At 41.8% G+C, this 144,179-nt stretch overlaps 3 protein-coding genes across 4 annotated transcripts in view; all 3 read right to left on the bottom strand.

Moving 5' to 3' along the window:
• fryb (furry homolog b (Drosophila)) overlaps positions 1-26,578 on the bottom strand; it is a 72,669-nt gene extending 46,091 nt beyond the window's left edge. Inside the window, exons 1-11 of the mRNA XM_076274644.1 lie at positions 25,848-26,578; positions 11,473-11,663; positions 9,025-9,078; positions 7,751-7,890; positions 6,181-6,271; positions 5,321-5,400; positions 4,993-5,073; positions 2,268-2,436; positions 1,761-1,853; positions 1,478-1,576; positions 461-562 (exon numbers count right to left, since the gene is read on the bottom strand). Of these exons, the coding sequence (XP_076130759.1) occupies positions 461-562; positions 1,478-1,576; positions 1,761-1,853; positions 2,268-2,436; positions 4,993-5,073; positions 5,321-5,400; positions 6,181-6,271; positions 7,751-7,890; positions 9,025-9,078; positions 11,473-11,663; positions 25,848-26,085 (1,338 nt within the window). The 5' untranslated portion in view covers positions 26,086-26,578. The remainder of the gene's footprint in view (positions 1-460; positions 563-1,477; positions 1,577-1,760; positions 1,854-2,267; positions 2,437-4,992; positions 5,074-5,320; positions 5,401-6,180; positions 6,272-7,750; positions 7,891-9,024; positions 9,079-11,472; positions 11,664-25,847) is intronic.
• Positions 26,579-35,069: 8,491 nt separating this feature from the next.
• Positions 35,070-83,691, bottom strand: rxfp2a (relaxin family peptide receptor 2a). The gene is made up of 18 exons (XM_076274459.1): positions 83,389-83,691; positions 79,039-79,185; positions 78,149-78,229; positions 77,496-77,601; positions 77,011-77,082; positions 73,958-74,029; positions 73,136-73,207; positions 72,029-72,100; positions 70,242-70,316; positions 45,524-45,595; positions 44,369-44,440; positions 44,031-44,102; positions 43,227-43,298; positions 42,911-42,982; positions 42,348-42,577; positions 37,861-38,271; positions 37,021-37,239; positions 35,070-36,371 (listed from the first exon to the last, which is right to left on the bottom strand). The coding sequence occupies exons 1-18, from the start codon at positions 83,471-83,473 to the stop codon at positions 36,106-36,108; spliced, it is 2,268 nt and encodes a 755-aa protein (XP_076130574.1). The 5' UTR covers positions 83,474-83,691; the 3' UTR covers positions 35,070-36,105.
• A 17,856-nt stretch (positions 83,692-101,547) lies between these two features.
• Positions 101,548-136,227, bottom strand: b3glctb (beta 3-glucosyltransferase b). 2 transcript variants are annotated; one of them, XM_076274253.1, is made up of 15 exons: positions 135,802-136,227; positions 134,319-134,365; positions 133,919-133,949; positions 131,634-131,743; positions 125,230-125,306; positions 124,149-124,260; positions 121,218-121,354; positions 121,014-121,077; positions 118,617-118,745; positions 112,650-112,719; positions 110,926-111,039; positions 108,032-108,131; positions 103,005-103,124; positions 102,603-102,747; positions 101,548-102,126 (listed from the first exon to the last, which is right to left on the bottom strand). In XM_076274253.1, exons 1-15 carry the CDS (start codon positions 135,863-135,865, stop codon positions 101,956-101,958), a joined length of 1,491 nt encoding a protein of 496 aa, XP_076130368.1. In that variant the 5' UTR covers positions 135,866-136,227; the 3' UTR covers positions 101,548-101,955. The 2 variants fall into 2 exon arrangements, with proteins under 2 accessions (XP_076130368.1, XP_076130367.1); XM_076274252.1 differs by lacking the exon at positions 135,802-136,227 and adding an exon at positions 135,682-135,790.
• Between the last annotated feature and the right edge of the window lie 7,952 nt (positions 136,228-144,179).

Genomic DNA, 144,179 nt, shown 5'->3' with positions numbered 1-144,179 from the left:
CTTTAATTATTCGCAGCAGAGAGGGCCTCAGACAGAGAAGCCTCTGACATATGAACAAACATGTGGTTTTACTGTAAATGGTTCCCATATAATCATAAATGGTCCTGAGGCATGCAATGGGTGTTTGTTTTGGTATGGGGGGTATTAGAGCTATGGAGACATCCCTATTGGGTTGACATACTTTATCCAGACAACATTGCTACTGATGCTCTTTGACCATGTCTGTGGTGGAGGAGATTCAAAATACACTTTTCACAGGACACAAACAGGACGCGTGAGGCTGCAAGTTCACATCTAATGAAGTCATCTAAAACCGCTCCAAATGAATCTAAATTTATGTCAAAAATAAAGTCTGTCTGCTATGGCATTTCAGATTATCTGATACCATGGCAGAAAAAAAGTAATCTATCACAGGACACAGTCTGTATGGTAGTCAGTGGTGCCTTATCTGTAGTCTTACCTTAAGATTGGACAGGCAGTTATTGAGGAACACGTGCCACCTGTTGAGGAAGATCTGTTTCTGGCTCACACATAGGAGACAGGTGACCAGTGGGTAGAGAGCCTGCAAACAGGAGCCACACAGTCAGTGTTGATCTCAGTGCATTTCTATTTACACACTGACTTTACAGTCTTACAACATAACAAATGAGTTCTACACTTCGCAGTTTCAGTGGAACTTATGCTTAATTGGGAACAACCACCCTTGCTCTTAGCGGGTCTTCACTTGCTTTTTTTCTTCTTCTAGTGCACCTCTCTTCTACATCACTTTAGGTCAAAGAGGAATAAAAGTAAATAAAACCAAAAAGTAACTATAATCGAATTGTCTAAAAGTCTAATGCAAAATCATGAAATCTGACATGATCCCTGGAAAGCATGATCCCTGGAAGCTCTCTCAACTCGTTGCTTATCTGAATACCAGTTGAGTTACATCAGATCTGTAAGTTTCGCAGGTGTTTTACAGAACACATCTTATCTCTCTCTCTCTCTCTCTGCTGACAGCTGTGTTCTTTAGGGGACATTCTTGCTCCCTGTCGCGGCTCATCATCTGTCTGGCGAGATCTCTCTCGGTCAGACCACGATAAAAAAGAGAAACGGGGCCATGCCAGAAATGTGAAGCAAACAATTAGTGACAAACTGTGAGAGAGTTGTCCTCTTCACAGGCCCCCTCATAGACTTATTGCATGGGTCCGCACTTGGAATGCGTGAAATGCTATGCACCTCCCCGGGGGCTCTCTAACACCTTTTTTTTCATTTAACACCCCACCTGAAATATTTCTGGAATTGGAGGAGATAGAGTACGAACACCCTCACAAGGGAGTTTGACTATCCTCTGGATATCCAGGGGGGAGAGTGAGCTTTGCTGATATTAACCATTTGAATAAATATACAAAAATATTTGTGACTTTAGAATATAAGACTTGTATACTTGTTACTTAAGACATAGGCTTCTGTTCATGTCATCTGTATATTAACTCACCAGTGAGTGCTTCTTCCTTGAGGACAAGTCAAGTGTGTTGTCGTACAGACTGTCCACAAAGTTCCTTAGACAGGGCACGTTCACCTCATTTTTCACAGTCTGGCAACAAACAGGCAGACAAACTCAGTCATGAATGGAGGAAAACTACACACAATTGCAATCAACAAGTTAAAAAAACAACATAATTTGGATGTGTTTAAAAAATAATGATATCCTGAAAAAGAAAATGGATGGCTAGATATCGATGACCATAGGAAATATTAAATTAAAATGGCTGACTTACTGCAGCGACAGGAACTAATATCTCCACAAAGAGGCCAGCCAAAGAGTGCTTCACATCTTTGTCCTTCACCTCCAGGAAGTACTGAGCGCATTCCTAGAAATCACACAGCAGCACAAATGAGCAGCCCTTCACACACTGGTACTACAGACAGAACACTGAGCACTGGCAATACCATACTGTATGTCTGTGTACACACTGCATGTATGGTGTGCACTGGTTGAGAGCTGTGTGTGTGTGTGTGTGTGTGTGTGTGTGTGTGTGTGTGTGTGTGTGTGTGTGTGTGCGTGCGTGCGTGTGTGTGTGTGTGTGTGGGTGCGTGCGTGCGTGCGTGCGTGCGTGTGTGTGGTGTACATGTATGAGTGTGTGTTTTTCTGTGTGTATGCCTGAGTGTGTGTGTGTGTGTGTGTATGTGTGTGTGTGTGTGTGTGTCTGTCTGTGTGTGTGTGTGTGTCTGTGTGTGTCTGTGTGTGTATGCTCTTCTCATTGAGCTATTCACAATGGCTATACCTGCATGAACTGGAAGGAGGCCTCAAAGTCCTCCACAGGGTACATCTTGATGCGAAAGAACTTGACGCCCATGATGAGGCTGATGGTGCTCTGGAGCACGTAGGGACTCTGCTCTTTCTGCCGCAGCTCCTTCAGTTCGGCAATGAACTTCTTCCGCACCGCAGGGAACCTGGCGGGGAGAGGAGGAGAGGGGGGGAGGGGGGGAGGCAGACAGTGAAGAAGAGAAAACATATAGAGAAATAGAGAAAGAGAGGAGATAACATGGAGAGAGGGAGGCAAGGAAACAGAGAAAGAGGGGAAGTTAAAAAACAAGTGAAAGAAGGATGAAGGAAATTGAGAGAGTTCAGAAACAGTCCCTCAGAAACGTTACATCATCATTAAACAACACTGAAACACTAAGCGGCCTTTGATCACTTTTAACTTTAGTGTATATCTGGTGATTCAGCACTCAATTCATTGGTTTGGTAACAAAATAGCTTGTTTCAGGTGGAAACGGGAAGGCCTGATGGCCTGATGTTATCGACCCACTCCAGCACAGCCATTTGCTGGGCCTGGCATTATTACTCACTCAGCACACAGACAACCACAGTCTGAGAGCTCTGCATCTGCCAGCAAATCCAGTCATTCCCTGAAATGCAGCGTCCAAACCACTCTGTGGGGTGGAGAGCCATGGATCTTTCCGAAAACTCTGGGACACCCTGCCCTCGGATTTAGCTGAAGCCATCACAACTAATACAGGCTGCCCTAAAACTTACGAAATCAGCAGATAGTTTAATGCGGCCACCATATGTAGGCTAACACCGAACGTGTTTTTCCTTTGCAGTGTCGTCATGTAATTAGGGAGCTTGACCTCCTTGTTGAAGTGTGTCTTTGCTGGGGAAGTGGATTGTGAACCCTGGTGCAGGGGTCACAGTCTTGGGGATAATCTGCGGGGAAGCGGACTTTTTTGGCGATGCGACCATCTGTTTCTCTGACAGCAGATTAGGGAAAGCACTTTAGAGACGACGCACTGAGGAGCCAGGGCCACATATTCGCAGCACTACACACAACACCACCATACTTGCCCAGAGGAGTCCCCTGAGGAGGGAGACCGGAGAGGGGGACTGCCCCACGAACGTCCTCACAATCGCCAGACTCGCAGCATACAGCACTCAAATCGCACTCATAGAGCCATGAGGGCTATAACCAATTATCATATTATACTGGGGGTTTTAGGATAGCATGAGGCATGACATATTTTTATGGCAAAGGTGGTATTTTTTTACTGTGTATTATTTGGAATGTGTGTACACGTGTTATATTTGTTTATGTGTAGTTTACACTTTTATGTGTGCCTGTGAATGCGTGTGTGCACAACGTGTATGTTTGTGTTCAGTTTGATTGTGCGTGAGTATGTGTGCGTGCGTGCATATGTGTGTGTGTGTATGCGTGGGTGCGCGTGTCTCTGTGTGTGTGTGTGTGTGTGTGTGTGTGTGTGTGTGTGTGTGCATGTGAGTGTGTTCAGATTGGCTTAAGAGATGCAGCTCTTCAGCCCTATATTTAGAAAGGCATCTGGTGGAGGGAGAGAGGAGAGGGGGGGGGGGGGGTCCAGCACTTGCCCTCCCTCTGGCTCAATGTTTGTTCTGTGGGCCACAAACACTCGCACTCTGCTTCTCACACTCAACAGAAGACATTCAAAAGCTGGACTTGTGAATGTGTGTACAGTATGTATATGTGTGTGAGTGTGTGTGTGTGTGTGTGTGTGTGTGTGTGTGTGTGTGCGCGTGCGTGTGTAAGAGTGAGTGCTTTTGAGTTCATGTGCTGATTAGCCTTAGAGATGACAAATCACAGTATGCAAATATTTACATGAGTGGGTGTGTATATGGTGCTTGAAAGAGAGAGAGAGAGAGAAAGAGAAAGTCACTTTTCTTAAGGGTGAATTGTTTTTTCCCCTCCGCAGAGTGGAAGGAAAAACTGGTTGGAATATACAATAAACTAATACACAACACGCACTAATACATTATCTACAGAATATAAAGCTGAGGCACATCACGTTGTGTCAGCTAGGAATGTTATACCCAGGAACATGTGAGATAAAAATTCTCAGTTTCCAGATCATTACTTTCATTCAGCATTATAAATGGGTCATTCCAATGAGTATTTGGGCAGTCATAAATCGTGCCTATTTGAATGCGACACTGATGAAATGGCCCTCGTCTCTGTCCCTGCACATCAGCCATCAGAATAATGGCTTTCCATTAGACCGCTGTCCTGAATTAGACAGTGAATTAAAGAGAGACAAATTCCACCATATGCCGCGACGACTTCTAAAACGAGGACAGAGACTTTTGAGAGACTGGTCACTGGTGTCATATCGGCCCAGCTAGTTTTACACGGAAGTTTATAGTGGGAGCAATTTTTTTTCTTTTTAAATAACGTTTAGGGTATTGGATATGGTGTGATACTGGGGTTATTCAGACAAGCTTTGACCTGGGTCAGCAAGCACCCAGGTAATGCCACCATGCATCTATTCAATGAAGTCTATTTTTGTAGCTCATGTGGCCCAGCATCGCAATAACACACATCAAGGTCATGCATTTAATTCGCAGGAAGCCCAAGCTCTCCTGATATGAATGCCAGCACTGGGCATGGAAAGTGGCTTTAAACACCAGTGTCACTATGTGTCAGTGAGTGTGTAAACCACAACCCCCCACATCTCCCAAGCGAGTGCCCAAAAATGACTCACCTAGACTGGGCTACAACTCCAACTACTTCTGCATACAAGTCAGCTACAATGTGCATGTTGCCTGTGTTAGGCCCCAAGTACCTGAGAGAAGGAGAAGGGTGGTGGGGAGGAGAGGAAGGAAAGAGGATGAAGAGATAGAGGGGGGTATATAGGGAGAGTGATAGAGGGTAACAAGGAGGGATAGAGTGAGAGAGAGATGGAGAGAGAAAACATAAATTAATCAGATCTTGGTTAGTCATACCAGACTACCTAAAATAAATGGTGTATTAAATAGTAAATAGGAAATGTACAAAGAGCATCATGGCAAATGGTATAAATAGAGGTTTACCCTTCTTTGTATTTAAAATGCCTAAATGCCAGATTGATGACCTCCTGAATCAGGCCATCCAAAAGAGGGTGGAGTGGAATCTGGAGAGAGAGAGAGAAAGAGAGAGAGAGAGAGAGAGAAAGAAGGAGAGAGAGAGAGAGAGAGAGAGAGAGAGAGAGAAAAAAATCAATTATCCATTATAATCCATTTATTATTTGGGATAATTTAGCTACACACAGAGGCTAACAGACAGACAGACAGACACACACACACACACAGACATACACACACACACACACAACCACACACACACATTCACAAATCTAGTGTTCGCCTTTCTGGCACACGCTTTGAGATTCGTGATCTGAAATCTGCACAGTTTCTGTCTGTTTGAGTTGCTGACAATCCTGAGCAAACTAACGGTGGGGAAAAGTGTTTGGTTACACTTGGTATCGACATAAGAGTGACATGACACTGTCATGAATGTGTCATAAACAAGTCATAAACATTTATGACATAACGCTTCTGTTATTAAGTGACATTCGGTTTTTGTCATAACAAATTAGGGTTAGGATTAAGATTAGGATTAGGGTTAGGGTAAGGGTTAGGGCTAGGGTTCATGTGTCATGACAGTGTCATGTCACTCTTATATCGATACTGTCAAGTAAAGTGTTACCAAGTGTTTACGACATTCGCTGATTTAAGTGATTCACCATCACGAACCAAATCCTCCACTCACACGCAAATGAGGAATCAAATGGGCTCCCAGTACAAGAGCCTACTCTGAACAACAAGAGCTCCCCTCCTCACATCTGTCTAGTGGACGAGGAGGGGGCTTGAGTTCTTTTATCTCATCAGAGACACACACACACACAACGTACCTGTTTTAAGACCTCAATGAGGACCAGGGAGAATATGAAGTCAATGGCAAGGTCTCTCCTTTCCATTAAATAATCCTTCTGTTGTTCATCACTAAATGGAGAACAGAAAAAAGATTTAGGCACTGCAGACACTCTTGAAATATTAGATTTATTAGCAATGTTAGCAGAAACAGTTGAAACAAACTGCCATTAATCCTTTCCTGACGGGACACAATTTTGATCAATATGAAAGAACCAAACTGGACCTGAGGTTATTTGGACAAGGCACTGCTTTGTATTGTCTCTCTATTAGTGGCCACCTGAGATGCTTATTCAAACAGAAGCACAGACAGAGGGGGAAAATGATCTGCCTGAATCATCTCTGTTTCAATAAAGCCTCAAATGACTTTGAAACAGCATTAACAAACACCATTTGGAGTTCTTATAATATGGGCTACTCCCATGGGCGGATTATGAACTTCCGGGCCCCTGGGCCCAGATGTATTAAGGGCCCCCCACTAATTGTTGTATATGTGGGAGGGGGGGTTTGGGGGTCCTCCCCCAGAACATTTTTAACTTGTTTGATGTGATTTCCTGTATTCTGGTGCATTTTGGGGATGGCCAATACTAAATTCAATCAGATTCATAGCCTACATCCTGATTTGTTGATATTGAGGCAATGATTCCATGCAAAGGCTTGGGCTTCAGGGCCCCTTGACCCCTTGGGCCCGTTTTTGGGTCCATCCCTGGCTACTCCATAAAAAAAAATCAATACAACTTTTTTTGAACTCCAATATGAGAGAACTGAAGACTAGACCCCAGAACAACAGGATCTGTCATTCTTACATAAACAACACATTTAATTGAGTGAAAGTTGATTTCTGTGTTTGTCATATTACAGTAATCCAGCAATGTGACTAGAACAAGGTTAACAGTACCTGCAATGAAATGCACATACATATACATAAAATCATGCTGACTTGTAAAGTTGACTAAAAAGGTAAGTGACTGTTTCAGTCTGCATCTGAACCCGTAGGTGTAATCTAGCAATGCATTCCATGACTCCATCCTGTTGAACTGAAAATAGTTTCTGGGCATAGAGTTAACACCCAAAATGACAGTTAATAAATTAAAAAGACAATGAGCAAATTGTCATAACACACCTGTGTCACATCATACGCAGGCAATTAGCCAGAAAACGAGACAATCCACCGCTATGGAGGTAAACGACCTTTCACACACTACAGTAGTGTATGTTATTACACCTGGCACAGGTATGCTTCATTGTGAACGCATATCACACAATTGATGCCGAACATAGCAACAGTAAGTTGCAGTGTAGCCAGCCTATTAGAGGGAGGGGGTGTGCAACAGGGTGAACAGTGAACCTGTCAATCACTGCACATAACCACACATCAACATCACTATAAAAGGCCCATTATACTGAAATGGAGGGCATGCTTATGTTACTGCTGAGACCAGTCTAAATGGAGCTATGTGTGAATGATAACGCTATGATGATACATAATGATTTCTTGTCCCAGTGGTTCGGTCAGTGTTAGTGGTAGTGTTGGCAGGGCACTGGTGGTACCTTTTGGACTTGGTGTTGGCCCGGGGCCGGTACTCGTGGGACTCGTCCTCCAGGCCATTCTGTCTCTTGTACCAGTCGAAGAGCGTGCGCAGGATCGAGGGCAGACAGTACTCCGCCAACGAACTCATACTGGTGATCAGCTGATTGAGGGAGGAGGAAGGGAGGATAGAAAGAGAGAGATAGAAAAAGAGAGGGCAGAGAGAGAGAGAGAGATAGAGAGAGAGAGAGAGAGAGAGAGAGAGAGAGAGAGAGAGAGAGAAAGAAGGGACAGAGAGGAATTGCTCACTCAATAAAAAAAATGAGAGAAAAAAAATCTGGGACACACAAATCCTGCCCGAGCACTCAGAGCCTGGCCTGCCGTATGAGTCAATGTCATATGACGGCAAGGCCACATTAAGTCCCCAAATGCTGTGAGAGAACATCAAGGCAGAAAGAGTGCTCATTCTCTCTGATTTCATAAAGCCTGCTCTAGCCGGGACACACTAACTCTAATGTGAAAACTGCTTGATTGCCTCAGTCCTGGAGCAGGCCCAAAACATCAGCAGCCCCCACCCATCAGGGGTTATGAAACAGCAGGGCAGAAGCTGGGGAGAGATAGAGAGAGGGAGAGAGAGAGAGAGAGAGAGAGAGGGAGAGAGGGAAAGAAAGAGGGAGGGAGAGAGAGAGAGGAGAGAGGGAGGGATGGAGGGAGAGAGAAGAGAGAGAGAAGGAAAGGAGAAAGAGAGTGAGGGAGGGAGAGAGAGAGAGAGACGAAGTGAAAGGGCTCCTCTTCTCCAGAGGCCCAGCGTGGCGTGCTGATGGGGTGTTAGGGGGGTGGATGTGGTGTGGAGGGGGCACTTGAGGGGACGGGTGGGGTCAGTCTGAGCCGCATACAGGAAAGGGAGGAGGGCAGGCAGGCGGGTGGACGCTGGCCAGAGCTATGACGTGGAGGTGAAGGTGAACAGGGAGCCCTGTGTCTGATACTCCACGAGCTGAGTGAACACAGCCCTCCGCACACATCCTCCTCGTCCCCTCCTCTCCTCTCCTCTCCTCTCCCCCTTTCTTTCATTCAGTCTCTGTCACTCACTAGTTCATTCTGTGTCTATCTATCTATCCACTTCACTCATTCAGTTCTCCCATTGCGATTTGACCTTGACTGCCCTGCTATGATAGATTGTGTACTCTGGTTTTTAACTACTGATGAATACATTTCTACATGTAATTCTAGTGTAATTCTTCAGCTACATACATACATTCTCACACTGAAACAGTGAAACAATAAGAGTAATAGCTACCTGATCAAACTGTGGGTCCTCTCCTCTCTGTAGGGATTTGGTCAAGGGTTTTTCCTGTGGAGAAGAGCAAATACATAAAAAAATCAGCTTCAACAGGAGAAATAACAGTCTTTATTCACACTGCAGGAGGGACAATGAAGCTGGGCAGCCGTGGCCTACTGGTTAGCGCTTCGGACTTATAACCGAAGGGTTGCCGGTTCAAACCCCGACCAGTAGGCACGGCTGAAGTGTCCTTGGACCTTGAGCAAGGCACCTAACCCCTCACTGCTCCCCGAGTGCCGTTGTTGTTGCAGGCAGCTCACTGCGCCGGGATTGCCGGTGTGTGCTTCACCTCACTGTGTGTTCACTGTGTGCTGAGTGTGTTTCACTAATTCACGGATTGGGATAAATGCAGAGACCAAATTTCCCTCACGGGATCAAAAGAGTATATATACTTATACTTATACTTATACTCATCTCTGTGACTGTGGCAATCAAAGACATTGGAAAAAAAGGAGATAAACTATGTGAAACAAACTCTGTGCACGCTGGACTAAACACTCTCCCCCACAAACTCCCCACAGACACATACTTTTGTTACAAAACTGCATTTTTAGTCGGGAGCCGTGGGCTCTCTCTCCATCTCTCTCCCTGCGCGTCTGGGCCCTCTCTCCATCTCTCTCCCTGCGCGTCTGGGCCCTCTCTCTCTCTCTCTCCCTGCGCGTCTGGGCCCTCTCTCTCTCTCTCTCCCTGCGCGTCTGGGCCCTCTCTCTCTCTCTCTCCCTGCGCGTCTGGGCTCCGACCGCTGTAATTCCTCTCATTAGTGCGCGCTGAGCTACGGGCCCCTAGGGCGGAGGAGCCGCTCCCTCAGGTCTCTGTGCGTTCCCCGGGCTGGCCACTGGAGGAATGGGGGCCTGTGGTGCTCAGCTGTGTTTGGTTGTGTTTGTCTACAGGCTGCTCGGGCTGCCAGGAATGTTGCCGTCTCTATGGCTGCCTTTCCTCTCCAAAGCTTAGGGAGGGAGAGAGAGAGCGAGCGAGATATGTGCTGATCTTGTATGACTGCCACGGTTGCCTCTGCAAGGCTGTGTTTTGTGTGTGTGCCAGTGTGTGGGTACCGGTATGTGTTTTCATGCTTTGCCCAAGAGCTACTCCATGTACTGACCTCTTAATGACCTTAAACTGTGGGTGTTTCTCACAACCACAGAGAAGCATCACACAATGATATACAGTACATGTTTGAACTAGTGGCATGGACTTTTACCCAGATTTACAGTAAATGGAAATCTGAGAGCTCTTCCCTTACTTATTGTGCTACTCTGATAGACACTCATCACACCGAAATTGCTGCATTTAAGAACTGCAACTGCCAGAGAAGGCAAATCATGGTGAAACAAAGGAAAAATGTAAAATACATACACATATAAAGATCAAAGGACTATTGTTTCTACCCCATTGACGACTGAATACACAGATATCAAAGATAGTGTTTGATTTACATCATTACAGCCGGAAACAAAATAATTAACAACATGCCTGTCTTACTGTACTAATCTGTAGACCTAAAGCACACCACATCATTACTGCAACATGGACGTTAAATCATACTACCGCAGCAGTGATTGCACTGGTAAAACATTGCGATATTAGTCGGGATGTAACGCTTATCGGATCTAATTGCTTCCTGTTGGGGGCCCACAGGATCACTTTCAGCATTGCTCCTGAGCTGTATAAACGGCCATTCCCAGCCACTTAGAAGTTCTCCGCCAGCCTAATGGAATTAGAGTTATAGAGGAGCTGTTCAGACACAGTCCAGCATTGGCCAGACGCAGAGATTCTAGAAACACAGGGGCCATCAGTGAAAGGTTGCTGCTGTCTAATGCTTATCAGGAAGTGCCCTGTGCAATGTTGTGTGGGAGGGAGGCTCTCTGGCTTTCCCTCTCAATCTTACTCAGCACAATTATTTCCTCCTATGGCGTTCGTTTCTTTTCTTTCTCGCCGTACGTATCAATATCAGTGTCTAGTTTTTCCAGATGAGCGAAGGTAAATGCCAAAAACGAATGGTATGACTTTGTGTAACGACAACTTCCTCTCCATCTTGGGCTAATAATTTGCATGTAGGATGATCAGTGGGTTGACCGATATTGCCTTTTCCGATATTTGCCTTTGCCTTCCGTGTCCTACGTTGGCTAGTACAGGCAACTGTATTCTTCTCACCATGGGTGAGGGTCTACAGGCAAATGTCACACGTATGCGTGTCACATGAGCCACCTGACTACCATTGTCCTGCATACACAGACAATAACAATAAGAACTGGAAAATAACTGCTCTTCAGGATTGATAAATGATAATAGATAAAACTGATGTTTATCAGAAAACAATATAGAATTTACAGTAAAAGCAAATGATTTACATATCTTATCCTAACACCATATGTATTACACAAACACACACAACACACACACACTCACCAGAGGCTCGGCCATGATGATGCGTATCTTGCGCTCGGCCTGTGTGGTGAAGTTGGCGAAAAGGCTCTTGAGGACGAACTCGCCCGGCTTGCTCTCGGGGTCCACGGTGACGGGCATGGTGGCGACTGGACCCTTGCGCTCTCCGGGAGCACTGCTCACTGGGGGCAGGGGGGGCTTGCCAACTGGAGACGCTGTGGACAAGCACACACACACACACACACACACACACATACGGAAACACACACACATACACACACACACACATACGGAAACACACACACATACACACACACACACACACACATAAACACAGTCCATGGGTTACTGAGAATGTAGAGGGTTTGACATCTTTTTTTTTCGTCAGAAATTCATTGTTCATGCTACAGTATAGAGTTGTTCAGTTCAAGCCGAGAGCATGTCAGGAATTAAATATGGAGCACTGCCATCCATGTTTTTTAGTTTATGATATGCTTGTTGATGATAGTTCACTCTACTCATTGTCGATCCAGGATCCATCTTAAACACATCAGTGTACAAGCAATGTGTCATACTCATGTAAGAACGTATCGACCTCTTATACAAACTGGTCCCCTACATTGCAACACCTATGAAAAACCCATACTTTCTATGGTGAGTGCATATGTTCCCATATATGCATTCATGCATAGAATCCCATATTATCCTAGATATCTAGACTACTAGAAACGTTTCCCCACAGAGTATTTCATGCTGTTGTTAGAAAAAGTGTGCAGAGTGTTTACTCTCCTTGTGGGAACATAGCATGACATATTTCACTGTGTTTCACTATACATTTATAATCTCAGAATACACTGGGTCATGGAGTCTTAAGATGACTGAACCAGGATAGGAACATAAAGTTCATCTGAGATATAAAAAACAGCAACTCTTTAAGACAGGGTCTAAGATTAGACCTGCGGCCCTTCAACCAAAAACACAGAGTGAGGCTCAGCGTACAGGGTCACCGCACAGTCAGGAAGCTTGGGCAGAGCTCTCGGGTGGCCTGGGTCCCTGGATGTCTCTCCCAGAGAACGAGAGAGAGGGAGGGAGAGAGAGAGGGAGGGAAAGAGAGAGAGAGAGTGGAAAGAGAGAGGGGGGAGCAGCTGGTGTTTTAATTTTCTGGCAGCCATGTCCCTCTGTTCCCCGGGTGGGTGGGTGGGTGTTTAGGGTGGGGGAGGGGCCGTGGCCCAGAGGGTCCTGTCTCATTGCTGGTCATGTGGCCACGGTAACGGGTGACATGTGCAGCCAGTGCTCAGGAGCAGCTAGCACTATGTTCCCACTCTTCACCTGCTACTGCACATTAGAAACCTCATAACTCAAACCAACACTTTCAATCCTTTTCATACAACTTTCAGTATAATTATGTACTGAACCATTACCACAATATACCAATATTGATTACACTTAGATAATATGTTAGAACTTGTGAAGGGACTCGATCGATCAAAAAGATTCAGACACCACTTAGACTTGCTTGGCCATGTTGCTTATTCAGCTAGTGCTTCCACAAATACTTTACTGAGCTACATGAATGTCTAGGAGATGTATCCTGTGTTTTCTTGCAGTTCCTCACCAAACAAGTTAAATGTTTTCCTTTGAGGTCAGACTTAAGTAGTAACGCATCTGTCAGTCCCTATTACATGTTGGTTCATTTTAAAATACGAGCTAAAGTATTATTTCTGAAGTGTGGCTCTTTGATCTGTGAGTCTCATGACTGGGATTAAGGTACTATTTCTTTAAAGGGCATTATCTAAATGCAAAAATACTATAGCCATGCCGTATTTATAACAACAGGTTCAGGCCTACAAAAGAGACTTAGCCTCACTCTATTCTGAGAGAACAACAACGTTACCATGGAAAAAACGGCACCTTCAGTAGGGCCTATTTTCTTGAGGAACCAAACTGTCAGTTTAACTCACAATACTTACTCTTTATCATCATGTAATTATATCTTGGTGACACATCTGAGGAATAACTACTTTGCTCCCATTAGTAGAACATGTTCAATCTGAACGGAAGGAAATGCAGGAATGAAAGGAGAGGAAAATAAACCTGTTGAGTGGACAGGATGGACTGACTTACAAAAACAAGTGTGCAAGCATACTGTTACAAATAATATATGACATACATGGGTGTTGTTCTGTAAAGACAAAAAGGAGTGGAGCTAATAATCCTTGCCACCAACTCCACTAACACACACGCGCACACACACACACACACACACACACACACACACACACACACACACACACACACACACACACACACACACACACACACACACACACACACACACACACACACACACACACAAACAGAGGTCCTCATTAACACCATGCTAATGGAAAGCAGTGACCTCCTGATCCAACACAACGCCTTTCACTCCAGAGGTCAAAGGTATGTCAGCTATTCTGTCAGCTAGCTGTTTCCAACACATGCATGCTGACACACACACACACACACACACACACACACACACACACACACACACACTGACAATCACCCCTCTGTGTTCCAAGCCTGATCCCACAGCCCTCAGAAGTGTGTGCGTTTGTAACAGTAGACCGGTAACCTACTGGCAAATTGCACAAAATTACACAAGTTCAAAAGCTTTCTGACTGACACCTCAGTCTAATGTAGAAATAGGATAGTATATGCATACCGGCTTGGGACTTTTCTCCCTCCCTGTCCCTGCCTTTGTAATCTATACCATATTTATACGATGACATAGCGTCTAAATGCATCACGAGTTGGTATGCCGGACCATCAGGCGTCAGTATTACAAGAGAGAGAGAAAAAAAAGAAAAGTGTTGTTAACAGACTTGTTTTGTGGTAAATTACACCTTGACAGGTGTATATCCAGTGTTGTGAAGAGTTCAGTTCAGCCGTGGCCATGGTGAAATCCTGTGTTAGTGTAACAGTACATCAACTATTTCAACCACTTCAGTGGCAGGAGTCCTCAGTATGTAACTTCTGACTCTCTGCTCTCCCCCCACTGATACTCCCTACACTCCCACAATAACAAAATATGCCAGAGACACACACACAAACACACACACACACACACACACACCACAGAGGGAGAGAAAAACAGACATACAACATGCGCTCACACACACACATATGACCACAGAGACACTAGGCGCTCTGAGACCCTCACTCAAGTCTTCAAAAGCGTATAAAGCTGATGAGGCAGATGTTAGCATTAGCGCAGAGTCAGACCCCCTTACCCAAGCCTTTAATAAAGCTGATGACGCTAACGTTAGCGTTAGCACAGACCCCCTAACCCAAGCCTTTAATAAAGCTGATGACGCTAACGTTAGCGTTAGCACAGACCCCCTTACCCAAGCCTTTAATAAAGCTGATGACGCTGGCCCGGCTCCATCGCACCGGTGACACCTCCATGTCCAGGCCGGAAGGAGAGGAGGGGGCGTGGGCAGAAAGGGGTGGGGGGGTTGGAGGTGGTGGAGGTGGTGGTGGCGGGGTCGGTTCAGCTATCCTGTCCGGGACTAACCCAGTATTCCCACGGTCACATTCCCTGTCAGGCCCCTAGTCCAGTGCTCCGGGGTCCAGAGCTCCATGCTGGAAATTCCAGCCACGCGTGTCAAAGAGGAAAAGAAGTATGGGGAGGCAGGAAAAGAAGAGTAAGTTTGCCTTAGATGTTCCTGGATCTTTTGTTGTTGTTGTTGATCCTCGAAGGGTTGGGAAATAAAGTAAGCCCTGGCGTTGAACTCAGAGCCAGCCGTCTCTAGCTGGCTCTGCTTCCTTCTGCCGTGTGATAAGAGAGTGAGAGAGAGAGAGCCCTCAACACTCAGAAGGTCAGGCTGGAATTTTAGCAAAGCCCAGAGAGAGAGAGAGAGAGAAAGAGAGAGGGAGGGAGGTCTGGTGCTTGGCTAAATATAACTCTCTCTTTCACACACACACACACACACACACTCACATACTCATACACACTCCCAGACTTGCTTTCTACAGACAGATAGGTACATGCATATGCATGACAGTAAACACCTATACATATAGGCTACGGCACATATTACACAAACTAATTTCCATAGAAACTGGACTGATGTATAGTATGTGAACACCTTGTGCAACACAGATGTTTTTAGACAAGACAACAACCAAACTGCTTGGCTTGTTTGGAAGATCTTTTATGTTGAATTAAAAACCACAGCATAGTATTTCAGTCAAAGTGCACTATGTTGCTGGCCAGGCTTGGTCCAACAAGTGTCTGAACGCACACACACACACACACACACACGCACACACACGCGCACACATGCACACACACACACACACACACACACACACATACACACACACACTACATTGCCCTGGAAGAGAAGCCACAGTCTAAGACCACACCAGGATAGTCTGAATTCCAACATTGAAACACTACACTGTAGCCAGACAACAGCAGAACAACATGAGCCCTGAAAGCTGCAAGCTGCCCAGCCCAGCTAGCAGAGGAGAGGAGAGGAGAGGAGGGGAGGGGAGGGGAGGGGGGAAGGAGCCAGATAAGACCCAGGAAACCGCCCAGGACGAGCCCAAATCAAATCATACACACACACTATTATTACATGACTGAAAATAAAATCAAGACCAGACAATCGGTCACATGAATCTTTGTCTCTCGGTCTGGGTCATTTGGTGCAGTTGAGGTAACAGACCCAGTGTTAGCAAGACAAGCAGGTTTGACTGACACATTACAGCACTTAGAGCACTTCTGAGATGGTGAGTGGTTTTTAATGTGATGAAGTTGGGGTTTTTATTTTAGTGATAAAGTAGCCAGTCGTTACGCAGAGTCCTGCGTGTCCTAACTTGGAGTGCTGAAGGGTTGTTTTCGGTCCGTGACCTACTCTGAAGCCATGGCATGCCCCGGTGTCTGTTTCTTTAAAAAAAGAGATTCCTCACGTCAGTATGACTTCCTGGTATAGGGATGTCTCAAGCAAATAGAGAGGGAGGAAATGGAGAAGAGCAAGAAGGGAAAAAATGGACACTCTCTCGCTCTCTCTTACACACACACACACACACACACACACACACACACACACACACACACACACACACACACACACACACACACACACACACACACACACACACACACACACACACACACACACACACACAAACACACACACACACACACACACATCATTCTTTGGATGATAGAATTGATTCCCGCTAAGGGTTTTGATGTCTCTGGGTTTTATGCAGTGACTCAGCTTTCTGATCCAGCTTCTCCTGCTCCAGTTTTAACTCCGTTTCAGGAGACATCTGCTGCACAGGAACACCTCATGTCACCTGTCTCATTAGAGCTGTGTCATGGTTGAACAAAGAATCCCTGTGCACCCCTTTCAATGACAGCATAGAGAGGGAGAGAGAGAGAGAGAGAGGGAGGGAGAGGGGGGAGTAATAGAGAGCAGGATCTTTAAAGAGAGAGAGAAACCGAGAGAGGATCCGATGAACGCTGCACCCAGAGAGCTGTGTGCTCCAGTGGCATATGGCCCCGTGCTGCTGTGAGTCCATCTGGCCGATGTGTGCACCGTAGCCCACAACAAGTTCAAGGAGAGGAGCAGCCCCTAATGAGAGAGCGGCGCTAATCTCCACTGTCAGCATGACTCAGCAAAAAATAAAACAGTAGTGCCCCCCACCCTTAAAAATAAACAAATAAACAAACACAGCTGCATGAATCAGCAGCCCACAGAGGGCACCCTCCGTGCTCCATCCCATAATCAAGACAGCCAAATCACACCCATCTTAGATGCAATAAGAACATCACAGCCAGGCAGCCACACAAGGTGATGCCAAGGCTGGCATATCAAACGCGGTCTCTAATGAAAGAAGGCTACAGAGAGGGCAAGGGAGAGAGAGAGAGAGAGAGAGAGGGAGAGGGAGAGGGAGAGAGAGGGAAGGACCCAGCCAAAGTGAGATATTTGATGAGCAGGAGAGATAAGGCCTCGGTTAGATGGAATGGACGTGTTTATCGCCGCATATCTATCTGCCTGATATCACCGTCAGAAACATGAGGAGATCTAGGCCTAACTGTTCTAAATCGGTATGTGAGCATGTAACATTCTAGGGCATAGACACAACATTCTTCGGCGAGCATGCTTGCGATGCCTTCATAAAGGGCCTGATGTGCTTCCAATGGTTAAGAGTGAGGGAGTGACTAAGGAGTACTGAGTCACTCAAACACTGACACTTAACACCCAGTGTGTGACCAAAGTCATTTTAAAGATTATTCTGGTGTGAGATCATTGCTGGGGGGTATGGGAATAATTACCATGTCAAGAGAAGACACAAACATAAACACACACAAACACACACACACACACACACACACACACACACACACACACACACACACACACACACACACACACACACACTTTGCCCAGAGAATGTCATGATATGAGCATGATATCAGTATGTGCAAATCTACGGGTATTGTACATTTCTTTGTGTCTACCTCCATGTCTATATTGTTATGAACATTATAATCTGACCTGCATTGGTATGCTCAAACTTGGAATCAGATAGACACACACATCTGTACAATGAGGACCGGTCCGGAGTAGGACATTTTACATGATCCTCCCAACAGTACCACTCATTAAAAAGGCACAAATTCTTTCATTTTTGTAATGGATTCTAAATTTAATATTTGGTCCATATAAGTAGATTAGAAGCTCTATTTCTCTCTCTCTCTCTCTCTCTCTCTATCTCTCTCTCTCTTACACACATACACACACACACACAGAGAGACAATCTCAGCTAGTATATCCAATTTTTTTATAAAGAAATACCATTTAACCAATTGTGCATATCAACATGTCTACCCTGCTGCCTGCTATGTGTTGTGTGCTGTCTTTGCTGTTTTGGTCCGCTGTTTTTATTGTTATCGTGATACATGTTACGTGTAAAACTCGAGGACCACAATGGAAATAAGCCTCTGGGCTTTATTGTGTTTTATCCTCTGTGATTTTTAATGTAATCTCTGTACTGCAGAGTCCTGTGTGCTTTTGAAAAAATCATCAAATAAACTCAATCAGTCAATCAAATGTCTGCACTATCATCACTGTAAGGCAGTGTAAGTGCTCAATCTCTGTCTGCCACAGAGCACAGAAAGAAAACGAGATTCTGCTGGATAAGTTTTACTTCGTAAGGAACAGAACTGGAAGCCTGTGTCCTTCTGATCTCAGCTCTAGTGAGTCCAAAACAGGACAAAAACCCTTCCCCAGACTGTCTGCACCCACACAGGTGGATGTCACTTGAGAGATCATGTGCTCTCTGCTTCACCTTGACACTTAAAGAACGATCTAGAAGAGGACATGCCACAGACTACACACACACACACACACTATATGTGGGGAGCAGTGTCAATAAGATTTTCTATTTCTATCTTTGTCTGTCTGTCCATATATCTATCTATCTATCTATCTATCTATCTCAAAGACTGTAAGCCTGTACTTAAACCCCTCCAAACTCACGTGCACTCACCCACACGCGTATAAACAAGCAAGGCTCAAGACGAGAGAGTGAGGTCATGCTATGGAGGCGTGTGATGGGATGATGTGATTGGTCTCTCTCACACTCTCTCTACTCGATGTCTCCCTTTCTCATCCCCCCACATATGTATACTTAAAAAAAATATAATTCATCAATTGCACAGTATGTGAGATAGACTGTGAGATGCAATCCCATAGAAAAAGCATGAAAAGCTTTAGCTACGTAGCTGTGATTGGCCCACGACCCTGTGATTTGCACGGCAGACAGAGCACATAGGCTATTCACATGATCTGCCCCTGAGCTCAACAACGAGAGAAGATGGTCCTTCCTTCAGCCTGGACCCATTATGTAACCAATAGTGTCAGAGAATGCTGACTAAGACAGGACCAAACAGACTTACACACACTTACACACACACTTACACACACACAAACACAAACATACACACATACACACAGAAGGGTACATTGAGGAAAATACTGCGTGTGTGTGTGTGTGTGTGTGTGTGTGTGTGTGTGTGTGTGTGTGTGTGTGTGCGTGTGTGTCTATGTCTGTACAAGAGCAAGAAAGGGATAGGGAGAGAGAGAGGATGAGCGGGAGGGAGAGAGAGAGAGAGAGAGAGAGAGAGAGAGAAAGAAAACATTCATCCATATTCCAATCACACCCCTTTAAAAAATGAGCTCACTGAATCCTAAATCTGGGATGTTTATATTTTTGTGTGGGCTTGTTGCACACGTCAGCACGCAACTCCACTGCCTAACGTCACAGCTAAAAACTGGGTAATCCAAGATGTTTACGACCTACGACACTGATAGAGGATAGGCTGGGCTATGCTATAGGGTCAGTGAGTAAGAGAGTGAGAGAAAGAGGGAGAGAGATAGCCTACAGAGAGAGAGAGGGAGAGAGAGAGAGAGAGAAAGGAACAGTGTTTGTGATCCGCAAAAAGGGATAGAATGGTCGCAGTGATATAACGCTAGACAGGCAATCCAGAGCTTTTCATAAACCCTAAATACACAAATACAAACACAACTCCATGTGTATGTGTGAGTATGTGAGTGTGTGTGTGTATGTGTGTGTGTGAGAGAGAGAGAGAGAAAGAGGGGGAGAGAGAGGGAGATCGGCGATGGTGTGTACTCACGGCTGCTCCAGGATTTGAGCAAAGACTTGATGCTGATCTCAAAGAAACCCGAGTCCTGTTGACTAGCCATGGCCGCGGAGCACAGCTAGTTCTCCACTGACACGAGAAACAGGGAGAAGGAAAAGACAGAGAGAGATGGAGAGATAGAGAGAGAAGGAGAGAGAGAGAGGAGAGAGGGATGGAGCTCTGACAGAGAGGATGGAGAGATGCGGTCCAGCTCCCTCTCGGCTGCAGATACTGCAGCCCTCTCCCTGCTGAGTCTGTGTCAGCTGTGAGCATCCTGCCCTCTCGCTCACTCTACCCCCCCCTCCCTCCCTCTCTCTCACTCTCTTACGCCATGGCTTTCTCGCTCATTCTCTCTGTTACGCCATGGCTCTCTCTCTCTCTCCCTCTATCTCTCTCCTCTCTCACTGTTACGCCATCGTCTTTCTGTAACATAGTACCCCTCTATTTCTCTCTTACACCATGTCTATCTCTCTTTATCTCTCTCTGTCTCTCTCTCTCTCTCTTCCTATAATGCGCAGATGTTATGGGGAGCCTAAGAGCCAATCCTCTTAGTGGCAAGAGGCAGACAGACAGACAGAGAGAGAAAGCCTCATAATAAGTGGTGTGTGTGTTGTCCACTTGTCTCTTTTATCCACCTCACAAACACTATTGCAGCGCAGTGGGAGATTATCATGGCTTGTGTACATTCAGGCATGGTCGTTGTTCTACGTGCAGTGACAAAGCAATGTTTACAAACAACGCTGATGGACCAACTCTAGATGGTGGTGTTGTGGCACAGGGGGTTGCATTGTGAACAGTTACATTGTATTCACAGTCAATTCTCTCAACCAAAGAAAGCCATTCATCTGAGACAAAAACAAACAATATTTCTCTGTCTTTGTCTTCCCTTTGTTTTTCAAAAACAAACGGAGGAGAGGTGTGTGAATTCAGCCTCCGATTCTCAAGGTTCCTCCAACACTAGAGCCTGGAGGAGAGATCTGCGCTCAGAGCACAACTACTCAAGGTCAAACCATGGGCAGCCTCAGCCTGCAGTAGCCTGGACAGCCTGTGCCATCATCACACTGCAGCAAGCATATTCTGTGTAAATATGCAACGCTGCTCTGCTGTTTGAGGGGAATGATATACCGTCATGGAATTGAAATAATAATAATAATAATGGTGGTAACTGAGTCTTACATGTTCCACCACACACTAAAAATGATCAAAACCGACCAAAATAAAAAATAGAGGCAATGTAAACAGAGACAAGATGGAGGTGATGTTTATCGTTCCCTCTCACTCCCCCTACTGGAAACACGGTGGAACAGCAGTATTTTTGCATGACAACAAACAAAAGCTTGCCATTTCCTATCCATACAACAAGACGATGTGGATTTTGAACACAAAGTGCTAAAATCGGTGTATTCTGGATGAAACAGGCCAACTTCTAACAGACAGAAACAACTTTAGAGGAAATAACGAGAAAATAAACAAGGATCAACCGCCTCTGCTGTGTGTGTCTGTGACTGGAAGCATTGTGGCTTCTGCATAATTGGGAAACCACCCAAAAAAAGGCTAAGAGAAAATTATGAGGATAAAATGTTGCTTCCGTCATCCTGAAGTGTAGTGTGTGTTTACAGAGGATCTCGCTCACAGAGGATCTCAAGGCTGCAGAATATCTACAGTTAGCCACCATTTATCTCTCTTGTTGTTCTCTGAGGACTGTAAAATAATTTATCTGGATAAGAGGTTGATAGAGGGAAAAAAAGGGGGGGGTAAATGGGAGGAGAGAAAGTGCATCTACACATGGCTGCTGTTTGTAAAACCTGTAAAGCGGGTCACGTCTCTGTGATTGCAATGCAAATAAGGGTGGTGTAAAGGTGTCATTCTGCCACTTTGTCTGAATGCTGTGGCCCAAAACACTGTGTCTGGGGCAGTTTAGGTCAATTGATTAGAGGCCCAGGGATTCCTGCAGTTCCTGTTTTATTGTCATTTATTACTGGGCCACTCTTTGGAGAATGAAGAAACCTCCACCAGGCTTCCTGGAAGTGCATTTACAGTCTATAACTGCATTTCAAAATAACATCTGATGTCCATATGGCCATGAACATAAACCAAGAATCATACAGACACCACAACTATGAGCTTGTCAAGCCCTTGGCAAATAGGCAATTAAGCAAACATTTACACAGATCACAACTGAACAAAGTAGGCTTGGTGTGTGATACATTGACAATTACTGTGGAATTTATCACAAGGGCCACACAAAGGTTTCATTAAAGCAATAAGTGGTAAGTGGAAGAGTCCTTAAAAGGTCTTGGATGGCTGTCACTAAAACTTCCAAGTCTGGTCACTGAACAATGGGAATTTATATTTTCTATCTATATCACACACATCTTAGCTCCATGCATAGATTGGGCAAACATGACAGACTGAGAGAATCTATGGAAAACAACCTATAGGTATGTCCAGTAAGAAAACAGAGCTTACAATTAGCAACCTCTGAAGCTTACATTCCATAATCAAACACTGTACCATGACTATGAACACCTGTTGTGTAATTCTGTATATCTGCTTCTGTTTGCTATGCATGTTTAAATCTTTGGAACCTGCAAAATACTCTCTTTTGAATTCAATTAGGAGACTTATTTGTGGTTTCAATGAGGAGACTTATTTGTGGTTTCTGAACCTACCTCGTCTCTACTTCCTGGTTCAGTCATCCTGTTTGTTTACCAGAACTGGCTTTAGTGCGAGCAGGTGGAAGAAGACACACACAAACAGTGATGCCCGTAGGGCTCGGCTACATGGGTAATCCTCATGGCACCAACACCGGATATAAACACACACGTGTGTGTGTGTGTGTGTGTGTTGTTTGTTTTTTATATTCAAACATATTTAGTTGACTTGACCCATCCATATTAGCGTATATTTCCATATTTCCATGTATTTACATAACTGACCGCTTGTTTGTTAAAAACAAAACTATGAAGCCATAAAGTCTATCCTAGTTTCTAACAAGGTGGTTCATACATTACAACAGCCCAAATACACAGCATGACATCATTAACAATGCAAGCCAACATAACAACGGCAGTTATCAACAATGACAACAGCGGTTTGTATGATGTAGCGGTTTAGAAGAATAGACTGTCATACTGTCACAATATAGTCATGATGTTACCATCTGTCCAATGGTAATGTTCCCTTACGCATGTCATGGATTATAACACCTGCCCTCGCCCCTGTCTGCAACAGCTGGGTCATCTATGTCCTTCTGGATGACAATTATGAGACTGATTTAACTAAACTACACACTACGCTATATGTCTATGCACTCACAAACTAAGCAGAAGTCAGCATCAGCTCATGTGATATCAAGTTGAGTATGGATGACTGCAAAATGACTTGTTTAAGTTTGCTAATGAAGCATTGGCACATCGGATGTCTGTGAAACCTTGTATCACAGTAACTAGACACCACTATTTATAAACTACATCCCTGGCAATCAATGAGGAAATGCAACAGGGATGCACACACGGCTTGTTTTCAGAGCAGGAAGAAGTGATGCTAATTACTGAACATGACACATAGACACTTATACTGTATGCAAATCCAACAGACACTCACAAACACATTAACGCATAAGATACTTAGACACATCGAAACACACACAAAACTCACACACAGTTTTAATCTCAACACACACACACAAATACTGCCTTTACATACATACATGCATACATACATACATACATACATACATTCACACATACACACATCAGACAACGTCTTTCACGTTGCATACTGTGCAGCCACTGACAGTATGCAAAGCCTGAGAAGAGAACTGCTGAGGTTATCACTCTTGCCTTCATGGCAGCTGGATGCAGATAATCTTTACAAGAGTCTCCCAAAATTCCAGGCATTCTCAACGGGGGCCTGGTGATGCCAGCTGTTGGAATCTGGCACAGGGGGTATAGGGGCCGCCAAGAAGCCTCGGGAACAGGATCCCGTTACCATGACGGGGCCGCTCGCTTGCTCGCCACTCATGTCGCCATGACGCCTGTTTCAGTTGGGTTCAACCCAGCCAGAGTCAGTGACTCTAAACTCACACACATCTAAGCCAAACTCTAAAATCAAATACAAAAAAATTCAACACAGGCCACATTTACCATGGACACAGGTACAACTGCTTGGCTTCTATAAGTCCCTCAGTGCTCTATTTACATTATTGACGTATGACGTAAAAGGTCATTGGAGAGAGTGCTGTGTGATTTTTCTGTTCCCTCAAACACATGGCAGCTTGTTTTTCTCTTTCTCTCTCTCTCTCTCTCTCTCTTTCTAAGCAGAGTTTTTCTGAGCCGAGTTCTGAACACTGTCAAAGTTGTTCTTCACGGGGCCAACAGAGAGCATTCAGAGCAACTCACTCAGACCAGGCATCTCACATAGCCTACTACCTGTTCAGTCCGACACGTTTTCCGAAAACACATCAGGCCAACAGGCCGTGCTTGTGTGCTGGGTGAAAAGTGGCTTTGAGAGTGAGTGGTTTTTGGGCAGGGAGAGTGGGGAGGGCAGTGATGAGGAGGCTCAAATCGCTGATTAGACGCACAACTCAAGCTCTGTTGAAGGACAGGAATGCTGAGCATGTCTGCCGGGCTTCGTGGAGAACACATCAGCCCCCCTCCTTAACAAATGCCCCTGTGATTGCTCCGGTACACTCCCCAACATAGTCTCACACACACACACACACACACACACACACACACACACACCCACCTTCACATTCCCTCCCTCTTGTCTCTAATATCAGTTTTCTGGCTCAGTCTCCCTCACCTATACCCCTCCATAGGACTCTGTCTGTCTTCCTCCCTCTCTCTGTCTCTCATTCTTTCTGCCTCTCCACAATGTGCTGAGAGATGGTAGTGAACTTGGGCCAGACAAGGCCTTTTAATGCCTGGGTCTCCTCTGATGGAGATCTGATATGCTGCACCTGGTCCTTACCACCGCACCACCACCACCACCACCACCACCTACACAGGGCCCCCATCTTCCCCCCCACACAGGGGCCATTCAGCCCTTGCCCTCCTCCTCCACTCTCCCACAGGTCAACCTCCACCACTCTAAAAAAGTCACACCTAGAGTGACAGTAATTCCTCATCTCTTTAGCCTCTCGTCAAATACCATTACGACCCTGTCAGCGCATTACCAGGGTGATGTCACGGCGCTCCATCACACAAGTTTCACTGTGAGTCACGCCGCCGTGATGCAAGAGAAACAGCTGAAGAGAAAGCGAGCCTTCAGGGGTCTGCTGTCTGCTTGACTGTGTGCCGGGGGATTTCAGAGTAAACATCCCGGACAAAGGCTGCGTTCAAAGCTGCCTTGTGACACTCGCTTGAAAATAACCCCGCTGCTCACCTGCACTGAGGTATGTGTGGGCTAACTCAAATAGGCCACCGCATGGTGGTGAGCGGAAAGAAAGAAGCAGGACATGCTGGCAGAACATTAAAAAGAAGCCCTCAGTGCATAAACACTTAGGGAAAACACCTCGTGCCAGTCTGCAAGTTTGGACAAAGCCTAATTACAACACAGCACAGGCACCTAGGAGCTAGACTGTGACAGCAGCCGCTGTGTTGCACGTGTGTCTGGTGAGTCAGACTGAGTGGTCCGGGAAAAAAAAAGAGAATTTGAGCGGGGTGGACGGCTCTGTGCAGCACTGTACCTTCTCTGATGATGGCGATGGTGGGTCTCTTTCTGGGCTGGATCTTCCGGAACTTGCCCTTAAAGTCGCTGGGAGTGAACATGTCCATGGAGAGGGTGGCCATCTGTTGGAGGACGATGCTGTCCTGACTGTCGTTGCGGTTGTGCTCCCTGATCTTCTGAGGCTCTCCTCCTCCTCCTCCTCCTCCATTGCCCTCCTCGGCCATCTCTGCCAGGCTCCCCGCATCATCCTGAGACATGTTCGCTGAAAGGCCCCTGGACAACAGCACTCACTCACCTATTCCGCTGGGACACCATGGATAGGGGACATCCAAGCACACGTCCAAAGGAGACTTCTACAGTAGGACTGTGTGTCCACAGCTTTTTGAATTATTCTCTTTCTGTTTTGTTTTCCAATCAGCTCTTCCTGGCTCCTCTTCACTCCTTCAGTCCAACTTTTAGTTCTGCTCCACTCTGACACAGTGACTTGTGGCTTTGTTTTGGTGTCCTCTGTTTCTTCATGTAGTTGCTGTTGTTGTTGACGTCTTCTCTCTCCTTCTTTCTCTCTCTCTCTCTTTCTGTCTGACTCTCTCACTCTCTCTCTCTCTTTTTCGCTCACTTCTGTCTTCAGGGTGAATGCGTACTCCTCAGTGGATCTGAGGTAAGATGACGAGCAGTCTACCAGAGCAGCATAGCCCTTAGCCTTGCCTGACACTCTGCCGTGTGTGTGAGAGTGAGCAAGCGAGGGAGGGAGGGAGGGAGTGAGTGAACGACTGAGAGTCAGTCAGCACGCTGACTGGTCTAGGCTGTTTGGTCAGTTACAGCACTGCGTGAATGGAGCAGGTGTAGGGTTACTGTGGGCTGGTCTGACTCGGAGAGAGAGAGAGAGAGAGAGAGAGAGAGAGAGAGAGAGAGAGAGAGAGAGAGAGGAAGGGTGGGATTATGGGAGGAGAATGAATAAGGGAGGAAGAAAGCTGAAGAGTGAGAGAGAAAAGAGAGAGAGAGAGACAGACAGACAGAGAGAAAAGACACAAAAAGACAGTCGGGTCTTTCCAAGGATCAAGGTCCGATCCAAGGTCCGCTTAAACAAGGAGCAAATGGAGGGAAGCTTGAATGCCAAAAATGGCTTCTGTTATCTCTCCAATGGTGTGATACACAGTGAATCTCTAGGGGTGGCCTCAGACAAACCTGCACTTCTTCTTTCCCCCATCTCTCCCCATGGCTTCCACCTGTTTATGACACCGTCGCCATAACGTCTGGCCCCCAGAGCATCGTAGCTAGCTAGCTCGCCTGCGCTCCCCACCCCTGAGCCACATTAGAGTCAAAAACAAGCCAACGTTCGAACTCACCGCGCTAAATCAGAGCAACACTAGTCTCACAATGCTTCTCTTTCATTTGGTGCCAAACTGGTTTAGCCCACTGTCAATGGCTCTTTTGATAACCTATTTATTTAACTCTTAATGACATCAGTATAAGTGAGGGTGATGAATAGGAACAATTTTTGTTATTTTATTTTATTTATTTATTTAACTTTTTTTGAATTCGTCACCAACCAGCCCAGGGGCTGCAGGGCAGACAGACCCTCTCTTTCTCCAGGTCTGTGTTGGTCTGGCAGCCATAGGGCTCAGAACGGCCAGGAAAGGAGAGGGAGGGACCACACCCCTCTGAATGAACACACACACACACACACACACACACACACACACACACACACACACACACACACACACACACACACACACTCCTTTCACCATCTCATTTCCACCTCACAAACAGGACAATCTGATAGAGCTCCACGGTAGCCAAGCCCCCTCCCTCCCTCTGTCCCCCGGGAAGTCCAGCTCCTACTGGAAAGGAAAAAGGAACTCGCAGAATTAGACTAATTGTAAGTAATTATCCCCCCACATATACGCCGATTCTGTCCACTGATAATTTTCTATTTTAAGTCCAATGCTACCACTGAGACAAAGTAGATAGATTAAAAAATACATCATAGTTACACATAAAATACAATACATTTCAGACACATACAATTATTGGTTTAAATTAGCTTAGCTATGGAAAAATACTGGTGCTACTGATTCAACACAACACAACACCTACACAACAAAGGTTTGTAACAGCTCATATTTACTTGTTAGGAAGGTAAACGATAGCCACAAGCCATAGTGTTCTCAGTGTCTAGTGCCGTTTTCTTTTGGTGAAGAGGATGACCTTTCTAACCTTTTGGGTATGTTGCACTTGTTAGTTTAGTAGTCATCAGTCAAGCTAATGAGCAAATGGTTTAGTAAATGCAAAAACAGAGGCATGTTTACAAACATCTTATAGATTTTGAACATTGTGCTATGTATAGCAGGCTATACCTAGTCCACCCAAAATGGCAAATGTAGGTCACAATTGGAATTCAGTTGGTGGCAAAGAGTAAGAAAGGAAATTGTGACACATGGTTAAAAGGAAACACTTTCCTCATTTCTCCGTGCCTGCCCCACCCCTTTACAGTAAGCCTGAGCACTGAGGTCTTTATGTTTTCTGTTTGTTTTGTTTTTTCCTCCACCAGCTTCACCCTGCCCCCATCATCCACTGGTACCTCTTCAGGTTTACATCATGGATTAGGTGTACCTACCTCCACCTACAAAGACAACATGGAGGAAAGAGGGTGGTTGCTAAAACACCTTTAGGTCACTGCCCTCTCTCTTTCTCTCTGTCTCGTTCTCTCCCTGTGTCTCTTTGTTTTAATATAGGTGTTAACGAGTGATGTCCCTGTAATAGCCAATGATTTTAAAGGAATGTAAATAAAATATTGCCCACTTATTTTTCAGAATCATACAGCCATTTGATAGACAATGGCATACAATATACTATAGCTCATAGTATATTTAGTAAACATAGTATAGAAAAGTATGAGGGTTTTCCTATTTTTTCTATTCTAAGGCAGGAAATTGTTAATCATGACATTTAAAAGGCCAACCTAAGTTGGTTTGGTTTTAGTTTTCTTGACGTAAGGTTAAATGTGACTTGCTGCCAACATATAAACAACATCTATTTAAGACTGACCTGTTTACACCAAATTATTTTATGAAATGCAGTTGATCAATGGAAATTCTCTATCTCTCTCTTTCTCTCCCATTTCCCTCTTTTATTTGCATTAGTTATTGCTGAATTAAATTTCTGTGTCTTGTTAAACTCCACCCAACAGTATACCAAACTGTACTTTATTCCTTTGATAAACAGGAAATGAGCGAGGAATACTCAGGAGAAACACAAGGAAATACATTCAAATTTAGATGAGGAAACCCAGACATGACATGATAAGAATCAGAATGCTCCCTCCTTACTGAGCAGATACATCTCAGTTGCAATGTCAGCTGATTATTGTGAAGTTACTATTACAGTAACAGGCAAGCACAAAGCAGAGGGTTTGACATGGGAACAGGAGGCTCAACAGTGCCATCTAGAGGTGGTAAGTTGACACACAAACCCAGAAATCTGCAAATATTAACCACAAACAGTGATCTAGAATCATACCTTGCATCTGACTGCATCCCAGCCTTTATTTGATTTCTCACCATAGCCCAGACATCTCCTCAGCTCAGGAACGGAAAAGGTGAACTGAGACCTAATACCATGGTCATGGTAACAAGCATATATGATGTGATATGTGTGTGTACAGTAACACTACAAAATAAAAAGCAATATACTAAGACTTTTTTTGCATTTATGACAAAAGCAATTGACAGTGTAATATATAAATATATATATTAGATGCCTGCACCTACCTATTGAGTAAGAGACGGATGAACTCAAACATTGTGGCTAGGGAGAGCAGCCTAGCCTGATTTTGCACTAGAGCACATGCATGGCTCATCATGCTTGTGAATTATTAAAGGCAATCAAAGTTTCATTGGAGACCACCTTCCAACCCAACCTTGCCATGGCAAAAAAGATGTGTGGTGTGTGGTGTGTGTGTGTGTGTGTGTGTGTGTGTGTGTGTGTGTGTGTGGTTCAGGCCTGAGTTGCAGAGTGTATTTTTGTGGTCCATGCGCTACAACAAGACAATGGATGGAAATTCAAGCACCAGTGCTCTTCTACACACAGCACAAATATACTTAATATTTACAGAAGACAGAAGAAAAGGTAAACGCTAAAATCAAATGCTCGGAAAACACTTGTAAGTCTGCCTCCCTCTCTCTCTCTCTCTCTGACACACAACAAGATATGCACCCACTCACCCGCACACACACACACATGAATGCACGCACACACACATGGATGACTGTATACACACACGTACACACTCACGCTCACGCACACACACACACACACACACTGCATTATATAATACCTCTAGGGCTCCTACTTGGCTGTCTGTGTGATGCGAGGGCTCCAGCACTCAGTCCCATCACATGTCATGGCGAGCGAGCACATCAAACCAGCCCACTCTGGCTCCTGAGCAGCAGAGCAGCACGGCACAAAAGAGGCGAAAGCGCACAGAGAAGCCTCTCAATGTGCAACACAGAGCTGTCATACACTCAGCCTCCAGGCGCTGAGGAGAACGAGATGAGATGCAGTCTCTTCCCACTGATGCACTGAATTTCTGTGCAGTTATATTTTCAGCCATAAGCAATAACTTAACAGGGAGCCTTTCGAGAAACCAATCGTCTGCCTGTCTTAAACTGAAAATACACAAGTACAATTTTTGAGCAATGTTGCAGCGCAGTGTTTCTGTGTATTGTTGTTCTGGCAAATTTTCATGATCATCCAATCTGAAGACAATCTGTTATGTTGCTCAACATTGGTCAAAAGGTTGCACCATGTCTAATTACCTTTTTCATTTACTTGAGTGTATGATGTCTCCATACCAGATAAAGGTGTAGAAATTACTGCACTTTTGAATGCAGTTGCATGGTTCTGTACTGTATATGGAAAACAAACAGAATGAACAACTTCATTCTTTCCGATGACACCCTTACTATATTTGCGACTCCCTAAGGAGAAATATCCTTAGAATGATCCAGTAAGCCAATCCGTAATTGGAAAAATTGGTAAGGCATCCTCCAATTGGGCACAGCAGGGATGCAAAACTAACAATCTTGTTTCATCTCAAACACAATTACTGTTGACAGTTTAGTAATACCTACTGTGAGTCAATGACACTCACAACACAAAGGACCATGTGGACATCTGTCACAGCACACAAAACCAATTTAACTACTCCATGGTAACGGAGTGGGAGTGGTTTAAAAAGTCTAGAGACAGACAACAACCGGGTGACTGAACATGACCTTAGATAAGGTTGGTTGGTTGTTTGGTGACCTTAAGTTAGACTAGATATAATATCACATCCAATGTCCGACCAACATTTTAACTTGCAAACACATTTAGAAAAACCCACATTTTTAACAACACAGCTTTGAAATCACAACAAAGTGTGTCTGTCAGAAGAGGGATCACCCACTCATCAGAGGGAGACACTGAACCCAGCGGCCAGGGTGTTCCTCAGACCACCACCAACACAGCCTGGTCTGGTGTTTCAGACCGGAGTATCTTTCAGTGGAATCCCCTCACCGCAAAAAGACAAACGGGTCGAAGAGAGCGCCACGGGAAACCAGATATTTCTGTCTTGAGTGCCACCACTGAGACAGTGTGGCCATCTCTCGGGGGATTCTGACCGCAAAGAAAGCAAAAATATTCTTCTTTTCCTTCTTTCTTTGCTTGTTTACTCTCTGTTGACTGCAATGTTTTTTACACATAAAAAGAAGCCTGGTGTGAGATGTAAGGCAACAGTATAAACACCACTGTCTCACACTCACAAACATGGGCGTAGCTAGAAATTGAGGCCCTCTGAAAGATCTCTACCTCTCTGGTGTTAAACATCTATACTGCCTGGCCTGTGCCAAGGACCCTGGTCCAATGCTGGGGTCCCTGAATCTTCTAGATTGCTGTGTCTCTGCCTGTGACCTTCCAGTGTGGTGGTACTTGAGAGGGGTAGCCCGGGCAGCAAATAAAATGTGCTGCCGTTAGGGTGCGTCTAGATCTCTAGGCTAGGAGAGGGGGGTACAATGCAGCTAACTGGGTCGTCACCAGAGAGGACCTGCTAAAGTAAACAACTGGAGGGCAAAAAAAAACCCAAAAGAAGCAAGCCTGGCTTTGAAAGTTTCCAACCACCACTGACAAGACAGGAGGCATTTCAGGTGATGATACAGGCCTCTTGAACAGCACATAACCCACGTGGGATAAACACTGGAAGAAGAAGAGCAGATTTCGGCACAAATGACACCTGACTTTTTCACAAGACAAGAGTGATGGTCGGGAGAACATATGATGCACCCTGCCATCACAAGCAAGTGTCTTTTTTTATTATTCAGTTATTTCTGGTTAAGGAGCAAAAATACAGTAGGCCTACAAGGTCTTTTTTTAAATAATTCAGTGATTTCTGGTTAAGGAGCAAAACACATAAAAGTGCATCTGGCTTTATGTGCAAAGAATTTCATCATCATCTTTCATCGTCAAAATATTAGTAATTTAACTGATGAGTCAGACAAAGGATGAGTAGCCCATAAACAATGCCAACTGCCAAATATTTAGGCTAAAAGGACACCCATTGTTTTTACTATCACAATTACAGCTGTTGTTTATGCTACTAAGCTAGCAGGTTGTTCTTCGACAGGCAGGCACAGCATTTGGAAAGCGAATGACATGAGCATGGCGCGTACCCTACCCAAGATGAGTTCCTAAATAATTCATGCACACAACAGACCCCTTCACGCAGGACTCCAATCGAGCTTATAAAAGGAGTGGCTGTGCACATTGGCGAACGTGAATGCCATTTAGGCATAAGCAACGCTCCAGCCCGCCGTGGTGACATTACGTTGCCAGTTCAGCCTTGAGCATATGAATTGGGGGCGACTGCCATTAGACAAAGATGTAATCGCGTTTGGACCCCGTTGTGTACAATATATTCTGTATAAAAGCACTATAATATTGCTGACTGCAGTTTTTACACACTATATGATAACCTAACGTTACCACATTGGTAACGAGAACATAGCCTACTGTGGACATTCTAACCATTGGCTTAAGCCCGATTCCTGGGGTGCATGCGCTATCCTTAGGGAAAATAACAGATATCTATATCCTATATTAGGAATTAAGTAGCCTGCGCGTAGGCTACAGTGGAAATACTGTAAGTGATGAATTGATGAACCTGGTAATTACGCACCATCAGCACGAAACATAAGACAAATAGTCGCAGTCGTTTGTGTTCGTTGAAATTCCACCCTTTAACTGTGGAAGACATATAGCTCGCGCCCCCATGCCAGTTTACCCAGCTAGCCCTGTCTGGGATGGTGCTGAGAAGACAAGACAGTCTGCAGCGGTAATGACAAATAATTCCGCCTCACCAAATTAGCTATACTCACTGTTTCTCTTCGGCAAGTGTTGAATTTATAGTATCATTACGTATCCCAACGCCGTCCTTGAGGCTTCTGTATTGGCACTTTGCTCTATTAATCCTTTCGGCTTCTTTTGCATTTGAGATCCATCGACTGACAGAAAAAGACGGACAGAGGATGGGGAAGCTCCGCCCCTAGCAACCTATCCAATTCAGTTCCTTCGCAGAGGGGGAGAAATTCTCGTTCACAATTTGCTCATTTCCATGTCAGTCATATTCCCCCACCTTGTTTCTCTTTGAACACCTGTTAGTGAAGGATGCTCAGGTTCACCCACACAGTCATGGACAAACATGACCATGCTATAAAGACAAATGTGAACAGCTCGTGTTTGTAGATGATAAAGGACTGTGGTTGATTTGGCTCTCCTAACGTTACATGTAAGCCGAGATCACATTCACAAGAGAATTATGTTGCTGTTACTTGGAAACAGTGTAACCACCAATTGATGCTACTAATGAGCGAGGTCTTAGTAAAATTATACACCAAGGTCATATAAGGATAATTTTAATGTGCCACAACGAGTTTGGGCTGGGACGACACAACTAAGTTGGTTCATAGTGTGTGGATACTGTATGGATAAGATCTGAATCCTTAAGGATGCCATAGCTCATAGAATGGTTTTAGTTTTGCTGTTCCCAATTGCTTTTCAAGCTTGAAACTGTTGCAAACATGTTGAAAACAGATTATGCTCAAATTATATTTTCACAAAGTTAGAGTATAGTCTAATTTAAGGATGTCTGAATGAGAAGTCAAGATTGCCTCTGAGAATAATTTCAGATTCAGACTATGGGTGCCATCTGGCTTTTATTTTGTTAAAATGGTCTGTCTATCCATAGTTTTAATGGAAAGGTCTTGTTGTTGATGCTGGGGAAAGGTTGTTTATATGGGAACTCAATAGCCAAATTCAGCCCTCCCTTCACTGCTTCAGAGGCAATGTTGGAACACCTGCGTCCAGTATTGTTGATTATTGCTCATCCAAAGCCATATTGTTTGCTTCCCATTTACAAAGCCAGGACAAACAGGCACACTCCTTTGAGCACACACACACACACACACACACACACACACACACACACACACACACACACATACTGAAAAGACAGATGCATGTGAGGAGAATATTAATGAATGTGATGTATTGTAATCAAGCACTACATATTTACCCTATGGACTACCCAATAGCCTGCCTTAGAGACTTGTATTAAATAATGGAACTGTGATGGACTCATCAAAGAAAGCATATGATTTGTGGCTCAACTCTCCATAGTATCTAGCGTCTTACATTTAGGCTACTCGTATGTAAAAACAAAAAAATAACTTACCAGGTTACAAATACTTCAAGGCTTTAATCACAGTGAAATCTAAAGAGTATTTAGTCTTTATGTAAAAGTTGCATTTGTAAAAGCATTTTGACCACAGTTATCAATTAGACTTTTTGCTGAAATGATTTGCATGAACATGAAAGGATGAGCTTCCCTGTTTGCCATTATATGATGTTCATAGGCTATATAATGGAAATTAGGGTGTACCTTTACTCTTTCATTTTTTCAATTTGGCATCCATTTCAAGCTCACAATCCTAATTTGTCATGTGATCACTAGGTGGCACTATATCAAAAGAGTAAGGAATTAAGTAATTTCAATATTGAATTTGGAAATCCATAGTAGAATTACTCCACCAGACATGATCTTACATCTTCTCTTCTTATATGCAAACATATGCCCACATATGCCCAAACACAACCACATGAACTTATTCATATATTCACTCTGATATTCACACTCATGCAGGTGTAGGGTCAAGGGCTCAAGCCTTTCCACATTGTTTTTATTTGTAACAGATTTGTTTACAAACACTAGCATGCAGATGAGTACAATTAGTGGATGGATCTGTCTTCTGCATGCATGCTACATGTATGCCTTTGGCATTCCCCATCATGACTGATGACAAAATTTCTGTACATTGCAGACACATAAGAGATCAGCGGAGGACCTTCATGACTTTACAGACACGTTGTCAATTCACCTTATGAAAACATACAATCACTGGATCTTGTTTCTGTTTTTTTTTTTTTTTTTGCAGGTATATTTACATAATGTCTGTAATAAATAGCAGTGATACAAATGTAAACTCACAAATAAAATGTGTAACAGGAACATCCATAGGACGAACATAACATTCATGAAAGGCCCTGATTTACTTAAGTGTGCTCAAAACCATGCATGATCACCTGGAAAAAATGCCTAAGCTTATCTTCTAGGAATGAATAGTGCTGTATCACTAAATAAGCAATATTACAACCCTTGTCAATTCGTATTAACATTATGTTATGTACTTAGTATGTCATTTTATACTAACATATAATAGCAACATTAGGCAAGGCATTTGGCATGGTTTTAAGGTTAAACCTTTAGTTCAATCAGGGCCTTCAAGAAAAACCTGAAAAGGTAACACTGTGTGTTCTATTCAGATTATGTTTGAGCCTCTTTTTTTAATACGGAGCAATGGCATTCACCAAAGCCCCTGCTACCACAATCATAAAGTACAGTGCATGATGAACCTTTTTTTACTGCAATTCAGCATTATGAAGTGTAACTCCCACAATGGCAGCCGGGGTCATACTTTAAAAGTCAGAGATCGACTGGCAGGTGAACTCCAGAGCCAGGGAAGACATGAGACATGAATACACCAGCTGATTGGCTGTAAGGTCACTTCCTTTGGCCCAGAGAGCATAAAAAACCACCCATCACAGTTAAGCCATGTCAAATGAATACAGCAATGACAGGGACAACTGGTAATACTCCCCCCTCCTCTTCCTCTTCACGTAAGTCAGTTGTATCGGGCATCCATGTCCGCAAGGGATTGTCGGGGTAGGTAGCCCTTGGGCGGGTAGTAGGTCGGGCGTGAGGTCTCCATGTAGATGGTGGAGCTGGTCAGGCTCTTGCGGTCCTTCTTGAGGACGGACTGGCGCTGCCAGCGGCACAGCAGGAGCTCAACCTGCTCACGGAAGAAGCTGGTGGTCAGCGTGTACAGGATGGGGTTGAGGGCGCTGTTGATGGGAAGCACGAAGATCACCATCCAGGAGTTTATGGTGCCTGAGGAGAAATATACTCTTTCATTACCATAATACTGTGGGGCAATTCCACGGAAAATTGACTTTTTTGTCACATCCATAACGCCAGTGAAATGCCTTGGCATTTGTATGATGTGAATGATAACATTAATTTTTTTTGTGCATTTTTTCTCATGTACATTCTTCAGCCAAAAATAGCAAATGCTCAAATTTCATGTAATCATTCACATCATACCATACCATCACATTTTATTGGCGTTATGGATGTTAAAAAAACGTAATTTTCCATGGAATTGCCCTGTAATAGATTTCCACAATATGCTTTTGAAAGTTCTTGGTTTTTGTGGCATGCCTACTCATTCACAGATGAAAGAATCCAGAGTATCATACCCTGAAATTCCTTAGTTTGGGAAAATAAATGTGTGCGTCTTTTGTAATCTTGCTCTGCTGGTGATTGCTCTATTTCTAATTTTACATCTATTCAGTCTAATATCCATCCATCAATTCATTCATGCACTCAGTCTGACCTATCCAAACCAACTTCTATTACAATTTGAAAGGTATGCATTAAGCCAGCATTCATCCACCTTTAGAATGAATAGCACAGTCTTGGGATAATGTGCACCATGCTCAGCCCATTAAGCTACACAACCAATGTTAATGTGGCTTGCCTGGTATCTCCACCTCCAGCAGGGAGAGCACCTTGACCAGGAAGATGGGGATCCAGCAGAGGGCGTCAGAGAACACAATAAAGAAGAAGCGGTTGGCCACGGCCACATCTCTATGCAGACGGCTGCGCAGGTCTGTGGTGTTGATGCCCGTCTGATAGATGGAGTAGAACATGCTGGAGTAAGACATCACAATGATGAGGAAGGCCAGCAGGTTCAGCCCTGTGGAGACAGTAGGAGAAGTATGAACACCAAAACACCCCTTCTCCCACATAAATACACACACACACACACACACACACACACACACACACACACACACACACACACAGACAAACAGAAAAAAACACCTACTGGCTTGCCACTTCTTTCTAGAAATCATAGCATAGAGGTTGCTTAAAATGCTCTATTCCATAGACTACCATTAGTAAATAAATATGATCCTATTCAGATAGCAACATTATTTGGGGAGCTTTGATGGATAACCTAGTAGCTTAGTGCCAGTTAAAGGACATCATTTTCCAGGACAACACAAATTATTTTCCAGGACATTTTACGAGTTTTTATGACTGGAAAACGGTAAACCAAAATGTTTTTTCCAGAACTTGTGAACCCTGACATAACAAAAAAAGAAACAAACACAAACACGAATGAAAGGCCTCTCTCACACACACATACCAACAAAGTTGGAATTAGAATGTTGAAACTATGACACAAACTTTGGTAGCCTACTCCTTGAAAAGAAATCCTCTCGTAAACACTATAGTAGAGCATAAAAATGATTTCAGTTTGTGACAGCTGAAATCAAGCCCTCTCTTACTCCCATTCAAAACACTTACTCACCCAAGAATATCCCCGTGGAGTACCCTCTGGCTGTTGGCTTCTCCAGCCTGTCCGAGTGTAGTGGAAAACACACACCGTTGCGACCGTAGTAGTTCCCAAACAGGTCCTCGTTGAGCAGCGGCACCACCGCGATGGTGAAGCCCAGCAGCCAGATGGAGACTATTACCAGGCCCGTCTGCCGCTTGCCCGGCCGCATGTGGCTGAAAGGGAAGACGATGACCAGGAACTTCTCCAGCGTCAGGTAGGTGAGCAGCAAAACGGACACTTCAGTGGACAGCATGGCCAGGAAGCCGATGGTGCGGCACTCCACGCTCTCCATCCACATCAGCGCGTTGCGGTTGTACGCGCCGCGGAACTTGACGTCGTAGACGCCGACGAAGAAGAGGTACACCCCCATCAGGCAGTCAGCACCTGGGGGAATCAAAATTAACACACACACAAGAAGGGATCAGGGGCACATCCTACTCTAGGAGTTGAGTGTGTGTGTCTATTAGAAGACAGTGTTGTATGTTAAAGGTTTGTTTTTGCTCAAGGTTTTGTGTCCTTCCCGCTGCACACAGTACATGTGTATTTATTTACAAGCCAAAGGACAGGAACTGGAAAAGATCATCTCTGAAGAGCCATGTCAACTGGTAGGGAAAAATTACACAATTTCATGCAAATAATAGGCTATTGCATAATGGTTGAAAAGCAATTTGTGATTCTCCGGGTCAGGGGTGGGCGAAGTAGCAAGGCTGGTTCTCCGTAGATGGGTATGGTACAGCTATTACAAGTTAGTTTATTATCAAAATGACTTTGAAGCTGTTATATAAAAGTAAAAAACTTGGGGATTCCTTTAACTGATTCTGAGTTAACATGCAGAACCAGAAAAGAACTGTCCCCCTTTCATGTCGCCACTCACACGCTAAGGTAAACAAACATACACGAGTGTGTGAGGTTTGAGTGTGAATCATCACTGTATTTTCACAGTAAATCATCCAAAATGAGAAGCTCAGCCTGAACAAATGGGATCACACACTATTTCAACCATGGAATATATCTAACCAGGTGAGGTTCCTGCTTCGACATAAAGCTGCATGGTGTAAGTGTTCTCTGTTTTCTCTGAGCCAATGTCTGGCCCCCTTTTGCGTAATAGCATTCTCTTTCAATTAACTCTAATATAGCCTGATCTGTACCGAAACTCCACGTAATAAGTGTAACGGAACAACAGATTCAACTCACTGATGAGATGTCTTGCTGTGAATTTCAAGTAATAATCACGGCACTGCTCACTGTGTTACACTCAGGGCAGAAAAACAGCTTGCATCACGCACGCCCTCCTCTCAAAACCCATCAGACAGAATAACCGGAGAGGGGTTATTTAACTCAAGGCTCTACCCACCAGGAGCCTGTTTTAAAGGGGATGACAAGTCTGGATCACAAGATTCTAGGCACAGGACACAGGACATAATACTGACGCTCAGGAGGGCACTGCCAAGCCGCAGCTGGCACCAGGGGAGAGGCTTTGTGCTGCAGGCCCGCAGCTATGACAAATGCTTTGTCAAGGAGTGGTTAAGCTCTGGTCTGTATTGGCAGCACACTGGTTTACCCAGTAGACACGAGAGAAACGGTGTGTAAATCCTCAGAACTGGGTCATGGAAGGGTAGATCACAAATGAAATGAAAGAGTGAATGAATGAATGAATGAATGGTTAATTCAATTGAGTCACTCTACTGAAGTTGAAAGAGAATTATTTTGCATTATATATGTTTGTACTCCATAAACACCCACATACACGTGAATATACTTTCTCAATCACTTTCATAGTAGCCCCACACAGTTACAGACACAGTCAGATATATATGCAACATCAACCACATTGCACTGGACACAGTTTGGCAGCATTTCAACAGCATGGTAATTTAGTGTACATTAAGGACTGGTCGGAGGATGCTTGTCTCTCTCTTCAGGGGTGCCTGGACTGTACAGATTGGGATATGTTTAAGGACTCATGCTCTGATATTGATGAATTAACGGAGGTTATCAGTAGTTGGGTGGCTTACTGTGAGGATATTGTCATCCCAACTAAGGCCTTAAAAGTTTACCCCAACAGTAAACCATGGGTTACCAAGTCTCTTAGGGGTCTTTTGCGTGAGAAGAATAGAGGCTTTAAGGAGGGAAACTTGCTAGCACTGCACAAACTTAAAAAAGAGATAAAACGAGAAATCAGGGTGGGCAAACTAAAGTATAAAGATATACTAGAAACACAGCTCAAAATTAACAACCTGGGTATAGCCTGGGATAGTATGAAGACTATAGTAGGGCTTAAAGAAAGGGGAAAGCGGAAGTTAGAATTTAACAGCATACCTGACCCAGTATTGGCAGAAGATCTTAACAGGTTCTATGTCAGATTCGACACACATGACTTCAGTAACAGACATTCTGAACTCAAGAAGAGTCTTCTGGCATCCCCCCCATTTATCCCTTGTTTTAATGAGCATAGTGTTGTTAGGTGTTTCAAATACTGCAATCCAAAGAAAAGCCCTGGCCCAGATAACATCAGTGGCCGCACGTTAAAAGTGTGTGCTGAACAGTTAGGCCCCATCTTCCATCACATATTCAGTTTGTCACTCTCCTTGCAGAGGGTGACATCTCTATGGAAGCAGTCTGTAGTGGTGCCTGTTGCTAAGGTCAGTCGGCCCCAAATCCTAAATGATTTCAGGCCGGTTGCCCTCACATCTCTTATTGCAAAATCCTTAGAGAAGCTGATTAAAGCTGAGCTCCTAATCAAGGTGCAACCTCTCTTGGATCCTTCCCAGTTTGCCTATAGGGCCAAGAGGGGGGTGCAGGATGCTACCATCACTCTACTAAATCTTCTCTATAAACACCTGGAGGAAAGTGGGAATCATGCAAGGTTGCTCTTTGTAGATTTCTCCTCGGCATTTAACACCATCCAACCCCACCTACTGATTGAGAAACTACTAAACAACTTTAGCCTTGACCCAAGCCTGACTGGTTGGCTACTTGATTTCCTCACGCAGAGTTCAGAGAGTGAGGGTAAATAAAATGCTGTCCAGTGGCCTAACATCATCCACAGGCTCACCTCAGGTGTGTGTCCTCTCCCCCCTGTTGTACATACTGTACACCAATGACTGCCGCAGCCAGTATGACAACAGGCACATTCTAAAATGTGCAGATGACTCTGTAATTGTCAGTCTCCTGAATTCCCATGAGAATGAGCATGGCCCTGTTATCAATGAATTTGTGCCATGGTGTGAAGATGCTTTTTTGCATCTGAACATCAGTAAAACCAAGGACATGTCCATAGATTTCAGACGCCCCTTCCCCCTTCTCCAAAGCACAGTGTCATCAATGATCAAGATGTTGAAATTGTATCATCTTACAAGTACCTAGGCACCTTGATTGATGACCGGCTTAAATTCGACCTGAACACCACCTCGGTGTGCATGAGAGGGCAACAGAGACTCTCTGCACTTAGGAAACTGGCTAAGTTTCAGGTGGACAAAACATTGATGGCATTGTTTTACAAAGCTTTTATTGAGTCAATCCTCACATTCTCCATTATCTGCTGGTATGGAAATGTCACCATCAGAGACAAAAATGCACTTTCCAAGATTGTAAATATGGCCAGTAAGATAGTGGGAGTGAAGTTTGTTAGTCTCACCGAATATTTTAATAAGCAGGTGTTCAACAAAGCGATAAAAATATATCAAGATAATGGCCATCCCCTGTATTCTGAGCACGTGCTGCTGCCATCTGGCTTGCGTTTTAAAACTCCTATTGCTTTTAAACAGAGGTACAAAAATTCCTTCATCCCCTTTTCTATCCAAGTACTGAATGCACACAACAGGAAAAGACAGATTTGTCCATTTAGTTTAGTTTATTTAATGAAGTTTTTATCTTGGTTTTACTGACTTTTTAGGCATTGTCAAATCACAACTAAATTATTATTTTGTGCATATCTGTCTGTATTGTATTGTGTTGTGTCTTGTCGTGTGGTATGTGATCCTGTCTGCAATCAAATTGCCCATTTGGGACAAAGAAATAAATTAAACTTGAACTTGAACTACTCCATAAACACCCACATAAACGTGAATATACTTTCTCAATCACTTTCATAGTAGCCCCACACAGTTACAGACACAGTCAGATATATATGCAACGTCAACCACATTGCACTGGACACAGTTTGGCAGCATTTCAACAGCATGGTAATTTAGTGTCATTTCCTTTCCATTTCATCTCAAATGGACTTGCTCTTGTGCAGCAAATTCACCTAACCACTGAGCACATTTTCAGAAATACAGCAGGGAGATTTTTTGTTTGGATGTTTTAGAAGTACTGACTAGACTGTGTATGTGTGTGTGTGTGTGTGTGTGTGTGTGTGTGTGTGTGTGTGTGTGTGCATGTGTGTGTGTGTGTTTGTGCGTGTGAGCGTGTGTGTCTGTGTAAACACCCACACATGCAAGAATGCAGTCTGAACTCACAACATAGCACTTTGATGCAGGAAGCGTGCAGGTTGTTCTCTGCCCGTATGAAGGAGCGCATGCCGATGACGAAGAGGTTGCCGAAGCAGGTGATGAAGGCGATGACCCACACAAACACCCGCAGGACGAGGTTGGCCAGCAGGTTCTCAAAGGAGGAGATCCCATCTGTGTTGGGCTTGCACGTCCTCACGTGAGGGGCATAGGAGCAATACTGGAAATCTTTGAAGTATCTGAGAGACAAAGAGCAAACTCAACAGAAAAAAGAAAAGAGGGACTATTTGTGAATTTGTAAGACATAAAGTATAGAAAGTTAAGGATACTTGGAGCTTGATATGAGGTAAAAAGAAAAACAATAAAGTTGGAAAGGTAAAAAGCCAGCATATAAACTCAGAAACTTGGAAAGGTAAAAAACAAGCACAAGAAGATTTCTACATATTGCTTGAAGGGAAAGTAGACAAAACGATACTGTTTATAAATTGGATTCCAAGAGTTCCAAGAGTTTGCCAAGATTTCCAAAATAAGTTAGTATAAGTAAATGTCTTGGATAGATGACAAACACATACATGTGGGAAAGATTTTTCATGGGAAGGAACATCTTAGTGTGGATATCTGGAATCTCAATGCCCTCCAGGCCTCTAAACACATGGAGAGATGCCACAATGAAGAACAACAATATACTGTAATGGGAAACAGAGAACCCTCAGTTCATCAGAAACAATAAATATATATTAAGAACACTTGCATATAATGCATTGTTTCTGTACATTATAACTGATAATGCTGTATGTAGGTCTAAACTTAAATCACTTAAATCATCAAACACATTTGAATTATGTTATCTATAGTTTGTAATCATAACAGTCTAAATGTGTAACTCACAGGGATTCAAGCTGTATCAGATGATCAAAGTGACCTTCGTGGATGTGAAGCAGTGGATTGTAGGAGATATTTCTGAGGCAAAGGAATGAGAGTTCACACAAGAGTTAACATGAAACAACTTCTTAACCCTCATGTTATCCTTGGGGTCAATTTGACCCCAAGCAACGTTTAACATCATAAAATATATGGTTCACTTTTTTTGCTTCATGTTACATGACTTTTCCTCAATTGAAGGGTACAACAGAGTTAGCATGAAATGTGTACAATAATTTGTTTTCAATGTCCTGTACAAATATTTTGTACATTGATGTTCCTTGGGGTCAGTTTGACCCCAGCTGTATGAAACATAGGATACATGAATATTTGATACATTTGAATAGTATGAGAACATATTGTTATTATCATTATTCCATACACAAGTACATATTACATATACTTCATTTTGGCAGGACTATATAAGTCAAAAGGGGAAGCAACAGCAAGCCTTTGGGCTGCTGACACTGGATGGGCAATATTGCCAGCCAGGGTTCCAAGGTTCATAAAGAGGTGTGGGGTGGTAGGATTGTTTTGTAGGGCTTTTGATGGTGGTTATTACACTCTTGTTAAGTATCTGTCACAAAAAAACTGGGTAACAATATGAATTATAATCATTTTCTGAGGGTTTATTTAGCTGAGGTCAAATTGACCCCAAAGATAAAGAGTGTCGGTAAGATTTGAGGATAACACAAGGGTTAAGGAAACAGTGCGTAATGATATAAAATCTCATTGCTCAGTGCTAAGTGAACTGTTGAAAACCAAACTCACAGCTTGAGAAGAGAATTCAAACTCTTAAAAGTGATGTTGGACAGCTCCAAAATCCTATTACAAGACAAGTCCCTGATAGCAAAAGAACAGGTAAGCAGAATGAATTTCTGAATGTTAAATCATGATAAATTATTCTGTTTAAACTTAATCATTCATTCACATCAAAATCTTACAGAAGCTAAGTGTTTGAAGAACTCATTTGCACTTGAATACAGCACAGAGCAAGGTCATTTTACAAGTGATGGATATCTACTGTAGGAGCCACACACATGTGGTAAACATTTGAAGGCCACCAGGACTAGTTTGTCAAGACTTTTTGTCAGTTATTTCAGACTTACAGTTCTGCTAACTCTGAGAGTGACTGAAAGGAATTTTCGGGAACCATCTTGATCATATTGTCACGGAACGTTCTGGTGAGGTGAAGATAACAAGATATTTCATTTGTTGTTTTCAATCGTCCTCTTATTACTGAAGAGCATGAAATGGATTCTGATGAACAAACAATTTGAGACATTGTATTGACCTAATCATATTATGTCAGTGTTTCCCCACAGAATTTAATTCTATTTGTGGTGGCAGGTTTACAGAATTAACTTGAATGCAACCGTATTAAACAAATTAGCGCAGCGTGCTATGATGCTAACCAGATTTAAGCACAATTTAGTACAACCTGGAAAAATCATTGTGTGGTGGTGAATGTTGATATTGTAGTGGGCCGCCACAAATAAGTCAATGTATGGGAAACACTGTATATTATTTTAATGACCTTTGATTCATGGCAGACATCTTATTCAAGACTTATTCAATGTTTTTAAGCTACGACACATTGATCATTATCCACTACAAGTCAGATACAGAACAGACACACACACACACACACACACACACACACACACACACACAACACACATACACACCACACAACAACAGCAGCATCTTTGTTCTACTCAGTCTGTCACCTTGCAGCAGACAGCATTGAACCATAATAGTCATTACACCTTAACACTGCAGAGTGACACAAAGAGTTCCATATTACATCCCTCTGTCTGTCTGCACAAAAACACGGCACAAGGTGAGAATGGATTCGGTGAGGATTCTGCTTTTTTGATGACCAAATGAGCTTGAAACCTCTCTTTCCTGAGTTTACCAGGAGAGAGGACTGACTGAAGGATGCTACTGGTCATTCACAATAATATGAACATGAATTCACCAAAACACACCATGAATTGTCTATATACACATTTGTTAAAAACCATAGAAACATCATGGCGGCACCATATCTGAACACATAATGAATGAGTTAAAATCACGTTTGAAATAATATTTAATCAACTAAAGACACACAAAAGCACTCACAAGCACACACACACACACGCTCACACACACACACACACACACACACACACTGCAACTGCACACTCATTCACACACATACTGTACGAGGTAAAATGCTGCACAAGATTAGCACAGATCACAATCTAAGCCGTACTCACAGTGCTGTGAGCTCACTGCAGTCCTTCAGGGTGACAGAAGTGATCGTGTCCAGGTGGTTTTCAGCCAAATCCCTTATAAGGAGAAACACAATGGAAACAGTGTTGAATAAGCATCTCAAACACACACATCAACATACTGTGGTCACTATTTGCACTACCTGGACTAAGAGGTCTTATATTTCACATTGGTATCAATTTAAGGGTGCAAACTGGATATTATTAACCAACTAGAATGTAATGCCAGAGGAATTACAATAGTGGATGGAAAGCTGCTGGCTTAATGTTGGTGGGGAAAATCCTGGAAAAAAAACATTAAATCACTTAATCTTTGAGTTCATACAAACCCTCGTACCAAAAGACCTTGTGTGTCAAGGCGTTCTTGAGATATAACATTCAAGATGTTTTTGACCTTGACATTTGACCTCCAACATCAATTCACTTCATCTTTGAATCCATACAAATACTCATACCAAATTTCAGGCATGTATGTCAAGGCATTCTTGAGATATCGCACTTAGAGAAAAGATTGTTAAGGCGGAGCAAGATACTTCGTCGTAGTTCATGTCTATGGGCGCGAAATGGGGATCGAATCCTGTCTGCATAGAGAGGCGTGTCGATGACGTATTGATGAGCGTACGTTGCAAACCGCCAACAGCAGCGGCATAAATAACCGGCGCACACCTGATATAAAGTCGAAAACGTGCCAGAAATTCACATTCCTAACTCTATAGAACTAAGACCTTAGCATATGTGGTAAAATTCTGAGCTATGCCCATAGACTTCAATGGAGCAGTCGCTGCCTCTGCTCTGCATAAAGGGGGATTTTGACCCCCCCTCGTGCGATCCGGGTTCCCGGAAGTGGCTCCTGATGAAGTATCTTGCTCCGCCTTAACAATCTTTGCTTAGAGTGTTCATTGACTTGACCTTTGACCTTTGACCTCCAACATCAACTCACTTCATCTTTGAGTCCATACAAACACTTGTACCAAATTTTAAGCATATGCGTCAAACCGTTCTGGAGATATAATGCGCAAAGCATGAGATATGGCTGTGACTTTTATTGACACAAGGGAAACACTTAAACAGGATGTGTAGTTTGATTGTAGATTGTATGCATTAGAAGCTGAGACAGTTGACACCTGTGCCAGTGTTCTAATTAGCCCGGGAACTACTCTGGGAGCTTAACGAGCGCAGCTGGCTTTAGGCCATTATGACATCACAGCCATTCAAGTCTAAGGGGGAAAAACGGTTATTTCAACATGTCTGTACGTTAAGCGGTTAGAGTCGCATTAATTCTTGAAAAGGTAAAAAGAAAAAATGGTTATAATAATAATAATAAGAAGAAGAAGAAGCCAGGAGATTTCAAGATAGTGGATTCCATCCACTATAATTAATTATTTGACCAAAACTTAACCTAGCCTATGTAGTGCAACTTGCAAACACATGGTGGCTTAAAGCACGTCTGACAATTTTAGGGATTATGAAAGGGCAACCCTATAAAATCCTCATAATGAAATGGGTAGGAGCCAACCCATAAACACTAGATGCCCAGTAGGTGCCACCACCATGATGAAGAGTCAGCGCACCACAGCACAGAGAGCCAAACAAACAGATGTTTTTTGCCATCTGTAATTGGCTACTAAATGCATGCTGACACTTGGTGACATTTATAAAAGGCCCTTGCAAGGCTGCATAGTGAACCACAGCTCCAGCAACTTTCTCCCACCATTTAATGCTTATTTCCATAAAAGAAGCCAATAATCCCTGAGACAGCAGACTTAATGGCCGAGGTGCTGAATGTGTCAGTTTGATGGAAAGATAAAGAGAGAGGCAAATAAGAGGGCGAGAGAGAAAGTGGTGTCAGGTGTGCTGTGAACTCGCTCTTTTAATACCTATGGTACGCATATTGACTGAGCTGTCAGTCTCTCTCAACTACTATCACCCAACTTCACTTCACTGCCTTTTAAAAAAAACGCTGTAGTGGAATGGGGATTGTACCTGGCACCTTATTACCATGTGTAAAGGTCAACTCAAGCTCTTTGCCTGGTACTTAGTGAGATTCAATAGTCTTCAAAAAAAGCTTTCAAGAAAATATATTCCAATGCTGCTCTTTCCTGACCATTCCATTGATCAGTTCCATGAGGAAAAAGTGCCACTTTGCGTCATCTGTCCATCTCTCTGAATGAGATAACTTTGATGCTTTCATCAGAACTAGCTCTGTGCTTGGCAATTAGTGAGCTTAAAGGTGTACAGTAATTTCCTGTGTATTAGCCGCATTGTGCATACCGCAGTAGAGTGACTAAATTGCAACCGCAGGACAGTGTTTTATGCTAATTTAATTTAAAAAAAACAAACAAACCCATGTATTAACCGCTCCCGTGTATTAACTACAGTGCCCCATAGCCGAATGAATCAGAATCAGATTGTGCTTTAATCATAAAGAAAACTGGAGAAAAAAAATAATGCATTCCCATGTATAGCCCACCCCTGTGTATTAACCTAATACCTGAAGACATTTAGTGAAATATAAACCTTGGTTAATAGGTGGAAAATTACGGTATCCTTCAAGTCACATGTCAGTGCTGCTCTTCAATGATCATTCAACTGGTCAACTCCATGACAGGAAAAAAAGATTGTGATCTTTCCTCGTCTGCCCATCTCTGTCTGAGTGAGCCAATTTCTCACACAGGACTGTGCTGCAACCGTCTGGAAAAGTCAGGCTGTCGGCACAAAGTCAAGATGACCAGACAGAGTCGAGAAAGCCCTTATTCCTCATCAGCCTCCCCAAAAATCCCCAAACCTCCTAGGAAGCCACTGTAGATACAACCCCAAAACAGAAAAAGTTGGGACATTGTGTAAAATGTGTATAAATAAATATATGAATAAAAACAGAATGCAATAATCTGCAAATCTCTTAAACTCATATTTAGTTGCACAAAGGACAGAGACAACATATCTAATGTTGAAAATGACAAATTTGACAATTTCATGGAAAATATATGTTAGTTCTGAATTTGATGCAGCAACATGTTTCAAAAAAATGTTGGGACTGGGGTAACAAAATGCAGGAAAAGTTGTGTAATGATAATGATAAAGAAAACAAAAGGAGGAATATTTCACAACTAATTAGGGTAACTGGCAACATGCTTGGGTATGAAAAAGAGCATCCCAGAGAGGCAGGGTCTCTTAGAAGTAAAGATGTAGGGGTATTCATCACTCTGTGTAAACCTGTGTGCACAAATGATGAAATAATGTACCGGTAATTTTAATGCTTCTTAAAGGAACCATATGTAAGATTGTGGCCAAAACTGGTACTGCAATTACTTTCAAATTACTGTAGAGCGGTGTATCCCCTCCCCTCCCCCCTGACTCGAGGTTGCCAACCCGGATGGCGAAACACTACTGACTTTGTGATTAGTAGAGGTGGAGGGTGGCGCATCAGGCCAAAACACAACACAACATGACAAAACACAACATCAACAGCAGTTGAGGGCTGCAACTTCACTTTTTAAATGACAATATCCTGGCCGGACTACTGTTGTCAGTGATATAAGTATTTGAAATGAACATGATTTCTTAATGTCTAGTGACATATCAGGGCCATTTTATGATAAATTGAAATAGATTTCTTACATATGGTTCCTTTAAGATGAAATTGTGAATTAACCGAAGGGTTGGCGGTTCGATCCCCAACCAGTAGGAAAATGTGGAAGTGGTTGAGCACTGCTGAAGTGCCCTTGAGCAAAGCACCAAACCCTCACTGCTCCCCGAGCGCCGCTGTAGCAGGCAGCTCACTGCTCCGGGTTAGTGTGTGCTTCACCTCACTGTGTGTTCACTGTGTGCTGTGTGTGTTTCACTAATTCACGGATTGGGATTTCACTAGTTCACATTCCGTAATTTGCAAACAGATATAATAGCATAATAGAAAAGCATGTTTGGCGAAGTCTCTGGCCAGGGTCCTGAAGTGATTTGCGTTACAACAGCGTTGAGCTGCTTTTGAAACCAGAAGCGAGTAACGGAGCGTCCGTAGTCTGGAAGGGGGATCTATCCATGCGATGGAAAAAGTAATTAGCCAAAGTGTATAGGGCTGCAGGAGAGAGTAGATGTTGAAAATAACAGCCCAAACACGCGGTTGTGAAGTTCAACATCTAATGCACCCCAATGTTTAGCAGTAAGGCCTACGCAATTAAAATAGGCTGCTGTAGCTAACTGCGGTAGCTATAACGGCAAGAGCAGTGATGAGCAGCAACAAATTATTAGAGAGGATTCCGAGGAACAGATGCTGGTGCAGGTGCTCCAAGGCTCAGCTATTAACGGAGCAGAGCTACACACTGGTGCTCCCTTGGTCAGCTAAGGAAGGGCTTTAATATGCTGGTACTCTCTGAACACAGAGGAAGGTGTAAATGAGAAAAATGGTTTAAATGAGAAAAATGTCAACATAGGCTGTGGCAGAGAATTTCTAGGGGGTGGGGTATTACACGTTGCCACTGTTTCCACCAATGATATCGCTGCATCATCAACAACGTTGTTGGAACTACATTGTTCGAACGTCCGAGGTAGCGAATTGCGACACAGGTACGATGCTTTCTGGAAACAGGTGTAACAATGTCGTTGTTTGGTCGCAAGTTGCGTCGTACCATGGTGGTTGAGCAACGTCGTTGCTAACTTTTCTAGAAACGACCCCTAGGGAAAGAAGGGTGAGGGAGGGCTGGGAAAAAACGCGGGCTCGAACGCTGTTCGCGTCGGCTGGACATGATGGGGAAAGGGGAAAAGGTAGCGACGCGGTCGCTACGGGGGAAGGGTGAGGAGGTTGCGCAGCACCCTGGGTAGGCAAAGAGAAAAGTGGGGAGGGTTGATTAGCTGGAAAAGAGAAAGAAGCCGTAGTAGCGGAAGGAATGGCACAGACTAAATCGTTTAGTCTATTTCTTTGTATTGTGAAACTGAAATTAAATATGGACTATTACAATCAATAATATGTTGAAATTAATTAAAAGCAATCAATTTCTATGAAAAATCTATGTCTGTTGTGTGCATGTGTCAAAGCCTAGGCCTACCGCGCGCATATTGTACGCCTAGGCTATTTCATTGCCTTGTTAGGCTATGCACAGGGTGTGCCAACTTTTTATGAGAGAGACCCCCTTAAAGACAAAAAGATCATTCGAGCCCTGGAGCCAGAGGGAGCCGAGCTCCCATAGAGTGAGGACTGGCTCCCATGAAAGCAACAAAGTCAAAACCTGAGGGGGTCTCATATCTATGGAAGCCCGTTTCCGCCACTTGAAAAAAAAAATTGCCAGATACTAAGTCAAAATTATGAGTTTTAAAGTCATAATTATGAGATTTAAAGTCATAATTATGAGATTTAAAGTCGTAATTATGAGATATAAACTCGTAATTATGAGATTTAAAGTCATAATTATGAGATATAAAGTCATAATTTTGAGATTTAAAGTCGTAATTATGAGATATAAAGTCATAATTATGAGATTTAAAGTCATAATTTTGAGATTTAAAGTCATAATTATGAGATTTAAAGTCGTAATTATGATTTAAAATTGAGATTATTAACCCAGGAAGTAAACCCAAAAGGTCATGAGCTGTTGCTGTTCTGCTCAGTTTAGCTAGTTGATGGACTCTGGTTGTAGCAGTTTGCACACAGCCTAATAGTTTATTTCAGCAATGTCTTTAGAGGTATAATCAACAGGCACTCCTTCGTAATGACTTTAAATCTCAAAATTGTGACTTTATTTCTCATAATTAAGAGATATAAAGTTGCAATTTCTAGATTATTAACCCAGGAAGTACGCTAAAGGTCATGCTGTGTCAGACTCGGAAAAGGAACGCTAGACATGTCAGTATAAGAGTCAGAGCAAGCAATGCCATGCTAGGCCTACGTGCTGTAGCCTAAACTAGATAAATGAACTTGCTCACATTCTAAATGATTGTCTTTCTAGCGATCCTTTTCTGCACCATGGGCGGCAACTTTCCTCATTTTCCCATAATGAACTGGCTCCATGGGGCTGGATAGCTTTTGCAGTTCTAATGTCGATACTGCTACTCGGTTGCATGTTGCTTTGAAGTCACTCATAGCACAACACATTATTATTATATGCATGTGATCAAAATGGGTTATGGATGCTTCAAAGAATAATTATTCTGAATTGGATACAACATATTTGATAATCAGATAGACCAAACAGCCAGATCGTTCAAATAGGCTGATGTCTGATAGGCTCTAGCTACATTTTTAACGAGCAGGTGACCAGCATGGAAAAGCTGGATGAAGATGCCTCTGTCGAGTGTCAACCGTAGCCTACAGAAGCAAAGCCTAAAAGAAACCACCTGTGGTGGTGATGTCCATAAAGCGAAGGAGTGCCTGTTGATTATACCACTAAAGACATTGCTGAAATAAACTATTAAGCTACAGTAGCCTAACAGTTTTATGTCTAAACTACAAATACCTAAACAGAGCAGAACAGCAACCTTGACTCATGACCTTTTGGGTTTACTTCCTGGGTTAATAATCACAAAATTTCGACTTTATATCTCTTAATTATGACTTTAAATCTCATAATTACGACCTTACATCTCAAAATTATGACTTTAAATCTCATTATTATGACTTTAAATCTCATAATTACGACTTTATATCTCATTATTATGACTTTATATCTCATAATTATGACTTTTAATCTCAACATTTTGACTTTGTATCTCATAATTATGACTTAAAATCTCAAAATTATGACTTTAAATCTCATAATTATGACTTTATATCTCATAATTACGACTTTAAATCTCAAAATTATGACTTTATATCTCATAATTATGACTTTAAATCTCATAATTACGACTTTAAATCTCATAATTATGACTTTAAATCTCATAATTATGACTTTAAACCTCATAATTTTGACTTAGTATCTGGCAGTTTTTTTTTTTCAAGTGGCGGAAATGGGCTTCCATACATATCTGAAGGTAGCCTGGCCCTTACCGCCTGTGACTACGAATTCTCTTCGTCATACAGTCTGGAACAAAGTAATAAGAATCCGTCTCCGTAATGGGCGGATGCTTATTTCGAGGTTTAAAATCATTGGAGTTCCCTTAACCAATCAGCAACGTTTGGTAATGACGTATGCTGTGCGCCGGAGTTCAGGCTATTACGCTTCCCACTTCTGCTCTCAGTAGTAAACAGACCGCTGGCTAGTATGTAGGCTACCTGACCGCCAGGGCAGTCTCTTCGTAGTGGATATATCCCTAACTTGTGCCAGCCACAGACCGAGAGTTGTATACCAAAAGCGTCATGTCACCGAGATTATATCAGTCAAAGTCAAAGTCAAAGTCAGCTTTATTGTCAATTTCTTCACATGTTCCAGACATACAAAGAGATCGAAATTACGTTTCTCACTATCCCACGGTGGAGACAAGACATATTTTACCAATTTTAAGTCCACAGACAAACATAACATTCAAGTAAACAAAAAAGTAAGTAAATAAGTAAATAAGAGGGCACATATAATGAAAAAATAAGAGCAGCAAAATTTGGTTGAAATTGTGCATAGACAGTCAATAAAATAAAATAAAATTAATCAGCTCTTGTCACACGCGTTTTCCTCTTATCTCTTCTCGCCGCTTATCAGACGATTGTTGTTCTACGCAGCCCGGTGACTTCGTCGGAGCTACGGAGCTTTTACTTCGTCCTACACGGGCTGTTCAGACTACACTCTTGGATAAGTTGGATTGTACTGATGACCTACGTGTTATTTAACCTGGAGCTTGCTCAGTTAAACTAACAGTTGTTCGGCATAAAACAACGCAGCCTCACCTTGAGCCATGCTCCGTGACTGGCTAACGTTACTGTCCACAAGCACGGTAGCCTCGCCTGGAGCCCAGCTCAGCCACAGGCCTCTGTCAAACACAAACACGGAGTGGTTTACCTTGAGCCCAGCTCGGTAACCGCTAGTCCCAGTCAAGCACAATCACAGCAGCCTTTCCTTGAGCCCCGCTTGGTAACCGGCTAGCTCAAGTCAAGACACACAGCCTCGCCTTGAGCCCCGCTCGGTAGGCTAGTAGCTATCATTCCATTCCTTAAGTAGGCCGCATTGATTTTGTAAAGGTAATTTGAGAGTAGGGGGGAGAATAACGAGCAGCAAACGTTTATTTGAAAACATGAAAAGTAGTGATGCATGTAGTAGCCTACACTTGTGCGTTTAGGTTTAGTAATCACCATCTGATAAATCAAACTTATTCCAAAGCCAGTTGGAAGGAGAGTTTTACGACGTCCTTGCCATTTATAAAATTGACAAGACAAGCCTCTTGTTCCTGCTTTATTTGCGTGATGCCCTCGAGAGTTGAGACAACTTCGCGGATAGCTTCTAGCGTCTCTTCCTCCGTCGCCATTGTTGCTATAATGTTGAACTACAAGCTTCGCTGGACTACAACAAGCAACTCGGCAGGCAAGTTCCGCGTCATCACTCAACTGTTCGCTGATTGGCGCGGTTGTACGCGAACCGCATACTGTCTGTTGGGCCAGACTACGTGCGAGGCTGAAATCAAATTTTGGCCGGAAGTACGTAGGATGGTAACACCAGGCTAATCTGAAGGTGTCTGGCATTGCAATTTAATCTTAAACAACCGCTCATTATCCATCCCTGTGCGATCTCTTACCATTAAAGACGTTAAATTAAAATATAGGCTACTACGTAGGGCTGGGATAAACGATTATTTTTTCAAACGATTAATCTAGCGATTATTTTTTCGATGCATCGATTAATCAAACGATTCATTTTTTCAGTCCGATTCGATTTCGATTCGATTATCGATTATCTCCCCATTAATTCACTAATAGCAACTTACATGTTTATTTACATATCTGAATGAAAAAACATGAATTCTTTAACATTGCAATATATGTTTATTGCTCTTAAGATTCCAAAATAAAAGACTGAAGTGCAAGTAACTACAAGTGCAAAGTAATGCATTCTTAGTCAGAGGTAGCATTCAATAAAGTTCAGTAGGCTAGTGCAGTGTTTCCCAAACTTTTTTTCTGGCGACCCACTTTTTAAAAATGACAGACCATCGCGACCCATTTCACTTCAAATCTACCCTGCAACCACCAATATTGTTTTAGGCCACAGGTTCTCCAACTTTTCTATGCCTCCCCCAACCATACATTGATATAGGATCCCTGCTTTGAACACGGTTGTGTTGCATTTTGAGCACCATCAGCGTGAAAAGTTGGAAATGACTACTGAAAAGATACGTTTTAATGCGCATCCGAGAGTAGGGCAAATTCTCGCATGTTGCGCAGTCGTCATTCGTCAGCATAGTAAGCTGTTCCTGTATTTCTAAAAATAAATGTTGTAGGCTATACGTTGCGTTGCAGACAAATGGGTCCATAACACTGTGGACGTCAATTCCAATGTAAACAGCAAATAACTCAAGTCGTTATATTGTACTGTTGTATTATATTATATTGTATAGTCGTTATATCAGAACAAAAGGCGTTTGCGCAATAGCCGGAAGAATGCGCCTTTACTTTGGAGTTAGCGAGGTAGAAAACGAGAGGAATAGTGTTTAAAATGCCCATTTAAAATGTTGACTAATATAATGCACTGTTGTGCATTTTAAATCAGAAATAAGAATGTGAGGAGGTTGCTATTAACTTTAAAGATTGCATCTGCAATCGAAACTGTATGCAAATTGAATGGCCTTATGTCCGGTCTATGGATGTCTGCTTTAGTTGACAGCATGGTCACTAGATTTTAATCGGTAAAATTGAGGAACTGGTATCTATTAATGTTCGTGCAAATAGGCGGATTCATGTCCCTTGCAGTTTGCAACTGCGAGGTACATGGCAGGCGCCCCATAGAACGGTTTCATTTTGAGAGGTAGATATCCTTGCGATCCCATGCGATGCATTCGTCCCCCAGTTTCATGCGCCAGTTTCATGAGCTTTTATGACAAAACCGTGACTGTGGTAGTTAACAGTCTACATCCTAATAGAAAAATGTTAGCTTTCCTGGTAACATAAATTGTGCTGGCGACCCAAATAAAATCTCCTGCGACCCACCCGTGGGTCGCGACCCAGACTTTGGGAAACACTGGGCTAGTGTATGTCTAATTGAGGGCCTGTCATTTTAAGACGTTCGTGTGGGAATCCTTGCAATTAACATTAACAGTTAAAAGGCTGCTGATGTGTGTATGCAATTCATAACGTAGTTAGTTCAAATAACAGTTCGTACTTCTCCTTTGGACAAGCACTTTTGAGTCTTGGAAAACACTTTTCCATTTCCATCGGGATTTTGCAAACAGAGTCAATAAAATGAGCCCTACACGAGTAATACAAGCAGCTGAAAGTAAGCATGCTAAACTTGACATCCAAACAGTATTCTAACGTTAGCTTTGAGATAGGGCTACTGCTTGATTGCATACTGTAACTTAACTTCGTTTAGTCTCCTCAATGTACTATGTTGTGGTAAGACCTTAGTAGAGCTTTAACTTTAATGCAGCGGTTTTGAACAAATTTGCGCAGCATGGTCACGATGCTAAGCGGATTTAATAGCAATTTAGCCCAATGTGTTCTATGCAGTGCTTCTATGTGGCAACAACAATCCTTCAACAATCGTGAATATTTTGTTAAATGCACATGCAGAGGGGGAGCAGCGGGCTCGTTAAGAGCGGGCGGGGCGAGAAAAGGCTGTGTGAGTAAAAAGTGCAGCTCAATGAAATTATGTTATCTTATCTTCAGTGTTGGGGAGTAACGGAATACATGTAGGCCTACCGGCGTTACGTATTCAGAATACAAATTATGAGTAACTGTATTCCGATACAGTTACAAGTTAAATAGTTGGTATTTAGAATACAGTTACATTGTTGAAATCAATGGATTACATGACGATACTTCTCTGTTTCATAAGTTTGCTCACTCTCTAAATGAATTAAAGCAACTCAGAAGCTCCTGAAAGCAATCTATGATGAAATTGTTTACATGTTTAAATCCAAGCCCCGCCGTCTTGCACTAGCCTCAAAATGCAGCCAGCGCGCATTAAGGACGCGTCATCGGAGACCCTGAAATGACTGTTTGCACAGAAAATTAGGAGTAAAGTAAGTGGAGGTAACTCCTGTTCCTCACTGATCGTGGTTCATGATGTCTGTTCAAAGGATATTTTCCTAAGTATTAATAGCTCAGGCTACTTCAGCCAATCGGTTACACAGTTTGCTAAGCAATAGGCCTAAGCAAAGCCTAGTTCAGACCTACAATAAAACCAATCTCTAAAATAGGCACTGCATTCTACGTTTTTTATTCTAACTTAAAATAGCTTTATGGATTATTATTTTTCTAATTAGATCTACATTTACGTTTTAAAATTAATTATATGGTGCAGCCTCTGAAGAATTATTCTTGCGAGTAGGCCTAGCATATTTTAAGGTTAACGTTAACGGTTTTTGATTGTCATTATTAAGCGATCACGTTCATTTTGAGAGCACTGATATACAGTAGCCCATATTTACATGTACAGGTCATTTGCGTTCCACCTGTCATATCCTCACTTGTACTGGGTTGATACCACCGAAAAATCTCACAGGCACACCTTAATTATAATTTCTGGCTACGCCCTTAAAGTAGGCTGCCTGAGGAAGACCCAGTCGGGTCGAAACGTTGCAACACATTAAATATATGGGAGTTTTAGCAGAGTGCGGGCATTTCATTCCTTTGCAGTACGCCCTTAAAGTAGCCTATTTATTTAGTTTGTTTTAATTAGCCTAGTTGCCTGCTGTAGTTTTAGTGGTCACCTTGCTATTTTAAAGTTGTATCAGGAAGCTTAGTTGACTTTACATTCTTCTATGTGGGCCTAACACTTCAGCCATTTGGAACAGAAGAACACACCAGAATAGGCCTGTTTACTAAGCCTAAGCAGGATTTGATGGCCGCATTCCTACACTTATAAAATGCAATTCAATGCGGAAGTAATCTAAGTATTCAGAATACGTTACTCAGATTGAGTAACGTAACGGAATACGTTACAGATTACATTTTTGGGCATGTATTCTGTATTCTGTAACGGAATACGTTTTGAAAGTAACCCTCCCAACACTGCTTATCTTTAATTTCAATAGCAGGCCTACAACATAGAACATCAATGTGTGGTGGCCGGTTTTGATTTCGTGGTGCCCAGCCACAGATTAGTCAACGTATGGAAAACACTGAAGGTGTAAAATTAAAAATATTTAGCAGCACATGTTATGCTTGACTAATCGACGCTCATATTTTGCGTCGACGTATTTTTTGCGTCGACGTCATCGATTACGTCGACGCGTTGTCCCAGCCCTACTACTACGGGACGTAGACCTTTCCTACGCTCTTGAACGCGGCATAAAACTTCACCACCACACCACTAGACTATATGAGCAAACCGTATACGATCGTTTTGACAGCACTCGCAAATCTGAAGAAGTCACCCTGCTTTGATGCAAGTGTTTTGTCTATTTACATAGGCGTTCATTGGGCTAACCTATATGGTTTGATATGTGCTGAAAAGTCCTGTTTGCTGTTGAACTTGCGCTTCACCTCTTCTATGTTGATTGACAAAGCCATAAATTATGGCCCATAATGCAGCCTACAATAATTGTGTTGTCTGATGATCTGTAGCCAGGGCCGGATTATCATGGACATGGGCGCCTGGGCACAAAATCGGAATGTGCCTCCCTCCCTCCCCGCATGCACGCCCGCACACAGTTGCCTGATGGTACGCACAGTGCGTTCGGCCATACACCTGCAGGCGCGCACTCACTAACCCCAAAGCTAACCTGTAGGTTACAGCAGCTGTGAGAACCACCGTTGGGCTGCTAAGAAAGACTCTGTTGTAGTTTCCAGATGATACAAACACAAAATTAATTTCTGTCGATTAAACCTCTTATCAGATTTATTTATGGGTATCCTCATTTATTGTGATTGTCGAATTTCCATGATAGTGTTTGTTTTATGCATGCAGTGTGTGGTTTGGATGAGCCAGATGGGCAGCTTGCCTGTCTTCAGCTTAAAAGTTTCTGTCCAAAATTGCGTGAAAAACGTCCAATTAACTGCAAAAAAACAAAACAAAAAAACACCAAGAAAACCCCCTGAACCCCCGAATTTGTGTAGCCTCCCCTAGTTAGCCTACAATTCCTAGAATATACTAGTCATGTCGAGATGTCATTTTAGCTAACGTGGTTAGAAATTTCTCGGATGCAATTGAGCAGTTAGCCCACACTTCATCAACCCACAAACATGAAATTTACTTCTGTCAAAACTTTTGAAAGGGAGAGACACTAAATTACATTTTCAGTGTAGGGCAGTAAGCACACGCAAAATGTAGTGGCTTTAAGCACAGAGCAAGCGCATTCTGCCTGGTACAGATTACAATGTAATACAGACAAGTCTTACATGAATATGACGCACATTTCGACCAGAGACGAAGCTAAAGGTGAAGATATCTATCTCCTGTTACTGGATCAGCAGGTAAGACGGGACGTGAGAGTGCCACCCGCATCCAGGGCCGGATTATCATGACCATGGGCCCTGGGCACAAAATCGGAATGTGCCTCCCTCCCTCCCCGCATGCACGCCCGCACACAGTTGCCTGATGGTACGCACAGTGCGTTCGGCCATACACCTGCAGGCGCGCACTCACTAACCCCAAAGCTAACCTGTAGGTTACAGCAGCTGTGAGAACCACCGTTGGGCTGCTAAGAAAGACTCTGTTGTAGTTTCCAGATGATACAAACACAAAATTAATTTCTGTCAATTAAACCTCTTATCAGATTTATTTATGGGTATCCTCATTTATTGTGATGTCAAAGTTCCATGATAGTGTTTGTTTTATGCATGCAGTGTGTGGTTTGGATGAGCCAGATGGGCAGCTTGCCTGTCTTCAGCTTAAAAGTTTCTGTCCAAAATTGCGTGAAAAACGTCCAATTAACTGCAAAAAAACTAAACAAAAAAACACCAAGAAAACCCCTTGAACCCCCGAATTTGTGTAGCCTACCCTACTTAGCCTACAATTCCTAGAATATACTAGTCATGTCGAGATGTCATTTTAGCTAACGTGGTTAGAAATTTCTCGGATGCAATTGAGCAGTTAGACCACACTTCATCAACCCACAAACATGAAATTTACTTCTGTCAAAACTTTTGAAATGGAGAGACACTAAATTACGTTTTCAGTGTAGGGCAGTAAGCACACGCAAAATGTAGTGGCTTTAAGCACAGAGCAAGCGCATTCTGCCTGGTACAGATTACAATCTAATGCAGACAAGTCTTACATGAATATGACGCATATTTCGACCAGAGATGAAGCTAAAGGTGAAGATATCTATCTCCTGTTACTGGATCAGCAGGTAAGACGGGACGTGAGAGTGCCACCCGCATCCAGGGCCGGATTATCATGACCATGGGCCCTGGGCACAAAATCGGAATGTGCCTCCCTCCCTCCCCGCATGCACGCCCGCACACAGTTGCCTGATGGTACGCACAGTGCGTTCGGCCATACACCTGCAGGCGCGCACTCACTAACCCCAAAGCTAACCTGTAGGTTACAGCAGCTGTGAGAACCACCGTTGGGCTGCTAAGAAAGAGTCTGTTGTAGTTTCCAGATGATACAAACACAAAATTAATTTCTGTCAATTAAACCTCTTATCAGATTTATTTATGGGTATCCTCATTTATTGTGATGTCAAAGTTCCATGATGTTTGTTTTATGCATGCAGTGTGTGGTTTGGATGAGCCAGATGGGCAGCTTGCCTGTCTTCAGCTTAAAAGTTTCTGTCCAAAATTGCGTGAAAAACGTCCAATTAACTGCAAAAAAACAAAACAAAAAAACACCAAGAAAACCCCCTGAACCCCCGAATTTGTGTATCCTCCCCTAGTTAGCCTACAATTCCTAGAATATACTAGTCATGTCGAGATGTCATTTTAGCTAACGTGGTTAGAAATTTCTCGGATGCAATTGAGCAGTTAGACCACACTTCATCAACCCACAAACATGAAATTTACTTCTGTCAAAACTTTTGAAAGGGAGAGACACTAAATTACGTTTTCAGTGTAGGGCAGTAAGCACACGTAAAATGTAGTGGCTTTACGCACAGAGCAAGCGCATTCTGTCTGGTACAGATTACAATCTAATGCAGACAAGTCTTACATGAATATGACGCACATTTCGACCAGAGACGAAGCTAAAGGTGAATATATCTATCTCCTGTTACTGGATCAGCAGGTAAGACGGGACGTGAGAGTGCCACCCGCAATGATCGCCAGACTCAGGGTCGCCTGCAGGAAATAATGCTATGCACACCCATCTACACTACAATCACGGGATTTTGGACAGAAACTTTAAGCTGAAGACAGGCAAGCTGCGTGGTCTGGCTCATCCAAACCACACACTGCGTGAAACAAACACTATCATGGAATTTGGACATCACAATTAATGAGGATACCCATAAATAATCTGCACTGATAAGAGGTTTAATTGAAAGAAATCACTTTTGTATGTGTAGGCTATCATCTAGAAACTACAACAGAGCCTTTCTTAGCAGACCATCGGTGGTTCTCAAAGCTGCTGGAACCAGTTTGGAAGGGTCATACAAACTTTAACAGAGCAAGCAGGGCCCGTTTTCTGTCTGACTCAGTACTTAATATTTTTTTCCCGAAGTGTTTACAACTTAGTGTTAACTACTAATTGTTGCAAACTGGTACTATGAACGAAATATTAGTGCATTCCTGGATCTACATCCTTATGCATGCTTCCTGCCAGGACTTTTACGGGCTTTTCCCAAATCACGGAAGTAACGTCGACGCAGCGGTATAGTAGCAGATAGTAGCATCCATCAGTTAAGTGTTATTTAAATAAACTTCTGGTGTATTTACAAACTTTTCAATGCATCTTTTTATGAGTAAAGAACATAGTTGTACTACAGTAGAAGTTTCGTACCATTCAGGGCATTATTAGTGGGGTAATTTACGAGATAAAAGTTGGTACCATTACGACTGCAGAAACTCATTCGTTTCTGACAGCGCTACTCAACCAGGGTTCGACCAAGGGAAAACAGGTTCTGGGAGGGTGTTTGGCTCGGGGTCATGGTGCAAAGGACCCTAGGGTGAAATTACTCCGAACCATCGCTTTAAGCTTTGTGCCTCTGATCATCTGTTTCTGGTCGCCAAAATAGGGCCCTAAGTCCACAAACAGCTCCAACCTCCCCTACAATGCCACTTCCCTTGACCCACCATTTCTGATAGAAGAGTATGAGGTCAGGAAAAGACAGAACTGCAGGAAAGCAGCCGACCCTGACCTAGTCTCTGCATCCACTATCAAATGGTGCACTGATGAGCTATCTATGGTCTTTACTGACATCTTTAACTGATCTCTGAAAGAATGTCAGGTTCCAGCATGCTTTAAATCTGCCATAATAATTCCCATACCTAAAAAGACTAACATCACTTGTCTTAATGAATATAGACCAGTGGCCTTAACTTCAGTCATAATGGAAGTGTTTGAGCGAATAGTTACTAACCACCTGCCTAGTGTGTCACTTCCATTTCGCTTTTTGCTTACAGAGAAAACAGATCTGTTGAGGATGCGGTTTCCCTCTGTGCTCATGACATCTTACAACATCTAGAAGGGAAAGACACATTATGCACGGGTACTGTTCATTGACTTTAGCTCTGTGTCTTTTAATAACATCATACCAGTAAGGCTCTATGAGAAACTCCTTGGGTTGGGTGTATCCATGTGTGGATCCAGAACTTCTTAACCAATACCGGTAAATTACAAGTGGTGAGAATTAACAATAAACTATCCAAGCCAATATCCACCAGCATTGGCACCCCCCAGGAGTGTGTTCTGTCCCCTCTCCTTTATTCTTTTTACACCAATGATTGTCTCACACCATGACTCAGTCAAGATCTTCAAATTTGCAGATGACACCCCTGTAGTAGGTGTGATTGAATGTAATAATGAAACAGCTTATAGAGCAGAAGTATCCTTACAAGGAGAATGGTGTACTGAAAAGTCTCAACATCTCCAAAACTAAGGAGATGGTAGTAGACTTCCGCAAAAATAGAAATAGGCTTTCACCTCTGATCACTGACCAAGCCGTAGACTGGGTGAACAGTTTCAAGTTCCTGGGCACCACCATCATCTCCAACCTCAAATGGGACGTTAATGTCAACCATATTGTGAAGAAAGCTCACCAGTGTCCAGAGGAAATGGTGTCTAAGGCTGGGATGAGGAACTTATACAGAGCTGTGATAGAGAGTGAGTGTTCTCACATTATCTATCACAATCTGGTTTGGTAACTGCTCAGCCGACGACAAGATGGCGCTAAATAGGGTTGTCAGGACAGCATCTAAAATCAACACCCGACTGCTTAAAATGGGAGGGAAAATAGTCAGGGACCCCTCTCATCCTGTCAATGCCCTAGGGAAAAGGTTTAAATGCATCACAGCCAGAACTTCCTGATTCACCAACAGTACATATCCCCACACAAGAGCCCTCAGCACACATCATCCCTGATCTGCACAGAACCTGGTTATGTCCCCCTCAGAGTCTGTTTTAAGGCAGTAACACTTTTGTTTTGTTGTATTTATATATTTTATTTGTTTTAGTTATTTATTGAACTATAGGGCTCCAGACTTTCTGTATACGTTTTTGAGATATTTTGTATTGTTACGTCCCTCCACTACCTTTGGTGGTGCTGTTTCCTTCTTTGTTGTTGCTGTTGTTTCTTTTCTGTAATTGTGTACAGGTGAGACCATAGACATAATATACATAGACGCTGCATTGGCTGCTGGAAACAAGAAATGCGGCCGCCATCTTGGACCGGTCATACTCCTCGTTGCGTTGCAGCAGAAAACACAAGATGACAGCACTGTGCAGCATGTTCCTGCTCAAATCGGCGGACCATACTTTACTTTTCACAAGTAAGATTTAACATTACCGTACTATTGGTTGTATTTTGTATTTTCGAACAATGTGGCCTGTATCATAGCTACATGTATGACCTTTGCAGCAAAAAAAAAACGCGTGAAAATCTGTTCGGTATTCAGTGAGGTATGAATAATTTAATGCGCTGACAGCTCATTGCACCAGCCAAACAGATTACACTGAGTGGAGTAGATGACCGATCCAAGATGGCGGCTCCACGTCTCGTCAGCGCTAGTAGGGAGTAGCGGTCGATGCAGCGTCTATAGCAGCCATCACCAAATGGCGGAGCGCGGTCCGAGTCCGGACCGTGACGTGATCCTATCCGGACCCAGACCATAATAGCCTAATTTAGATTTTCACGTAAGATTTCAAAGCTGCGCTAAATGTTTCGTTGGTTAGGATAACAGCATTTACTTCAGGAGCTTCAGGAACCATCATTTCGCTTGCTGCTACTCAGCCAGTGAAATCTGTGAATTCTGATAAAGTCGAGTCAGTGAGTAAAGTAGCCTAGGCCTACATGGAGAAGAGACTGATAGCCTGAAACGAGCGAGGAGAGGAGACGGGACGAGAAACAATCAGATGGATATCTAAGTTAACGATAAGTAAGTTATTTTCAAATCATCGATTGCTCAAAGAGGAGAAAGCTAGACAGCGAGAACAGAGCTTTATAACGATACGGGGGCAATACCACGCAAAACTGTCACGTCCGTAACGCCAACTAAATATGGATGTGACAGTTTTGCGCGGAATTGCCCTGGACTTCTTCTATAGCCTATATTCTGAGACAGGTGATTTTAAGCGCCAATTTGAAACACCTCTACTAGACAAAGCATATATTTTGAGCAAGCATAGGGGTCATTCCGTGTGAAATCACCCAATTTCAGCGCAATTTGGCAGGTGACCCTCTCCGAAAAAATCTGAAAAAAATCACAGGTGTTTGTAGACCAAATCCATGCATTGATCTTAAATAGTATATCTGTATAACTAATCGTTCCAAAACTACAGCCCTTTGAAACTTCAAGTCATTTTAAGCATTGTGGTGAACAATCCTTTTTGGTCAACTTCCAGCATTATTGGCTCTTTTGGTATTTCACACACATTAGTGAAACTATGTGAATAGAAGTACATTTTCCTGTTGAATTAAAATATCCAATTGGATTAGACGTATCTTGTATACTTTCCCCTCTGCAAAGCTCTGAAAATGGCTATAAATTCATAATGTGAAAAGACATCATCACCTTTGAGGGCTTCTCATTCAAAAAGTATGTGACACAAATTCATCAGATTTTTTTCCTACACATATAAGTATTATAAGGTCCTGTCCATGCATTAACTTTGGTTGTTATCATGTTCATATTTTCAGAGCATTTTTTTAAAATTGGGTTTGATTTTCAAAAAGCCTGTTTTCATCTTCTCATTTCACCACGTGGACAGTTAACAGGATTTTTTTTAATTTTACCATATATCATTCTGTATGTGAGGATCATCTGCCCAAAATTTGGGCTTGTTGCTGAGTTTCTTCATTGAGATAAGATTTTTTTTAAATATTGTCTATAAATCCACTGAATTTGTACTGGATCTGCAGTACCACTTTGCACCACATGTGGTGCTCTTTTAATACAATGGAAGTCAATGGAAGAGTAAGAGAGTCACTTGTTTGCTGCACATATCCAATCTAAACACACAGTTTATGGTTCATAGTTGAATTGGTCCAAATAATTATTGCAATATGAACAACATACTACTCATACATAAATCTTATTTAGAGAAAATAAACTGATCAAGTAAATTATACACACATAAGACTGACTGGTCATCATACATGCAGCAAGAGGATTTAGCATAATTACCATCTTTGTAATGAGTTTTCTACACCAGCTTCAACCTATCAGTGCCTATGTGAGCACTTTAATAATTTCTAGCCAGCTGGTTAGGCAAAGTCTATATTCATCGTCATGCTTGGGATGCAGTCCTCTGTGATACATAGACAAAGAGCATCAAGATGGAGATCAGTGCTTTAACAAACAATCAAACAATGGGTTTCTAAAATTCAGTTCATCAAGGTATTTCACTTAATGAAGATGGCCATGTGTGTTTCCATCACAAGTATTCATAACAAGGTTTGAGGACTCGTGGATCCAAGAGGCATTTGTAAAAAGATGATAAATCTTTAGTATTGATTTTTCTGCATCTGACAATGCACTGAATTTTAGAAACCCCTTTTTACTTGAACCATATGAACCATAAACTGTGTGTTTAGATTGGATATATGCAGCAAACAAGTGACTCTCTTACTCTTCCATTGACTTCCATTGTATTAAAAGAGCACCACATGTGGTGAGACAAGTGGTACTGCAGATAAAGTACAAATTCAGTGGATTTATAGACAATATTTGTAAAAAATCTTATCTCAATGAAGAAACTCAGCAACAAGCCCAAATTTTGGGCAGATGATCCTCACATACAGAATGATATATGGTAAAATAAAAAAAAATCCTGTTAACTGTCCACGTGGTGAAATGAGAAGATGAAAACGGGCTTTTTGAAAATCAAGCCCAATTTAATAAAAATGCTCTGACAATGTGATAATGTTAACAACCAAAGTTAATGCATGGACATGACCTTATAATCCATACATGAGTGAGAAAAAAATCTGATGAATTTGTGTCACATACTTTTTGAATGACAAGCCCTCAAAGGTGGTGATGTTTTTTCACATAATGAATTTATAGCCATTTTCAGAGCTTTGCAGAGGGGAAATTACACAAGATACACCTGATTTGATTGGATTGTTTAATTCAACAGGAAAATGTACTTCTATTCACATAGTTTCACTAATGTGTGTGAAATACCAAAAGAGCCAATAATGTTGGAAGTTGAACAAAAAGGATTGTTCACCACGATGCTTAAAATGACTTGAAACTTCAAAGGGCTGTAGTTTTGAAACCATTAGTGATACAGATATACTATTTAAGATTTATGCATAGGTTTGGTCTACAAACACCTGTGATTTTTTTCAGATTTTTTGGGAGAGGGTGACCTGCCAGCCACTGGGTGATTTGACACGGAATGACCCATAGGGTAGGCTAGGCCCATTCAACAGTGAACTGAGACCACATACCACACGATTTAAGAAGGCAATATGGCAATCTAGTTAAGCCTACATGCATTCACTGCCCAACAACGTGATATTCCTGGGTTTCCAGGATTTCGGGTCAACATTAAAAAAAACTAAAAAAACTAAATTAAACTTGCTGATTAATGGGTTCAAGGAACCAGCTGTGGAATATCCATCCTTGTCTCAGCTCAAGATCTTAAAAATAGCCAAGTCTACTCAGTTTTTCTCCCCAATTAGGCTACTCTTATCTTGCCTTATTTCTCCTCATTTCGAATGTTACAAGGATACAAGGAAGTTTATTGTCACATGCATATAGTTACTGGAAGTAAGAAATGCAGTGAAATTAAGTATGGTGTCAGCCTATTTGTGCATTTATTGGGGGGGTAAAAAGTGCAGTAGAAGAGGGGTTTAGTAGATTAAGTGGCAAGGGCTGCATAAGAAAGGTGGGGGAGGATTGCGATTGGGGGGGGGGGGGCACCAACAAGGAGCATCCAAGAGCAACAGGGGCAAGGAAAAACTCCCTTACCAAGGAAGAAACCTTGGGCATATCCACGGCTCAAGGGGCTAACCCAACTGCCAAGGGTCTTGGTGTGTGTGTTGGGGGGATGACAAGGGAGATGGGACAGTGTGCTGTGTATGTGGGGAGAGGGCAGTGTGCAATATGTGTGTTGGAGAAGCTTCCTCATGAGACAATGTGCTGTGTATTGGGGGGCGGGGGCAGTGTGCTGTAAGTATGTTGAGGATGTGTGTTGGAGAAGCTTCCTGATGAAATAATGTGCTGTGTATGTAGGGGAGGGGGGGGGGGGGCAGTGTACTGCAAGTATGATGTATGTGAGTGATGACAGTGAAGATGTGTGTGTGTGGGCGGGAGGGGAGTGGAGCAGTGACTGTGTGTGTGTGTATGTATAGTGTGTGTGTGGGTAGGTGGGGGCAGTATGCTGTAAGTAAGTAGAGGATGTGTGTTGGAGAAGATCCTGAAGACAATGTGCTGTGTATGTAGGGAGGGGGGGGGGCAGTGTGCAGCAAGTATGTAGAGGAGGCTTACTGTAGCAAGCAGTGTGCTGTATGTATGTGAGGTGATGACAGTGATGATGTAAGAGTGTGTGTTTTTTTTGTGTGTGTGTGTGTTGGGGATGGGGGGGGGGGGGGGGGGGGGGGACAGAAAGGCTAGGCAATCAAGGACATGGGTAGATAGATGGAGGAGAAATCAAAAATAATAAATAAAAAGTTCTATAGAGATGTGCAAAAGTTGGAGAAAGTCAGATATGTGTGTGTGTGTGTGTGTGTGTGTGTGTGTGTGGGTTTTGACGTGTGATGAATAATAAAATAAATAAAAGGTCTGCAGCATAGGGAGAGGGATGTAAAAGTGCTAAAAGTCATGTAGGTGTGTGTGTGTGTGTGGGGGGGGGGGGGTCATGAGTGCTGAGGAGTGGATGAGTGCAAAGTCAGTATAGTGTGAGTTCAGAGATGGGAAATGTTTGAGAGTGCTGAGGAGTGAATGTGTGCAAAGTCAGTATAGTGTGAGTTCAGAGTTCGGATGGCCTGGGGATAAAAACTTCTCCTGAGTCTCTCAGTTCTGGCTTTGTGACTACATAGGCGTCTTCTTGATTTCAGCGGTAGGAATAATCCATTGTTAGGATGAGAAGAGTCCTTCAGAATCTTTTGGGCTCTTAGGAGTACTCTTCTGGAATAGATTTCTTGTAGAGCAGGGAGTTGAGTTCTTATAGTACGTTCAGCTGAGCGCACTACTCTCTGCAGAGTACTACAATCTCTAACTGTGGAGTTCCCATACCAGGTGATGATGCTACCAGTTAGAACACCTGTTGCCTTTTAGGCTACTTATTTTATTTCACATTAAACATTAGGCCTAGGCCTACAATCTTCTATTTCTTGAATTTCCCCTTGGGGATCAATAAGTATCTATCTATCTATCTATCTATCTATCTATCTATCTACATCTAAGGCTCCATCCATCCATCCATCCTAATATTATACACATACATACATATACATAGCCTGAACACGCACGTTAAACATTATGATGCTCCGGACCTTTGCTTGAGGAAATATTCCGTAACTGGACCTCGCTGAAGAATAATTGAATACCCCTGGTCTATAGTATATTATGTCTATGGGTGAGACCTGTTGCGGGTGGGCGGAACCGGCCCCTTTAAAAGCACGCCAGCCCTTGACTTCAGGGGAGATTTTGGTTGGTGGACAGGCTGCGCCCACTTTGTTTGATTCCAGTTTTTGGAGCCTGGGCTGCCTCCAGAGTACATTTTTTTCTTTTTCAGTGTAATCATGGAATGGGCAGCTAGCGGTTGAGGTAAATGATTGCTAAATGTGAAAAAACATGCTATGAGCTTTAGATAGATAGATAGATAGATAGATAGATAGATACTTTATTGATCCCCAAGGGGAAATTCAAGAATCATCAAAAATCATGTACGATCGCTGACTTCACCTTTAAATGTCACATTAACAACTGACATACAAAATGCATTATGATACGTTTAGTTTGCGGTTACATCTGTGAGTGATTATTTTGGACAGCGATGAGTGAAATGCTATTGTAGCATAACAATTTATTTATTTACATTGGAGGGACATATTGAGCATAGTTAAATACTGGGGGTGGGGACATGTCCCCCTCAAAGTATATTACGATTACGACCGTGCTGAACATAAAGAGAGACACTTAGGCCACTCTCCCTGCATTTAGTTAAGATGAATAAATAAGACAAGCCAAAAACAACTACACCATGACGCCCCATCCTTCCAGTATAATAAAATACAAACATTAAAATGACTTTAAAACATGTCTCTGGCAGCAAGCTTAATAAAGCAAATTCAGCTGTAAATATCAGTGCTCAGAAACGAGTGGCTATCCACTGGAAAGCTTTCTCTCTATATAAATACTGTCCATAAATCCAGACCTGCTCCTAAGCTTTATGCATCACCTCAGGCATGCTGCGTTTGACGGCCATTTGATGAAGATGTAGCGATAACTTTAACTTAACACTATTAGTGCTTTAATTGAGATTGTGAAATTAGATTAGGCTGCACGAAAACAGGGCACCACAACATAAATCTATTACTATGCTAAAGCATGATCTCTGTGCCCCAGGGACTCACAAAGCGTGGGAAGTGCACTTACAAACCACATCCTGAGAGAGAGAGAGAGAGAGAGAGAGAGAGAGAGAGAGAGAGAGAGAGAGAGAGAGAGAGAGAGAGAGAGAGAGAAGGGGGATGAGAGACAGAGAAACAGAGAGATACAAAGAGACGGGGGGGGCAGGTAGATGACGCCTTGACCCCCTGTAGACTGATCACAGTCATATGTAATGGAATAAGTGGTTCAGACTGGTTTCCATCAACAGATGATGATGCCCTAATAATGTCCTAGTTCTACCCAAAGACCGCAATACCAGGGGTTGGGGTAAAGCGGTAAATCGCGAAATCTCTGTAATTTCTTGCTTTTCAACCGTGGTAAGTCCATGCCATCCCAGTCCACAGAAAAAAAATACAATACATTTAAAAGGGGACAGCACATCAGGAGTGATCACTAAGCTTCAAGTAACTCAAGCAGAAATGTCAAAGTGCAGAGCAGGCGGTCTAATACATGCTGGAGAGGAATGTCACTCACAGCCAGCTGAGGAACGGCATGAGGCGGCACAGGCTGGAGTCAGGCAATCGCGTGAGGGATGTGTTCACCAGGGACCTGGAGGAAAACACAAACACCAGCAGCTCACAGGCATGCTTTCATGTGAAGCACTCTAAAATGGTGAAGTAAAGTATGTCAGATTACAGACACTGTATGGCCTATGAGATTGCCATTTAAATCAGTTCCGTAACCCAAGTCTGTGATTTTCAAATGGGGTTTAGTTATAAGGAGAGGGAGAGTAGAACTCTCACACTATTCTGGGTTGGACTTTGTTCAAAGTGTTGTGGCAAGCAGGTTTGCATTAATATATTGTGAATGTGTGAATGAGAGGACAATTTGGAATGCATTATTAGGTGAGTGAAGAGAGGAGCATCATATGAAGTGATGTCATGAAGTATCTTGGCTGTCCCTTAGATGGGCTTTTTAGATCCTTTGAAGCTATAGCAGGGCATTGCTTGTTGGGTAGTGGTTTGAAAGGCACTATACCTCCCTCAAAGCTGTGCACATTATATTGGGTCATTCCATGTGAAAACAGCCAATATCGGGGTATCATGTACATGGTACCTCTCAGATTTTGCTGAAAAGCGGTGAAAATATGCCAAACGAGGGAATCTGAATTTTCAGGTCAATATCTCAAACGTTTTGCCCGTGGCGTCCATTTGAATTTCGGGTGCCACGGCCCAAATTCCCATTGTAATTTCACATTTAATCTTTTGCCATTTTTGGAAGCCCATAACGTCTGTTCTAATAGTGGTAGAAGGCTGGAAACTGGTGTGGTAGTTCACTGTAGACTGTACTACACAATTCTGGAGAATCAACATTCCTTACTGTTTGGGTAAGAGGTGGGTCACCAAAGTCCAACAAAAAAATTGTTGACGGCATGTGTGATTTTTCACTTTTTGGGTGGCCCTAGCACCACAATTAATGATCAGATTTATTCTAAACAGGATTATTTGTTATATGTGGGAACTTAACATAAGGCATATTTTCACCGCTTTTCAGCAAAATGTGAAAGGTGTCGTGTACATGGGTGGCTGAGTTGGCGTGGAATGACCCTATGACGTTGTGAGGTTGCTTGCTAACTTAAAACTAACGTCCTTTTGGTCGTGAACTACAGTTTACACTCATTATCATAGAAAAATATGCCTTTAGACTGTAGTTCTCCTTTAAGAAAAAACACAAATGGAGCTCACAGGAGAGGAGCACAGAGGGAGTTGGAATAAAACATTTTTTTTAAAAACGTGTAAAAGGGAATGCATGAAAACACGAATGGTTGAGGGATGAGAGTCCCCCTCCACGTCTATTCTGCAGAAATAAATCTCGTCAGGTGAGGAATGCCTTCAGCCATGGAGGAAGAGGAGAATGACCAAATGTGCTCTCTGGAGCATCAGTGTTTTTTTATGAAGTGAGACCCCACGAGGAATTCAATTTGTTTGAGGCTTCTTCTGAATATTTTGTCTTAGTCAGATCCAAAGCCGGCCTGTGCACACAATGGTTCACACTGTTTGATTCATATTGGTGAAAAACCCTGCAATAAAGTACTAATCTGCTAGTTCTGTTTACAGTGCATTCAGGCTATGCCATTGTCAATAGTAGGAATGTGAGCATGTAGTTCTGCAACAGTACACTTACCCTCTATGGTTTTACCATCCTTTTGGCTTGAACATACTTGGATTTAGCCTCAGGTTAGGAGGACAATGGTCCTTATTAATGGTTCTTTAATTGGTAAAACATTAAAGCATATTTTATGAATGTCTGCTGATACTCACAAGAACATCAAAGACTTCAAACCAATGAACATGTCCTCAGATATGCTTTGTAGAGGGTTGTGATCCAAAATTCTAAAAAAGAATGACATAAATTGATGTGAAAGTTTTTTAGCCTTTGAAAATAACACTTTTAATTATTTACTTAAGAGGAGAGTCCAATATGTATTCCACATCTCAAAAAATATATGGCTTATCATACCAACTTCAGATATTTTATATTAATACTAATTTCTCTCTATCTCCTATGTGTCTTCCTGAAATATATGTCTTGGTAGCCAACTTTATCCCTCTTGTATGCACTGTCACAATTAATTGCATTGGATTCATAGGGATGGACAATGTATCTTGGTCTTAAAGTGTCATGGTGTTTTTAGTAAAGAAGATAAACCTGATGTTCAGTGGAAACGACATGAGTCAGGATATGTTAGCAGGGACCATTTAAAAGGAGGCTAGAGAACACCCTCAGTATATTTATGTTTATAACTCTTTCACAATAATGGAAAATGTATTTTTTGCCCCTTATCCTGTCACAGAGAGCCATAATAGTTTATTGTCAGATAATCATTTTTATCTCATTATTGTACTTTTTGATCTTTCTTCAATGGAATTTGAATATCTCATGTTAACTACAAGGACCATGTTTATCTCAATAAAACTGAAAATATGATCAAGTTCAAAACTCAAAATATGCCTTCCCAGCTCACACCCCAACAAATCAACTTGTTCTAGGAATACCAACAAAGCTTCCTTCTGGCAGACACTCACAATAGCATAACAAATTGCTCATTCATTTCTTATTGAAAACACATTGCATACAAGCATCTACCTTCAAGAAATCTCTGATCCTCTTGGACATTCAAACACAATCTCAAACACTTAGCTCATGCACTCATAGCACATTCCACTGATCTGGGAACAGGGTCTTTGAAGGGGAAATGCAATCCCAAAAGTGCAGACCCCCTGAATGACACAGAGCCCTTATCTGAGTCTTATCTGATTATACTTACTCACTAGCAGCCCTCGAGCAGTAGCAGGAGCAGGAGAAAAGACCGCACCTGTGAGGTGTGTCAGGAGAAACCTGATTGGAATACAGGATGATATACTCACAGCCATCTCAGCCGATGAAGGTCACGGAACACGCCGGCACTCAGGGAGGTGATGTAGTTCTGACTGAGCAGTCTGCAGAAGAACATCATTCAGTTCAGTTTAGTTCAGAGCTACTGGCAGCTGATTTACATCTACAGGTCGCATATTTCCATTTCTATGTGACAATGTATCAGACGGGCATTCAGCCTGAGGCAGCATTATTCAAAGATATCTCCATCTGTGTAGTGCCCTCACCACTGACTAATTAATTTGAGATGACTCACAGAGGATTGTTTAAACAGGGGACAATGCAAGGACAATATAGTGGAAAACGGAGAAAGGACAAAACCACACCTAACCATGTTCAAAATAGAAGCCTTAGGTGACTAACGCCATGACCAAATTTTCCCATATCTTCTTTGATTTAAAACACATTCCTCCTGTGGACACAAAAAAACTACGAAGACTTTGAAAGACTACCGTCACGGAATGACACAGAACAGGCCTACTGTGGATCAGTATCATAAAATCTTAAGTTTTAAGGAGACTATTTGTCAGGCAAAATTTTATTTTTGGTAAAAGCAAACCAATAACTGAGAACTGTGCTTAAAGCTTTGATTATGTCCTGCACCGTGACCATTGAAATGATCCCAGCATGATATATGCCAGATAAAAATCCCATATCATTGCAACCAATCTAAAATGAATTTGATGCGCATAATGTGAAACTGCAGCAACTAAGCAACAATAGTACCAATTATAGCGCAAAAAAAAAAGATACTGGGAACAGATTATTTTCATTTCTCCCTATATGTAAAGCACAATGATTGAAAAGTGACTCACAGTTTTCTGAGTTTGTGCAGTCCACTGAAGGCTCGGCCAGAAACATTCTCTATCCTGTTGTTCTGAAGAAACCTTTTAAGGGGGGGCAACAGCAATTTTACAAAATTGTACATAAAAATATGACTTATAAGCACACATGATCTTTTCCAATTGCCAAATGAAAATGTATGTGTCCAGTGAATCCTCATGTACAAAGTGAATCTGCTTTCTTTCTATGGGTCCTTCTTATAGCGTCCTCGACACACAAGCACACTCTTTCTCTCTCTTTTGGAAAGCCTGTCAAAACAAATGTTTTAATTTGCATGCAATTAACCTGGTTGCTTAATGAACCTTTATTGAAATAGGAGACATGATTAATAAAATCCTACAGCATCGAAAGCAAGACCCTGTTTTTGACACTCCAGAGGGCCAATAATTGTGAGCAATGTGTTTTTGTTAAAAATATTTATTTCTTTATGAGATTTTCCTTTTTCTCAAAATAAATTTGCTTCCCTTCAAGGTTGGATTTTCCTAATTGTTTTCATTGTGAGATTACAATAAATCACCAACATATTATTTTTTTTTACAGGTTTTTAGTCAACTTTAGCAGAGGTGCCAATAATTCTGGAGGGTACTGTATTTGGTAATGTTGAATTGGTTCTGATACTTCATGACTGGTAATGATGTTACATTGTTATCAGGTATACGACAATAAACTTGAACCTGAAGTTGAACTTCCACCAATGATTTGTTCAAATCGCAGACGGGAATGCTACATGCTTCCAGAGCAAAAGCAAAACCTCTGATCTAAGCCTTAAGATATGAGCCAGAGGAGGAGCGATACTCCTCTCCTCAGAGCTTGTTCCCGTGTCAGTGCTGATAGGATCAATGACCATTTATTCAGTTTATTTGTCTTGTCTCTTAATTGGCACCAAATGTATATCATCACATCTATGGGCACGTAACACCAGGTAAAGTAGGGATGTCTTTTCTTGAGGCTGGTTTGAGAATAACAATCCTTCCATATTTTCTTTTCCCTCTTAGCAAGCACTAGATAAAATGAATGACCTGATTCTGATCTCAGTGCTTGGACAAAAGAGTTTGCAGGATTTGGCTCTCTGAACCTGGAGACATCGAGCATGTTTTCACTGACTGAGAGAGAAAACAAACCGGCAGGCCTACATTAATCCATGAAGGTGGATTAATGAAGGTGGACTCCAGCGAGAATGTTTTTCCATTTCAACATCTAATATCAGTGGCCAATGCTGCATCAGTGGACAGGCAGCTATAAACTTTTAATGCATCTCCTGATACTCTAAAATTGGTCTTGTTGTGTTTATTTCACTTATTTATTGCCTCTTTGTGTTGTACTGACATGTTTTGTACAGTGGCGTAATTTTTAAAACGTATTTATTTATTTATTGCCTGTCAGTGTGGTACTGACAAACAAAATTCATCCCCATTTGTGGACAATAATAAACATCTATCTATTCCTTTGCTGCTTCTCTCCTAAGTTGCTGGGACAGATATGAGGATGACCTTGATGATAATAAGTCACCAGGATGTGGACGCAAGTGCAGAGTTTATTTACCAAACCCATACCACCACTGAAAAGTTAGGACTGCACAAACACACAGGACGGGGTCAAAAGGGGAGCGGAGCAGAGACATGGCTCCAGTCCAGGGATCAGCAATGCAAAGTCAAAAGTACAGCCAAGAGGTCAGGATCCAACAGAGAAACAATTAGCCAACTGTTCAAACTGTGGCAATAAATACAGAAACAAATGACCTCAAGAACTAGTGTCAAAGAATAAGGAACAAGTCAAGCCAGCCAGATGAGGTGAATATAAAACACATGCCTGATCTGGGAATGTATGCTAAGAATGCTACATTTTAAAATAGTGAAACTATATACTCCTGATATTAATTTCAAAACACTTTGAATACTTCATGAGCATAATGCACTTCAGTGCACTGCACCTCTCTATCCCCGGACTCATGTAGAATTACGATATGAAAAGTTTTGTTGTTATGACTATGCCAAGAGAGAAAATACGGCCATTATGCACAGTCACATGCATGCTTATTTATCCAGCTCACTGCTCAGCTAACAGTTAACTCTGTCTTCATCTCAGTGTGCAGAGATGTCTCATCTGTTATAATCATTTGTTAGCCATGAATAATTTTGAAGCAGTCATGGAATATTCCTTTAATGTTAGTGTAGTTTGTCTCTGAGAATTCTGTCAGAGAATGATGTCCCTTGAGGTGACCATCCCATCATCTGACCAGGGTTTATCAGCCAATAGCCTAAATATTCTCAGATTGTAAACAACCACTACAACTATGATTACTATGGGTTTAAAGACATACAAGATGTGAAGAAACAACCATTTTGACATAAAAGTTCCGCTTTGTCCAGATATCCAGTGAAGTTAACATGCAAACCAACTAGTGCCGGGCCGATCAATGGCTTTCTTCGTACTAAATACAATGCAAATTGATGCATAAGTGCCGTGTGACTACGTTCAAGACAAGTCAAAGCCTACAGAATTCCACAAAGCTCCTTTAAAGCAGCACCACACAATATCGGGGGGAGGGAGGGGAGCTACCAAGGACAGTGCTGGGCTGGGCCTTATGGACACCCTGTGAGCTTCACTTCTCTATGTTTACTACAGGCTGTGACTCATTCGCTCCACTGAGGAGTAACAAACTCATTCAGGCTTCAGGCAGACAGAGCACTTCTAATTCCCACCACCAAATGCCAGGGTTAAGGAGGAGTGAGCAGCGGGCTGGTAGTCGGCCAAAGCCATACTGATGTTTGTCAAAGCAACACTGAGGAACCTATGTTTTGAATACAAGTTACCAGAGGTCTGTCTCCAGAGTTTGGAAGAGGAAAAGACATGTCAGTGCCAGATTTGTGTGCTGTACACATATGTATTCCAAAAGATTATACCTAGATGTTAAACTTCCAAAAGAAATCACAACTGCTATTCCTCAAAGCTTGCAGAGGGACATTACTGTAACTGCATATTTAGCTGAATTTATCAAATATTTTAGCAAGGCTATGATACTTACAGTCTCTGAAGCTGGGAGTATTCGGAGAAGATATCATCAGACAGCTCTCTTATGGCGTTGCTCTTCAAAGACCTGTTTTATTACAGGCAAAGACGTCAGATGTTACGTAAAATCAAACGTTTGAAAAAGACACTGTGTGCCTGAACAGTCATGTAGCACCCCCAGCTATTTTTGCATGTTCTTTGCCGCCACACTTTGAAGTTTTCTACTTTCTTTACAAGCCAGGAAGAAATATGTCACATTTTTATCTGGATTGTGGATCCCCTCCCATGCAGACTGCTTGCCAAACTAGTATCTTGCTGAGAGCATTGGCCCATGGGGAGATGCACAAGGACGGGCCATGCCTCCAATTCATTTCCACCAAAGAAATTCATGTTTATTTACTTTTTTCAACTGCAATTGACTTCCACAGCAGTACAATTATCTGCCAGATACACATTTAGAGAACAGCCAAATGCTTATGCTGAGAGGTTTATAGGTCTTACAGCCAAGTGACGTTGGGTGACACCATCGGCACAGCAGGCAGATTAACATCAACACATTCTACTTCTGTTTTGGTGCAGTCACAGCTGTCTGGGTAGTACTGGAGAACTGCAGGTAGGACACACACACAAACACACATACACTTTCACAGTTACAAGCCTAAGTATAGATATAGAAGGGTTCCATACTGGAACGTGGACTGAGTAAAAGATTTGTCAATACATAATTTTCATACATTTTCTAAAACTATAATTAGTTCATTTCTATGGGTTGATAGAAATCACTTCTGAAAGAACTTTAAGACAGTTTCCCACACAGCTGTATGGGGGAAATAGCTGTGTCTCCTGCAAATCAATTGCATAACATATCCATGTCATCTGTATTTAACCATTTACCACATTTGTGCTTGTTGTCATTTTTTTTAATATAGGTTTAAATGTACGTTACAAGGTGTGACTAGCATTTAGATCTCCCCAAAACTGAATATACTGTGCATGCATCTCTGTTCACTTCCTGCGATTTAAGATGGCCGATCACAACTATTTTTAGAACCCTAGTGATGACAGCCCCCGTAGTGAGTGAGAGTTCTTAATCATAGAATAGAGCGTGTGTGTATGAATATGCATGTCACTCACTGTGCACATAACTAACTTACAGCAATCATTATGGTGGAGGTCCTGTGATTCTACTTTGTTAAATGTGCGGTCGAAAATGTCTGCCCACCCGCTGTTGTCACCTAAAAAAGCAGTAAAAACAAGAGAAGGGAAAACAAAGAGAGTAAACAATGAAATAAACTGGAATGATGCAAATTTCTCTTCACACGAAAAACCTCTAAGCTTGACTGACTCTGCCACTTGTAACTTGTAGAGCAAAAGCCAGCAATTACATGGTGAGTGACTGCTGTAGCAGGACTCATTCTTTTAGCCTATAAACAGAATTATGCATCACACCCTTTTCTCTTACCAAACTCTTATGGAAAGGACTACATTTCCATCATTGTTCCAAGAGGAAGAGAAAAATACTTGCATTCACAGAGAAAATAAATTGATGAATTAATAATATTATTCATTTATTTCTCTCCTTTTAAAAAAAGCGAGAAATTGTATTATGTACACAATTTTCTCAAAACATTTGGTGGCATTCCAGGGCTCCTTTGAAAAAGAGATGCAAGATCTCAATAGGACTCACCGGGTTAAATAAAGGAGAAATAAAAAATAAAGCATTTAATTTAAATGTATGCCATTTATGTTTCCAGTTTGGATCAACCATTAAGCACACAGCCTACTCTCACAGCTTGCTCACTTAACATGAACACCAGCTGTCCTGATGGGGTCCGATGTGTTTGGACTTTGCAGCCAAACACTGCCAGTAGTCGCTGACAGACATAAAAACATTCATCTTAAAATCTCTTATATCACTCACTCACTCACTCATTCACTCTCTCATGCACTCATTCATTCACTCATACACACACATGCACAAACAAACAGACAAACAAACAAACAAAAACAAACAAAATACCAACAGCTGTGTGTTCTCTCTCACCGCAGTAATCCTCGTCGGCCCCGTTCAGGCAGTCTTTGTGTCCATTACACTGGAGCACCTGCGGCAGACACACGCTCAGGTTGCCGCAGGGGAACTGCCCCAGGGGGCACACCTGACCGGCCACCCGACTGGCCACTGTAGATTCAGCTGAGATACAGAGAGACGAGACAGAACAGAGAAACAGAGAAACAAAAACAGGAGTCACTGACTTATCTGCTTGTGTGAAGTCAAATCAGATATAAACACTGACTAACATGGGCGTAGTTTAAATTTAGATTTCGTTTTTCAGATTAGCTCTTCTGTGAACATTTTCAAAGCAAGGACTCTGTAATTAGTTGTGTTTAATGTCAATAAGGGGAACATTAACAGTTACAAAGAAAACACAACTCTGAGTATCCAATTAGAGTAAGAGAGATGGTCAGGAATTCAACGCTGTTTACGTGCAAGCTTACTAAAAGTAGTGCGACAAGCATGGCAAACAGCAAGCATTACATCCCCCAATTAAAAGTCACAAGAAAATTACAAGCAATACATTGCCATTCTGTTTACTTTATGATTGATTCCCTATGGCAGAGAACCAGTTTATGGCTCCACTTTGGGCATCTAAAGTTTATTCCATCCATCCATCCATCCATCCCAACGTGATCTGGAACAAGGATCACACAAACAGCTTTGCCCAGGAAAGGCTTAGCAGCCAACCAGGTAAGGAACGGTCTGGTCTCACCTCAGGTACTCAGTGTCCTCTCCACTCACCAGCCAGAGCCACAGAGAACATGAGAAATGTATTAAAACTCAAACAGGGCTGGGTAATACATGCGTGGTAAGACTGAACTCCAGCTCATTAAATGCCACTTCTTAGCAAGTGTTGATGAGATGAGTCTGCAGCATATGCAGCAATGTCACAAAAAAACATGGTCTGCCATCGTCTTCCTTCATGAACAATTTGGTGTACCCACAAGCTTAACTGAATACAAAGACAAAGACAAAAAGACTGGAAGTGGAGCCCAGATATAAAGGAAGAACAGTGAGGCAAATGAGCATCAACACCTTTGGAAAAACGAAAAAAAAAAAAAACATCTACTGATAGGACGCCTTTAATAGAGTGCACATTACAATATAAAAGGACAGATATCTACTTTAAATGAGCATGGTGAGTGGTGAGTTTTTTTAGGGGAACATAATTGTCAGGAAAGTGGAAAAGTGTGACTGCAATGACAAACTACAGCCTTCCTTTTACCAAGTCTTTATCTTACATTCATTTATACCAGTGGTTCTTAAACTTTTTGTCTGGCAACCCCCCCAAAAAACATGGGCCAAGTCTCGCGACGCCTTTCCTTCTAAAACAGAATTATGCATCACACCCTTTTCTCTTACCAAACTCTTATGGAAAGGACTACATTTCCATCATTGTTCCAAGAGGAAGTGAAAAATACTTGCTTTCACAGAGAAAATGAATTGATGAATTAATAATATTATTCATTTATTTCTCTCCTTTTAAAAAAAGCGAGAAATTGTACACAATTTTCTCAAAACATTTGGTGGCATTCCAGGGCTCCTTTGAAAAAGAGATGCAAGATCTCAATAGGACTCACCGGGTTAAATAAAGGAGAAATAAAAAATAAAGCATTTAAATGTATGCCATTTATGTTTCCAGTTTGGATCAACCATTAAGCACACAGCCTACTCTCACAGCTTGCTCACTTAACATGAACACCAGCTGTCCTGATGGGTTCCGATGTGTTTGGACTTTGCAGCCAAACACTGGCAAATGAGCATCAACACCTTTGGAAAAAAAAAAACATCTACTGATAGGGCGACCCCCCCCCAAAAAAAACATGGGCCAAGTCTCGCGACCCCCTTCCTTCTAATGGTAGAATTTGGTTCCGAAATGTTGCTAGATGAGCATTGGAAGTAGAGGCAGAAAATGTCTTCTCTCATAGGTAGGCTATGTCATCACCAAAGGCATTATGTCAATGGCAGCCTTTGATTAAAAACCTTAACCTTATAAAAATGTATATAATCCATTAAACTGGGGGTTGGCAAAAATATTGGAGGGGCCGCGAAATTTCGCGGCCCCTCCAATATTTTTGCCAACCCCCAGTTTAAGAACCACTGATTTATACCATCATTAAATGTTTTAGGTTTGACATGTTTATTCATCTAAGTCATGTTCAGTCTATTTTCTCTCATGCCGCAAATGAACAGTGATGTTCAGTTAATTTGAGGAATATTTGATGTTTGGTTTGTGTTTGGTGTTCTTTCCAAACCAATCATCTCAGGGACTGGTGGGAGCTGATTGTGTCCCTTCAACAACTGGCAGCTGGCACCATGGCTCTAGTGGTTTGAATTAGAAACATGTGACTGAGTTGACACACTGACTGATCTGCCACAAGGCTTTGGGAAACTGCTGAAAAATTGACCTTCACGGGAACACATAACCACTTGAGAGGTGATTAAGTTGTCATAAATATGCCTAAAACAGTGGATCTTTGTCACACTGACTGCAGTGAAAATGGGCTCATGCTTTAAGCATGAATAAGCTGCATCTGAAGATGAGAATGTCATACACATAAATATAATCACTGTCAGTTGCTGTTAATTATGGCAAAACACCACAGTTCAGTGATCCACATGAGACGTTTGCTCGAATATTGCTGGAAGTCTTTGTGTTTTTCTTTCAGTGGCCTTCAAACACATTAACATATTCACAATAGCCTTAGCTGTCATTTTAAACGGTGTAGAACCATGGTGTGTACAGTATCATACAGTGGACAAAAATATCTGTCCAATCCCTCCAAGTACAGCAGAAATGGCAATAGGCCTATAGGGGTTGTGGCTTGCTCACTAGAACATTCTGAGCTTGATGCGGCAAGGAGTGCCTGAGTGGGAAACACCAATGCCCATTTTAAGCTTTATGAGATCTTCCCATGGGACGCTGGCTGCCCTGTCCTTGGCCCCATGGGGGAGGAAGTACTCATCACGCACAAAGCACAAACCTGGAGCCCCCGACCTCTGGGCCTTGATGCAGGACCTCACAACTAGAATGGCAACAAAGCCTTTGCCTTGTGCCTGAGTCACACTGCTACTGTTGTTTTTGTTTAGTTGTAATTCACTTTTTTTTAACAGGTGTCCAACCAATTTGATTTCATGGATTACTGTCATGACACAACTCCAGCACATAAACTTCATCTCACAGATTTTCCAAGAATGTTATGTTAGCTTATTGCTTAATATAAAGGATCATTTGTCTTCACAAACACTGTCAAACTTACCATCATTGACTTTGCAACTTATGTGACACTACTGTGACACACACTTCCAGGCTATGACACCATCTCTTCCATCTCCATCTTTATTATTAGTATGAATAAATGTATTTTTTATTTGATGCTACGGAGCCCATCCGTGCATGATTAGAGGGCTTTAACATTACAGACCACTACCAGACTGGAGCTGATGAGCAGATGAGAAGCGGTAAACAATCTGTCCATCTAAATCAGTCAGTGCACAAGGACGGGAAGAAACAGTCTGATTGACACTTTATATAATATTTATACATATTAATTTCTAATTTCCATGATTATGTTATACCCTACATAATTTTACCGGAGAGGCAATCACCTGGGCCAAGCCTACTCTTTAGCATATTGCCGTTGCTTTTAACATCGCATTTTAACACACAAAACGTGTTTGTCCTCCTCACACGTCCTCTGGCATTTTCCTAGCCACACTAAGATTGAATATCACAACTGGGAGATTCATTCAATATCAGGAAATGGACTAAGGTAACTTGTCAATTCTGACAGTAGCCTACTTGAGTGAAGAGTTCAGTTGACAGTTATGATAGCCTACTTTCAGGTCAGTCAGTCATGTGGTTGGAGCGTTAGCAATAGAAGTGTACCCTACCGTTTTTAAAATGCAATTTTCGCGTCACTTTCTGCATCATTCTCTTACACACCACTAACCATTGCAATTTAAACATTTAAACTAGTGCTTAGTTTAAACGACTGCCATTTCAAGGCTGTTCTCTGGGTTGAATTCCACTCAATCGGTCAAAAGTTCTCCAGCCTGATCTGTATGGGGAAATCGCGAGTGTAAGACAAAGGGCAAAATAATGATTGTCGATTCATGTTGGAGCCGTCAACAACTTAGGCTATTCAAACTCACCACACATGAATTGGTTGAATAGACTACAAATAGTGATTCAAATGGTAGCCTATATGGATTTTTGCTGTAAAGGCAGTGTTGTGTTTTTGGTAAATTAAGGGAGAAATGCCAAACTTACCAAAGAAATCCAATATTAAAAACGTGAAGTCCAAGAAAGGTCAATGAAAAGACCAAACATCTTACCTTTAACTGCTGCCAATAGTAGCTGGGTAAACAGCGTAGAAAAAGCTACATCCAAAAATGTTGAAGGAGGTCTAACGAATCGCATTGTCGTTATGCGCTTTTCTCCAGTACGAGCGCCTGGGGACGCTCCTTTTCGGCTATCACCAAAATCAGGGAACTGAGATCACCAATTCCGGTGGTGCACCAACATTACTATCAACTTAAATAAATGGACAATTCGAGAGTGAACGCAGTTATTTCCCTCGCTCTGGTCTGACTGTTCCGACCGTCTACCTGCTCCACTGGAGGTGAACACAACCAAAGCACGGTTCATAATCAACTGCAGTTTCCGCAAGGAGCGCTTCTCCTCTCCACTGACAAAATAGTTGTGAATTTCGTCACGGAGCGGCACTCCCCATTCGTGCCGTTTTGACGCAGGTAAGCTGTTTCAAATGGCATTTGCTTCTTAGGGGGGGGGAAACATTTCAGTACTACAATGTAAATGTTAAAATGTGCCCCTGTACATGTAGTGGAGTAGCTTCATCCCACTTTGTCTTTTCTCACTTTGGAGTTACTGAGGTTAGCTTATTTCACAGCACTCTTAGGTGAATTGTCGTCCATCCAGTTGATAAAGATTTGCCGTTAGGCTATCCCACATTCTCCTCTAAGACAGAGATATTATTTCAAGAAAGCAGCATACCTTTCCCTATTGCATATGCACAGCAAAACAATCTCCATGTATGAGGTGCAACATCATTGTTAGTTTATTGTTAGTTCCAGCATGCACTCTCATTTACATGGAGACCATAGAGGTATTCATCATTTCATCTACACCAGCTGCACTGTATGAAATTCCCTTTAGACAGAGATGTGCCAGGTGCAAAAAAAAATCACAGAAGTAACAGACAAATTATCATCAATTCGTATTTCAGGTGGTTCATGTGTGTTTCTCCAAAAAGTCCGTTCACTCCATTTTTCCTCACCTTTATCTTTTCACACAGAACACACATTTATTCCATCTCTTTCTCTCACTCTCTCTCACTCTCACACACACAAAACTCACTTTTCACTCTTACATACATACACACAACCACATTGCAATCAACCACACAATAATAACCATAAAATAAATAAAATAAACAGATATGACCCCTGCTGTCTCTAAGGTCAAACCAATTACTGTAAGCAGGCTCTGGTGGTCAGGCTCTGGCAGGTATTCTCTACTTCAGGCTCATACCAAATGAAAGAGTAAGCGAAATATGTGAAACTCATGTTAATGTATTTTTACATTGAGTAAAGCAACTGAAATCATGCATGAGAGCTCTAGTGTTTTTACTGTATGCCAAAATGTCCTTCATCCAGCATTCACCTGCTTCACATGGACTATGCTTACAGTAGAATAATCCTCTGAAGGATAAAAGAGGTTAAAGTCTAGTGGGCACTCAGCGTTCACGCAAAGCTCCAGCGTTTTGTGAATTTGGCAACTGGGGAGGTCACGGAAAGTATATAAAGTTATCTTTGTACTCATAAAGCCCTCTTTAATTCATTTCACAGTGAGTAGATGGCATTGGGTGGGTCCAGTGAAATTGCTACACATTTCTTCGGAAATGACATGTAAATGGCCATGCAGAAAGCTAATGATGCAATTGTGCTGGAAGACTGTCCATGCCATGCTAGTTGGCCACAAAATGGGGTCGAGGTATGTGGTTGAAGGCATCCTTTTTCTTCTCTCCAAATATAAGCCCATCTGAAAAAAGACCAAAGTGTGGTGTGTACTCTTTGATAATCAGGAGTTCAATGAGGCCGCACTTGAATTTCCCCTTGGGGATCCATAAAGTATTTATCTATCTATCTATCATAATTCAGCCATGACCTTGGAAACAAGCTGATGGCAAGTCATACATTTCAGTTTTATGAAAGAAGCAATACAGAGTTGTTTATTTGAGACTGGGTCATACCCTGGATCCCTGGAATTAACAGCAATGGTCCCGGTAACCCCCCCCACACACACACACACCCCATCACACACCCCTTCTCTTTCTCTCTATCTCCCTGCCAGCAAACTCCAGCATGAGACTTGTCTGTCTAATGCTCTGCTGTTCTGTCCAGAACTGTGTTATAAACATGTGATGTATCATCTCTGTTATGGCAGATAAAGAGTTCAAACACCAGAGGCTCTATTAGCCAAAGCCAAAGCTGATGGCCTACCAGGAAAACCCCAAAATGCAGAATCAAAGAACAGTCGATGAAGGCCTTTACTTGAAAACTTAGAATTTACGAAGAACCACAGTCTCAGGAATAAACGTTCAATACTCAGCAAGAGGCACTGATAACAGAGGTACTTAAATACTCCAACTAATAAAGGTTAAGGACTAAACACAGGTGAGAAACATGAACACAAAACAGGGCAGGAAGGACCAAATATGGGCATCTCCAGGTTACTTCCTCTTGGTCCCCTTGGAAGTGCTCTCTGTTGGCATCTGCTGGTCGGAAAGCCTCGTGACAGGACCAAGGGGGCAGGCGAATTCCCGGAAGTAGAAGAATCGACGTAGGCTGGAGGGACCACCTCTCTGCTAACTCCCATAGAAGTCTATTCATTCTAGGATTTTTTTGAAATACCATAACTTCATATAACATATATCCTGTGCCGATATTGTAGCTTCTGTGTAATCTACATAAACACTACAAAGGCAAAACAGACTCCATTACCTCGTCCGTAACGTTGGTTACCCGTAAGAAGAATGGTTAGCTTGTTCAGTTGGAGGGAAGCTAGCTTTGACGTAATCTCTCTTTCGCGCCGTAGGGAGATAACCGTATTGTTTGAATAAGAAGCTCAGTCCACCTTACTGTCTGACGGTAACTCATAAGCAAAACCTAGCATACACGACCGTATGTTAAGGTAAAGCATTACACAGAGGCAACCTTATAGTAATAAAAAAGTAAACCTAATTTTTTTAAAAACGGCACTAATCATTTCAGAGGTTTTCGATGGATTGACCGTAGGTCGGAAAAGTGGAAAGAAGATTAGCTTCAAGGCTATAACTTTTTTGTTTTGTTTTAGCATGACTGTTTTTGAAGATGATCATGTATGGTAGCGTCAACATTAACACGACTTGGTGAGGATGATATTAATAATAATACATAAATAAATGTTTAACTTTGATGACTTTGAAGGCGAAGGAAGTGTGAGAAGAATTTCTGTGTATCTATCATATGAGTTACAAGATTCAGTTCGATGGCTAACGTCACGAAGTTAAGTGTGAGTCTGCGCAGTACTGGGGGGACCAACTGAAAAATCGTTCTATTTGACTCAGTGCCCTCCCATTGAAAACGACGGAGTCTGTTCGTCCATTTCTTTTACTGTCTATGGACAGGACCCCCTCCTCTACGGCCGAGTCCTGGCGGCCCAGGGCGATCTGGTCGACTTCGATGAAATTCTTGTGTCGTGAAGGGACCCAACTCCTCTCTTCTGGGCCATAGCCTTCCCAGTCTACAAGGTATTGTAGTCCCCGTCCAACACGTCTTGAGTCCAACAGCCACTTAACAGAATAAGTCAGACCTCCACCTATGAGACGGGGTGGGGGGGGGGCATGGGGGGAGACAGAGGGGAGGTAAGCACTGGCTTCAGTAAGGATACATGAAACACTGGATTCACCTTCATGGATCTTGGGAGCTGCAGCTCGTAAGTGACTGGATTCACTCTCCGAATGATGCGGAATGGTCCAATATAACACGGAGCAAGCTTCCGAGAATCCACTTTCAATGGGAGGTCCTTGGCAGACAACCATACTCGCTGACCAGGTCTAAAAAGTCAATTGGCCTGCCTCTGGTGGCCACTGGCGCCTTAATGCAGGGGCTTACCTGGGCTTCAGCCCAGGGGCCTCGACCAATGAGGGGCCTCCTAATAATAATAATGATAATCAATAATAAACGGCGTGTCTGTATTCGCGGCGTCATTAGCCTACTCTGGAGCTAGCCTAAATAATTGAGCACATCGTAGCCTACTGCTCTACAATTAGGCTACATCCATGCAGAGGCCCCCTTTGTCTTCTCCAATTCTAAAGTGTAACAACATGTAACAAAACGTAATAAATCCCAACGGGTGTAGAGGAGCTAGAGGAGAGGCTGAAACTGACTGACAAACTTATCATACAAACTCTGGAGATAACGTGGGTAGGATTGAAGCAACGATAAACGAGTGACGTGGATTCCTGTAACTGTCCATGAAAACAGAAGGCATAGCAGGTACTAAATATCGTAGCAAATAGCCTGGAAATGAAATGGCTTTAAAAACATGTATTTCACGTGTCTCATTGGAGTGAACACAGAACATGGGCTGTGGCGCAAAGAAATGAATTAGTGATCTGCATCTCCGTTCACCAACAGCTAAAGTTTGTGCTAACCCATTCGCACATAATAGCCTATGTTATGTTTTCTCCATTGTTAACGTGAGATATGTCATGTACTGATAATGCATGTTCACGTCACATGAGCCAGCTTGTTCTGTAGGCTAAAAGTATTTCTGTCCCTCCCAAACTGCGTTAAACTGGACAGAATTTAAAAAAAACTCCTGGGGAACCCCCCGACACGACAAACACATGCCCTTTTGAAAAGCTTTTAAACGTCCATATGTGTAGCCTACCCATCTTTTAACTTAGCCTGCAGCCAGCGTTGTAAAAGTTCAACGCTTGTTTTCGTGCAGTAGGCTAGCCTTTTTGATAAGCGATGTCATGGGTTGGCTGACGTGATTCGAGGACTTTCTGTTCCTGTTTATGTAAAGATTTTACATAGGCTTAATAATGATAGCTACACTGCATGTTATTAACCAAAAGCGCACGCTATGTAAACAGGCGGGGCAGATCGCGGGCCGGGTATCATTTAATCATAATTGATATTTGCGGTTGGGGGGGGCCTTAAAAAACATATAGCCCAGGGGCCTCGGGTGGTATTAAGGCGCCCCTGCTGGTGGCGAGATGTTGACTGGCTTAAGGCAACGTGAGCCCGTTTCCAGACTCTCCTGCAGCGGGAAATGAATACCTCAGCAGATGGGACCGCCACAGAGACCTGGGAACAGAGGAGGTTTAAAGCCAAATTGACATTCAAATGCATACAAACTGCTGAAGAGTGTTGTATGACAGCTCTGCCCACATCAGAAATGGCTCCATCTGTCTGGGTAAGAGGACACAAAACATCTTAAGTATCTATCAAGATCCTGATTCACACGCTCAGTTTGGCCATTCGACTCTGGATGATGAACACCGAAGAGAGGCTGACAGAGCCATCAAAGAGAGACCAGAAGGCCTTCCAAAATCGAGCTGCAAACTGAGGCCCACGGTCTGAGACAATGTCCGAAGGAATGCCATGTATCTTCACCACATGCTGCAGGACGAGGTCGGCGGTCTCACTAGCAGATGGCAGCTTGGGAAGTGCTATTAAATGTGCTGCCTTTAAGAATCGGTCTACTACTACAAGGATTACCTTATTTCCCCTGGAAGTTGGCAGGCCTGTTACAAAGTCCATGGAGACATGGGACCATGGTTGCTTTGGGAAGGGCAGCGGCAGTAGGAGACCTGCACGTCACCTGGTTACTGGATTTGTGCTGTGTGCAGAATGCACATGCATTCACAAAGGACTTGACATCTCCTCGCATCCTAAGCCACCAGAACCTTCGCCAAATAAGTTCAAAAGGTGCGCTGCACGCCTGCAGACCTAGTTGAGCCTGGTACAAAGAGACAGCCCTCTGGGGCCTCTGGGGAACAAGTCTCAGATTTGAGGGCCTGGCGGACCGTGTCCTCAATGGGAAACTGTACTGGCGCCACGATGCAGGAGGCTGGAAGGATGGGCTCTGGAGTTCGATCCCTTTCAGAGAGTATAAGTACATATACTCTTTTGATCCCGTGAGGGAAATTTGGTCTCTGCATTTATCCCAATCCGTGAATTAGTGAAACACACTCAGCACACAGTGTACACACAGTGAAGTGAAGCACACACTAATCCCGGCGCAGTGAGCTGCCTGCTGACAGCCAACCCATCAATTCATAGCATGTACAATTATGCCCTTATCAAAAGAGGAAGAACATGTTTGTATCGAAACTCATAAACCAGACAGAGCAAAAAGATAGAAGACTTATGACCTGGATATGGCCCTCAGATCAACAGAAAAAGAGGAACATGAAGAAAGAAATATCATGAAAAGAGTGACATTATGAAGAAAGAAACAATAATAGTATCCCTGATACACAATATTCATAAAGTAAATAGAATAGTTTGAATGCATTGATAACATTAACAATGAAAGTACCTGCGTTGTGCAGGTATTGTATTTTGTCTTGTGCATCTCAAGCAAGGAAACATTCCATAGGAAAACCTTGACAGTGCCTTGCTCAAGGGCACTTCAGCCGCTTCCTACTGGTCAGGGTTCGAACTGGCAACCCTCCGGTTCCAAGTCCGAAGCGCTAACCAGTAGGCCACGGCTGCCCATAGATTTGATACATACAAACGAGAACTGGCGGGAGAGAGCATCCGCCTTTGTGTTCTTTGACCCAGGCCTGTAAGAGAGCACAAAGTTAAAATGGCTAAAGAATTAGTGCCCACCTTGTTTGCCGTGGGTTCAGTCATTTTGCCTCTTGGATATAGGACAGGTTCTTGTGGTCTGTCCAGACCTGGAATGGGTGTTCCGCCCCCACCAACCAGTGGCGCCATTCCTCAAGTGCCAGCTTGACAGCCAGTAGCTCCCTGTCTCCTACCGCCTAAGGGACCGTTCGTTATTTATAAACGGGGTCACCGGAGGGATTTTGAGTGCTTCAATCAAAAGTTGCATGACCCTCCCCTGCCTCAAAGTAAATTTTCAACGACCCCCCAGCAGTCTTTTCAAAAAAGACATGACCCTCCCCAGCCAATTGTCGATACGCCCACACTATGTAAACACATTGACTTTAGCAATCATTCTAAACTCACCCTCTGCTTTCTGATCTTACACATCACACTTCACCAAGATGGTGGCCATTTCAGTGGATTTACTCACTAACATTGTTGTGGAAACACAATAAGTATGGAAACTAAATGCACACTTCCTGCAACTGCATTAGCCTACTTGAAATAAGTTACTCCTCTAGTAAGTGTTCACATGAAATAAAACAATAAAACATTGAGACCACTCAACAAAGCACACTGGGTAATAACAAATTCAACACATGAACTTCTATGGACTCGTCTCTAGGCTTCCTCAGTCATTGTAAAGCTGCCGAAGCTGAACATTATCCAAAACTCAATTTCTCAGACGAGTGTCAATTTGGGAGCTTGCTACACTCCTTCCTTCTCAAATGACTTGAAAAGTCCGTTTGCACAATTTCACAAATAATCACAGGGACCGAAAAATACCTAACATGCCAACTTTTTCCGGGTTTAGGCCTATCATTTTAACTTTTCCCCGCTGTCTTGCCGTTTTAATATTTTCCCGTAGAATATCCCATATTACTGTAATATTCTCATAACATTAGTCCTGCATTCTGGCCTGTCTCTGTGTTGTCCTGTTGTTACCCCTTGCCCTTCCAGAGAAACAGATGTATTCAAATCATCGTTTTGCTTGCTTGAATGCGAACTCAGAGTGATGTTAACCTACAGTAGGCTTATTTAAGTTAACGACGTGGTCGTGAGAGCACGATTCATTGGCGCTTGCAGTGTTCGGCCGTAGGCTATGTCTACGTGCGCACCTGCCAGGCTAAGAGCCAAAGAAATCCCCCTGTATATTCACTCCAAGTTGGCCTACCATAACCTTACCAACTCTACACTGTAGACCATAAACTGGCTATTTATATGACCAATGTATTTGTTCAACTTTATGAAGCAGAATTACGCACTGCTACTTGGAACGCATCACATTTTTGTTGGCAGGAGAGAGAATGACAGCGATTAACAAATTGCACTTGTTGCTGGTTACCAATAAATAGGGCCTACTATATATTTTTTTGCAAACAACAAAACAGAAAGGATTGAGACAGCAAAGCTAGAGATGGGCAGGAACAAGGTCAATTGGTAGAAATGTTTGTCAAAACGTTAGGAGCTGGATGTGTGGATGAATGAAGCACAAGTATGCTTTATAAGCATGCACACTGTCTAAAGTTAGGCTACACAGTAAACTACAAGTAAACCAAAGTTAAATTTTGCTTTTTTAGGGCTGGATAAAGTTGACCAAATGGATATAGGCTGTTAGGCGTGAATAAAGTAGGCTACTTTGTTGCTCCAACCCTTCCAACGTTAACGGGGACGGATGTTTCCGTATTTTGCGTGAGAAACCCAGGAAATCTCCCTTATTTTCATTGTTCAATGTTGACAGAGCTATGGAACGAAAGAGAACATTATGGCGATAGAAATCAACGATCAAACAAGCCACTTTGATTTTTTGCTGTTTTCATTAATACAAAAGATGGGTGACCCCCCCCCCCCCCCCCCTTCCTAGCCAAAAAAAGTTAGGTGACCCTCCCCTCAGCAAAGAATAAAAAGACATGACCCTCCCTTATTTTCCTCCGGTGACCCCAACGAACAGTCCCTAATTCCTTTCCGATGAGGTCAAGCGGTGTGAGAAAAAGGCACATGGGTAAAGCCTTCCATCTTCCACTGACCTCTGTGAAAGAATAGCTCCCACTCAGACATCAGAAGCATCCACTTCCACCACAAACGGCTGGGCCAGGTCTGGATGGCGTAGAATTGGAGCAGTCACAAAGTGCTTCTTTAACGTGTCGAATGCTATAATACAATACAATTGGTTCAACATGTCTCGTAATACATCATTTATAAATGCTTGAAAAACCGTGGGACTGTTGGCCAATCTAAAGGGCAGTATGGAAGTTAAATGCATTCAAAACACGGTTGGACCTTCGCCCACCATAAATTAGGCATTTATTACATAAAACCACCATTACTGGACAACCATGAATTGTGACACTTTTTTATATCAAAATGTAACTTAAAGCAGCACTAAAGATTTGCTCTTGGGGTCCCCCACTTATTCATACCCAGCCAGCCACTTCCTAAGGCTATTTTACAAACGATAAGACTTGCACAAAGTGCAGCAGAAGTGCCATTCGCCCTCCTACCTAAAAACCAACTCTTTATGGGGACTTTAATTTGATGTCTTATGTGTACTTTGTAACTTCTAGCATTCTACGAATAGCCCGGTCAATACACTATGGAATGATAGAACTAGCAGTGTTGAATAAATTCATGAATATCATGTGAAATTTGACAGAATGTAGTTGATAAACTTTATGGTATAAAAAAATATCAGATTATCTACCCAACAACAATGGTTACAGTTTTTCCAATTTATTACACAACAATTTTACAAGGGGCAAGATCAAAACCCCACAGCCAGTCTGTAATACTAATGATGTCTACTTTAAATGTCATAATTTAAAAGTCATAATTTATTAAAACTTTCAACAACCATGATTCCCAATCTAAGACACACTAATTTGCCCTTTAAATTGTAACTATGTAAAATGGACCCATGCTCTGGATTTTTAAAAGGAGGGCTCTGGTGGCATGTTGATAGCTGATATTTATGCAAGGAGCACTGATACAAGTACATACAAATGATACAAGTATTCATTTATCAGACGCTTTTATTCAAAGCGACTTACAAAATTAACTGTGCCTTAAATTATACAATGCTCTAAAAGGCATGTATATGAGCTACCCCCGCAAAGACAGGGACCAACAGAGTCGGCGTGCTGCTAAGCAGAGAGGTGAGTAAGACAGAACAGTTTTAATCCACTTATTGGTTTGTAGTAATGAATAAATGCATGGTGTAGACTTCCTTCACTTAAGTCATCATGGCTTCCTGTAGCCTAGTCTTCCTTTCCAAGGCCCAGCAATATGGCCAGTAGAGTCACTCTCCAGGACTGGTTATAGCTTTGTAGTATTTCCAGAGACTTTCTAATGTGGAGACACAGCACTCAAAAAATACTCGTTGACATGTGAATACATTGAGCCAATCATGTGGTGTGATGTGAATACATTGAGCCAATCATATTGTGTGTTGTGAAGACATTGTGCCAATCATGTGTTGTGATCTCGCTGCTGGAGCAAGTTTGGTGTCGTGAAGCCTTGCGCATACGCATTTCTGCCGAAATGGATGCCCGACGAGTGCCCAAAAAGCGTTGTCAAATGGCCGCTGAGTGGAGGGACTTGCCTAAAAGGACTTTGGTATTTCTCACTCTGGATCTTTGAAACCCTGGAGTGGGTCTCTTGTCATGCGGAAATTGAATCCTGGCTGAGGTCTGTTCAGAGGTGAGAGGATGCAGTCCCAGAGAAACGCAGTGTCTAGACCACTGTATAATTAATCGGACTGTCAAGCCCACCATCAGACCACTCTGGGTCAAGAAGAAGAGGCTGTGTGTCTCAAGTGGAACACACTTCTGATGTTTTCACTCACTTGGACTTTTCAGTAGAGAGCTGAGTGTTAAATAGCATATAGATTGACATTGGGTTATCCACTTAAAAACTTTTATCACTGTTAACAGTGATTTGACACTTGAAGGGTTCAGGTGCCAATCACTCTTAGGTCCTGTTGATTGTGTTGATTTGATTTAATATTAAAAACCACATTGGTTTTGACTTAGAGGGTTTTGCATCTGAACCCTTCACTTTAATGTTTTTTATTATTATTTTAATTATTTAAAAATAGTGGTCATATTGCTGATGAGAACAATAGATTATGTATCTATTGTCAGTGAGCAGCCTTTAGGGACACAAGAGTTCTGGCTTCAGTGTTTAGTCTGTGTGGAGTCTGTTGGCTGATGGGCGGCTCAGATTACAAATCCTGAGCACCATGCATCTCGGTGTTTTCACTGTTCAAAATCTGCTCACAAGAATCACTAAGGTAAACAATCATTAAGGAAAAAAATAATTGTTTAATGCCCTCACACTAATCCTACACACCAAATTTATGCATGCAAAGACCAGTCTGAGATATTCAAAATCAGAATATTCATGCAAGAACCACTTGAAAGACCTGTGACAGTAATAATTATTCCTGCCATGAGAATGGCCATACTCTTCATGAAGCATCTATCAACAATCATCAATTTCATCTCATCTTATACCCAGGGGTGTTAGTGGTAAAATAAGAGGTGGTATGAATTCTTTCTTCACGGTAAGGTGGACTGTGCCATGCGGTATCAGATTTTTTAAAAAGGCATTCAGAACATGTTTGATGATGGTGGAGGTTATTGGTGAATAAACTCTTTTAAGACTCTTATGAAGATTACAGGGCTTAGTAAGCATTCTTCTCTTTTTTAAATATATTTTTTGGGCTTTTTACCTTTATTTCGATAGGACAGTGAAGATTGACAGGAAATGAGTGGGAGAAAGAGAGATGGGGTGGGACCGGGATATGGGTCTTACTATTGTGTCTTACCATGCTATTGTTATTATTATTATATATGATTGAATGGACATTATTGTTTATTGTTGCTATTTTCCTTCATTTTCATTGTTTATTTTCATTAGGCTATTGATTGAATTGACATTGTTGTTTATTATTGCTATTCTCCTTAAGGGGTTAATTTAGTCTGACCAACATATTTAAATTGTTCCCTTCTAAATTTAAGTATTATATTGTTTTGTATTTGTATGTCGCTTTGGACAAAAGCGTCTGCCAAATTCCATAACCATATGACAGCAGATCGGATTCGAACCTGAGTCCCTGTGGGCACTTGGACCTGTACATGGTATGGGCGCTGTAGCCTGTTGCACCACACCACCCCCAGCATTTTTCTCTATAATGCAAAACACACACATCCCATTTGCCCAGCATGGCCTAAAAAATGAACAAATGTAAATGTACTCACCTGTTGTGCCACTGTCTAATAACATGCTGGGCATGACACACAACTTGCACTCATTACCCTCTCCCTTAGCGCATGGAGATCCAGAGGCTTTCGGAGGCTTAGTCAGAGCCTGTGATTGGGGAAACCTGTCACTCGTTGAGCTCAGATGAAACTCGGTCGTCTACCCCGGTGTTGAATGAGAGAATCTAAAACGGTTGAGAAACTTTCTCTTAGAGTAGTTGTAGAAGTGTGCACATCCCCACCGGTGAGGTGCAGGGCAAATGGAACTAGAACTCAAAAAGAATTAAATGCCCGCACTCTGCTAAAAACTCCCATACATTTATTATGTGCTACAATGTTTCGACCCGGCTGGGTTTTCCTCAGGCAAATGTCATTCAGCAGTGGCTCAAGCGTATAAATAGAGCATATACCTGCTCAGCTGATCATTCATCAGCTGAGCCCATTCACACTAATTACCAAGGCCTAAGTATCACCTTATCCATCACCACATAATACAATTAGTGATAATTGTGCTCGCTGATTCTAGTGCGCAACGTGCACGTAGTTTTGCCTACATATACTAGGCCACAAGGACACATATCATGTACACGACATGTGTGGTGCTGCAAGTAATGGCACCACTAATGCGTATAGCTTTGCCAGTGTGCGGGTGGTTAAATGTCCTACATTTATGTGTGTATGAACATTGTACACAGCTGCCACACCTGTAGTTTCCATCTGGCACAGGCGGCAGGAGTGGTGTGCGATCGGGGCGCATGTTGCTCCTAACCAAATGGTCTCTAAGATTGGGTGCGCACTTAAAAACCATACGCAGCTTGTCTGGGAGAGCCTTCTTAAGCTTGGGGTCAGCTTGGGTTCAATGATGTACCAGTGTATCTGAATGGACTTCTTAAACTCAAACAAGAGTGGGGAATATTTTACACAGCACATGGGGGTATTTGTCCTCTTGACAGTGCCCTTTTTTGTAGCCCAGAGGCATTCATCTTGCGTAATGTTGTCAAAACGTGCCCTTGCCGTATTGACCCACTCTGGTTTGTGACCTCTGCTGAGGAATCTATTAGATAAATCCTCGGCCTGTGTTGAATATGACTCATCTCTGCATATCCTGCGAATCCGATGGATCTAGCTAAGGGGGAGGCTTTTAATCAGTGATCATGGATGGAAACTGTCAAAATATGTTGGTTTACGATAAAGATCTATTTTTAATTCACTTCCCTCTTTATGGAGCTTAATATCCAAGAAACTGATACATTGCATATCATGTTCCATTGTGAATTTAATATGGTCACTGCAAGAGTTAAGATACGAATGAAAATCCATGAGTCTTTCCACTGTGGAGTCAACAATTAAGCAAACATTATCAATGAATCGTTTGTAGAATAAAACTGAGGAAATCTGAGGAAATATCTCCCAAACCTCGCAGAAAGATCATAGCCTCTCAGAGACCTCCTGAATAAAGACACATTCTGGTACTGGGGCCCACAACAGTGCCAAGCCTTCACTGATATAAAGAAGGAGCTGTCAACCCCACCTGGCCTGGCCTGGCCTTGTATGACTCTAGTAAGGAGACCAAGGTCTCTGCCGACGCGTCCTCCTACTGTCTGGGGGCGGTCCTCTTTCAACGGCGCCGAGATGCAGACTGGCACCCTGTGGCATACATTTCACAGGATCTTACGACCACAGAACAGCCCTACGCACAGATTGAAAAAAAGGGTCTGGCTATAACGTGGGCGTGCAAGCGTTTCATGGATTTTCTGCTTGCCATGACTTTTCAGGTTGAAACAGACCATAAGCCCCTCCAAGCCCTCCTAGGGACCAAACAACTTGACAAATTGTCACCCCGCATTCGAATGAGACTCATGTGGTTCCATTTCTCTCTCACTCATGTGCCGGGAAAGAGCCTGGCCACAGCAGATGCACTATCTAGAACACCAGTGCCTGCCATTCAGGCCCCAGACGCCCCTGCACAAGAGCAGCTCATTGAGGGGTTTGTGCATTCTGTGATTTCATCATTGCCCATCACTGAAAAGCGACTCTCAGAGCTCAAACAGGCTACCCCTGAGCCACTCCTACCAGGAAACACGCCTGATGGTCCCTGGCAGAATGTCGGGGCTGACCTCTGTCATCTAGATTCTAGATGGCTCCACTTACCTTGTCATGTTTGACTACTTCTCACAGTCCATTGAGGTCGCCAAACTGCAATACACCACCTCCAGTTACGGTGGTCACGGATAATGGACCACAATTCTCGTCCGACACCTTCCGCCTTTTCTCAAGGGCCTGGGACTTTACTCATGTGACCTCTAGCCCACTCTACCCACAGAGCAACGGCGTGGCAGAGAGGGCTGTTCAAACAGTGAAGCAAGTCTTCAAGAAGTCATCAGACCCTTACCTGGCACTCCTGGCCTACCGCTCCACCCCTCTCGTCAGTGGATATAGCCCCTCTGAACTCCTGCAGGGTCGGCGGCTTCGCACACCAGTACCTGCCCACCCATTGCTCCTCCAGCCAAGCTGGCCTGACCTCTCAGCCTTCACGGGACAAGTCCACCCTGGCCCTGGTAGTGAAGTGTGGTTAATATGTTAACAATGTGATGCAATGTTTAAAATGTACGCAGACGTTTTCTTTCTTTCTTTCTTTCTTTTTTCTTATTTATTTATTTAATTATTTGTTAATTGTTTGTTTGTTGTCTGTCTTGTATGTCTACTGTACTGGTGTCTCGGGTACGCTGGTGATTACGCCGCTCCATCCAGCATCTTTTGTCTTGCATGTCATTTGTTATTTTGTAAATTTGTTCGTTTGTCTTGGAGTCGCGGGTACGCTGGTGACTACGGCACTCCGTCCGGCATCTTTTGTCTTTTGTGTCAATGTCTTATGTGTGGAGCACTTTGGGTTGCACTCTGTGCATGTGAAATGCAATAAATAAACTGACTTGACTTGACTTGACTATATTACACAAGCATTCATTTTAAATCACAGTTGGGGTTGGTTCCCATTTCACTGTAGATTCGAATGTACTTCCTTTGCAGTCATCTTTTTTGTTACTTGCAGCACATGACTCAAACAGCAGCACAATGGGATTTCAGGACACTTTCTTAAGTTTCCATTGAAATTCCATGCTGTACACGATGACAGTGCTTTCCTGGTTCCATTGAAACGCAGTCACCTATCAGACAGAGCCCACTGGAGGGGGGTTGGTAGCAGTTTGCAGTTTAAGTTTTTACTGTTGACAGACATTGTGAAGGAAACAAAGGCTGAAAAATGCAAATGAAAAATGACCAATATACAGTAAAACACCCCTTGGTCAGAGCTGTGCACCACTGTACATCTTTATACATCCTGACGTTCCTGTCTGTCAGGTTACAAATAAATATATATATATATATATATATATATATATATATATGCTAGACAGACTATATCTAGTTACGACAACACATTTGCATACTGACATAAGCGATGAAATAAGGCCAATTTGTTTTATGGGGTAGGGCTATTTAGCAGGGAACCAGTATAGTGCATTTTGACTAACATGAAATTAGCAACTAAAAATAAAAACAGCAGATATTTGTACAAAATCAGTTGCATGAATGTAAAGCATTGTTTTGTTCAAGATGGGGAGAAACTGCTTTAATGATGTGCACAAGTGATAAAATGATATGGAGTTTGAACAAACAGTTTTGAGAATTTCAATTCTGATCTGAGAAATGCGCCAAAGCAACTGAGAAAAACTGTAATAAAAGGGAGATAATGTATTTTAATGTGCTGAACGCTGCCCCAAAGTAAACCCACAAAATGCCTGACATTTAAATCGGACTATGACTTTCCCACCAAATCACATGGGGTATATACATGCAACTCATTCATATTCAATAATAATTATTGAATTTTTTGAAAAGTGCCTTTCATGACACCCAAGGTCACATTTGAATCTCTCTGCAATCTCTTTGTCTTTCTGTTTTCAAAGGACCGTTGGGGCTCCAAGTGACCTCAGCTGAGCGGTGTAGCTGCCATCCAATAGACACAGATCACTGTGCTACATCGGATCTGAGTGAATGGAATAGAACTTGATCCTGACCACTGTTGAGGCTGTGGACAGGCGTCAGAGCTTAAATGAACAGATGGGACAGAAGCAGCTCTGCTATAGCTTCAGACTTTGGAGACCGCCTTAAAGAACCCCCGATATACCGATAGCTTTCATAAAAATGTTGTTTTCAGCAGTATCCATAGTAATTTAACAGAAATGTTTAACAATATCAAAGGAGCATTATGCAAATGCAGTCCTTGAGGATCTAGACTAATGGAGAATTTATTAATTGGTGCTATTGTATCCCATGTCATGTTCTGTAATGTTAATTAGGCCTGGTTGTTGATTGGCCACTGTGAAAAATGCCCCACCTACAACACTGAAATATGAAGTATGCACTGGTACTAGTAGCCTATATTGGTAATAGTATATTGCTAATGGTTGCACTTTACTTTTGGGAACATACAGTATACTAGTCAATATGTTTACAAATGTTTAGTTTTTTTTCTAAACTTCTACTTCTATTTAGTTTCATACATGGAGACAAAATTACAATTACAAAAGACTTCATCGATTGTCCAGTTTTGACATCATGTCTTGAGGACTCAGCTCTCTCTCTTTTGAAAAGTGCTATCAGAGTGTGACATACTCCCTTCAGTGTTCAGAGACAAAAAGCACTGCTCACTTTGGCAAAACTGAATAGAGCTAATGGCAAACTACAGTATATGAAACATAATACAGTTTTGAAAAACTTAAATACGAAACGTTTTAGGTGATGATGTGCACTCATTCTCTTAATCTGAGAGACTATCCGCAGGCTTCTACAACAGCACTACTTAAAATGGCAATGCTTTGAAGTGTAAGTTTGAATGTTTAGTCAACTGTTACTAAACACTCCATGTAAATGAATGCACAATTCCACTGACAGGACAAGATCATAGACCACCTGAGCAGGGGACGTTGTACAAGCTGTACGTGGACAGTTTGTGCTTAGGATACTCCATCCTCTGTCCACATCATAATAACAATGGCTTCGGTTTGTAAATGTCATCACCCATTTATGATCTGCAGCAGATTAGCCAGTGTCATCAGCTGGACCCTTGCTGCATAAAGGGCCTGGACTGAACAGCCAACCATAAACGTTATAGGTTTCACAAAAATACAGTCACCATATTTTGTTTAACCAAATATGACAGCAAAACAGAAACAGAGTACATTGTTTTTGTTTTTTACAGAGTTCACATTATTAGATTAAAAACAAAGGAGGGGGTACCAACATAGTCACGGCATGGTGGCTTTCTGCAGACACATAAGTGCCAAAACCGACACACGGCATCATCAAAAATCTCAACTACAGTTTTTATCATCTTTATTTAATTATTCATGGTTGGGCATGCTAAAGTGATTCACATGAATGTCAGTGATGTTGCCACAGTTGTGCTTTGTTTTTACTTCTTGACAGATGAAACCAAGAGAGAGAGGGGATGTGTGGTTGAGGAACACAATTTGACAGACTGGTGGCTAAAGAACACACTTAGGCACTCTTGCCAACAACACTGAAGCCAAGAGCCCAGAAGAGAGATTAAAAAAAATAAATAATGAAAGTGATGTCTCCTTGTGTATGTGACACAAATGGAGTCACGTCATCCCTCTCTTGATGTAAGGTCTCAGGCCTTAGATTCTCACTGATTCTGACCTTTATTTCACACCGAGATCCCCCCATGAATGACTATGTGCGTGGGAATACACAGGTGCTAAACCTAAAACCTTTCTCTTTTGGGATGTGGATCGCCTCACTCAGGTATTGAGCCTAAGACTGATCTCATTATGAGTCTGCAGCAGCCCACACAGAGCCAGGGCAGAGACTATGGCTTGTTCTCCCTCTCTCTGAAGGTATGCTGTGAGCATCTCTTTGTTACCCAGTGCTTCGATGGCTCGCCAAGACATTACAAACTGGCTGCGGTGTCCATGGTAACGGATGTCATTGTGACACTGATTCAGTTTTTGTCTGGGACATGATGGCAGAGTAACATCCGCCCAACCCCTCTCTATTCTGATTGAGGATTCAGAAAAACCGAAAAATAAATGTGTTGGTTAAATACAGTGTCACAAATTCCTATTTCTAGACCACACAAATTGTTGTTTCCAATGTTCTTTTAACCAAATGTGAGTAGAAAAAATGACTTCACCTGAGCTTTTATACAGTTCTGCTTGACAGCCTGGTCAGTGCGAATTCATCCTTTATCAAAACAAGCTTCAATGTGCAACCCTCAACAAAAGTTTGAAAGAAGGAAAACGGAATGTACTTTTCATCAGAGTAAAAATTTATTGTTCTAAACTTCACGTTCATGTTAAATTGGTTTTCGTGCAAGAGAAATGTGTTCTGTGTTGCATAGCATCATTACAGATGTAACAGGCTACCAAGATTTTTTGTCATAATTGTACAACACACAAAGATTCCGCAAAAATATAAAGGCACACCCTCATTCACTCATTCATCCATACCTGGCAGTGCAAAAGATTTGAAAATATTGAGCAGAGCAGAACAGCAACAATAAAACACACACACACCAACACTTTTTGGGCCAAAATCTGTCGCTCTCACAGATACACACATTCACATAAACAAACACACAAAAAAAATACACACCGGCAGCCTTACTACACAGCTCTGGGTGAAGGCCTCCTTCTCGTACATCTTTGCTATTACTCTATAACTCTTCCTTAATTTGTCCTGGTCGATTCACAGCTTCTCGTCCCTCTTCTACTGTGTCCATCAGCCAACGTTTGTAGACGTCCACAGGGTCCACGTTCCAGTGTTTGTGGAAGGAGATGTGTTTCTCTCGGGCAAGGAATTTTTTTGGATAATCATCTGGACGTGCCTTTTAACAAAACAATGCAAAGCAAATGAAAGCAACATTTAGATACATATAACATTCCATCCCTGAAATTAAGTTTGAAGGAAACATCACACACACACACACACACACACACACACACACACACACACACACACACACACACACACACACCTAAAACATGTCTCATTCAAATACCTGCCTAAAAATATTCAGGGCCAGGCATGTCAAATAGAGTCTCAAAGCTATTTGCATGTAATCTCTTGGCAAAATGATGACGGTAAATATAAACTCAAGGTTAACGGCCATGGAAAGCGTGAACTGGGACAAGCTGCAAATAGTGACATGATTTGATACTAAGAATACTTCCACCAGCAACCCTTTGAACTGAAATATATCAAAGAGTCCATCTCCCTTGCAGACTAGTGGAGTCTGTAAGGGGGATGGACACTTTTGAGTAGCATGAAGCAAACCTCCAGACCCTCCACCAGCCACTTCACCTGGTGGAAGAGAGGACTGTGTGTGACGTGGACTCGGAGCGAGCTCAAGCACATCCCCAGCACCATGTCATCAGGAGCGTCGTCACTGTAGCAGCGGCAGCCCCCGGAGAGGATCCTGCGCACCGCTGCTCGGCTGAGCACCATCCTGTCAACGAAAATAAATGGGCTTAAAAAAAATAAAAGAAAACAAACCAGAACAGAACAAGCTGCCAATATGTGCAGTGGATAGTTGAATGGCATTGCAATGGAAAACTACCCTGCAGGCCAATATAAGCATGCAACACAAAAAGAAAACAAAACAAAAACTTGAAAAAACTAAATTTTGTGATCAACTGCAAATCAAAGTTCCAAAAATACACTATTATTTTTAAAATAGATATTTTTAAAAGAGATTGACCTTACCCTCCTCCACCTGTGATATAACTGTAGCCATTCTGAATCAGTCCATATCCATACCGTTCACCCAAGCACACTGGCTCTTTGGGGCTATAACAGCTCAGCAGTCTCCGGAGTCTAGGCAGGCTGACACAGAAATGCACCGTAGTGCCGGACATTATATTATATTATGCCGTCTGGCCCTTTGTTCAGTAAAATTACATTCATTCATGAAGTAATTTAGCAGGTGATTTTATCCAAAGCCAAATTCAAAAGATACAGAGAAGAGAGAAAGGATTTTTCCAAACAGTACAGCAATATGTAAGGTTTTTTATTAATAATACTAGATTAGGACAAGATATTTAGAACTGGGCATACAATATAGACCCTTTACTGCACACTGCTGATATGATAAAAAATATGAGAATTCCACTTTAAATCCTCCTGTGACTGTCAGAGAGGATAGTGTTGTTTCAGAATAACACAACAATGGAATAGCTTAATCTTCAGAATACAATGCAGTGATATCAATGTGAGCTTAAGATAGGACAAAGAGAGATCAGCAGCATATTGTATTTCAGACCTGTAATTCTGGGGCATCAAATATCATTGTCATGCTGCTTTGTATGGGTACAACTCAAGTTCACAAAAGTATCAGCATATTCAATCATAATCGTCTGAAATGTCTATTATTTCATGCTGTTAGGGGCTGTGAATGTTTCATTTAAGTGCTTCCAGCTAAGCAAACACTAGGTGAAATTTAATGACTGCAGTGAGAAGTTTCACAAAATAGATGCTCGTCAAGTGTCAGTATGGGTGTGCATGACATTTTTTAACACTGCATAATTTTGCAATAATTACAGAGAACTCTTACAGACAACAAAGTCCTCAAAGGTCACATGGTATATGCAAATTGTTGAGTCTTTAACAGAATTATCATTTAAGAAAACTAACTCATGCCACAGTTGAAAAGATCACGGCATCAAAAAAAAAAAAATGACGTCCAACACGGTAACACTTTCTATGAAGGTTGTATTTATAACGCCCTATGAATGCATTCATAATGTTTTATGAGGTGTCTATAAAGCATTGTAATGCTCATTATTACCATCTATATGTATTCACAAGTCATCATAACCAACTTCATGATGCATTATGACAACTAATTATGAATGATTATAATTTTAATCTGAATAATGCATTATAAATATGTCAAGATCTGCCGACTCACTTGTCAGTTTTATGATGCATCATAACTACTTCTCTCTGCTAAATGCATATAGTGATGCATAACGAGTTTTGACTTCTACTGTAGTCCTATATATCTAGAGCTATAATTATATAATATAATTAAAATAATTTATACATCTCCCTACAGCACACAATTATAAACAGCTATGCAATTTCATAAGTGTTATTTGTCAGCTCTAAGTAAAGTGACAAGAATATGACCCTATTATTAACAGATATACAGTAAGTTCACAGAGTAATTAAAGGGTGCAATGAACTAAGTACCGAGTCTGCCATCTTTACTCCATATGCACAATATTATTATGACCGCCGCTAGCGAAGCTAGCGAAGCGGTCATATAGGGATTGTCAAAGTTTTTTATTTTTATGGTATGTTGGTCTCAAGGGCCCACATCAACTTAGCCCATAATCACTCATTTGTGATTTGCACCCCCCCGGTAAAAAATGAAAATGCAATATCATTCTGCTTTAATCGCCCCTCTCTTCAGTAAAGACGTTCAGAACTGCACCAAATTTTATGTGTATGATTAACCTGACATTCTCTGGGGGTATGCCAAGTTTCGTAGAATTTCATCCATGGGGGGGTCTAAAAAATTAAGTTATGTGTACATTTAGTGACTCTACACTCATTGGCCTGTAGATGGTGGTGCACACATATACACATGCACACACACACACAGGCACCCACATACTATCGGTATTAGAACGGCCGATACATAATTACAAATTCAGTAGGATTAAAAGAAAGCCAAAATAAATATTCATCATCATCATCATGGCTGCATTTCCAGTATTGGCGATAAGTAGTCGTTTGTCCACTAGATGGCGCATCGTTGCAGTGAGACGTAATTTTGTTGGAAGTTAATCTTAAATGGGTTGGAAAGACACTATGCTTCCTACAAGGACAAGACTGTAGGCTACAGTAGTTTACCGCAGAGAACGTCTAAGGGTAGGATGATTTCTGCATGACATGTAATTCCCATTTCCTCTTGAAGCCGAAATAAATCTGAGAATGTTTATCGGACATGCTTGTTTTTTACTGCAGGTAGGCTACGTTAATCCTATCAATAGCAGAACGTAGGTAAAATAATGTTACCGTTAGCATGGTTGAGTGATGGAGGCCAATTTGATTATTGATGTATTTGTAGAAAACCATAAATGCGTTTATAAGCTACCAAGCAAATCGATAACAGCACTAATTGTATCTTTCGACTGTCATCTCATTTGCTTATGACCATAACCTAGGCTACTAACAGGAGCTAAGTGAGTTAGCCACAACACGTTCGCTACGTGATGGTTTTTTAATGGAAAATATATAGGCTACCTGAAAGATAACCTGTCTATGATCCCGTGATGATCTACAATCTCCATTTAAACCAGATGTTTTAGAGCGCACGTTGAGATGTATTCAGGGCAGGGCTGTACCTACACATATTTGTTGCACGTGCTACAAAAATCATTCTTTGCGATGAATGATTTAGTACCAACGTTACAAGGGTCAGATACAGTTTTGCCTATGGCTATTCCGTGAGACTGAGGCGCTTTTTGTTTGTTCGAAGTGCGTGTTTAGGGTGTGAGAGGGGAGTCGATGTGCTTTGATTCCAGCTTGGTAGTTGTAGTCTATGCGATTAAAAAACACGTGTGTGTGAAGTATCCAAACAATGATAACGCTTTCATTATGGCTGCTTTAGCCACAGACCTTGAGCTACTGTACAGTGGGTTGGGTTCCGTTTAGAAGTGTCCACTTCATTCGCCCTTTCCGTGATTCACAGCTACGTGAAATGTATTACTACTGATATGCAAAACTATTAACTTTTTCGCCAAGAGGTGGCAGCTTGATAATGTAAGCCATTGGTTCCAACGGAGATTTTATTTGGGTCGCCAGCATAGCCTAGCGACAATTTGTGTTGTGTAATAGGCCTAGCATAGGGCCTACCTTATATAGCTTATAGTTTGTTAACAGTCACGGTTTTGTCATAACTCCCTCTATGCATTTTTGCATTTAGAATAGCTCTAAAACCGGGGGGCGAACACGTCGCAGGGGGGGCGCCAGTGCGTGGATATCTCAATCGCAAAATTAAACAATATTTCTATCGGGCGCCTACCATGGACTAGGCTGGGTGAAAATCAAAAGATTGCGTCAAAAGATTGAGCTTAACCATTGACCTCATGGTTGCAAAATGCAAGGGAACATGAATCAGCATATTATTTGCACAAACAATAACGGAGAGTAGCTCTTCAACTTTGCCCGTTAAAATGTGTATGAACAGTCTCGCAACGCATTTCATGAAGGCCCTTTGGACATGTCAGTTATTTGCACCACTGGGAAAAACGGCATTTTGTTTTAGACTACTGGTATTTCATTTGTGCATTGACAATAAAGCTGAATGTCATTTGAACTAGATGACTAAACTTATGCATATGTAGAAGAAGAAACATTCACAAAAATCCATGACATGACCTCTCTTCTTGATAGCTGTTGAAAACTGCATGGAACTGACAGGGATTGTTTTGTTTAATAATAAATAAATAAATACATTATGCTGCTACCTTCTGCTTTTCCCAAATACAATGTAGCCTACAGGTGTACCTTTCATCAGTCCAGTTGCAATGGATGGACTGTGATGAACTGCCCTACTTGTGATTGTTTAGAGATTTTAAAGGTTTTATAACAATGTTACAGATTTTTTGGCCCAGAAACAAATCTATTCACCTTTGCAGCGCCAGTAGGCTACTTTGTGTGCGGAATGTGTGCAAACACACATTTCAAACAAGCATACACAAAAGTTTCAAGAGTGAGGAATGGAGTAGAAGATGGAGACAAATTCATTAATATGATTTATTTTCGCGGAATGGATGTGCAGGACTGAGCGGCGGTCATATTTTGTACCGCTACGCGGTACATCTAGTTAATTACTATGTTAATGTCATAGGTGTTATTTGTCAGCTTTAGGTAAAGTAGAGCAAATGAGGTATTGTTATAAATAGATATAAGGTTATTATAAACAAATATGAGGCACAATGAAATGAGAGCCTGGACATAAAGACAAAAGGAATGCATTTAGTTCACTTTATTTTCATTTTCTATTTTCATGTCTCTCATTTCATCGTGCCTCATATTTGCTTATAATGATCTTATATCTATATATATAACAACACCTCATTTGCTCTACCTTACCTAAAGCTGACAAATAACACCTGACATTGACAATGACATTAACATAGTAATTTATAATATTGTGCATATGGGGTAAAGATGGCAGACTCAGTACTTAGTTCATTGCACCCTTTAATTACTCAGTGAACTTATATCTGTTAATAATAGGGTCATATTCTTGTCAATTTACTTAGAGCTGACAAATAACACTTATGAAATTGCATAGCTGTTTATAATTGTGTGCTGTAGGGAGATTATTATAACTTTATTACATATACTTATAGCTATAGATATATAGGACTACAGTAGAAGTCAAAACTCTTTATGCATCACTATACGCATTTAGCAGAGAGAAGTAGTTATGATGCATCATAAAACTGACAAGTGAGTCGGCAGATCTTGAAATATTTATAATGCATTATTCAGATTAAAATTATAATCATTCATAATTAGTTGTCATAATGCATCATGAAGTTGGTTATGATGACTTGTGAATACATATAGATGGTAATAATGAGCATTACAATGCTTTATAGACACCTTATAAAACATTATGAATGCATTCATAGGGCGTTATAAATACAATCTTCATAGAAAGTGTTACCTAAAACACTCTTGTGTGGGTAAGCCTGAATACTGATTGTTACCTGATCAGCGTGTCATCATCCACAATCACTAGCCACTGGCACTCAGGAATGTCATTGCTAAAGAAGTGTTTCAAGATGGCAAAGGTTTTCCCACAATGCCCTGCAAGATAAAGAATACATTCTCATGTTATAAAGGTCTGAACATGCATGGATTGGCATCCAAAGTATCCCAACATTAAGTCCATCCTCCTTGACATCCTCAACAGGGAGAAAACATTATTATTATTATTATTATTACAGAATTGATGAGTTTCAACAATGTTCCTAAATTTGCCTCTTTTTGAGGCATGATCTAAAAGAGACACTTATGTGGTACAATCTTCAAATTGATTTTGAACAACATACGTTGTTGTTTGCAGTGGCTGTCCAGTTCCATGGCTCAGTTCTAAACACCTCATGAAAATGTCAATCTTCACAGCATTACATGTCCAACAATATTGCCAAAAGACTCCAGTTAGCATGAAGGCCTATGCATAACCTAGATCACCTCCAATTAGTTGTTGGAGGTGTGTTTGAAAGGTTTTACATGCTTTTTAGGTAGGTAGCTTGACATTTTAGACCAATAACTCCATAATTCAAACTATTAAAGAGACAAAGAACATAATGTAAGAATCTTCAAGCTACTAAACTCCAGAGGTGTCTGTTGTTTCAGTCAGACAGAGACAGGAAGACAATGGAAGAGAGAACAGACGAGAGAGAGAGAGAGAGAGAGAGAGAGAGAGAGAGAGAGAGAGAGCCCAAGTGTGAGTAAGAAGGAGAAAGAACACAGCAGGAATACCATGGAGGGAGACAGTCGAGCAAATGTACTTCACCTGACATGAGAGAATAACACAGAGACGAGATTGAATGGGAAAGGTCAGAGATAGAATGACAGAGGTAAGACAAGAACAGAGCAAAATGTACCGAGGAAATGAGGAGGAAAGGAGAGTAGGAAAGCCAGAAAGACGGAGAGATAGAGAAATCAGACACCTTTAATAGGAGGCACCTGAGGAACCCAAGTGGAAATAGATAATGGGCTACAGGAACATAGTAAAAATACAGGGCCTCCCAAATCACTTAGAAATGTAATCAAACACTACCCGAAGTGCTTGTTGAATGTTATCTCTTTAATTATTAATAAAGACACTTAAACTTGCAATATTTGTTCTATTTTGGAGTAAATAGAGACCACCTATACCAGCATAGTAAGCTGCTTTGCCAATAGAGAACAGTTCTATCACCACAATCCTTTTGGGTCAGAAATGTTGTTTTTAATCTATTTCCAGAATGTTTTAAATGGGTGGGGGTTTGCACATCATCCAGTGATGCCACCTGGGCATGAGATAAAATCCTCACCAGTGCTGACTGGAGTGAAACGGGACCCTGGTATTTAACATCTAATTAAATGACTGTGCAGCAAACAACCCATCTGTAGCCACACATATTAAACAGACTGAGAAGGACTGAGAAGGATATTTTTAAAAAGACCAAGGCAGTGGAAAAATAATTATGTTTAAGCTTAAAAAAGAAAGCAAACTTCATTATGCATCGAGTCAAAACGATTAGACACACCATGGTTTAGTGCTTAGCTTTTTATCATATAAAACACACTACCAATCTTTAGCAGACAAGTCAACAGTGAAAAGGGAGAGGTAAGGAGGATTTTTATGGGGTTTTTTACAAAATAAAATAAGAGTCAGCCAGAGTTCAGCTACACAGGGAAAAGGATGTTTAAAAAGGTCTCCTTCACTCCTGTATCCGGTCACACCTCCGACATAATTGGTCTCTGTGTGAAGGTCTAACTGCAATTGTATTTATGCATTCATGCTTTACCCTGAACTTTTACAGACATTGCCCACATTGCCTACAACCTTTATACAGTATCATCGAAAACATCTATGGCTACAAATTTAAAAAACAAGTTGATTTTATATGCAGGCACAACCATGCCTCCACTACAGGGGACAAACTGGACCAAATGTCTCTATTCCATAACAGCATGGCATCATGAGGGAAACACTAGGAGCTGATTCTGGTGCCAACTGAGCCGGCGATTATTTTTTGCTGATAGAAGACTGACAAGAAGTGAACTTTTTTGATGGGCAAGAAATGACAAACATACAATCTCCCAATGTGACACATCACAAACAAGACAGACCGGTGAGTTTTCCAGGTGAGTTTATGTCCAGTTTTCATGTCAAACTTTTGGAACCAATGCTAAAAGAATTTCTTTAAATCTGTTATCAAGGACATTTGAATAGGAGTATATAAACTTAGCAAATATGTGTTTGGTAGATTATTTCTCTATGGACACATTGCTTTTTGGCAATACATCTTATACCGTTGGAAAGCCTGTTTAGTTTTCTTTCAAATAGTGGCCCATTTGTAAGGAAAATGCACTTGTAAGGAAAATGCATCCATGAAAAATCTCCAGATTTATTGCAACAAGCATTGTTACCACAGAGAAATAATCTAGCAAACACAAATTTCCTTACTTTTTGTGCTCAGTTTATATAGGCCTATTGTTTAAAATAAGAAGATAAATGTAAACTTAAAGCAACACCAAAGAGTTTTTTGTACCTAAAATAATGTTTCCAAAATCGTTTCAGTGGTTCATCAACTCGTAACAGGGTGAACAGCACTTTCTGCATTCGCTTAATCGCGGCCCTCTATCGGCTATAACCGCCCTATGTAAGTTTGCCGGATCGGGTAGCGGATCTGTAGTTCGATGGAATGAGACATGAGAAACTACAAATTTGACTTGCATCTGATGTCGCAATACATCGTACTTTCATAAAATCATGCAACATATTCTACCTTGTCTGTGGACATTGTTATTTGCAAAGTTGGTGCTGGATAAACAAATAGTGCGTGCGACAGAGGGAAAGTTCTTTGGTGTTGCTTTAAGACTGTACCTCTTTCTGTGTTGGGGACCCCCAAGTCAATAGTTGGTATGGAGGGGTCAGTAGAGTCACTGTAGTACTCCAGATAAGCCGCATCTCTGGCCCATGTCTGTTTCACCACAGGGACTGAGAAAGACAGAATCAACACATGATGGGGGTTAAATTCCACCAAAACAAACATTTATTCAACCCTCAGGTTTGTCTGTCTTTTAAGAGCAGTAGTAATTCAGGCAAATGGATTGCAGTTGCTCACATAAAAACAATTTTATCCCTGTGGCACTTTTATCCCTGTCGCTTTTTTAAAAACTCGGACATTAAAAAAATTAAATTAATTTCAAGTCATTATGCAAATCAAGGTCATTGTGGAGCAGTTTGTTACTGAGTTTCCCACAACACTCCAAAGAACATCCGTCCCATTTGACTGTATGGACTGTTTTCATTTGATTACGTTAATCTGCTGAGGCTTTTAGCCTCAACGGAGGGCACAGACAAAAACAACACAAATGAAACTGGCAAGACAGCCGGAACATATAGACAATGGAACAAATAAAAGTTTTGAATTTGAAAAGCCTTTTAAAATAAATCTCCCCTATGGTCATATCCACCTCCCTCATTGGTTCAGAGACATTTACTTATTAATGTCTCTGAACCCAGAAGACAAATCATATTTACCCGTTGGTTAAAAGCAACAGATGGAACTGAGTAACTATGCGTTAGTTCAGGGATTCCCAAACTGTGGTACGTGTATCACCGGTGCTACGTGAACTTCCACTAGGGGGTACACAAGATGAAAAGGGCAATGTTGGAAAGGTGTTAAAAATGATTAAGCCAATGTTGTCTTTGTTCTTTGTGTTTCATAATGTTGTTCTCCACACTGTTTTTTTAGTGTCAGAGCTCATAGACCAGTTGCACATTTTGATTTTGTTATTTGTTATCATGTAGGGTGGCTAATTAAACATGATGCCTGGAATGTGTCAATAGAATGTGTTACGTTTTTATGTTTCAGATGGTGGGGGTACGTGAGCCGAGTCAGGATGTAGGTGGTGGTACGCGGGGGAAAAAAGTTTGGGAACTGATGCGTCAGTTGATTGAGCCTTTGTTAGTCCAAGCAAATGCAGGTAACAAGCATCACATTACAATGCTCTAATGAAAAGATACTATTTCTATTTCGTAAGTCAGTGTATATTGCTAGGAATGACTATAAAACAACAGTTCCAACAGTAAAAATCAAAGTTTGTATGTTATTAGTAATCTTTCCTCCAGCACCCGTATCTCAAAGTGCATGTTGTTGGATACCAGTGTTATGTTGGTGTCAGATAAACCACAATTACCCCCTCTATCCTAGACTGACCGGTGGAGGTCATGTAGGCATAATAATGGCAAAACAACCCAACAGCCACCACAGACAGATGGTTGCACCAGTAAAGATTGAAAATATGCCAGGACTTAGTTGCTGGGCCAAATGTGCCGTTATACATGTATGTCTCCTTATTTCAGTTAGTCATAAAGTTGCGTCAGACTAAAGTAAGCAAAAGCACTATGAAGAAAATCATAGCCATAGTCTCCTATGAGCTTTGAGCAGAGCTATCCGAATCAACCCGAATGAATTGAAGTTTAAGCAAAATATACTTCAATGCAAATCTGACGGGACTTTACAACTAACTGAAATAAGGAGACTTATAACGACACAGCAGTTCTCTTTACGGTCTTGTTTTGCATTGTGCAAATTCACTTACCTCGGTCTGTGTGGAATTTTGTACAGGTTTTTACAGCAACAAAGATTTCTTCCTGTTTCACTGGTTCTCCCTAAAGTTATGAAGAACAGTAAAGGGAATCCATCAAAAAACACTCGCTGCGAAAGAAATCAGGTGAGAACAGAAACTAACTTAGAAGATGAGCAAAACTAAAATATGCTATTCTAGTGTACCAGTACTGTACTTCCATCTGACTCTGATCCTCAGTGAGCAGTAGTGCAACATTAAAATGAATATCTAAGTGCACAGGCATCCTGCTTTGCTCAATAAGGAATTCAATCAAAGCATAGAGAAGCCTGGGATGCAAAGGGCTTCTCTGTGTCTACTAATTAAAACCCAAGGGCCAGGGGACAGAAGAGTGAGGAAACTAAAAAAGGTAAAGACACTGAACCCAATGACTTTCACTCTTGATCAATCACTGGCAGTGGTGTGTCTTGCATGCATTATCTTTAGTCCAGGCAAAGTAAGGTCTGACCCAAAATTAATTGCAACAAAATTTATTTTCTGGCACGGGAGAGTTCTCTCATGTGCAAAGCTGAAAGCACAGAGCAGCTATTGATGAACTGGTGACGTCCAGACTATAGGTCCGTCCATGTTGGCAAGGTAACCTTAGCAAGAGACAGCAAAATCAAAATGTGTTTTCAAATAAGATATAAAATTAAGTGTATGAAGATAAACTATAACTGTACAACTACAGTAGCCACGCCATGTCAAAATAAAATATTGTAATTTTGTATTTTTAAAATACTAAAAAATAGGCTACTGTTTAAAGGGAGCATGAAATCACTTTGTAAACCTTCCATAATCTGTCTATATAATCTATTCCTTCATCACTACACTGACTCTGTTGATTAAGTGGGCAGTGTTTGAAAGCAACAGCTTTTCTCTGCCTACAAGAAATGCCCTGCAAACAAAGTCTGCAAACAAGTTAACAGATCAACTATGCTGACCTGCCTGTAACATCTCATAGCCTACCTACTGTATCGGAAATGTACTAAAAAAGTCAGAACTGAACTTGTCAAGTGGTGCAAACTAACCACCGAATCTACTGAGCACCAAAGAATGTGGGCTTAAAGCAACCCAATGCAGTTACTGTACTTAAAATAACAGCTTCAAAATCATGGTACACTGACATATACAGAAAAATACAGAAAATGAAGTCTCTGACATTAATGAAGTCTCTGTCAATGCATGCCCAGAATGATAACTTTTTTAAAAATGTTGATCAGGTAGGATCATGAGCCTTTTAGTTGATTTTTAATTAGCTGGGTACTGTGTAGGTGCTAAATGGGTTATATTGACACCAATGGATGATATATGAGGCAATTTTTTGAGCAATTTTGCAGGGTCATCTTCCTGAATCTCAATATTCTGAACACAACTGTGAGAAAATTACTAGTACTACTAGTAAATATAGCTGCAAGCAGCAATGTGAGGGCCAAGCAGTGCGCTATAGCAGGAATGGCGTTGCCATGACATGAGCAAGCACTCACAGCAAGTTTAATTGCAATTGGATAAAGAATGGCTGAGAAATAAGCTCATTTACTTATTATAGTGCCCCTAGAGGCGAAAATTACACCAATGTCCTTGTGCGTTCTCACACACAATCAGCTACCATGTCCCTGGACTTTATACACCAAAGAGTTGCTGAGGTGTGAGCTCAATTTGTCTATTACAGCACCCCTAGAGGCCAAATGAGACCACTTTCCTTGCATGTCTTCACAATCAGCTACTTTGTCTTTGTATTAAGTTTGGACTTCATACATCAAAGCGTTGCTGAGATACAAGCTCCCTTCCTGTATTGCAGTGCCCCCTATAGAGGTCAAATGATGGCAATTTCCTATTGAGTCATCACAATCAGATACCAAGAACATGTACCAAGTCTGGACTTCATACATCAAAGTGTTGCTGAGATACAAGCTCACTTCCTGTATTGCAGCGCCCCCTGTAGAGGCCAAATAATGCCAATTTCCTAGTGCGTCCCCACAATCAGGTACCAAGTCTCTATACCAAGTTTGGACTTCATACATCAAAGCGCTGCTGAGATACGAGTTCACTTTCTGTATTGCAGCGCCCCCTATAGAGGCCAAATGATGCCAATTTCCTAGTGCATCCTCACAATCAGATACCAAGTCCCTGTACCAAGTTTGGACTTCATACATTAAAGCGTAGCCGATATGTTAGCCCACTTCCTGTTAGGTGGCATCATAGCCATGTGTGATTGGCTGTCACGGGCAAATAAACTTGAAATTAAAAAAATTGACAAGTATCGTTTGTGCGGCTCGGTCAGAAGATCATCTCCGCCAAGTTCCTTGAAAATCGGATGAAATTTGTAACCGCTGAAACTTTTCGTAGAGTTTGTATTAAATCCAATATGGCGGAGATCCAATATGGCGGAAAGTGACGGGATAGGGGTCGATGAACTCGAGATTCTTCAAGGATTCAGACGCTACCTCAATTGTGAAAATCAGACAAAAGAGTAAAAGGATCACGCGCATGAATGGATGTCCAGCATTGAACTGGTGGTGGCGCTAGAGCAGGGGCGGGCAAACTTTTTGGCTCAAGGGCCACATTGGGTTTTGAAAATTGCCCAGCGGGCCGTACAACAACCCCCCCCCCCCCACACACACACACACACACACACACGACACACACATAAAAAATACATTTTTTATAGCCTATAATTTAGTATGAAAAGTATTTGTTTTAAAATGTCAATTGCTTAAAAATACTGCTAATTTTATGCGGTTTAACAAATGTATAAATTGTGCACTGTCGCTTTAAGACAGTCGCTTTAATTCATGTTTATTTCTCAATGATCTTCTGCCTGCTCCGCTATGGCTAGTGCTGGACCTACGGCTGGGCCCTCTCACAGTTTTTAAATGGTCAGTAGTGGGAACTACTGTTGCCTTCATGATTTCCTTTTAAAAGTTTCTTATAAGAAGGACATATCACTTATCAACAATGATAAGCCAGAACCTGCGGCTCGCTCTCCCTCTCGTGAGGGCAGACGCGTTCCCAATTAAATGGATCGCATAATGTTCACGTTATATCTGCTGCAAAGGAGATAACTAAGAGTTAACTTAGTTTAACATGATGTTATCTCTATTTAACATGATGTTTTGACATTGACATTGTAAACGTTCTCTAAGGAGAGTGAAAAGCAGTTTGCAGTAAAGCTAACCAACTATCGCAGGAAAAAAAATAGCGAGCAGCCTGATAACCAAATGAAATGCTCGGCGGGCCGGATGAAAGTGCTTGGCGGGCCGGATCCGGCCCGCGGGCCGCAGTTTGCCCACCCCTGCGCTAGAGTGTTCAATGTATATGCATAAAAATTGCAGTGAGTGATTGGGACAGTGTCCTGACTAATGGTATCAAGTTTTGTTATGTTAACTCAAAGTACCACGGAGATGTTAGTCCACTTCCTGTTTGGCGGCTTCATCGCCATATTTGATTGGCTGTCACGGGGCAAACAAAAATGAAATCGAAAAATCTGACAAGATTTTGTGCGGCTCGGGCAGAAGATCATCTCCGCCAAGTTCCGTGAAAATCGGATGAAATTTCTGACCGCTGAAACTTTTCGTAGAGTTTGGACTAAACCCAATATGGCGGAGGTCCAATATGGCGGAAAGTGACGTAATAGGGGTCATTGAACTTAGGTCGGTCCAGGGATTCCAACAGTGCCTGATATGTGAAAATTGGACGCACCGTTCAATGGTCACATGCGTGAATGCAATCCAGGTTCGACCCATTGGTGGCGCTAGAGTGTTGGGCATAGAGTTCTGGAAATTAGTGAGAGTGATCATGGGACAGTGCTGAATCAGTGTGCCAAATTTCATAACTTTAGGCCCAGCGGTTCAATTTTCGGCCAGATTTTGACCTGTTGGTGGCGCTAGATGGCTGGGTTTAGAGGTCCGTAAATGAGTGTGAGTGGTCAGTGGAGTGTCCCGAAACTTTCTGCCAAAAAATCTGCACTTTTTAGCCAGGCGTTCTATGGGCTGCCATAGACTCCAATGGCGGAAGTATAATAATAATAGGAAAAGCTAGTAACTCAATGGGTGCCTTCGCAGCTTCGCTGCTTGGCCCCCAATTACTACTACTAAGTCAGCACCAGTCAGAGGCTACATTCATTGTTTTCCACTTTTATGATGTCATCACATCACCAAAAGTAGGCCTATTGGTTTTACCAAAAATATTTGGCAATATTTTCAAACTACAAAAATACACACATTTTGATACAAAATACAAAGCCATTTTCAACCCAATCAAATACAAATTACAAAGTACTATTTTGCTTTTGAAATATGTATTTTTACATATTACATGTATCATAAATACTGCCCATCCCTGGGAGTAGACATCACTTGTTCTGAGATATCATGTTTGATTCAGGAGATATGATGCAATATATAGGCTTAATTCAGTTATAATGGAACATGTACTGGTTAGGGCCATTAGGGTTTTTTGATTATGGTTTTATATCTGAAAATGTTCAGGGCTCTTAACTGTACAAATTCTACAAGTTTCATGCCTTTATGAAAGAATTGGACCTAAATTTCACATATCCCCTGTTCTGTGAAAGTTCAGCAAAACTGCCAAATGTACAGATTTTGGCCATTGACCTATGCATAAAAATGTAAATTTTGACAATGTTCCACCACTTGGAATTTCATGGACTTTTGGTATGTGATATGGGAAGGTTTAATGAACTGAATACAACAAAAATAATTTATGTTGCAATTAGTTTTGGGTTAGGTGCTTTTTTTCCTCACATACTACTTGTCTGTGACTACTTGTTCCTACTAAATGTCAGGAAAAAGCATTTCACACACTTGTGTTTTCAGAGGAAAACTGGAGAGGTGTAATGATGAATGATTCTCAGAAACAAGAGAAAAGGTCTCTGTGGGTATGTTTATGTTTAAGGGTCAAGCTTATTGGGGGACTTCTGCTATGGTCCTGATGGCAAATCACTTGAACATTTTGGAGTATATTTATTTGCATGGCAGAATAAGCAATAACCACACACCCAACCCCCTGTCCCCAAAAAACACCAGGTTTGGATAGGACTCTCTTCAGAGAAAGCATACCAGGCATGCCAGGCAAATACCAGCACAAATGCAAGCAGAAACACTGAGCAAGGATTATGGATACCAGTCTGTCCTTTGAAAAGGCTAAGCAAATAAAATAGGGATAAAGACAGTAAATCAAGTTTCACTTTCCTTGCACATAAACTTAAACATAATCTTCAAATGTCAGCAAAAGGCATCTGTCAAACTTTATGTGACTGGAAATGTTTGTTAGTGTTCAAAAAACAAGTGGACAGGTGTTTGCATTCTTCCCTGGTCTGTGAACACATGCAATCAAGCTCATTAGGGGGCTTAATTAAAATAATTGTGTCAAAGTTTTGAGGACAGCTCACTTGATGTACTGAGACATAAATTAATCTGCTTGGCAGGATATTGAAGAATAAGACACCCTCTCCCCCTTTCCCCAGCAAAACACACATCTGCCATTTCAAATGAGTGCATGCAAGAAAGCAAGGCGATTCAATGACTGAAGCTGAGGTGGAGTGTGAGATCCATGAAGACAAATGCTTATTAGCCTACTGCTAGTTTGTGACCTTCTCAAGTCACCAAAAAAGGTGTGAAAATCAGCACCTGTGTACCTATCTTAAGATGTATATGACTGTATATCAACAATGGCTTGCCTTGCGAAGTTTTTTCTTAAAGAAAACAACATAGACGACAAAGTAGACTTTAAAGTAGAGGTTTAAAATAAGTACATTGAAATATACCTTTGATAATGAAAGAAAATCTACATGCAGTATAAACAACCCCAACATTTCAAACTCCATTCATACAAGCAACAGTGCTACTAACCCATCAATAATAAAGAGATGCATGCAAATACCACAAAGTTTCATTATCAGGAGGATATAAAAATACATACGCAAGTAGGCAGTTTGTCGACAACAGTGGCACAGTGATCACTGACTCCGGACTCCAGCACTTCAGCACAGAACTCTGGGACTGGGGTCAGGGTGGAACCTCTTCCCTCATGCCAAATATAGAGGGCAATCTAAACAAGTCAAGAAAAAAAGCAGAGCATAACCAACAAGCAACGTCACATAAAATCCGCTGTGAAAAAATGAAGGTCATATGAAGATTTTGGTGTGAGATTCTGAAGGAGGGACTGAGATTAAGGTCTCTGAATATCACTGGCAGACAGACAGACCAGACCAGAGACTGATCTACATTGTGTTCATGCCCCTCCCTGTTGGCCTTGCCATGGCAGTGCAACAGCCTTTGGCTGGCGCATGGTCTAATCTGGATAACTGTTCCACACCTGAAGAGGTGTAGATAAATGGCAGGCCTTTTGTCTCCTAAGGAGGGCTGCGTTTTCACCACTACCTCCGTTTGCTTTGTTTTTGTGCATTATGTATGGTCCCTGAATTGTAAGACCTATGTTTGTGAACATTAGTGTCCATCTTAGTATTGACGGACAGGTTGCACTTTAAGCAAGCGCAAGAAAACTCACCAACTCACATTGTTTAGAGTGTTTAGATACATTCCTTCCTTGAATTACCTAGCTCCCGCAAAATTACCTCAGGTTGCAGTGGTCCACCAAAAGCTCTTCAGTCATAAAAGATAAGACCACATCATTAGCCTTGTTTATACTGTGGGCCATCAGTATAAACAGGGCTATTGTGTCTATTAAAACAAAATTCAATGCTTCACTTCAATAATTTAGTTGTTTGTGATGGACAAGTCGCTTTTATGAAAGATAAGCAATTTAAATAATTTCCTTCTAGTAGAAACTGCTTGAGGCTAAATATAACTTTTTCCAGAGAGAGGACATATTGCACACTGGGACAAATGAGGGACAGTCAACATGAGTTAGCAAAGTGAGGGCTGTAATATTTCCCAGAATGCATTGCAAATATGAATGGGTGAGTGTAGCACAAGCATACCAACAGAAGCACAACCCTGAGAAACATATTTCCTTCAAACGCACAGATGACGACCAATAGTGTATGGATAACTGGCTCTCAGGTCTCAGGCTGAACTGATTGTTACACAAAATCTTATGTGACATTTTCATTCACCTGAGACAGAACCGATCAGACCATATGATGTTCTAATATTGTATAGCTAAGTTAATACCGGGAGCTGTGGATTTTTGCAAAACAAATAACTAGCTCTAGGTGGAGGTAGAAGTGCTGTTTTTTTTCTAAAACCGGCTGATTTATGTTGTTCTGTCGGAGTATAGTGTCGGTTTCAGTGAATATGATCCAAAAAATCTTGCCAACTGCTATGAGATACTGGCCAGTGTTTGGAAATTATTACTGATCATGCCATATTTAGGGATAGTGGTCAGGTGAAGCCTATCTCTCTATCATCACATAATCGTGTGTGCCCTTTTTTTAAATAGTAATGATGACTGAAATCACTCAAATGGCCACTGCAAGGGCACAGGGAATTTAGTCTAAATTGATGGCAAGATGAAGACAGCATGTTATCAGAAAATATTTGAAGACAATTTGCAGGCCTCAGCTCGAAAGCTGGGCAGTGGACACACTTGGACTTTGCAACATGACAATGATCACAAGCACAAGCAAATCAACCCCTTCAGTAGCTACAGCAGAAATAAGTGAAGGTTCTGGAGTGGCCATCACAGTCTCTTGACCTCAATATGTCACTTTGAGGAGGTCTCAAGTGTGTAGTTCATGGAAGATAACCCAAGAATTTACGGGACCTGGATGCTTTTTGTAAAGAAGAATTGGCATCTCCACCATCTGAGAAAATAAAGGTATTCATCCATAACTATTACAAAAGACGGCAAGCCGTCATTGATGCTAAAGGGGACAATACACAGTATTATGAACTAAGGACCATCTCATTATTTGCATTATTGCCATGTTTTGCTTGATGAGTGTACTATTCTGTGACGGTTTCATCTGAATCAAATAAATGTTATGTGTTTTACCTGCACTCGTGTTTTCTTAAAAGAATGGTACACATTTAACAAATTACACCAGGGTGTGTAAACTGTGTAAATCAGCACAACTGCACACAGTGCATTCTGGTTAGGCAGAATGACTGGTCAGTATGCAAATCTGGTCATCCCATTCTGGGAAACTGCATTACATTTGATGGATTATGTTATTTGAAGTAGTCACAAAGGGGCACATATCTTAACCGAGCACTCCCCAGTTTCCCAGAACCTTACGCTGGCGCCATATATACTCAGCCATACCCATACTATTGCACGTCCTATTTTCTCAGTCACACAAAACACTCTGTTATAGACTCATATAAGAGTTGCGCTTATGCGTGGCACACCCACCTCATGTTTGAGATCGATGGTGAAGTCTGACTTGGGTGACTCACTGTTGACTCGCTCAGCCAACCTGAATGGACAAAAGCAACTGTTAGGTGAAAGAAGCTCTCCTGTGACAGAGAGAACGGCAGGAGAGTACAACAGGAATCGCAGATTAGCACCTGTTCTCTTATCACAATGACATTCAACCAAAAGGCTTTTTGCGCTAACCTGTTAAGCAGTGGACAGCTCAGTCCCCAACCAGCTGCAAAGTCTGGGTACTTAAAGGAGGAGGGGTCATCGAAAAAAGCATAGTGGTGTATAATAGTTGACTCATCATCATGGAGAGGACTACCAAGAAACCATTCCTAGATATGACAAGGCAGAAAGATGGCCATGTGATGTTGGGTTAGCAACAATAGCAAATATACAACTCCTGGTGCCTTGAAGAGTCAGCAAATTCTGGAGAAAGGTCATTGACATTTGAGCTCAACTGCTAATCAAATTAAAGGAAGGAAGGAAGGAAGGAATGTTTAAACTTGTTGCTCAGCTTCAGTTTGAGAAGCATGAAGTGACATACACTACTACTACTACTACAACAACTGCAACAACAACTATTACTACTATATAAAACCCCAAAACAGAAAAAGTTGGGACATTGTGTAAAACGTGAATAAAAACAGAATGTAATAATCTGCAAATCTCTTAAACTCATATTTAGTTGCAAAAAGGACACAGACAACATATCAAATGTTGAAAATGACTAATTTGACTATTTTGTGGAAAATATATGCTAATTTCGAATTTGATACCAGCAACATGTTTCAAAAAAAGTTGGGACGGGGTAATAAAATGCTGGAAAAGTTGTGTAATGATAAAGAAAACAAAAGGAAGAATGTATTTGCGGAGTTAATCATCTACAGGACATAATATTATTAAAACATTCAGATTAGGGCTGGGATAAACGATTATTTTTTAAACGATTAATCTAGCGATTATTTTTTCGATGCATCGATTAATCTAACGATTCATTTTTTCAGTCCGATTCGATTCGATTATCGATTATCTCCCCATTAATTCACTAATAGCAACTTATACATGTTTATTTACATATCTGAATGAAAAAACATGAATTATTTAACATTGCAATATATGTTTATTGCTCTTAAGATTCCAAAATAAAAGACTGAAGTGCAAGTAACTACAAGTGCAAAGTAGGCTACTGTATTCTTAGTCAGAGGTAGCATTCAATAAAGTTTCAGGTAGTCATTTTAAGACGTTCGTGTGGGAATCATGTGTGGATGCAATTCATAACGTAGTTCAAATAACAGTTTGTACTTCTCCTTTGGACAAGCACTTTTGAGTCTTGGAAAACACTTTTCCATTTCCATCTGGATTTTGCAAACAGAGTCAATAAAATGAGCCCTGCATGAGTAATACAAGCAGCTGCAAGTAAGCATGCTAAACTTGACATCCAAACAGTATTCTAACGTTAGCTTTGAGATAAGGTTACTGCTTGATTGCATACTGTAACTTAACTTCGTTTAGTCTCCTCAATGTACTATGTTGTGATAAGACCTTAGCAGAGTTTACTTTAACTTTAATGCAGCGGTTTTGAACAAATTTGCGCAGCATGGTCACGATGCTAAGCGGATTTAATAGCAATGTAGCCCACTGTGTTCTATGCAGTGCTTCTATGTGGCAACAACAATCCTTCAACAATCGTGAATATTTTGTTAAATGCACATGCAGAGGAGGAGCAGCGGGCTCGTTACGAGAGAGAGCGGGCGGGGCGAGGAAAGGCTGTGTGGCAAGTGCAGCTCAATGAAATTATTTTATCTTATCTTTAATTTAAATAGCAGGCCTACAACATAGAACATCAATGTGTGGTGGCCGGTTTTGATTTCGTGGTGCCCAGCCAGAGATTAGTCAACGTATGAAAAACACTGAAGGTGTAAAATTAAAAATATTTAGCAGCACACGTTATGCTTGACGAATCGACGCTCATATTTTGCGTCGACGTATTTTTTGCGTCGACGTCATCGATTACGTCGACGCGTTGTCCCAGCCCTAATTCAGATAATCCAGAGAACAAGGGAAAGAGCTGAAAAACACACTGGATGGCCTTGGTCTTTTGGACCTCAGATGGCACTGCATCAATACCAGACCTGTTTCCAGACCTGTCATTGTATGGGCTCAGGAAAACCTCTGATAACCATTGTCTATGTGCACAGTTTAATATCAATTAAAAAACTGCAGCCAACATTGTAACAGCTAAAATTGTATTGAGACATGATACAGAAAATACCACCCTCTTATCTGGGCCTGAGCTTGTTAAAAATGGACTGAGGTAACGTGGGAAAAGGTCCTGTGGTTAGACCAATCAAAGTTTGCCATTCTTTTTTGGAAATCATGGACTCATTTGGGCTAGAGAGGAGAGGCCTATCCAAGTATCCAACCTATCCAACTTGTTTTAGTGCTCAGTTCCGAACCCAACATGTATGACGGTGTGGAGGAGCATTAGTGCCTGCAGCATGGGCATCTTGCACATTTGGCAAAGCACAATCAATTCTGAAGGACGACCTTGAATATTTCAGAAAAAACAATGCCAAAATGAATTCTGCACATATTTAAATAGTATTTCTCCATAGAGGAAGAGCAGGTGCTAAGATGGCCTGTCCGCAGTCCAGATTTGTCAAATTAGGTGCATAATGGAATGAAAAACATGACTAAGAATACCCCATACTGTTGAGCAACTGAAATCCTATATTGGGGATTAATGGGACAAAATTTCATTCTCAGAACTGTAGCCAATGGTCTCCACGGTTCCTAAACATTTACAGAATTTTGTTAAATGAAGAGGTGAAGCAGCACAGTGGTAAACATGCTCCCGTTCCAACTTTTTGAAACATGTTGCTGGCATTAAATTCAAAAGTAACATATATTTCCATGAAATAGTCCAAATTTTCATTTTCAACATTTAATATGTTGTCTATGTCCTTTTTGCTGCTAAATATGGGTTTACGAGACTTGTATATTATCACATTCTGTTTTTATTTGCATTTTACACAACATCCCAACTTTTTCTGTTTTGGGGTTGTACTATGTCACAAGCAAATCAGACATGTGCATCAAAATGTGCCATAAATGAGCATACCTCACCTTACCAGCATCAAAATGGCTGAGGACTTGCAGAAGCCTTGGGATTTTCACCACTGTCACCTCCTCGATGAAAAAGATCCAAGAGCAGTTTTTCCCAAAAGTAGCAGAAAGGCTTGACGAGGAAATGTACAGAGTAAAAATACTGAATAAAATGTAGGAAACTGAATAGAATGTGAAAACTAACAAACTCAAAACGTGCTTGGACAGTTGGATAATCAATTAGTGACATTAAAGGAGAAGTTCGGTGTGATATTGACCTAAAGTGTGTTGAAACATGATACCGAGTGTGAACTTTTGTCTCATAGCTCATCTCGGCTTGTCCCCTGCACTCTGATATCTGGCGCTAGTTAGCCGATGCTACCAACAGGTTTTCAAAGGGTTTGCCTCGGGCATCGGCCTAGCCATGCAAATAAATAACTGTTCTATTCCAAAAATAATTCAGTGGAAATGCATGGATTCCAGTTGCTGCTACTGGAAGCAACTGGAATCCATGCATTTCCAGGGAATTATTTTTGTAATCTGATCCCTTATCATACATGTTCATTCATACTCGTCGCTCGACTTACCGTGACTAAATTCAAGATGGCGGCGAACGGTAAACTTCCTGAAGGTACTGTCTGTATGAACCGTCTTGTAAATAAACTACCAGTGCTTTTTCAAAGATCTCAATGTCTCGTTTTAAATGTCAGGGCCCTCGGAAGTCTACTAATGAAGTGTGGAGCTACTTTGAGCTTCGTAAATGGTGTAAAACAGTGATTTATTTGCATGGCTAGGCCGATGCCCGAGGCACCCCCTTTGAAAACCTGTTGGTAGCATCGGCTAACTAGCACCAGATTTCGGAGTGCAGGGGACAAGCCGAAATGAGCTATGAGACTCTGTATCATGTTTCAACACACTTTAGGTCAATATCACACCGAACTTCTCCTTTAATGCTATGCCTGTTGTGTGATTGATTGATAAACTGGTACATCTGTATTTCTGTTTCTGTACTAGCGGGCAAGTGGGTAGCCAAAGCTTTTATTTTATTATTATTGAACAAGTATGGTTCACATGACTGAGGAGGCCAAAGACCTGTACTCACTAAGGCAGGATGGGTAGAATGCTCCAATTCCCTTCATAGTCAGAGAGATTGTGAAGCAACAACACAACAGGAGGATCCTGCCAAACAAAGAAAAGATTAATGGCATACTCACACTGGGCACCGTTCTTTTTTACCGTGCCGGAGTACAGTACAGCGATCACACTGATCAAACAAACCGGACTTTGGGGGTCAAGCGTACTCGGGCACGGTATGGATGGTATAGTGCAAGTACACTCTAAATGGCACCTCAAAGACAGTACAAGCTGTGCTTTTAAAGAGTTTTGGATGCAATAAACTTTGTAGGAAGGAGAAAATACTTATGCTCTGAACAACACAAGTAAGTTGCTTTGCTAGCTGTATTCATTTGCTCCCCATGAGGCCGTACCGACAGCAGTGAGTTACCTGTCAGATATACAGTATTGATCTCTTCCCTGGGCAACTCTGTCCTAGCCTGGTAAACCAGACTCATTCACAAGATTGGGAACCCCTTCTAGCACTCACATCGCATCACACATCGCATCTCAAAGTTTGTCCTAACTTTGAAATCACTGATCCAGCCTAACCAATCACATTGATCAGGGATTCTTCCTACTTAGCCTAAACAGGGTTACTTCCTACTTAGCCTAAACTTTACAAACTGACAAAAAAAAGGAAAGAAAAGGGCCTGCCTTTGCTGTAAATAAATGTACACATTCTTCTGACTGCAATTTTTGATGTTTGCAAGAGTTGCTCCTACCGTTTACCACAGCCACTTTCGATTTCGAAACTATAGCATCATTCCCCTCTCATCGCTGATTGGGCAGGTAATCTGCCGACCAGATAGTGAACTATGGTGTTCCAGACTAGCATCTCCCTGAAAGATCTATGTGGGCCAGGCTAACTCTGCTAACTCTGCTGCTGTCTCAAACTGACCAGACTTGGTTGTGTAATGTATGAAATCTTTGAAACCAATTAGCTGCTCTTCATCCCCCAAAACACACAATTAACTTGTTTACAACTAAATTAAAAGCATTTTACATTAAAGCTTTGATAAATTCAAACCTTACAATTCCCTTGGCATTCAATCATTAGATGCAAAATAACTGCTGACTAGGCTAAATGCAATACAATATAGAGATACCTTTGTATAAACAGCATACACAACTAATATACATCTTAAAAATAATAATGAGCACAAATTAATTAAAGAAAACAGGCGTCCGGACCAATATTGTTTTGGAAATAATATCTTTTGGCCAGTCACCATCAAAAACTCTATACTTCAGTCACTTCTAGTAGCAGTAAGGAAAATTCCTCAGACAGTCCAAAGACAACAAAACAAGTCAAGATTTTCTAATCTTCAACCCATAGGCATCACAGTGCTGTGTTCATTTACACACTCCACCATCACGCTACAACTATCAGAAAAGGGCTTGCACTTTGACTGGACTCAGTTACACTAAACAAATACATCCAGCTCATGAGGACATCCCCAAAAGCAGATGTCAACACAAAGACAAATGTTGGCTAAATGAAATTAGGCACAATAGCCAACATACTATGAATTTGATCCCAACGGACAGATAGAAAACACTGAAGAGAATCAGCTGAACAGTTTGAGTTTGATGCAGAATGGATATGGCATGTTTTCTGACCAATTCACATGCTCCATTACATACTGTTCCATGTCATCTGATCGTCCACAAATCCTCTGATTTTTGTCAATGTTTTAGTTTATTGTTGATAAGCATTTTCAATAAGTTCAATTAGCACAACTGTGAATGAAATTATCCCTTATACTAGCCTGATGAGCCAGACCCACATTAAAATGTAGGGTCTGGGCACTCACCGTTCGCAGTGCTCAGTCCGAGGGGCGGGATAATCGTTTGTCTTTCAAATTCCCTCTGCACGCAATAGGACAGCGGTATGAGTCATGCGTTTCCCACCAGCGGAGCTAGTTGGCTAGTTCAAACTTTTGCCAACTTAATAAAAGCTTAACTCGTGTCACACTGTTCGCCAACAGCAACATCCATCTTATTTGTTTTCAAGTAGCAGGGAATTCAAGCCAAACCGTTGCTACTCTGCCATCAATCATTATGTTAAGCCTGCCTAACGACTCTATAGACGATTTGATTGGCCTGATTTTTAATTTTTCGAGCTCACAAGCCAACGGAGAGTTGCTAGACTAGCCCTGGCAGCAAATATAATTTGCTTCCGCTAGGGTGCGTCTAGATTTCTAGGCTACCCTTATACTGTATAACCACAGATTCAAAAAGCAAAAGCAAAGCAAAAAGTAACACATCACGATGTCTTCTATTGCACAATGTCCTAAAAAACTAATGGATAGCCTCTCGTACCGTTTCATATCAATAGCTGGGTTTCAATTCATTGTTATGGGCATTTTGACCAGAATAAGAAATCCTGACAATGAAAATGTTTTAATGTGAATAAAAATTTCATTCACAGGTGGGGTTGGATTATTTTGCTATTAACATAGGGTATACTGTGAAAGTGTTGTGAATCAGACTCATTTCTGTAAATGTACATACTGCGTACTTCTTATTTTTGTACCCATGTGTACCCTGTGTGTGTCTTTGGTCTGTATGCAGTGTATCCATTGTTTATCCTTGAATGATTAGAATTCAATGAAAGCCTGTCTAGAGGCCTTTTGCTTATCACCAGGTGTGAAATGTTAATGTTTGTAGACACAGAGGGGTCAGGCCTCTGAGAAACTTCCCAGGAAAGGGGGTAGTTTTAATTAAAAGACAATAGAAGCTGAGCAGACTTGATGGCACCAAAAGGCCACATCCCCACACACAACACCTTTACATTGCATATTCATACTAGTAGGTCACTCATTCTCTTTGTGTGTAACTTAAATATGGTAGACTGTTTCTGTAAAGTCAGAGAATCTGGTGAAACCCATGATGGGGTGACACAAACATGCCATCTCTCCCTTCAGGGGCACTGGCCCCTCATTGAAAAGAATAAAAGCCTGGATCCTGATTTTCCATCGTCCTGACTGAGTCTTAAGAGAAATATGGTAGTAAAAAATATACTATCAACTGCAACTAAGATTGATGGCAACAGGTTTATTTGCAAAAATCCCCATTTGTTACTATTTTAACAGGTGTTTCCATTTAGGTTTTAATCCCCACCCACCCACACACACAGTCCAAAAGAGAAAATTGGTCACATAAATTGGCACCAGAAATAACCTCTGCACTAATCCTGTGCTTCAATTCAACTTTATTTCGCCATGTATACAGAGATACTAGGAATTTGATTTGGTCTTCTCCATGCAGGCAACACAAAGTGCAACAGAAAGACAAAAATAAAGACAATACAAGGACAGACAGGACCATTATGAGCAATAAATTAATAGGAATGTAAATAGTGCTGTGTTAAATACAAATAAAGTGCAATGAAGTCCAAGTTTAAGAGTTATTTAGGAGGGCTATTGCCTGGGGGAAAAAACTGTGGCGGTGGCGTGATGTTTTGGGCAGAAAAGCCCTGTACCGCTTTCCAGAGGGGAGAAGATTAAACAGACTATTGGCAGGATGAGGGGTCGGCCACAGGGGTTCGTTTGTCAATCCAGGAAGTGGTGGTGATGGTAGCCCTGCCATGGTCTATTCACCCTGTGCCTGCTTTGTGACTGATAGCCACTACCTCCTCAAATGGTTTCCATTTAAGTTGCCCTGACAATTTTATGTTTTAATCCCCACACTGTTCAAAACTCCTCTTTTGATTATGAAAATGTCCATTGTTTTATTCAGTTTACAAAGCTGATAGAAACACACACTGATTCAAATTTGTGTAACCAAATTTTCATGAATGTGCATAAAATATGCACGTGAGATGTATGGAAAGCCAGATGATGACAATCTTTGCTTGCAGAGACAGAAGCTCTCGGATGTGTCTTTTGTTTACTTTAAGTTGTACGGTGTTGACAGTGTAAACAAAAATCAACCTGGAACTACATCGACAGGGCATATGTGTTAAGAAAGTAAGAAGACTGCATGTAATGATAAAATCACCCTACACTGTGTGTTAACGCAACCCAGACAACACCTGCAAAGCAACCCTGTCTCTGGGACAGCAGGTCATGACGTCAGGTAATTGAAGGGTGTACACACACACAACACACAGTCCAAAAGAGAAAATTGGTCACATAAATTGGCACCAGAAATAACCTCTGCACTAATCCTGTGCTTCGTTTGTCAATCAAGGAAGTGGTGGTGATGGTAGCCCTGCCACGGTCTATTCACCCTGTGCCTGCTTTGTGACTGATAGCCACCACCTCCTCAAATATGAGACACTACAGGATCAACATGGTCACTACTCTAACATCAAAGTCCTGCAACTCTTTTGCACAAGTAATTAGTATGAAGTCACACTAAAAATGAATTCTTTCTTAACTTCAACAGTATGGTTTTAAATTCAACTCTACATTTAATTCTGTAATTTGAACCTATGTTAAACACCTGGAGTTTTCTGGAGTCTGGCGAATTGATGGATAATGGGCAAACTACTGAGCAGTGTTGAAATGGACAGTGCTACAGCCATCCTCTGGTTATATGGCTGCAGTCAAATAGGGGGGGGGGAATCAATGAGGAAACTGATTAGGTCTCACTGAGTTGTTTTTCAATAAACTAATTTACTAAACAAACTTAAGTTGAGTTCACTCATCTATTCGTTCAATCACTGCCATGCTCAGGTTGAATTACAAAGTGATTTTTCACTCACATCTCAATTAGATTGGTCCAATTTATGACAAATGAAAATATAATCAAATAACAAATTAATAGTAACAGCAACAATAACCTATAGGAGATATCATGTCAACAAAATGTTTTATTCTTTTAGTTTTGTCCTCTCCATTTTCAAACCAAAGGCCCTGGTTGGACCACAGTTCAACCAGGGTTATTTGACCGATCTTCATGTTTCATTCAATTTAACCAAGCCAATCGACATGGGTTATTCTCAAGTTGTGGCAATTCAGATAGGACCACCTGAGTCACAACCCGGGAGAGAAGCAACGATTAGAAATGCAATGGGTAAAACAAGCAACCCAGGTCATGCCATTCAAACTGAAATTGACCTGACCCAACTTGGGAGCTTAGGTGGGTCACGGAGCACGGTCAGACAAGCCATGTTAACTCTTTCAGACATTAAATTAATCAGAGTTGGTATGAATGGGGTAAATCAGTGTCTAAGGGACACACAAAACATATGATCCCCAAAGACACTATGCATCCATCTACTATGTATCCTATAAAAAAACAAAAACGATAAATCGGTGTGCCGATATTAGCTATTTGTTGATCTATTGGTATTGCCATTTATAACGGACGGTAATTCTTTAAACTAGATGTACTACAGAGGGGTACAAAATATGACCGCCCAGTCCTGCGTGGTTATGGGATGGGTAGAGATGGCCCCTTGAGCCCAACGTACAAAAAAAAAAAAACTCTGACTAAACCTACTTTACTTGCGCGGCGGTCATAATAAAGTAAAAGAAAGCCCAATACTGATCCTTATCTAAATTTCCAGTATTGTCTTTCCATTGCTGCACTGCAAACACGCACCAGCTAAAATAGGAATAGCGCCTATTTCTGGTATGAACGCTCACATGAAACGTGACACAGTAGGTATGGAACGCAACGCACACGCCACATCGGTCTAACTCAACCGTAAGTCATGCGAGTATGGACATTATTATGACCGCAGCAGAAATTTGGGGTGACCTCATTTAGAGTTGGAGCCTTTGAGGTCATCCTGGTTTTGCTCATTTATAGTACACATATAGTCTACTATTCCCCTTTTAAACACAAATTATGACTATCAACTGCTCCTTTCAATATATGTCTGCACAGAACCGCTCGCATAGGCAACGTGTTCAAGCCCCTAGTTATATGAGAGTGTGGACATTATCTTACATTATGCAATTGTCCTTTCCAATCACATAAAGTATTGCATTGTTCAATGCTGCCAATGGCAAAAAACATCATAAAGCATAAAGTACATGCCTTGACATGTATCATGGCATTGGTGGAACAAAGACCTGACGCTATTATTCGTAATAATTATTTCATAATTAGTGTTTCATTAGGATACCAAATAGTTAGGCCTATTTAAACACAATGTCCCACCTTGATCAGAACTTTTCAATATGCTAAATATTAGAGTACATTTTTATATTGTGTTGAATGAATATCAGACAATTTATTGTTTATTGGTTTTTGAAATCCTCAAATATCGAAATTGGTCTTTAAAATTCCATATCGGTCAGGCTGTATTTACTATACAGTATAATAATAGTATTTAATTATCCTACTGTTAACATCTTCTCAAATCTTCTGGTATATCTCATGATGGGACACATGGGCACAGGATGAGGGGGTGAAGAGTGGAGGCAAGAGTACCTGGTGGAGGCTGGTGGCCTGATGGAGAAGGTCCTGTCGGTGCTGCTCTGCCCAGCGGGCGTGGTGAGCGCTCCTCTGACTCTGGATGACAAACACCACCTGGTTCAACTCTACAGGGAAGTTGTGGGACCAAGAGAGATGCTTAATCAGTGCCCTCTATCATCCACTGTGAATATTCTACCTTGGGGGAGTCATATATGAACAGAGCAGAGAAGAAGAAAAGTAGGAAAAAAAAAACATTTAAAGACAGAAAGGGATACAAAGGGGCATAGAGAGGTTGGACAAATTTCCATTTTTAGTGGAAATGTTTGCTTTTTTCCTGCCAATGCATCACTTAAAACATTTTTTTAATTACTTTTTAAAGACTGTAGTATGCTTTCCATTTCGTTTTTGATTGATATTTACTAAGACCAATTCTAGAAGTTTTCTCAAAATTAAGTTGTTGCATGTTTTGTCTATATCCATATCATCAACAACATTTAACAAAATAGTGTAAATTATTGCTTGCCTTGAATCTAGAACATGCCATGCAAAGACCAAACCCAGTTTGCAAAAGATATGCAGTCATAATGCTTATCTGCGCAAACAGATTATATCATTTCAAAAGGTTCCTAAAACACCAACACATCTCCAGATAGCTTCAGTTCAAACATTGAACATTTTATTCATACACATAATTAGATTAAAGCCAAGAAGTACTGGGACAAAAAGTACCCATTTGCCATGACCCATTTTGAGCCTTATCTGCACAATGTACAAAGAAATGCAAAAGTATATGCATACTGCATTCTTTTTACTGTATTTCGTTGTCTTTGTACTTGTACTCTGCACAATGACAATAAAGTTGAATCTAATCTAAAATGCTGGCGCGTTGGAGTCCTGTTCGCCCTGTCGGGACTTATTTTCCGATAATGACCGGTGTTTTATACATTAAGAGAGAGTGTGTGTGTGTGTGGGTATTAGAGGCGATTGCTCGAAGACTACAGGGGAAGCTCAGCCTCCTCTAAAATATAACGGAAAATCACATCAAATAATACTGCTAGTTCAGCAATAAGGTTTTGCCGATCATTTATCGTGATTTTGCAACCGGAATAGGCCTACATTGATGTGACCACACAATCCATCAAAAAACCATGCAAAAAACCCATAGACGCTCAGGTTCACTGGACTTTCAATGGCACTACAGAGTGGGCTGATCTCAGTGCAGAAAAGCTAGACGTTTATTGGACAAGCGCCACAAAATAGTAATTTCCAGGGAAGCCCGGCATCTCTGGGAGTGAATGGGACAGTGGGATGGACTCCGAGCTTCTGTATGATGATTGGAGGAACCGTCATAGAGGCTGGACTCTTCTTGATTGACAGCATATGTCGCGATCTGACAGGAAGTGTTTCAAGTAAGTTCAGGCAAAGTCCTTTTAGGCAAGTCCCTCCACTCGGCGGCCATATACCAACGTTTTATGGGCACTCATCTGGCACAGTCTTTGGGTCGAACTGCGCGTGCGCAAGGCTTCACGACACCAATCTTGCTCCAGCGGCGAGATCACAACACATGATTGGCACGATGTCTTCACAACACACCATATGATTGGCTCAATGTATTCACATCACACCACATGATTGGTTCAATGTATTCACATGTCAACGTTTTGCCGAGGAAGGGGTGGGATATGTGTAGACAACGGCCATATTCGCGTGACAAACTAGCCCCATGCATTTCTATGGAGTATTTTTTGAGTGCTGTGTCTCCACATTAGAAAGTCTCTGGTTCAGGGGATGCCTTAAACTTTAGTGTTGGAAGGTGAAGTCGAGAGGCAAGGCAAGTTGCAGCTCAAATTCTCATACAGACGGTTTCTATTTGTCTTTGTAAATAGCATAGGCTACTGTAAATAAAACCGTAATGTGAAGTTACAGAGTTTGTGACTTGCTTTTATTTCAGTTGTGTATTTAGGCTTAGATAGCTCGCTATATAACGGTGTAGCCTGGCTAAAAGCCTACCAGGGGAGATTAAAAATGAAACAGCAAGGCAGATGAACGTACAGAATAGTCACAGTGAAATAACTCTTTAAACTCACCCCAAGCTGCCATGTCTCAGAACTCTATACTGTTTGGTCTATTCTGGGTTTTGGAATAATTTTTGCCCTCAAAGAACAATATGGCACCTTAATAATATTAATTTAATAATTGACCATTTTTATCAGCGCTTCCCCTATTCCAAAGAGCAGCAACCACCACTGCTGTGTATGTGTGCGTGTGTACCTCTGCAAGTGAAATACCAGTAATCTCACCTGTCTGTCTGTCCAAAGAACGCTCCTTCACCTGAGAATGAATAACAAAATGACTGTGTAGGTCAGACACTTTCCCCAAACATCAAATTTGATTACTGTGATCTATAATGCTTTTCTGTAATGATGAAACAAAATGTCAAGTGGATAGATAGATAGATAGATAGATAGATAGATAGATAGATACTTTATTGATCCCCAGGGGAAATTCAAGAAAATGTTGTCATCTGGTCATTACTCTGGTATTTGTATTGGTAAACCAATATATTGGTAGTTTCTATTGTGGGCCTATCTTTAAAAAATGCTTTTAAGAATGTCATCTTTGAACAAACAACAGATTATCTGAGTTTTTGACTCTTTCCAGATGGACAAATCTATATTAATATCCTCAAAATACTCTTACCTGTGCTGTACCTTCTCTTACGCTACTGTCAGTGCAGCAGAGTACACCTGTAAAAGACATGAGAGAAAAAGTAAAGCCCTCCGTCATTTCTGAGGTGTTGGAGGAATTTAAAAGGACTGCTTGTAGGTTACAAGCAAAACAACACTGACCATCAACAATATCAACACAAATGCCACTGAAAGGCCTTGACGATAAATATATGGGTGCACAAATAGGCTATGTGGGCCATTTTATCCTCTTGCTTGATTGAATAGGATACCAAACAAAGTGCAACAGAGAAAGTGGAATAGAACATTATGTCCAATATTCCAATATGGTTTAATGTTCTGCATTTCTCATTAGTAGGTCACTTTGATACTAAAAGTAGGATTTTATGTAATGACTTTATGATATCTGTACTGTCCCTGTGTATATCTCTGTGTGACTGTGTTTAGAGATAAGCAGGAATATTATGACTTTGCAGTGTTTCACTGTTCTGCTAGGCTGCGTCAGTAGCTATCTGCTCCGGATTGCCAGGCTGCCACTAATCAGGGTCTGATTCAGTGTAGTCCACGTAAGATGGGATGACCAACGCCATCTCCCGTTAGCCTGGAAGGATACTTAAACCCTAACTATTTCCTTGTCTAGTTAGAGCAGCTGATGGATCTTTAGGTGAAGTCATGCTGTCTCTCCCTTGATGCGCATCATTGTAAATAAACTCTGTTCCTGATTTTTCATACTATTGGTCTGACTGGGTCTCTATTAAATCTATGGTATCAAAATTACCATCAAATCCAATTATCTTTTCATTTAAAAATGAATGTGTTCATCTTAAATACCTTTGCATTGGTTTACAATAATTAGCTAGACCTGTAGCCTACATTATTTTGCAGGTCAGTAAAGATTTACATTGGCTATAGCCTATTGAGATGGGTAGGCCTGGGCTAGGCTTCACTCCCAATCTTTCGAAATCATCCCAAAATGATTAGGTGAGTCTGGCTGATTTGCAAACTGAAACTGTGTTAGGCTATAGCAACATATGTTGTCCTGCAGTCGCTTAGAAACGGTCTTATGGCATCTGACCTTATGTTTTTGGATAGATCAAAGGACAAACGCTGTGCTAACAAGCAACAAGACTACCTCGAATTTCAACACATCCATCAAATCAAAACACAACAGTCTGCTTTTAGGCTTAGATTGAAATAACCCCCCTAACCGAATGAAGCAGCACAACACAACGTTGGCTGGCTGCTACACAGCTAGATCCTGTTGCCAAGAAAGTGAAGCGGTAAGACATTTAGAACTGTTAACTAATTAAGTTTAGTTCTATCCGCGCGTTTTCTCGACTATTTACCAGTCTGCGGTATAAGTAACGTTAACCTACATTCGCCAGCTTGGAGGAATCTGAGCGCTAAATGGTATCCTTCTTTATTACCCACTGCTTCCTGGAAGTATATCGGCATGACGTAATTAAGACTTGGCGATCCGACCCAGTCTTACTTACCGAGCAAAAGAAGAAAGCTCCAGCATATATTTGTAAACCATGTGCAACAGCAGTCAGATGTCATAACGCAATGTGGTGTGCTAGTTGTTGTTTCAGAGTTGCACAGCCACTTGATATCCTGTGATGATTTTTAATGACCGCCAGAAAGAAGATGGATTTTACCGATGAATTTCTCTAGTGCTGTTTTAGATTGCGCACTCTAGTGGCCGATATTTCGACAGTAGGCCTACGAAATGTGCCAGGTCCTGTTAGTCTCACGCTCTTCTAGGATTTTCAACTGAATTTGACCCAGGGATCAGCCTTGCGACATATCAAATACTTTCTGGTTAAGAAAGTCACAGCTGTGCTGAATAAAAAAACAATGTGATAACCAATAAAACTAGACTACATTATTTAATGCTCAGTTAGGGACCACTGAAAGACCCACATATTTGATGGATATCAGTCACGAAAGTATAGGCTAGAAGAAAGAGTAGGAACATGTAGGCTAATTGCATAAAAGAGGTCACATGGGTTGTAATCTACTGACTGGTTTAATTGTGGGCCTACCCATAAATATGTTGTCCATGCATACTTTCATACATAATTTCATGCAAGAGCCTAAATCCATCAGAAAGTATTTTGTAAAGCATTGTCTCATACCTTTTTAATCTATATAGTTTTTTGTATGATATTAGCTATCATTTATATTTTTCTTTATGCCCTTCTCTCTCATTATTTCTCTTTGTGATACAGGATGCCTATGCTAAATGTCTTACTGTTTTATTGTCATCATTCTCTATGTAAATATTATCCAAGTTTCTTTTCAACCCAAGCGCCATGCCCCCCTCCTCCACACACAGGTAACCCCCCCCCCACACACACACACACACACACATGTAACCCCCCCCCCCCTTCATACACACACACACACACACACACACACACACACAGTACACCCCCCTCCCCCACCCATCCCATTACTACCCCCCTCCTCCACACACACTTATAATTCAAATTAAATTATTATTATTATTAATAATAATAATAATAATTAAAAACAGCACTCACTGATGCACTTTTTACTATTGTACTCTACCTTTTAAATTGTTTTAAACTGTTCTAGAATTGTTGAGAGAATTATTTTTAAAACCTTTAAACTTTTTACCATGTTGTAAGTCTCTTTGGCTAAAAATGCGTCAGCCAAATGTAATGTAATATAATGTAATTCCCTTTATGTGTACATGACAATAAACTACTTGAACTTTAACTTCATGACTAAAACAGATAAGTATATATACTCTTTTGATCCCGTGAGGGAAATTTGGTCTCTGCATTTATCCCAATCCGTGAATTAGTGAAACACACTCAGCACACAGTGAACACACAGTGAGGTGAAGCACACACCAATCCCGGCGCAGTGAGCTGCCTGCATCAACAGCGGCGCTCGGGGAGCAGTGAGGGGTTAGGTGCCTTGCTCAAGGGCACTTCAGCCGTGCCTACTGGTCGGGGTTCGAGCCGGCAACCCTCCGGTTACAAGTCCGAAGTGCTAACCAGTAGGCCACGGCTGCCCCCCGCAACTTAGCTTGTGGTGTCATCAACATTCTCTCATCAACATTCACTTCATACCAACTGCATTCATTCTCAATGGGTGAGGAAGAGAAGGGTGTAATACCAAAAAGTTGTACTCCGTGTGTGTGTGTGTGTTTATGTTTGGCAATGTTTGGGACTACTTCAAGAATCTCCATGCTGCTGTTCACTGGGTGTTTGACTATCACTATCACTGAGTAATCATTCTATGTTGTTGTATGTCTTTTAATTAGTACTTTTAAACATTTTTAAACTATTGCCCTTTTATGCTTTTATTATCCCTCTGTAACTGGATTCTGGACTTCCTAACCAACAGACCTCAGTCTGTTAGGTTAGATAATTACTCCTCCTCAACCATCACCCTGAACCCTGGCAAGGATGTGTGCTGAGCCCTCTCCTCTACTCCCTCTTCACCAACGTCTGTGGTTCTAACACCATTATCAAGTTTGCAGATGATATGGTGATTGGTCTCATCAGCAACTTTGATGCCTCCTTGCCTGTGCCTGTTGAGATGTCCACGACTTGGCAACCTTGACAGGGACAACGAGGAGGCACATACACTTATTCTTAATAACAGTAATGTTACTGTATCTGCACTACAATCAGGGTTGGGTCAGATTACTTTGAAATGTAATCCATTACTGACTACAAATTACATGGCAATTTTTGTAATCAGTAACGTAATCAGGATTACCAAAAACATGTAACGTAATCTGATTACTTTAGGATTACTTTTAGATTACTTCAATAAATATGTCCCTTAAGTAAAAGACACCACCACTGAATTGATGAAAGAATTCTCATTCTATTTTTCTGTTTATTATTTTATTACATCTAAGAAATCTCTTTGCTCTGAGTAAAGCATTCCTGTGTGAATTAACTGATCTTTTCCTCCAAAAATCTTAATGTAGCCCCTTGTTTTAGTGTTACCATTTACTTTGAGGTCACCAGGTCCCATTGTCTGAAAAACACCCAAAACTAATACATTTCTATAGCTATTCTCCACTTTGGGGGTGGTATTTTAGTGGTTGAAATTTTCCCCATCCCAAAATTGATCACTTAGTCATGGATGTGATCATGGATCACTATTCTCCAAACATGCACAACTCAGCTTAACCTTTATAAGGGCACACCTGGACAATGAATTTAGCTTTCGCTGGATTTGTTTGACCCAGGGACATGGCCTGAGATTGAATGACACCATGTCCATTTCAATTGTGGGGGTGAGAAAATTATTCCTTTGGGATGTTTTTCAACCAGGGGGACCTGGTGGCTTTCTCTAAGTAAACGGTAACACTAAAACAAGAGGCTACATTAAGATTAGGAGGAAAAGATCAGGCCTAGATCAGATTAGGTGCCTTACTCAAGGGCACTTCAGCCGTGGATGTGGGCATGGGAGAGCAGTGCTCAACCACTTCCCCTGCCCACATTTTTTCTACTGATCGGGGATCGAACCGGCAAGCCCGAAGCTTGTCGAATTAAAAGATAACTAGGCTATCATTAAAAAGTTGCATTGCTTGCATGATAAAATGTAATCAGGTAATCCCCAACAATGTAACTGTAATCGATTACACAATTTTTTTATTGTAATCTGGGCTGATTATAGTTACTTGATTTTTGTAATCTGATTACGTAATCCAGATTACATGTAATCCGTTACTACCCAACCCTGACTACAATGGTACTGTTACACTGTACATAGCTGTACATACTGTACTTATCTGTCTATATGGTTCATACTGAATATTCATATTTATTCAGTATAATATATATATAATATATTCATAATATATTATGTCAATACACTGCATATATCAATATTATTACTACTAGTGTTACTTCTACTACATTGCACATATCTGTACATGTTGTTCATACATTGTTCATATCACATAGCCATATTTATTCTGCTCTTATAAAGTAACTGCTTACACTGCACATAATTATATGTAATTTATATTACTCTAACCCACCTTCTGTAAACCAACTGCATACTACTGTCTACACTGCACTGCACCACCTGTCTATACTTTGTATAACACATTGCACTTTTCTGCTTTTTTGCACTTCTGGTTAGACGCAAACTGGATTGTGTTGGCTTTGTACTCTGCACAATGAAGTTGAATCTAATCTAATTATTACCTTGTGTGTTTTATATAGGTGTGATGTGTGTTTCTAAAGAGTTAACCATAAAGCATGCATAATCAGCATTAACATCAGTAAAAATGGGGTGGGGGGTCACAATACCTGTCATAAAGCACGCTGGACAACCATGTTGCTGAACTGTTAGTTTATTAACTATTCGTATTTTTGCGCATGTCTCATACATGTTCACACATGAACCAATCAGGTGGCTGATCAAACTAAGATACTATTCATCACATCTCCCCCCTTTTAAAGATCAGCTGTCACCTCTGACAAAACAAAAGAAGCAACACATTGGAGTGCTTTACTGCAAATATGTTAAACATCACTTCTTATGCAACCTATCTATTCCGCAGTCTTATTATTATGAAAAATAAAATAAACTAGGCTACAACTAAGGATAGCTCAATAAAGACTTTCTAAAGATTTCCCATTGTCCTGTTTACGGCTGGAAGCGTAGTGGTTTCCTTATCACACGTCCACAGCGTGTGGTCTTGGGCGAAGCCTGTTCTGGGGTATGGGGAATGGCCATGGTAGCCTTGGCTCTGGGAGAGGGTTTCCCTTTGCTCTTCACAAGTAGTGGCTCACTCAGAACCACGGGTGGGCCCTCTTCATCAGCGTCCATTGCACAATCAGGTGATACCGGTTCGTGTTGACTCTGCCCGGGTATGGCTTGTAGATGTTTACGATTCCTCCGGAACTCTCCTTGGTCAGTTATGATGTAGTAAGACCTTGGCTGTTCGGCCTGACGACTGACCGTTCCTTTTGTTGCCCACCCCTTTTCACCATCGAGCTTTATCCTCACAGGGTCACCTGGACGCAATGGCAACAAGGACCTGGCACCATGACGGCGATTGTAGAAGTACTGGTAAGATTCTTTTGCTTTACGATCCTTTTCATCCACACTTCTCAAATCGGGCCATGCAGGGACCAAGTTGCTTGCTATTGTTGGAACCGTTGTCCTCAGGTGTCTCCCCATAAGCAGCTGTGATGGACTACAGCCTGTGGATGCAATTGGAGTTGATCGGTATGCGAGGAGAGCTAAGAAAGGGTCATTCAGCTTCAGTATTTTCTTAGCTGTCTGAACAGCCCGTTCCGCCTCACCACTTGATTGCGGATAGTGAGGACTAGATGTCACATGGACAAAGCCATACTGTCTTGCAAATGCCTTAAACTCGGCAGATGTAAACTGGCGTGCGTTGTCAGAACATAGCCGTTCCGGAATGCCAAACCGCGCAAACTTGCTCTTCAATTGGCCAATCACTCTCCTACTCGTCATGTCCATCAAATGGGAGATTTCAATAAATCTTGAATAATAATCCACGACAACAAGGTATTGCTGGCCATTTGTTTCACAAATATCAGCTCCAAGATGTCTCCAAGGGCCTGGTGGTAAGTCTGTGGTTAACAGCGGCTCTTTGCATTGCGTTGGCCTATTGATCTGGCATGTCTGGCATTCACTCACTTTGCGTTTTAGATCGGCACCAATGCCTGGCCACCACACAGAGAGGCGTGCCCTCTTACGGCACTTACTTGGCCTTGGTGGCCTTCGTGGATGCGATCCAATGCTTCATCTCTCATTTTGGTTGGAATCACAATTCTTGTTCCATGTAAGAGAAGACCTTTGGACTCGCTCAAGAGCCCCTGCTGGTTAAAGTAGGCACGCAAAAGGACAGGTAACATTTTGAAATGTTTAGGCCACCCCTGCTGGACATATTTGAGAACTCTTTTCATTTCCTCATCAGTGCTGGTAGCCTGCACTATTTCCAGTAACTTTTGTGGAGAAGCAGGCAGATGTTCTTCCACGCTGGCTATGTAAGCTTCAACTTCCTCTTCGAAGTCGGACCGCTCTGTCTCTGTCAAGGGGTGCCTGGACAGTGTATCCGCGATAAGTAAAGACTTTCCTGGGGTATACACTGCCACAGGATTGAAACGCATCATCCTAATTAAGAGTCGCTGACAGCGGATGGGAACTTCATCAAGGTTTTTCAGATTAATCAAAGGAACCAAAGGTTTATGGTCCGTTAGCACCTTGAACAACTCCAGGCCACATAGATATCGTGATAGTTTCTCACATGTCCACACTGAAGCCAGACACTCCTTTTCTATTTGAGCATAGCGTTTCTCCGCTCCGGTGAGAGTACGTGAACAGAAAGCCACTGGGAGCATCTTTCCATCATGCTCCCAGTGGTACTTTTCCTTCTTCAACTTTAGCCCTGAGGCTTCAATGGTCCGCAACACCTCCACAAGCCTGCGGTCGTGTTCCTCACGCGTGCGGCCATATACCAGGACATCATCCATGAAGCAGCAAACCCCCTCCGTGTCCCGAAGCAGCTCCGTCATGAGTTTCTGAAAAATTTCGGGAGCACTTGTGATTCCAAATGGTAATCTGCGGAAGCAGTACCTCTTACAAGGATACAAGGAAGTTTATTGTCACATGCATATAGTTACTGGAAGTAAGAAATGCAGTGAAATTATGTCTGGTGTCAGCCTATTTGTGCATTAATGGGGGGGGGGGGGGGTAAAAAGTGCAGTAGAAGAGGGGTTTAGTAGATTAAGTGGCAAGGACTGCATAAAAAAGGTGGGGGAGGATTGGGATTGGGTGGGGGGCACCAACAAGGAGCACCCAAGAGCAACAGGGGCAAGGAAAAACTCCCTTACCAAGGAAGAAACCTTGGGCAGATCCACAGCTCAAGGGGCTAACCCAACTGCCAGGGGTCTTGGTGTGTGTGTTGGGGGGATGACAGGGGAGATGGGATAGTGTGCTGTGTGTGTGGGGAGAGGGCAGTGTGCAATATGTGTGTTGGAGAAGTTGTCTTGAAGGGAATTATAAAGGTGGTCAATTTCCTACTGTCATCGTCTAATGGGATCTGCCAAAATCTGCTTGCAGCATCCAAACTGGAGAAGACTGTTGCCCCAGACAGCTTAGAGATAATGTCTTCTAGCGTTGGCAGCACATACTTCTCGCGAATGACAGCCTCGTTTAGTCCCTTAACCCTTAGAACCCGATTGACGCAAAGTGCGTCAAAAAACACACCCTTTCTTCTCTGTTACATTGCTCCTGAACGGTTCATCGCAGCGAGATGAAACCTTTATTGCACGATAGAGCAGAAGTGGGGCTTTCCAACGAGACTACACACTTGTCTGTACGATCAAGTATGAAAATTAAAAAAAATCATGAAATTAAATCAAATTGCATCATATTTACAGTCTATACTTCTCTGCGTTCACCTGCACACACATTACTCTAGTTTGAATTACTCGCGAACCCGTGATCGCATCGATATGGTAAGCATATCAGATGAAAGAGGAGGCACAGGGCTATCCATTGGTACCATGTTTATCGACCCTTCTGGCTTATAAAACCAGACGAAGTGACTGCAAAATAATAACGTCATGTACACAAACCAACGCTGCACACTCATTACTCTCGTTTGAATTACTCGCGGACCCGTGATCGCATAGATATGCCACGCATGTCAGATGAAAGAGGAGACTCGGAGCTATCATTTGATACCAAGTACATCCTTCTGGGTTATAAAACAGACGAAGTGACAGCAAAATAATAACTTCATATAGCTGGACTTACCCCACGTTTTTGTCTGTTCTTGTGGCAAAGCATGTTTATAATCCAATGCTATCATGTGTTTCTCTATGGCAAAGCATGTTCATATTCCGGTTTTGAGATCCTAGCAAATTCCTGCATGGCATCCAATTCAAGGCTCACATTGCATCCCAATTTGTTCAACAAATAAACACCTTTTTTGCCTTTACTTTGTTCATGGCAATGCAGTAAAAAGTTGAGAATTATTATGACTGCATACACACAGGCACGCCGGCTAACACGCAACCTCGGGTCAAGTCAGGTCAGATCAGTTCGTGTCACAGATATGGAGCGCAGAAAGGTCATTTTTCATCACTAAATAAAAAATGGCATTTATTTCCGTAAATCACACAGCAAATATTTCTGTAAATTGCTCAGCCCCAGAGTATCCCTCCAACATGGCAATTATATTGCCCGATTCAAGACAGTCTGCCCTACACACACATGAAATGCATGTAGAGCTGTGAGCTTGCTGTGGTGAGATACATGTCGAAATATAAGAATTTTTATAATACACTTTTTATATTTTAATTCTTTAAAAATCAAAATAAAATCAATGCTAGTATTAATACATGAAATGATGGCAGATCTGAATAGCCTAGACTCTCCTGAAAAAAACAATATATAATATATGTGTGTGGCACTTACAATGACCAGAATAAATCCTTATGAATAAAGGTAGTGAAAATGCCCTAAAAACAGCTTAGGGTTCTAAGGGTTAAGATCCACACATATTCTGATTTCCCCATTCTTTTTGGCAACAGGTACCATTGGGGCACACCATGGAGTGGGCTCTGAAACTTCTTCAATCACGCCCAACCGCTCCATCCGATCCAGTTCTTGTTTGACTTTTGTTAGCAATGGGATTGGTACTCTGCGAGCTACATGGATACTATATGGCTCGACTGTGCTTTTGAGCATTATTTTAACTGGTTTGCATGCTAGCAATCCCAATGAGCCAAACACATTCTCACTTACTTCCTCTATTCTTTTAATTAGCCCTATCTGTATGGCAGTGCTGTGTCCAAGCAAATGTCCTACATGGGCCCCTCTCACTACA

The sequence above is a fragment of the Alosa pseudoharengus genome, unplaced genomic scaffold (assembly GCF_046254945.1).
Source record: "Alosa pseudoharengus isolate Yale_2024_CS ecotype anadromous, Long Island Sound unplaced genomic scaffold, YU_APseudo_1.1 YU_APseudo_1.1_scf_8, whole genome shotgun sequence".
Taxonomy (NCBI): domain Eukaryota; kingdom Metazoa; phylum Chordata; class Actinopteri; order Clupeiformes; family Clupeidae; genus Alosa; species Alosa pseudoharengus.
Note: the sequence above shows the minus strand (reverse complement) of the source record. Positions and strands in the feature narration are given on the sequence as shown.

Coding starts and splice junctions, on each gene's coding strand:
- rxfp2a (XM_076274459.1), bottom strand. CDS start 83,473: ATGCGATTCGTTAGACCTCCTTCAACATTTTTGGATGTAGCTTTTTCT. Junction 38,272..42,347: donor CTGCATCAAAGTGCTATGTT/GTGAGTTCAGAC, acceptor TGATTCCCCCAG/GTGCTGACTGCCTGATGGGG. Junction 36,372..37,020: donor GCTGGAGGTGGAGATACCAG/GCAAGCCACATT, acceptor ATTTCTCCTCAG/GCACCATAAACTCCTGGATG.
- b3glctb (XM_076274252.1), bottom strand. CDS start 135,760: ATGCCGATATACTTCCAGGAAGCAGTGGGTAATAAAGAAGGATACCAT. Junction 131,744..133,918: donor TTCTTTGGACAGACAGACAG/GTGAGATTACTG, acceptor ACTTCCCTGTAG/AGTTGAACCAGGTGGTGTTT. Junction 124,261..125,229: donor ATTCTACCCATCCTGCCTTA/GTGAGTACAGGT, acceptor TTCCTCGTCAAG/CCTTTCTGCTACTTTTGGGA.